The sequence below is a fragment of the Cupressus sempervirens genome, chromosome 10, assembly GCF_028749045.1.
Source record: "Cupressus sempervirens isolate cs-2001-9-10 chromosome 10, ASM2874904v1, whole genome shotgun sequence".
In the NCBI taxonomy this organism is placed as follows: Eukaryota; Viridiplantae; Streptophyta; class Pinopsida; order Cupressales; family Cupressaceae; genus Cupressus; species Cupressus sempervirens.
This window is the reverse complement of record NC_143127.1, coordinates 93,568,005-93,712,183: the sequence shown is the minus strand read 5'-3', so window position 1 is coordinate 93,712,183 and position 144,179 is coordinate 93,568,005. Positions and strand designations below refer to the sequence as shown.

The following is a 144,179-nucleotide window of genomic DNA, read 5'->3' as shown; positions in this document are numbered from 1 at the left end:
CGATGGAGCGGCTAAGGGGAACCCTGGTCCCGCCGGATGCGGTGGAATCATAAGAAATAGTTTGGGAGGGAGCATTGCTACTATCTCCTCCCCTATTGGTCAACCAACCATTTGGCTAAAGCCAGTGCGGCCAGACTCACTGTTAAGCTGGCCCTCGACTCAGGGATCAAAAAACTGTGGCTTGAAGGTGACTCCCTAAATATAATTAATTGTATTTTAGGAGTAACCAAACCATCATGGACCATTGAAAGCATAATTGAGGACCTAAAAATGGACTTGAGCAAATTTAAAAATTACCACGTCAGCCATGTCTATCGTGAAGCTAACATGGTTGCTGATTGGTTCACTAACGCAACAGTCACATACAATTTGGTGATGACGTGGGGAAATAATAATCATTTTCTGGCGACGGCTATTGAGCTCATCCGAAAGGAGCAAATTCAAGGTACCAACTCAAAATCTTTTTATGATGATGACACATGCTAAATCATGTTTTAAAAAGGGAATCAATAGGAGTTATGCGGAACCCCCACCATTTCATAATAATGTGTACAGATTACACGAGCAGAAGAAAGCCAAAGTTAAACCCAATAAAATGCACATTAAAGCTCTCGTCCTTAGCGATTTGTCCATCTTTGAGCTCTGCAATTCTGTTCAGGGTTTAGGGTTAGAGCAGCATAAAATTGCAATGGTGGGAGAAAGGATTAGAAGAGAGCCATGGGGAGAAACAGAGAGCTGGAAAGAAAAAGGGAAGGTTTGGAAAAAACTCCAGAAGGGCAGCATAACCAGCTTCATGGAGAGGCTCCATGGTTTTGACACAGGGGTTACCAAGATAATGGTTGATACCTGGCACAACAGAAAGGTCATAATTGATGGTGTCTCCCACCAAATCATAGAGGGTCTCATATCGGAGGTGACAGGCTTCTCCCAAGAAAGCATTAGCTTTTTTAGGGATAAGAAGATGTCCGCCAATGCTGTCAACACTTTCGTCAAGAATGACAAGGAGAAAAGAATACTAGTAAAGATTGACACCTTCTACAACATAGAGTCCATCAAGAAGTTCTGGGGGCTTGTTCTGAGGATCATCATTGAGTATGTCACTTTGGAGCCCAGGTTTGATAGAGTCAGAACCCATCATTTTGTTCTGCTTAATCATTTTAGACATAAAGTGAAAATCTCCTTTCCTTTCTATATTTTTACTTCTATGACTAAGAATATAGAGAGTTACGAAAAATGTCCTGTCAAGAATCCCACCCTTCATGAAGGTCTTCTGCTCCTCATTTTTGAGTTTTTGAAAACCCAAAAAAGAGTCAAGCCCATTGGGGCTTCGGGTGGCTCCTCAAAGGACATTGCTAGCTCAGAATTAGGGGAAGTGTGCGTTGTGAAATCTGTCAAGTCTGAAACCCCAAAAGCCAAACCCTCTCCCCGCTTCCCTAGCAGTTGGAGGAAGTGGATTCGGTGGCAGAGAAGGAAAGTGAGTTGGAAGACGACAAGGAAAAAGATAATGACAAGAAGGAGCCGATCCCCTTGGTAACCCAGGATAAGCCCAAGAAAAGAAAATTGGACCAAACCCCAACCCATGATCATCTCAGTGATAATGCTGATTTATCCACCAGCCCCACTGCGCCCACCTCCCCCCTGGAGATCCCCATTTCGCCCCCAGAAGAGATGATAGAAATTATGGTTGAAAAGGGAGGGGAGGCCATCAGGAAAAATAAGAGAAGAGCCTGGCAAAATTTCAATATGGATAGTGTTAGTATGGGCATTGTTAGAGAACCTACTAAAATCCAGGTGTTGGGGGATCTCGACAGTAGCACCCACTATGACGAGCTCCTTGACCCGACTCTTCTGGTTCTCTCTAAAAATGCCTGTGAAACAAGTTTCAACTTCCTCAACAATACAAAGAACAACCTGATTGACAATTTTCGCTCCATTAAGTGTCTTTTTTAGGAAATTGAGACTTTGAAGGACAGGTCCAACCAGACCAACAACAGGGGGGAAGTCAAGGATCATGAGGCCAGAGGCAGCAAAGACCAGGTGGGCAACCAGGAAAAAGACAGAAGCAGGGACCCTAGTGACAATCAGGAGGACAAAATCACTTGGCTTGAGCAGAAGGTCCAAAGGCTGGATTTCCTCCACCAGGTTGTGACTAAATAGATTGTGGATACCCTCCATATCTTGAATGAAAACATTGTTAATCTAGGGGACTATCTGACCAATGCTAGTCTTGTGGCGAATGTGGAGCAGAGTACAGAGAACAGAACCAGCCGGGAGGACCCTCAGAAAGAGACTGGAATCCAAGAAAGCCAGGGGGACCAGATGCATTTCCCCCCCATGACCCAGGAGGAGGAGGCCACCCAGAAGGAAAGCGATGCTGCAGAAATCCTGTAGGCAATGGAGATGAAGGGACACTAGTCTGCTCGCTAGGCTTTGTTCTTGGCTTTTGTTTCCCTGGCTTCGGGCCTTTTTGTTTTTGGCCTTTTGAGGCTGTTTTTGTTTTTTTTGTCTTTTATGCTTTAAGTTGTTTAATGCTATAAAACTTTGGGTTTCAAGATCCCTGTAAAACCTGTTTTCCAAATCAAAAACTTTAATTTCTGGTATTCTTTTCCAAACCCTCATCCCAATTTTCTAATAAGAATATTCAATTAATTTCTCTCACATACAATTCAATAATGAAAAATCAACTTTTCTCAAACAAGGATTTCAACTTGTAGTAAATTCTGAAAATAGATCCATGCAACCATGGAGAAGATAGAGAAATCTTGAAAGGAAACTATTGTGCAAATCTTAACAAGATCCTACCTCGATCTGAGGCTAACTAGATGAATGCTCGAAGCTTGTAAGAAATTCTTATCTTCTCAAAAACCCTCTGTCTCAAAATTTTCTCCTCCAAACTTGTGTGTGAAGAAATGAGCTCTAATTTCTTAATAAAGAGCTTTCTCCCTTTAGGGTTTTAGTTTTACAATCACGTGAACCCTTTTTCTTTATTATTTTATTTTATTTTAATTTCATGTGTCATTTTTTTGCATTTTAATTAAAATAAACTTTATTAAATTAATTTTCTCTCTCTCACATTAAATCATAAGACGTCTTTAATATATTTATTAATTCAAATAATAATAATATTTAGAATTTATTTTTAAAATGAGACTCCTAAATAAATTATTATTAAATTAAATAAATATAATTATGCCAAAGTTAGAACTTTAATTAAGTCTTTTAAATTTAATTCTTTTATTTAATTAATTTCTCAATTAATTAAATATAATTAAAAATAAATTTTCTGTATAAAATTTTCATTAAATTAAATCATTTAATATTCTCTTAATTTGATATAGTTATAATGAAAATCACAACAGACCCACAAATCTAAATAAGAAAACCCAATTGAAAGACAAAGCACAAATTCAAACTCGAGGGTCAAAATAAAAAATTCACATCACTTGATGAATTTGGAAGGGTAAATAATTTAGATATTTGATCTACTTTCAAGGATAATTGGCTTAGGGTTAGGATTTGGACTCAAGAATTATCTTGTGTCTTTTACCATTGAGATACTACGATAGGGCACACTCATCCTGGCAATTTAGGAAAGTTGATGCTTGGTATTTGTAATTTGCATAAAATTTGAGCATGTACATATACATATAAATATAAACTAAATAGATAATGGCGGGGAGTGGTACATCATGTAGATCCCAACTAGTAGGTGACTACTACTCCCTCCCTCAACCACATCAAAAACGTCAAACATAAAGTAAAACATACAAGTACACCATACACATGCAAGTATGGGGTAAGTAACCATAGAACTGCATATAAATAATCCATCTATCTATCATCATGAGATAATTGAAATCATTGTATACTAGCATCATCATCGAAAGAATAATCATGACCACAGGAAATAACTGAGTATCAAGTAGCTCATCAAATATATAAATTGAGTTTGAAATAACATCCAATCAAATCCAATAAGCAAGTACCATTCATCATAAAACATAACCATATACTTGGCCTAAAAGAATCTGACAATCCAACATGAAAAGTAAACTAGGGGTAAGCATTACAATAGCTCATAAAGACATGTAGTAGACAACATGTACTCAAATAATTGATTCAAACTATTGTGTTTTCAACATGATAACAAATATGAATATGCAAACTCCTACGTATCAACATGACAACTAATCTGAATATGCATTAACCTAAGTAAAGTAAAGTGTAAATAATAAATAATTATTTACACCAACATGGATTGACTATTCTCCAAAACCTTCTTGGCTAGTAAGGCCTAGTTGAAAGTTCTCATCTTTTTGATACCCAAACCACCTACAACCTTCAGGAGAAAAACTTTAACCCTAGATATCAAAATAAGTCTCTTGTTCTCTTTTGCCCTTGACCAAGGGAAGTGCTTATGAATTCCTTCAATAGTCTTAACAAATTTGGCAGGAATAGAGAATAGGCTAAGAGCATAAGTGGGGAGCTTATGAAGAGTAGACCTCAAGATTTGGACTTTTTCTATCTGGCTAAACATCACACCTTTCCAACCAGCTAGTTTCCTATTGAATTTATCAATTAGACACGCTGGAAGGGTTCAGAAGGGTTAGAACCAAAAGGGGGGCCAAAATAAGTTTTCAAAAGATTTGCTATGATGCATTCCAAGAAATCAACAATAAACCTCCACCTTTCGACATGGGTATTAATTAAAAAAAGAACCTTTGTTCCAATTACATCACTTGTCTCAAAGAATTACTATAACAATTTTGAGCTTCTTTAAGATTCTTAGCTTCCTTAATAGTTGAGACCCCCTTGAGCATAGTATCATCAATGAACTATTGATGAGAGAATGTTAAATTGATGGAGGATGAGTTGATCCCGGTCAAACTTTTGTCATCAATACAAGATGAGATCAATCTACCAATTAGGCATTCAATAAAAATGATAAACAAGATGGGGGAGAGAGGATATCCTTGTTTGAGACCCTTGAGGGGTAAAAGAAACTAGAGGGAGACCCATTGACAATGATAGACAAAGAAGTAGTAGTTACTAGCTGGGACACAAGCCTACACACCTTTTGATCAAAGCCAAAAGAAGATAATACCTTAAACAGGAAGCTCTGGTCCACTCAATCAAAAAACTTGGATAAGTCCTATTTGAGGAGAAAGCCTTCATTAGACAAAGCTTCAATGGAGTGTATCACTTAAAGAACATATATTATTGAATAAAGGATTTGCCTACCATGTGAAAATCTAGACTATTGATGAGAGATGATATATGAGAGGAGAGCCAACAACCAGTGAGTAAGAACCTTAGAGATGATCTTTGTAAGAATTTGGTATAGCTCTGATAGCATGTACGAATTTTCCTAAGGCAAGAATGAAATGCCAAGATCTAGAAGCTCAAGAGATAGCATAAGAGAGATAAGCTATGATCAAAGGAGAATGTATTAATTAGATAATTGGATGAATACATCATAGAAGTGCCTTGTATATAAAGGAAATCAAGATGACTAGGAGTCATGCAAAGAGATAAGAAACAACTACGCACATGTCCACCAAGAGTGGATTATCTGCCATTGTGCATAAATGTACATGCAACAATGTGAGGATAAGAATACAAGGTGTATCTCATAAAGAGATGTAGTAGAAAACATTTTATCACTTGGAGTGCAAACTACTATGTTGTCAACATGACAACTCATATGATTATGCAAACTCCTAGGTGTCTACATGACAACTAATATGAAAATGCATTAACCTAGGTAAACTTAAGTAAAATGTAAATAGTAAATACTTATTTACACCAAAAATCTTGAGAAAGATAGGCATATTTGTTTTATATTTATGAATCATAAATTATTCCATGTTTTTAAAATAACTTGAATTATATATAGTTTACATAAAACTAATATTATATTATATCTTAGAAAAATATTAAATTATGTTTTAGACAAACATAATTTATAAATAGTTAACTATATATTTAGATTACTTAAAATATATTTCTTATTTTAAGTAATTATTGTATTACAATTTCTAATAAAATGTTATTAATTTTGGATATGACCTCACAATGTAATGACACTTGATTGACAAAGGAATATCTACACATGAGGTGGTTTGTAGGCATTATACAAATGAAAAACGGAAGGCATATGCAATGAGTTGCAGTGGTGACCTAGAATACAAAACTCTTACACTAAGAGGTACTCTATGTGATATGATACATCGTTGAATGTGAGGCACATTAGGTATGGTGGTGAAGTGACATTAGGGACTGCACAAAGATGTTGGCATGGTCGGTTGGTGTGCAAAAATTGTTAAAGTAGAGGTAAAATTCCTAGGCTAGTGAAAAGGGTAAGGAGGGGAGGGGAGGCTATTAATAAAATAGATAACTTGGGGAGGTCCATTGAGGAATGAAGCGATGCAGTGATAAGACTTTTAGAAGAGATAAGGTGTTAAAGTGATAAGGTGTTAGGATTAAACCACGAACAAAAATAACAATTACATGCAAATATAACCAATAACAGAAAATAATAGATCACATAGAAAAGAACACAAGGCACCAAGATTTAACATGGTTCACCCAATCCCTGGGCTACGTCCACCAAACAACAAGTCCAATATTTTTATGATCCATTGATTACAACCTTATTACAATCTGTAGTCCCTTACAGCTTAATACCACTGTAAGAACCAATTTTGCATCACACCTTATGAAAAAATCCCTAACCCTAAGCACTTTTATACAAGTATTTAAACTGCTTTAGGGTTATAATTAATAATTACATTCGGCCCAAAATTGGGATAAAATAGGGCCCAAAATTTTTGTTCGGGGTGATGCTCTGAGCCCTAAAGAATTTATGAAGTATGTATAGTACTTTCCTGATCAGTCACCATAATCTAACAATCTCCCACTTGGGGACTGATCATGCTTCACATTAAACAAAAATCTCCCACTTGGAGACTAATCCTGTAGCAATACCACTACCACATGGGGCTCCCACTGGATCAAACCACCCTAGACTCTATTGTTCTTTTATTCATATTCAATCTAGAAGACCAACCAAAACTGAAGAGGAGTTCAACTTCTCCCTTGTTACTACCTTTGTCAACATATCTGTTGGATTGTCATTGGTATGTATCTTCTCCAACTTCAACTGTCCATCCTCTAAAACTAACTGAATGAAATGGTACCGCAATTGTATGTGTTTGGTCTTTGAATGCAGAGCTAAATTCTTTGCAAGATAAATGGCACTCTGACTATCTCTGAATAAATAATTATCCTTCTAAGGATGTCCCAATTCTTGCAAGAAGAACTAAAGCCATATCATCTCCTTGGCTACCTCTGTAGTAGCTACATACTATGCCGCTATAGTGGATAAAGAATTAACCTTTTGTAACCTAGAAACCCAGCTCAAGGCTGCCCCACCAATAGTAAAGACATAATCTATAGTACTCCACCTGGTATCAATATCCCCTGCCAAATCTGAGTCAACATAGCCCTATAAATTAGTAGTAGAGCCCCCAAATTCTAAACACTTATTGGATGTTCCTCTCAAATATTTGAGAATCCATTTGACTGCATTCCAATTCTCAATTTTTAGATGACTCATATACCTACTAACAACTCCCACTGCATGTGCAATATCTGGCCTAGTACATACCATAGCATGCATCAAGCTTCCTACAACTGAAGCATAGGGTACCTTGGACATTTTATTCTCCTCTGCTTGTGTCTTGGGACACATCTCCTTAGTTAACTTCAAATGACCAGGTAAAATTGTGCTGACAACTTTAGCATTCTCCATAGAGAAACATTGCAACACCTTTTCAACATAATAAGCCTGAGATAATGTCAATGTTCTATTTTTCCTATCTCTGCAAATCTTCATACCAAGGATTTGTTTTCCTGCCCCCAAATCCTTCGTAGCAAATGCATTTGCTAATTAGCTTTTCAACCCCTTAATATGATCCATGTTAGACCCAACTACAAGCATATCATCAACATATAAACATAAAATAATGTAGCTATCATCATCCAACCTCTTAAAGTAGACACAATGATCTGAATGACACCTATTGTAACCATGCTCATGCATAAAACTATCAAATTTCAGATACCATTGCCAAGGTGCTTGCTTCAAGCCATATAAACTTTTCTTCAATTTGCACACTAAGTTCTCCTTACCTTTGATCACAAATCCCTGTGGTTGAGCCATATATATCTCTTCATCCAAATCACCATGAAAGAAGGTTGTTTTAACATCTAGCTACTCTAAATGCAAATCTTTAGTAGCCACTAGACTTAAAACAATACAGATAGAAGTCATTTTAACAATAGGAGAAAATATCTCATCAAAATCAATTCCCTTTTTTTGTGCAAATCCTTTTACAACTAACCTGGCTTTAAATCTTTTCTTACCTCCATCCTCTTGTTTTAACCTATAAAACCACTTATTCTGTAAAGCCTTTTTACCTGCAGGCAACTTGCACAAATCCCATGTCTTATTCTTCAGCAAAGAGTCCATTTCATCTTTCATTTTAGACTCCAACTGAATCTTAGTATCCACCTACATAACTTCATCATAACTTTTAGGTTCACCAGCATCAATAAGTAAAATAGAATACAAAGAGGGAGAGAATCTTTCTGGAGGTCTAATTTTCCTTGTTGACCGTCTAACATTCATCGGTGTATGTGGTATTTGTTGTTGTGGTTGTTGCACATCATGAGGAATGGATGGAAGATCAACTTTTGGAGTATCATCCAACACTACATAATCATCTTCTTTCTTCTCATGTTTCTGCAATAGATCTTTGTACAAAACTCTCTCATTTAATATGACATCCCTGCTTCTTACAATTTTATGATTTTCAAAATCCCAAAGCCTATAACCAAACTCATTAATGCCATATCCAAAAAATACACATTTCTTTGACTTAGCTTCTAGCTTGGTTCTATTTTCAGAATCTATGTGACCAAATGCTTCACAATCGAAGGTTTTGAGAAAAGAATAACTCACCTTCTTACCAGTCCATGCCGCCTCTGGAATACCACAACCCAAAGGAGTAGAGGGACCTCTATTAATCAAATATACAACAGTATTGATAGCCTTCACCCACATGTGTAAGGGAAACCCAACATGCAACCTCATGCTCCTTGTACGTTCCATTATAGTCTTATTCATGCATTCAACCACTCCATTTTCCTGTGGAGTCCTTGGAACAGTTTTTTGTCTATGAATACCATTAGTGGAGCAATAATCTTCAAATTCATGACTGCAATACTCACCACCATTATAAGATCTGAAACATTTTAATTTTTTACCAGTCTCATTTTCAACCAAGCATTTCCATTTCTTAAAAGTTTGAAATACATCAAATTTATGTCTAAGGAAATAATCCCATACTTTTCTAGTTGCGTCATCAATAAATGTAACATAGTAATGAGAGCCACCAAGGGAAGATACCTGAGCCGGTCCCCATACATAAGTATGCACAAGCTCTAATTTCTCCCTTTTATTTTCCTTCCCAGTCTTTGCAAAAATCACTCTCTTTTGTTTTCCATACACACAACTTTCACAAAAATCCATATTAACACATTTCAGACCTGGTAAAGCTTTCTTTGAATGAAGTACTTTCATACCTTTCTCACTCATGTGCCCAAGTCTATTGTGCTGCATTGCTGTATCAGAATCTATAGCAACTATTTGTTCTCCCTGCTCAATTGCAACAATTGTTCTTGAACATTCATTTTTCTCTGAAACAATTAAAGTAGAAGGAACAATATGACCTATACAAAGATATAAGGTACCTACTTTCACACCTTTTTCTATTACAAGGGAAACTTTTGAAACCTTCCAATTTTTATCATTAAGAGTAACTACACAACCCTCATCACCAAGTTGCCCTGCTGAAATTAAATTCCTACTCAGCCTTGGAACATGTCTTACCTCATGTAGTAGCCAATGATTCCCATTTTGCAACTTAATCTTAATTTTTCCCTTTCCAACAATCTAACAGGGTTCATTATCCCCCAAATAAACAAGCCCAAAATCCCCTTGGACATAATCAATGAAATGACCTCTATGAGGTGTAGCATGAAATGAAGCACCAGAATCTAAAACCCATGAATCATCAACACTTTCTAAAGACAAAAGCAAAGCATCCTCTTCGGATTTGTTACTTACCACATTTGCCTTCTTGTCTCCATCTAATTTATCTCCTTCATTTTTCTTTCAATTTCAGAAATCTTTCTTTTTGTGCCTTGGTTTCCCATAGTACCAGCAATCATTCGGTCCTCTCAATTGAGACCTCTTCCCCTTTGGCTTTCCTCTTGATTTCCCATGATTTCTAGAATTACTTCCTCTCTTAGTCGTTCTGCCCCTGTTTTGTGCATTCAAAGCACTTCTTGATGTAGATCCACCTGAGGTTTTCTTATGAGTTTCCTCACTCAAAATAACATCGATACGATTATCATATTTTAGGGTACTAGATCCAAGAGAAAAATTAATCACAACCATTACCAAGCCATTCTAGCTTTCAAACAAAAAACACAAAATCAAGAGAGCCCTAATTTCTTCTTCAAAATTGATAACCATAGAAGATAACTGACTAGTAATAGTATTAAACTCATTTAAATGATCTGTAAAAGATCCACCTTCTGCCATTTTCATATTAAATAAATGCTCCATGAGAAATACCTTGTTTGAAGTGGAGGGCTTTTCATATAGTGTCGCTAGGGTTTTCATCAATTCTTTTGTCATCTTTGCTTTTGTAATATTAAATGTCACCGATGGTGCTAGGCATAATCGAATGCTTCCAAGTTCCTTTCTATCCAAAAGATCCCATTCATCATTTGACATAGATCCCTGATTCTTGGCTTTTCCTTCCAACAACTTCCATAAATCCTTCTAATATAGATAGTCTTCCATTTGCATCTTCCATAACTAGAAGTTCTGCCTATTAAACCTATCGACCCTTAGCTTACGCTCATCTGCCATTGCTCCCACTCAACCGTAAAAATTTCTTGCAAAGGATAACTGAAAAACAACTAGGCTCTGATACCACTTGTTAGGATTAAACCACAGACAGAAATAATAATTACATGCAAATATAACCAATAATAGAAAATAATAGATCACACAGAAAAGAACACAAGGCACCAAGATTTAACGTGGTTCACCCAATCCCTGGGCTACATCCACCAAACCACAAGTCCAATATTTTTATGATCTAGTGATTACAACCTGATTACAATCTGTAATCCCTTATAGCTCAATACTACTACAAGAACCAATTTTGCATCACACCTTATGAAAAAATCCCCAACCCTAAGCCCTTTTATACAAGTATTTTAACCACTTTAGGATTATAATTAATAATTACATGTTGGCCCAAAATCTCGATAAAATAGGGCCCCAAAGAATTTATGAAGTATGTACAATACTTTCCTAATCAGTCACCAGAATCTAACATAAGGTAGTGGTCAATCTTGGAGAGATAAGGAGTAAACTTTTGGTTAAGATCAGGATGACTAAAAAAGAGTGTCAAAACATGTTTGAAGATAAGGCCCCTCTAAAATTTGGTCTCATTGGTTCAACATTCTAGTCAAAAGCATTTACCAATTTAAAAAAAATGTATTCATTCTTTATTTTTTAATACACACACATGTTGCTTGGTAAATATTGCATTTTATTAATTATAATATAAATTTTACAAAATAACTATAATTAAAAAAAAGAACCCCCTAACATCAACAAAAGTTTATCACCTCTACAGATACTCATTTATACTAGATGTATCAAAATGTTCATTTAATACTATTATCCAAATTATCCACTATGCACCAAATTGGCATTCTACCATTATAGTCCCATTTATATTTATCATAGTATAAACCATGGAATGGGGCATTCAAAACCTTGATTAAAAAATGGTCATATCTATATATGCAATCAAAATTTCAAAATTGGACCAAGGGTGAGTGAGTAGTTGAGTCTACACTTTTTTGCCTAAACTAACACTGAACTCTGAATTTTTAAGAAAATGTTCACTTTCAAATGCAAATTCCTGTTTAACGGTTAGGAATTTGAAGATGAAGTAAACTAGAGTCTTTTAGAATTTTGTGTCTAGATTCTAAATCTATTTTTTAAATTTTTTTAAAAATTTATTTTACTGAATTATTTTTTCTCCTACAAAAATTGGTATGATATCAAAAACCTGATTTTTAAAGAGTGACACTGTTTTTTACACACATAATTTTTTTTCTACAATATATATCAATGTGATTCTTTCAAATTTAGTTTGTTAACATCCATCCCTAAACCATACAATTGGTCTTATATCTTTATCGTTAGTATTTCATATATTATTATAGTTTAAAGTTGACATAACACTAATTTAGACATACGTGGCTTTTGACACATGTAACTTATTATATATTTACCCAATTTTTAAAAAGAAAAATTTGATTGAAAGGTGACTCAAATACGGAGACCGTACTTATTTTTCAAAAAAATTATTTTTATATTTACTATTTTTCCATGAGCGTCGAATATCTCAGTTTATTTTTTATAATAAACCTATATTTAATTCATGTTAAAAAATATATACCTAAAAAATTCAAAAAGAACCAAATTCATAGTCATTAGAAAGCTAGTTCAGAGTACTTCAATCATGTACAATTTCAGGTCTTCAATGCTCCATTTGAACCTGGTAATTCAGCTCCAAAGAGAGGAAATCATTGAAAAAACTTGAAACTATTCTATCTAGCTAGTTTCAATAGAAACTTAGTTTCTATCGAAACTATTTAGCAAACTTTCGATCGAAACTAAATTTCTTAGTTTCTATCGAAACTATTCATGGTTTACAACCACGGCTAGCAAACCGCTTTCTTAGTTTCGATCAAAACTATGAAGATAGTTTCGATCGAAAGTAAGAAAGCGGGATAACACCTATGTGAAGGTTAGTTATGAGGTGTAGTATATTAGGCTAATGATCCCGGTGCTACACAAAAAATCTAGTTCAAGTCACACTATATTACCAAAAACCATCTTAAGGGTGAGTGAGAAACTAAGTTGTTGTAAAGGTGAGTTGTGGGACATAGTGTTAGGCTAATGATTTTAATGCTACATATTAACACTGGTTTAAGTCACACGAGATTACCACAAATCCTTTGAAAGCTGAGCAAGTATTTGGGTTGGTGTGATGTGATATCCTTCTTCTTTAAGTTATTTCTCAATGAGATTAACCTAAAAGTATTAAATTTAAATATATTGATCAATATTTAGATATTAACTTGTTTCTAGACATAAACCATAAGAATTCCTTCAAATCAGGCTTCCTAACTCTCTAGGAGGATCCCTTGTGTCCTAGAGAATGTTCCTTGATTACCTTCCTTCTTTCTTGAAACTATTAATCAAGTTGGGTTTCATAACCATCTAAGAGGACCCCTTGTGTTCTATAAAACAACTATCAAACATCTTGTCCAAGTTTAGGTTTGCTGATTATAGAAAAAAAGGTGTCCACTTATATGCCCTTTTTGTACATCATATTGGTGCACTCACCCCAACACTTAACTAGACAATGTTTCCTATGTTTTCCACTTCCATTGCTTTCCCAAGTAAATCTTGATCAAAAATTTTCATTGCAAAACACTTCTCTCGTAATTTCTCATGTAACTCATATAATTTGAAATTCTTGATATGCATAGATGTCCTTCATTTTCCAAGTTAGCACAAATTTTCCAACTCCATCTATAGTTTCCTTTTTGTAAACTTTACCAATATGTTTTTCTATGGTATCAAATTTAAGTTGCAACCTCTTTTTCTTCTTTGATATCTCTGTGAAAATTTTTCATCTACATTCTACGAGAGGCTCACAATCGATTGGATTGGACATTGGTTCAATGAACTAGAACTTTTCCACTCATTCTAATTGAAAATTCATTTTGGACAAATCCCAATGAGATCGATCTTTTTTTAATTCCAATTTTCTTTTCCCCTTCTATGCATGAACATCGGTTATGACATCACTTTTGGTTTTCTCATCCAGGTCTATAATATCATTTTTTGTGTCACTTTTTCTTTTCTCACCCAATTCTATAATATAATTTTGTGACTCCTTACTTAGGGGAACTACCTCAAAATTATCTTCAAGTTCATCCTCAATTGAGATATCAGGTTCACCAACTCGAACTTCTTCAAAATAGTCTCCAATTTTTGATGAATCTCCTTTTGCAATACATACTAGAGATGTAGGTTCTAAATCTTATAGACTGCAAACACTTCTACCACCAAAGTATGTTAATAAGGTTTTGCATTTTGGTGGCCTCACTTGGATTTTAGGGATCCTACCAGAATCCCTCTTGTTTGACATTGCAAACCAATAAAGGTTGCAAAAAAAAACCAACCTATTGAACAAAAGATTGTGATAATAGACTACTTAAACTACATAAAATAAGAATAATATGATTCATTCACATAAAAAGGATATACCTACTATGGTACTACCCAATAAAATTTGCAAACCTATCTAAGCATGTGAGATGTCTAAAGGGTATATACTACGCACTCCCAGTGGATCATAAAAATTAATCAAATCAAAAATAAATTTAAAATCACTCACCCCTCATGAAAAGCATGAGTCGCGACTACTCAATGAGCAATGCACTCAACACTATGAAACTTTGGCAACAATAAGAAATGTTAAACCAAAAAAGACTGAATTGTGTAGAATAATAGTATCTTATGAATGTATATATACCAAACTAGGTTGGTAAATTGTGTGGCATTAACAAGCTAGAATGTCAAAAGTGTGTGAAACAACACTTCCTGTCTAAGCCCAAAATACAAAATAGTTGGCTAAACGAAGCTGGTTGGCGACACACATCAATAAAATGGTAGGTGACACCAACCCAAGGGAAAATATTTTGTTATACTAAGGGTGAAATAATGTTGTTCAATAAGAAAACAATAGGTAAATGATGGATTTTTTTGAAATAATTATATCCTAAAGATATATTACATTGGTGATTGGACCGAGATTTTTGACCAATTATGTGTAAACCGATGGGCGATTGGCTTGAGCTTTAGAACTAAATTTTCTAAAGTTTTAGCAACATTTTTGACCAATTATATATGTTCTATTTCCAAATGATAATCGGCCCAAGGAGATAAAATCACCAAATGACGAAGATTCGCCACTAAAAAAAACTCTGCCCCCTAGCCCATTTGTAGAACATGCTATTCCATGGCATTTATATATTTATTTAGTATATCCTCTAACCCTATGCCATACACCATGTACATTACTGAGCTCTACCCAATCTGCAGGAAAATTACACAGACAATGAAAAGGGCTTTAAAAATTCCAAAGAAGGATTTAAAAGAATTGCACAGTACAGGGTTATTGTTAAATTCAAAGGAAGCAGGCTATTTTTCCAACATTTGTATTTGGAAAAGTCCTAAATTTAAAGGTGTTCATAAGGAATATTTACAAGGACATGTATATTTATAGAGACATCATGCGTAAGCACAATCAGCCCAAAACTACTTGCAGAGATCTATCCCGATTCCTAGATTCATAAATGTGGTTTAAAAAAAGGTAGTCGCAAAATCTAGCACTCTATCTACAATGGAAGTTAATACCCTTATAGACATTACAATATGCCTATAGAATGCCAAAGCTCCTCAATGTGATTGCTCCAAAGTTCGATTTTCAGAACATTTCTATATAGAGTTTGTTCTTGAATAACCACAAATATTTATCCCAAACTACAATGTTAAGTTCTCCATGTCGGTGGTCCTTTTATTGCCTTATTAATGCTTTTGAAACACTTTTCCTCCTTTTAAAATATTTCTCCAAATGTCTTTAATGCATCGTTATCTTACCTAGCTATCTTCTAGCATTTTTCTAGAATTTCAATTTCATGAAAATCATTTTCTCCCCAACAAATTTCGTTCTAGCCAAGCAAAAAATTAAAAATAGTAACTAATAATGTTATTTTTAAATCAAACCTTAGAAACTCAGAAATATAATGCTTTTTACAAGAAAAATATAAATAGGTAGGGGGTCAACTAAAAGAATTAGTTTCCTGAAGCCAGGGACTAATTTTATATTTTTAGTTCTCATTAACTTAAATGAATATAGAGTATTAAAAAATTGTCATAAATGTAGCTTCAGGTTCCGAGAAAGAAAAATTAATTAATATATGCAAATAATGTTGTGAATCAAAATGTGAAGGATTTTCAAAATTAATTGAATCTTAAGAACTATATCTATTCAAAATAATGTTGTACCAATCATTGGTTTGAATGTTTTACACCGAACTGATCACTTTTTCCCCTTCACACATTACATAGAATGTCTACTCTTTAATATTTATATTTTGTATGGATCCCACATGTTAAATCAAGTCAATGGAGTAGATTAAAGTTTCCATGTACAAATTATAGTGGGAAAAACTATTACATATAGATTATTTAGTTAGTTCCAAGCCCTGCTACTGATTTCAAACCCTAAAAACTTCAAAGAAAGATTAAAAAAATTAAATTCAATTTGATGTGTATCATATTTATTTTTAACTAAGATAGATAAAATTTATTTCAACTTAATTTAAAGCAAGTAACAAACAAGCTATTATATAAAATCTTAACTAAAAATTGAAAGCTAACTCATTTCAGTTACTTTAGCAAATGGAAATTCAAGCTTATCAAATTAGAATTAAAAAATCTTTATTTTTGTTATTTGTTATCATTTTAAAAATATAAATACTTCTTAAAATATTTATGTTTTTTATTGTCTACAATTTTTTTAGTCAATATTTTGGGTCACATTCTATGAACCATCATGTAAACACAAGAGAGCTCAACTTTTCATATTTTGCATCTCTTTGAACTTTGTTATGTTCTAATGGTTGAGAGAATATGACCCCAAATGTTGATTGAATTAAAATACATACATAATCAAGATCCATAAGCATAAATAATATAGCACTTACTTATAATAGTTATCTTTTATACATGAATACAATTTTATTTTAAAATATTAGATTAGAAACTTAAAGATATAATAGATATTACATAATAATAAGTGCTTTTTTAATGAAATTAGAGTCACAAATAGAATACATAGAAACTACATTCATTTTAAATAATCTTTTCAAGGGAGAAATCTATGTTTGTTAAGATGGATATGGCTTTATCCCAAAGTGGGTAAGTTGGACTATGGGTTGTGTTAGTACTTCATCATTCTCTATTCTTCTTAATGGCCAACCTTCCCAATTATTTGGTGCCGCTAGAGGTCTCCACCAGGGTGATCCTCTCTCCCCCAGACTATTTATTATTATGGTTGAGGGCTTGGGTAGATTCATCAAGTATCCCATTTCTTAGAATTCTAATCATATTTGGCATTGGGATAATGTGCTACCTTCGCTTTCTCACCTTCAATTTGTTGATGACACTACTCTTGTAGGTATTGTCTGAGTCCAAGAAGCTAAGGCCATTCGACATACTCTTGACATTTATTTGGTGGTTTCAGGCCAAAAAATTAGTAAACATAAGTCCTCAATATATATTTTAACACTCTTGATCCTATTCAAAAGAGGATTTCTGATATCTTGTGGTTTCAAATTGGGTTACTCCCTTTGACTTATCTTGACACTCCTATTGTTGTTTCTAGATAGCCCCAACTCTTATGGCAGAATTTTCTTAACAAGCTTCAATATAAGGTAAATTATTGGACTCATAGATGGCTTTAAACTATTGCTCAGGTTACCCTTCTTCAATATGTTAGTTAGGCTCTCCCTATTTATAGGAGCATGGTTTAAGTTGCCCCTATTTACTTTCTCAAGGAGTTTGATGCTCTTTCTTGATAGTTTCTTTAGAGTGGTAGCTTATGTAGTTTTAAATGGAGTATAATCAGCTAGGATATTTTTTGTAGGCCTAAGGAGGGTGGACTTGGTTTGTGTTCTGCTATCTTAAGTAGCCAAGCTTTGGCTGCTAAACTTTTTTGGCGATGGTGCTCTAGAAAAAATTAACTTTGGGCCCATATAATCACTCAAAAGTATCTTAGGGGTGTTTATCCATGTTTTATTTTGTTTCTTTTATTGGAAAGTTGTGGCTCTATAGTGTGACACACTCTTAAGAATGACACTTAGATAGTTAAGAGGAGCCTTTTTTGGATATGTTAAGGAGGCTATGCTCAACTTTATTTTGGCCTTATGCTTGGGATGGAAACCCTCCTATTTTGTCTATGTACCCTCATCTTTAGACTCTTTGTGCATCTTTTCTTGTTGGTTGATGGGATAAGGTGGCTCATTATAAGACCCCTTATCACTTGGGCCTCATTTTTGGCTATAGATGGAAGAACTCTTCAGATTGGCCACCCGGGGGCTCAGAAGAGGACCGCCAAGAGCTCTCTAGGATTTTTGCATCTAGTGGGTGTTGCTCTTTACTAGGGCAGATGTTTTGGCTATGGATGGTACTCTATTTGGCAAATACTCTATTTTTGCTAATTACCAGGAGCTTACTAGGCAATTGTTTGGAGATGTTAGGGTGTCTTGGTAACAACTCATTTGGAATAGATATTCTTGATCCAAATGTAATTTCCTCATGTGGTTGGCGGCTCATAACTGATGTCTTACATGGGATAATATTTGTAAACGTGGCTTTTAGGGCCTCTCATTCTATGTGTTGTGCAGTAATGGAGAGAAGACTCTCTCCCATCTTTTCTTCCATTGTTCATATTCTACCCAAATTTGGCACCTTTGGTGGAATGTCTAGGGCTGCCCTTTAGGCATGCTTCCTCCTTGTCTTATTTTTGGGATCCCTAAGGGAGTGCCCCCTCTAAAGCCTTTCCTCTTCAAACTATGTGGGTTGCTGGTCCTTTATTTATTCTTTTGCATAATTGGTTGGAGAGGAACGAGCACATCTTTCAAAATCTCCAGAATGGAGCCATGCAACTTTGGTGGAAGATTTTCCACTCTCTGCATGAACAATTTAGGCTAAATGTCTATTAGATGGGGCTATGGCTCCTTGTGACTTTACCATTTGCAATCTCCTTAATTTTAATCTTTAGGGAGGGACATGATCCATGTGGCTGCAAGTTAATGGTTCCAAGGCTTTCCAGATAACCTAGGTGATAAATGAAGTGGCGGGTGAATTGTGAGGGGCATTGGACTCCTCCTCCACCTGGAGTTCTAAAAGTCAGCATTGATGATTTTTCTCAGGGGAATCCAGGTCCTACTAGCATTGGGAGATTCGCTCATTGCAGTTCTGGCGAAGTCCAATCTCTTTTCTCAATACATAAGGGTTGTCATACTAACAATCTTATGAAGGTCCTGGCCATTTTATCTATTGTGGAACAATGTTTTTGAGGGGATCACAAACTCGTCTCCTTTGTCGAACTTTGGAGTTTTTTTGTTTTACATACATCCCTCAAAGAGCAGAATAGAGTTATAGATTGCTTGGTTAAACAGGCTTCTTATGATGTGCAGGATTAGAATGTCATGAATAGGGGACAATTAACTCCTTTGCCTTTCTTTTGTATCTCTTCTTGTTGTAATAAATTTTTACCTTTCTTTAGTAAAAAAAGAAAAAAAAAAATTCGTACGTAATCCTAAATTAGTTAAAAATATATCAATTTAGAATAAACTTGGTACTCTAACTAAACAAGTAGAAATTAATGAAATATTTAATGAGAAGCATTAAACAAATGATAGATCTCCAATTAAAAACTAGATTAAAATCTCTCATTGATCACATTTCCCTTTATACCATCATAGTTGCCATGACATCTTTAATCCTTTTGATCTTAAATTGATCTACAGCGAAAATTCATCCATTTTTACGTCCAAGATGAATAGAAAGTCTAGTCGAATAATCTGAAGTTCAGCATTATTTTAGAAGAAGCTCTCTCTAATCTCTTCAACATGTAATGTACCATCATCCACACCTTAGGTAAATCAAGAATTCAACATATAACCCAGATTAGCCAAAACAATATTCAAAATCAAATAAGTTAACCTTAGAATCAAAATCAGCGTAGTTAGCACAGACCCATATAAATTTATATATGTTCCATGACAAAATATGTGTCTGTATTCTGTATCCTCCTCATCGGGAATCTGTGTGATTGCATTCTCTACCTAATGCAACAGAAATTTGTATATACCTAGTTAATCGTTGAGGAGAAGTAGAAGTTTATGCCCGTATCATTCCAAATAGAAGTGGACTTTCAAAAAAATGTGTCAGTGGGAGGCATGTGAAAGCAGTAAAATAATGTTAGAACAGCTTGCACCTTCAAACCTGCAATATTTTGTGCCAAGAAACCACGTCCCCCACAACTGTAAAGAAGTGGAACAACCAATGGGAATCTAAGTTATCCCATTTTCCATAATGGCTGCTACTTTCATGCAAATGATTCTTTAAAGAATAATGACAGTTATTCAATAGCGACGTGCAAAGGTCTTTCCCCATTTTATATCATTTCACTTCTCTCAGAGTTTTCAAAATGCCATATAAAAAGGTCTGATCCAAAGGCCTCCTCTCTATTACATGAATAACTCAAGATGGGGAACTGTGTCTTTAATGGTGTCACCAAGCAAAATATTGAAAGATCTCAACTATCTATTTCTTGTGGGGAAAATAATGATAAAGTTGTAAACAATCAGTGCTCGGATATAAAGAAACCCAATGTTGGGATTTCTGAAGGAGAAGGAGCAGATGTTTATAAGGTGAAGGTGGTGATTTCTGCAAAGCAGTTGTCTAAATTGCTGTCTCATCAAGATAACACAGCTCTGTTATCACTTGTTCTTGGACAACTGCAAAGAGAAGGAATTGGGGGCCATGCGAAGTCTGCAAAGAATTCATGGAGATCATCTTTGGAAGTTATTCCTGAAGTTTAGAAGTAATGCGACAAGATATTTTTTTCGTCAAAGTGGGATTGGTGGATGAAAATGCATAGGGAGAGTACTCTAGATTGCAATGCATTATTTGATGGCTTGTAATTAGAAAGGTATCACTCAAAGAGGTTGTGATAGAATTCTGTGCTGATTAAATTTGAAACCAAAATTTGAGAAGATTTTCATTTTTTAAAAAATTGGGTAAGATTGTTTTTCTATTTCTTATCTTGAAAATAAGAAGTTATAGACATTTTGTAGTATAATTATTGATTTATTTTGTGAGATTGTTGTTATGTTTTATTATTTATATTTGTCAAAATTCAAATTTTAAATAATATCAGATTAGGTCAAATTTAACCTTTAGATAACTTTGAGAGACTAAATCTTCTTATTCACAGTAGCATTTCTAGTTTAGATAGGCGTTCATTCGTGTTGTAATTCATTAAAATATAGATATATGATTATTCGTATCAAGGCTGGGAGAAAATAATTACATATATATGCACTTCTTCATCTTCTAATAACTAATACTTAACTTCAATTTTTATGAAATATAAGACATACATATACACATATTTATTTGTTTATATGTACATACATATATATGTATATAGATATACATGCATATATGTATGGTTGTGTTCATGTTCATATATAAAATTGCATGCAACTGTATTCTTAAAATATTTTAATGAAATCCTTAAAACAACTTGGAATTACTGTTCCTTCTTCTATATATTGACATGCCTAAAAAGTTATTCTTCTATAAAAAAATTATTGAGGGGTGGTCAGTATGTAAATTATAATTTCTAACTACCCATTTTAGAATGTTCTTATGGGTTTAATTCTCCCTCAAGTATAGTATTGTGTCTAACGTCATAATAACAATATATAAAATAGATGCAACACATATTATTCCTCTTACCAATTTAATCAACAAATTCTCATTCATCTAAATCCTAAATAATCTTCACCTAAACAAAATTTTAATATTAAACAATAAATATGAATTCTAATATAAAACACATAATACATAATAAATAGTACATGATCTATTTATTGTCAAGTACATTGCACATATTTCCAATGATGAAGGGCTACTTTATTGCAAATTTTGAGATTAGGGAACTAAGCTATTGAATGATCCATTTCCATAAATGTTTAGCAAAATTCCTACCTAGGTGAGGTTTCCCAACCTTCCCCTTCATCTATGGTAGGATATTGTCTTTGAGGAGGTGGGTGAGGGTCTCGAGAGCTTCCTAATGATTAATGATGTCTCTTGATATTAGGCACTCTACTTATGCTCACATTTTGGTTGCTTTGGATGTTTCTAAAGGTATCTCTACTTTTTAAGGTATTGGATTCAACTACTAGACTATAAGGGCATACATGTAGTAGAAGTTTTAAAATGAGTCATGTTTCAATTCAATCGAGTGGGCATTGTCTCTTTGCCGACTAATGGTTCCAATGCTCTTGGCTACTCTTCCTCCTACTTTGTCTCATCAAATTTTTTCTAGTCGTGTTACTTTTCTGACCTTACTAGATCTTTTGAGTTTATATCACCTTCTCCAATGATTGCATTCCTACTACTTCTGGTCCTTGGAATCGTCTAAACTTTCCAAGATGAGAGTATTTCTATTTTGAATTCAATTTCTTAGCACAATACTACTACTTCTATGAAAGCTAGGGATGGACAATAATAAAAAGTAACAATCTTTATTTAAAGAGAGTGGTTGAAGATCAACAAAACACTATTTTTATATTTTAATGAATATGACTAGTATAAAATCCATCACTACTCTAAATTTGGCACGATTTAATTGTTCTTTGTAGTTTCTATATGTTTTTGAAAAAAAAAGAATTGTAACTTGCTAAATGAGAATTAAAATGACCACTAGAATGTAGAAGTGAAGCTCATTTTGAGTAGCTCTTTCATGTAGAAATCCAAACTAACCATTAATATATCAATCTTGAATCAAATTTGTCTATTTTAATTAAATAAGCAGCAAATGAAGTATCTAACCTAAAATAAATAAATAAATATATAATAAGAAACATTCAACAAAATGATTGATTTTTAATTTACATTCACCTTGCATTTAAAACTATAAGAATTGTACTTTTGTATTAATTTTGACTTCTTTAACCCTTTTGATTGTAAAATAGTCCTAACTAAAATCATAACAATTGATCTAGAAATGTGGAGCTTAGCTCTCTATAAAAAAAACCCATTTATAATCTTAGAACCATTAAAATATACCTTCATCTAGTACACTACAAGAAAATCAAGAATGCAACTCATGACTACTAGAAGTACCTAAAATTGACAACCAAAACCTAATTTCAATTATCCCTATAAACATCCATATTAATTAACAAACAAAACAATTAAAATTTACATATTCCACGATAAACTAAGTACATGATAAAATATGTGTCTGTATTCAATGTACTCCTAATGAGGAATCTATGATGTATGTATTTTCTACCTAATGCAATAGAGATTCATATTTATCATCTAGTTTTGTAAACTATGAGAAGTAGGATTGATTCTTGAGGGGAAGTAGATGTTCATCATTCCAACTAGAAGTGGACTTTTGTCACGACTCAATTTTTGACTTGCTATCTTTTAGGACTTAGTATGTGTTTGACTCTTTTGACTTGGACTATGTTTGACTATGTTATGACTCAACTCGAGTTGAAAACATTATATACTTTGATTAGACTGTATTAGTCGTTATTATGCTAGTTATTTTATGTTCGATCTTATGAGTTAGAGATATGAGGATTAACATTTTGTTTGTATTTACGTGTTTATATCTTATGATGGATGATGCAAATAATTGATTTTAAATTAAGTTTGGATTTGCATTTGTAAGAATGATGAATGTTTAAAGTTATATTATTTAAATGTTTATAAATTTCAATAAGAGATACCATATTTAATGATGTTATTTTATATATCATGATGATGACAATACTGGTTCAATGGGTGATGACGAGTTTGTGAATGTGTAGGTATTGAAGGCAGAAGAGTGGTTGAGGTAGAGGAGTTTAGCCCCTTGGTAGGATTAGCTTAGACTAATTGGTGTAGGCACACATACATGCACTTAAAAAGAATTATCTTGTTTATTTTATACGCATTAAAATATAGTTTGATTTATGAGAATAATTTAAAGTTAACTTATGGGGGGTATATTTGTGATTTACATATTATGGACTAATTTTAATCAAATTGAAAGTTATTTCACGCCTAAATTTATTTAACTTAGCATTTTAATTTCAAAATTGAACTTGAGTTTTATGTCGAGAAACTTAAATGCATTTAATATAACTAATAGTTCCATTTAAATATTTGAAAACCAAAACTAGAGTACTTCCCTTCATATATGAAATAGAATTCACGGTGAGGGAAACCAATTAATTAAGTCCACAACTTCAATTAGAAAAAGGGGGGAATGCATTAATGTGGAAGTTTGACATTAAAGAGAAGGAGAGTTTGCAAGAGTGACAACAATGAATTTTGACAATGAGAGTGCAAAATAAAAATCGTATGCAAGGAGCTAACTAGGGTAATGTTTAGATTTGTTTAGAGGAAACACAAGCAACTTAGAGTTCACATACACCAAGAAGACAAGGGAGATATTGGGTGAGTAGGGCTTCATTGTTTTTGAAAGCCAAAGAGAGTTGTGAGGGTCAACACATTTTCTTCCAATTTGTGAATCAATTTGGAATTTTAGAGCTGGAGATTTGAAGAGACAATAGTGGGTGAAACAAGAAAAGCTTACATTATTTCCAGGTTCTTTTCTAATGTAACTACAATTAGAAAATAGATGTTTTGTAAGAGAATGATTCAAATGCTTGATTTGTGATGAGTTTTGTTTGTTCAAGTTTTTTAGTTTTTTAGAACTGAACAACAAATGAGTTTGATTTATTTTTAGCATTTTAGTATGGATTTTGGTTGGGATTATGAGGAATAGGATGAGAGGAAAACAAATTCAAACCCTAGATCTATTAAGTGCATCTTCTGTGGCATTATTTTAGAGCAAAAATTTAAGAGTTGTAAGATTCATTTCTTTAAATCTTTTGAGCTAAGGTAGCAACTTACCTTATAAGAGTCTTGATAGGATGTTTTTAGTTTTCATCTCATAGAGAAACAAGAAGCATCTATATTCATATTTAGATGGGAGGTAATGGAGCAGTGGCTTGAAGTCTTCTTTTAGTTAATTTTATTTGTGTGTAAATCATTAGTAGGGAGCATATAATTTGTCTAAACAATTATCAAAACTTGGACAAATTAATAGATAAATTGGCTAATGAATGATATTCTCTATGCTATATACAAAATAGATTGTTTCCCTTAAGAAAGCATATGAAGAAAACATATGCCCAAGATTTGGGTATGATCAATTGAACCACAATTTTGAGCCTAAAAATACTCCATCACTTGTCTAGAGATGTCTGGTAATAAGGCCATACAACCATAGAATGAACAATTCTTCTAATGGAAATACTTTGGAAAATTATTACAATATCTTATAGTTGTAACCAAATGTAGATGGTGGAATCATAGGATTTATTTTTTTAGAGAATATAAAAATTAGAGATTAAGTGATGCATTTATATTATCAAGTTATGTTCAACTTCTTTCTCAACAATTCTTGGAAATGAGTAGACTATTGTCCACAAAGTTGAACTTTAGTGTTTTTTTATAAAAAGTATTTGGAGGAGAATAAAGAGATTCGAAGTTTGTTATTTGAAATTCTGAAAATGATAGTTCCATATGCTATGTATGAAGAGAAATAAGAAATCATTGCTGAAGAGTTATCTAACTAATAACATGATAGTAAAATAATGAAAAGTTCAAACTGAAACATTTGTACATGTAGGAGTTAATTATTTTTCTTAGATCTTAATAACAAACAATACTCTCTTTTAATTTCCATTTTATATTTAAAATAGAATGGATGATAAAGAAGTCTATGAAATGGAATCTTCTTCTTGCAATCAGTCTGATTAAATGAAGTTCTTGTCTGATGAACTCATGTGTTTTAAATAGTAATATCATTTCTAAGAAGAGTGTTTAATATGGGTATAAAGGGGAGGGTAGACTTGATAGTAAAACTTTGATGTTTTTTCGAATTTAACCACCTTCCAATCTTTTATATTATACTAGTTCATGAAGCTTGGCCAACTCGGTAAAACATTTATGCATGTTATTGTATTTAAATGGTTAAAATTCTTATTTTTTCCTCTTCCACATCCTTGTGTATGCTTTCTACTAGGATTATGTTTGTAATTAGAATTAGGCACTTGGTTGTACTAGATCTTTTTTATCCAATTGTGCCCAGTTGCTAGCTTCTCATGCTAGGATCAAGTAGTTCTTCTTAATAGAAGGAACCTTAGGGAATTAACCACTCCATGGTTGGGTGGTAAAAGCACTTGAGCCACTCTTCCATCCCATGATAGTAGGTAGGCCGCGTTCCGATGGCTTAGGGATTGGACTACATGTGGATGGGCTTACAGGTCCGATGGCATGTATTTAATTTGTTTATATGTTGTTGCATGTTTAAATCTTATGACGTACTCATGTTTACTTATACTCAATGTGAAGGTTGACATAACTTTGACACATGTTTGATGTGTATCTATTTCAGCTTTAATATTTTTGTAGTACTGACATGTGGTCGACAATGTAATAATGTGATATTAAATTATGTTTGTAATTTTTTTATACAAATGATAACAAAAAAATTCATCTAATGTAATTCAACTGAATGCCATTATATATATTTAATGATACAAAATAAAATGGAACGATTCATATTAAGATGTCATTATTTGACTTTTCAACTTTATTTATGCGTATGGTTGGTGTAATTTGTGTATGTGGCATGTTTTGAGGATTTTTGGTCTTACATGTGGTATTACAGATGCTAATGTTGTGTGGTCTGCTCTTGGTATAGGAGTAATCTATCACCATGTATTCTTGTAGAGGCAAGAGGGCTGGAGGCAACAATGGTCCTTAGGATGATCTTGAAAACCAAAGGATGGATCAAATCATGGGGCTTCTCACTCTACAAGGATAACACACATGGATGACATAGAAAATTTCATGAGAGGATGACAAGCTACAAAGGATGGGTGCAGGGAAGTTATGTGTCACTAGAAGAAGAACAGAAGAAAATAAAGGAGGACCAACTGCTTGAGGCTCAGAGAAAACTAGAGGAAGATCAAAGGAAAGAGGTGCAATAGAAGGAAGATTATGACCATAGGATGGATGGATTAGTTCAGGATAGGGTCCAAATTGTAGAAGATCTCAGTACGAACCTCAAGAAGGTCTTTAATGGTAAGAATTTAGGAGCGGAGGCAGAAACTTGGATAGCTACCATGGAAAAGTATTCCCATGTTCATAATTTCACCAAAAAATCCAGAGCACTATGGGCTACTTTTCAGCTAGTTGGTGAAGTGACAATATGCTGGGAACATGTTATGATTGAGAAGAAGTTATATCATGGTGAGATATCATGGGAGGACTTCCTCCAACTTTTCCATAAGCGATGGTTGCCTCAGCTTTTTTATGACAACAAGGCATCTCAATTCTATAAGATGATTCAGGGAGTGATGTCAGTCACGCAGTATCATGAACAATTTTTCCATTTGGTTAAATATTGTTACCATGCTCTTAGAACCCATGTTCTAAACTCCCAAGCTAACTCTGAAAAGTTGATTTGGGTTGGTTTTTAATTGTTGATGATAGATTATGAACTCTAACCTGTGAAGAAGATAGAGTTATGAAGATATGCTGAGGTGGAACCATCAAATTCAGAACTTCAATTTTATGCTTCATTTTAAGATTGGGTCTACAAAAGGCTGAATTGTTAATACATTCCAAGGTGCAGCATATTTGTGAAGTCAAACTTGAACTTGAACCAAAGGTTTCTACTTCAACTTCGTGTTCGAGTCTGCAGAGTCAAAAATTTTGACAGCATTAAAATAACAGTAACAATGCGGGTGGTATAACTTTTAACTCCACTATTGGATTTGATCAAATTTTGGATATGTTGTTCAAAATCAAGTTTTCTAAAGGTCCACTAGGGAGATCTTCAAAATTTGGCCAAAGTCAAAAATTATGATGGAATGAATGCAGGTCTGTCAACACACCAGCAAATACAAATATGCCACAGTCAGAAAAATAGTCATGTTGCGAGGCCCACAACTTTTAATCCGACTATTGGATTGAGTTGAATTCTGGATATGTTTGAGGAAACCTAATTATCTAAATTCTCTCAAAGACGTTTTGCAAGATTCTTGACAGATCAAAAGTTATGACTATTTAAGTACAGCAATATATTAACAGTGACAGTTACAAAATCATGATAGCAATCTGTAACTAGCATATGCCACTTGTCCAAGAATGCACATGGGATTCATTTTAAATTTGGTAAAAGATTTTTTATAATTTATGAAAATTTAAAGTGGCTCAGCTATTAAAATTTCAAAGGGGCAAGAAGAAGATTATTCTTGAGAATAATTAAACTGATTTTTCAAGAAACGGTTATGGAAACCAAAAGACAATCCAAAATGTTATTTATTGCAAGATTCAGATGTAGTAGGGGTTCTTCTCTGTTAGATTAGGTGAAAAACTAATCTCCCAAGAACACCTGCATGCATAACCCTGTCACATGGATGAAGCAAAGAACAGAGGCAAAGAAAAATCAAGGAGGCCAAAAAGCCAGATCCATCTTATGGACATGCAAAGAGCAATATCTCATATAATCCAATAAGTGAATGTTTAAAATACAAAGAGGTGAATCCTTATAAAGGAATCACGAAACCCGAAAAGGGAAACTAAAGCCTAAAAAAGCTAGGGTTGCACAATATAATTAATAAAATATTAATTATATGCACCTACAAGATAGCTTAAGAAAACAAGAGTAATTGGAAACTTAATTAATTAAATCAAAGTGATTTAATTAATAAGTTAGAACAAATAATTACTCTAACACCCCCCCCGTAAGTGAAGCTTGGGAGGAAGCTAACCTAGCATAGCTATGAAAGAGAATTGGGTCCTAGCAACAAGGCCAGATCAGGTACCCAATCATAACAAAATCTCTATAAAGAGGAGAAATAGAGAAAACCACATGGGAAAAACCTACTCCAAAAAGAGATAGCAAAGAATGTTCTAGAAGAAGGAACAAAGAGATCAGAAGAGAATCATTGAAGCATGAAGAACCGCAAAACTCTGTCAAAATGTTGATCTGTAGAACCTCCATGGAAATAGAAGGCACAAACCATCAACCAAAGGAACCTCCATGGAAATAGAAGGCACGAACCATCAACCAAAGAAGCATAGAATAGCAATATAACCTCCCCTTAAGGCAGGTGAGGTGACAGGCAGCTGAAAAGATGGGCCAAAAATCTCCTACAACACAGGAGCCAAACATATTGAGAGTGAGGTACAAACACAAATAAAAGCACGTGTCATCGACACTGCATGAGGAATTAGAGAAAGAGGGCCTATAAGCAGCAAACAACTATCCCCCCCATGGCACTTTATAAAATAGTGCGAGTACAACGAATCACAATGATGAAAAGGATCCCGAAACGCAAGAGTGGCACTTTATCTCAGTGTGTTGCATAAAAATGATTACAATGAATATCAACAATGATCAAAAAATACAAAGGCTAAAACAACAGAAGGTAGAGCCCAAAACGAAGCAACTGAAGCAACAAAATCGATCCCCAGACCTGAAACAAACAGGATATCCACCAGAATGCTAAAATGCAAAAGACTGAAGAGGATGTCCCTGGAATAGAATCTGGAACAACAACTAGCATCACTGGAAAGAGCACAAAAAGAGCTTTCCATCGATATAAAGAAGTCCAAAATCGGAGATCGGATGCTCAAGATATGCCTCCCAGAGTGCAAAATAGAACATCCGGCTTTGACTACCAAAATAGGCAACCAAACTGTATCAAAAGTCCAAATAACTAGCACCATCATGATGGGCTCGGAAAGAGCTTTCCGACGATATAAGATTCATCAAAAAATACCTCCGTATGACAAAGATATGGCCAAAAAACCACAAACAGCTTTTAAAACAAAACAAATTATAGAAATGATGATTTGAAAGCCGTCAAATTTCAGCCCAAAGATGGATGACGTCAGCACCTGCGGCTGTCAGACCTGCTTCAGTACCTTGCTGATGTCACTTCTCTGTCATACTTTGCTGATGCAGCGTCCTTTTTTGGAAGATTTTGAAAATGTTTTTTTAAACAAAAAACAAAAAACTTTGAAGAATTTTTGCAAAAAAAGCAAACGCTTTTTTTAATAAAAACTCATGAGCCTTTTGATTTTATGATTTATTTTTTTAATAAAAAAAAAAATCTTTTCTTCGGAAAGCGTGCCCAAATCTGGTAACAAATTTTTGCATCAAATTTCAACTGTGTCCAAATTGGACAAATTTTATATGGAAACAGGGGTTTTTGGGTGCTACGAATCCAACGGTGAGGTCCATTTGGGCTCAAAATGCACCGAAAAAATGACCCCTCCAAATCCAATACAAAATAACTCTTAAAATTGAAACCCTCTGAAAAATGCAACTTCTGAAATGCTTCAACAAACCACGAACAACGAGCAGCAAGCTTGCTCTGATACCATGTTAGATTAGGTGAAAAACTAATCTCCCAAGAACACCTGCATGCATAACCCTGTCACATGGATGAAGCAAAGAACAGAGGCAAAGAAAAATCAAGGAGGCCAAAAAGCCAGATCCATCTTATGGACATGCAAAGAGCAATATCTCATATAATCCAATAAGTGAATGTTTAAAATACAAAGAGGTGAATCCTTATAAAGGAATCACGAAACCTGAAAAGGGAAACTAAAGCCTAAAAAAGCTAGGGTTGCACAATATAATTAATAAAATATTAATTATATGCACCTACAAGATAGCTTAAGAAAACAAGAGCAATTGGCAACTTAATTAATTAAATCAAAGTGATTTAATTAATAAGTTAGAACAAATAATTACTCTAACATTCTCTTCACCGGAAATTCTATAGCTATAGGAAAGGGAGAATACATTTTGATGTGTAGTGATTGTAACAGGGAGGGGAATAGCAGTGTTATTTCTATTTTTCTGCAACTTGACTGTAATGAAAGAGATAAAATAATATTGTTATTGTTTTGTTATGCATCTAAAATAAAAGAGAGTTTCATTCATCAGATTCTGAAGTCTAAATATGGTTTTCTTGGATTGAAAATGATTTTACAGTCATTTCTTTCATGTTTTAGGTGCAGTTTTGCATTATCATTCATATTCAACAAAATAAAATAATGCTTCTTTGTTCTTTCCCTGTGATATGAGAAACTGGATAGGTAGTCATGTGGCTATTTGTTCATTTTCTTTCTTCATTGTATAGTGTGTAAATCTTATAATTGTATTTATCCCATAGTGATGGGTAAATACTTGAAAGCCTTTATGTTAACCAGTTATTTAAATTCTTTGAATATCTTTCTAAGAGGCAGTTGTACCTCTCAATTTAGAGGAAAACTATCAATCTCATGATAGTATTTCCAATTGTTAGTGGCAATTGTTCTTCTATTTGGGCATCTTGAGTCATTCTTTGTATGCAATTTTGGAAGGACAAAACTGTTTACTAACAAATATGTTCGATAGTTTTTAAAATATGACTTGTTTAAGACTCACAAGTTTGTCATGGAGTTGCATCTTGAGATCTATAATGAGGTAGAAATGCATGAGCCATAGTCTAAGGACTATGCACTTAGGAAGGCTCTAAAACAGGAACAAAGGTTAAAAGATTCAGCTCTAGTAAAAGCTTTCAATAATCGAACTTTCAAGAGGAAATTTCAAGGTAACAAGCAATAGGGTAGTCGATAGTAGATGAATAACATGAAATAAAAGGGGCAAGAAGAATAAAAAAAGAGAAATAACATGAATTTCCAAGGATAGAACAAGGGTAGAGGTGGTAATAACAACAAGAACAACAATGATAACAATAACTGGAACTGGAATAGGAATGATAATCCAAGAACTCAATCAAGACCTCATGATGGTTATTTTATATGTGGGGGTGATCACTATGTAGCTAGATGTCCTTAGAGAACTGCATCTAGAAATGGACTAAAGGTACATCATCAAATTCATGTAGATATGGACCATAGGTAGGCAGAGTTTTAGGGAACTCCTTTGCAATTTTCTGGTAAGCTTTATGGCTTTGAAGTTTCTATTTTGATTGATATTGGTGCTACATATTCTTTTGTTGATCCTAGTGTAGTATCTAAACTTCCAATTAGAGTTGGTTATATGGCTAACCCTAGGTTAGTTGAGTATGAAAACTGGGCAGAGTAGCAAGTAGAGCAATGTCTATCATGTAATGAGTTAGAACTTCCAATTTTTTACACACAACTCAATTTATATGTAGCTCCACTTGGGTCATACAATATTATTCTTGGCAATAATTGGCTCATTGAGCATAAGGAAATAGTAAATTGCAACAAGAAGTTAGTAGAATGTTTGGATGACTTTGGGAATCTAGTAGTGGTGAACGGGGTTAAGAAGTCAATAGTATTAAGGCATATTTCAGCTATGTAGCTGAAGAAGGCTAAGAGGAAAGAATGTCAACTTTACATTGCACATGTGAAGGATCTTGAAGATCCTATACCTTCCATAGATGATTATCCAATATTGTAGGAGTTTTGGGATGTCTTTCCTGAGGATTTACCTAAGCTACCTCCTAAGAGAGAGTTTGATTTCTATATAGATATTAAGATAGATGAAGATCCTCAATCCAAGGTGCCCTATAGGATGACCACCACTGAGATGTACAAGCTTAAGGTATAGCTACAAGAATTATTGGACAAAGGAATTATACGTGTCCAAGTGTGTTACCATGGGGAGCACCTATGATTTTTGTAAAGAAGAAGGATGGTACCTTGCACCTATGTATTGATTATAGGATGCTGAACAAAGTAACCATAAAGAACAGATACTTGCTTCCATGAATAGATAATCTTTTTTATCAGATAAAGGGAGCCAAGGTACTTTCAAAGATAGATCTATGATCTGGGTATCATCAACTCTGGAATGAGGATGCAGACATAGCTAAGACAACTTTCAAGACTCGTTATGGGCACTATGAATTTTTAGTTTTTCCCTTTGGTCTTATGAATGCACCTGCAACATTCATTAATTTAATGAACATTCTTTTGAGACTATTTGGATAAGTTTGTTGGGATTTTTATTGATTTATTTAAAGACTATGGAGGAGCATGAGGAACACTTGCATATTGTTTTGCAATGTCTTCGTGATAGGAAGTTGTATGCAAAGCTAACCAAGTGCACTTTTTATCAAAAAAATATTCACTATATTAGACATATCATCACTGCTAATGAAGTTTTAGTAATCCTTCCAAGATTAGGGCTATTCTTGAATGGTTGATTCCATAGAATGTGAGTGAAATTTAGAGCTTCACAGGTTTGGCAAGCTATTATCAAAAATTTGTAGCTAAATTTTTGAAGATTACAGTACCTATTACCTCATACAGTGGAAGGGAAAGAGATATGTGTGGAATGGTGAGTGTGAGAGGGCTTTTCAATTATTGAAACAAAAGCTCACCTCCACTCAGGTATACTAGTGATTCATGATCCTAACAATAATTTCACTGTGATTACTGATGCTTCTGGTGATCGATTAGGTGGAGTTTTGATGCAAGAAGGTAGGGTTGTAGCTTATGAGTCTCATAAGTTGAAGCAACATGAGGTTAACTATGCACCTCACAATCTTGAGTTGGTTGTCATTGTTCAAACTTTATTGATGTGGAGGCATTATCTAATTAGTAAACCTTTTGAGTTGAAAATAGACCACATGGGTTTGAGATATATCTTCACTCCACCGAATTCAAATGCCAGATATAGGTGTTGGTTTGAATTCATTAGTGAGTATGATTTTGGTATTGCGTACATAAAGGGTAAATAAAAAAAGGGTAGTTGATGCTTTTAGTAGGAGAAGGCATATCTCTACTATATCTACTACTAGAACATGACTAACAGAGCATGTTGTAGAGAACCTTACCAGTGATGACCATTATGAAATAGTTAAAATAACATCGCACACTGATCCATCTGATTACCATTTTGATGGATATATTTTTGAAGCAAAGCATCTTCTAAGATATCAGGGACGTATGTATATTCTCGACTATGTAGGGTTGAGGAAAATTATGATGGAGGAAATGAATAGTAATCCTTATTTAGGTCACCCTGGAGTGACTAAGATGGTTGTGGATATGAGGCCACTTTATTTTTGGCTAGGGCTAAAGTGTGACGTGAAAGATTTTGTTTCCCAATGTTTAGAATACTAATGAGTTAAGGCTAAGCATATTCATCTAGCAGTCCTTATGATATATTGAAATACAAATGGCAAGTTATTTCCATGGATTTTATACAAGATTTACCTATGAATAGGAGGAGATATGATGTTATATTGGTTGTGGTCAATAAGTTGACCAAGATTGGACATTTTATACCTGGGAGTTTGAAGGATGGATCATTGGCTTTGGCCAAGAAATTTGTGCAAGAGGTGTTTAGGTTACATGGTGTACTTGAGACTATCATTTTTTATAGGGACACAAGAATGACATGAAGATCTTGGACAAATTTGAATGCTTCTTTGGGGAAACAATCAAATTTTAGTATTGCTTATCATCCACAAATTGATGGTTAGACAGAGAGGGTAAATCAAGTTGTAGAGGATCTACTTTGTATATATTACATGGATCATCAGTATAAATGGGAGGAATACCTTCCTTTGGTTGAGTTCATGTATAATAATTCTTATCATGCATCTCTTAGAATGCCTCCTTTTGAGGCACTTTATGGGCATAAATGTTGCATACCTATCGGTTTGGATAGAGTGGAGGATCGAATTGTGATTGGTCCTAAGATTCTTAGGAAGATGGAAGAACATATGGTTATGATTCGTGCTTACCTGAAGGAAGTAGTAGACAAGTAGAAGAGCTATGCAGATAGAAAATGTACTTTTAGACAATTTCAAGTGGGGGGCAAGATGTTCTTGTAAGTGCGTCTGCATAAGAGATCGATCTCTTTCGACAAGTCTTCTAAGCTTTCGTCGAGATATGTTGGACCGTTTGATGTTTTGGAAGTCATAAATCATGTGGCTTATCCACTTTCTCTACCATTGGCTCTGGCCCACATCCATAATGTATTTCATGTTTCATTGTTGAAGCCATATCATCTAGATGCGTCTCATATTCTTGATTGGTATGCTTTGCAGGTTCAAGATCAGGGGGTAGTGCAGGTACTACCTACTTGCCTTGTGGATGAATGCACTATCTGAGTGTGTGACAGAGATGTTTTGCAGTACAAGGTCCAATGCGACCAGTTCTCTGTTGAAGTGCTACGTGGGAGGATGCTGATGATGTGCATGCATCAGTCCTTTCCACATCTTTTTACATAGATTAGTACTTTTTTATGCTAATGTAGTTGATTTCATGTTATGATGATCTTTTGGATTTTGATGCACATTGGGTCAATGTCTCTTCTTAGTGGGGAAGGATGTCATGACTCAATTTTTGACCAGCTATCTTTCAAGACTTAGTATGTGTTCAACTATTTTGACTTAGACTATGTTTGACTATGTTATGACTTGACTCGAATCAAATACATTATATACTTTGATTAGACCTTATTAGTCATTATTATGTTAGTCATTTTATGTTCAATCTTATGAGTTAGCGACATGATGGTTAACATTTTGGTTGTATTTACATGTTTATATCTTCTGATAGATGATGTAAATGATTGATTAAATTTGGATTTGAATTTAGAAGAATGATGAATGTTTAAATTCATATTATTTAAATGTTAATGAAATCATAAATTTTGATAAGAGATATCGTATTTAATGATGCTATTTTATTTATTATGATGATGACAATATTGACTCAACTGGTGATGTTGAGTTTGTGAGTGTGCAAGTATTGAAGGAAGAAGAGTGGTTGAGGTAGAGGAGTTTAGCTCCTCAGTAGGGTTGGCTTGGATTGACTGGTGTAGGCACACACACATGCACTTATAAAGAGTTATCTTGTTTATGTTATTATTACGCATTAAAATTTAGTTTGATTTATGAGAATAATTTTAGTATGGTGGATATATTTATGATTTATATATTATGGGCTAATTTTAGTTGAATTGAAAGTTATTTCAAGTCTGAAATTATTAAAAATTTAGCATTTTAATTTCAAATTTAAACTTGAGTTATATGTGGAGAAACTTAAATGCATTTAATATAACTAATAGTTCCAATTAAATTTTTGAAAACCACTTCCCTATATATATGGAATAGGAATTCACGATGAGGGCAATTGATTAATTACCCACAACTTTAGTTAGAAAATGGGGGGGGGGAATGCATTAATGTGGAATCGGTTGGAAATTGATTAATTACCCACAACTTTAGTTAGAAAATGGGGGGGGAATGCATTAATGTGGAAGTTTGACATTAAATAGAAGTAGATTTCACAGGAGTGAGAACAACGAATGCAAAGAAGGAGAATTCAAATAAAAAAACTAGATGCAAGGAATCGGTTGGGAATTGATTAATGTGGAAGTGTGACATTAAATAGAAAATGGGGGGGGGAATGCATTAATGTGGAAGTGTGACATTAAATAGAAGTAGATTTCACAGGAGTGAGAACAACGAATGCAAAGAAGGAGAGTTCAAAAAAAAAAACTAGATGCAAGGAGTCGGTTGGGGTAATATTTAGATTTGTTTAGAGGAAACATAAGCAAATTAGAGTCCACATACAACAAGAAGACAAGGGAGATACTGGGTGACAGGGATTCATTATTTTTGAAAGCCAAAGAGATCTGTGAGGGTCATTGCATTGTATTCCAAATTATGAATCAATTTAGAACTTTAGTGCTAGAGATTTAAAGAGACAACAATGGGTGAAACAAGAAAATCTTACGTTGTTTCCAGGTTCTTTTCTAATGCAGCTACCGTTAGAAAATAGATGTTTTGTACAAGAATGATTTAAATGCTTAATTTGTGATGAGTTTTGTTTGTTCAAGTTTTTTTTTTTATAGAACTGAACAATAAATGAGTTTAATTTATTTTTAGCATTCTAGAATGTATAATGGTCAGGTTTTGAGGAGTAGGCTGAGTGGAAAAACAAATTCAAACACTAGATCTATTAAGTGCATCTTCTGTGGGATTGTTTTAGAGCAAAAATTTAAGACTTGTAAGATTCATTTCTTTAAATCTTTTGAGCTAAGGCAGTGGCTTACCTTATAAGAGTCTTGGCAGGATATTTTTAGTTGTCATCTCATAGAGAAACTCAGAGGTATCTATACTCAAATTTAGATGGGAGGTAATGGAGTGGTGGCTTGAAGTCTTCTTTTAGTTAATTTTATTTATGTGTGCAAATCATTAGTAGGGAATAGATTGTTTCCCTTAAGAAAACGTATGTGCAACATCTAGGTATGATCAATTGAACCACAGTTTTGATCCTAAAAATACTTGATCACTTGTTTAGAGATGTCTAGTAATAAAGCCATACAACCGTAGAATGAACGATTCTTCTAATGGAAATACTTCGGCAGATTATTGCAATATCTAACAGTTGTAACCAAATGTAGATGGTGGAATCATAGGAGTTATTCTTTTAGAGAATATAAACATTAGTGATTAAATGATGCATTTAGATTATCAAGTTATGTTCAACTTCGGTCTAAAAAATCCTTGGAAATGAGTAGACTATTGTCCGCAAAGTTGAAATTTTGCATATTTTTTTAAAAAGTATTTGTAGGAAAATAAAGGGATTCGAAGTCTATTATTTGAAATTTTGAAAATGATAGTTCCATGTGTTATGTATGAAGAGAAATCAAAAATCATTGCTCAAGAGTTATCTAGCTAATAAAATGACAACTTAAAAGAATGGAAAGTTCAAACTGAAACACTTGTACATAAGAGTTAATTCTTTTTCTTAGATCTTAATAACAAACAACACTCTCTTTAATTTCTATTTTATAAACAATAGAATGGATGGTAAAGAAGTCTATGAAATGGAATTTTCTTCTTGCAATCAGTCTGATTAAATGAAGTTCTTGTGTAATGAACTAATGTGTTAAATGGTAATATCATTTTTAGGAAGACTGTTAAATGTGGGTATAAATGGGAGGGTAGACTTGATAGGAAAATTGTGATTTTTTTTCGAATTTAACAACTTGCCAATCTTTTACATTATGTTGGTTCACGAAACTTGGTCAAGCTCGACAATACATTTATACATATGATTGAAATGCATGATTAAAATTCTTGTTTTTCCCTCTTCCACATCCTTGTGTATGTTTTCTTTTAGGCATATGTTTGTAAGTAGAATTAGGCACTTGGTCGCACCAGATCTTTCCGATCCAATTGTGTCAATTCGTTAGCCTTCTCTTGCCATGGCTGGGTAGCTCTTCTTAATAGGAGGGACCTTAGGGAGTTAACCACTCCATGGTTGGGCAGTAAAAATGCCTGAGCCACTCTTCTGTCCATAGTAGCAGATGGATTGTGCTCTGATGGTGTGGGGATTGGACTACATGTGGATGGGCTTACAGGTCCGATGGCATGCATTTTATTTGTTTATATGTTACTGCATGTTTAGATCTTATGGTATACTCATGTTTACTTATATTCGACGTGTAGGTCGACATAAGTACAACATCATTGGTTTCTTTTTAGAATAAAAGATACATTTCATTCAATTTGTAATAGCAAGTTTTCAATGTTGTCCAAAATATTGGACATTTTAATCAACAATTGTGGATATTTAATTAACAATTGTGGGTATCAAATTATAAACTATTATCACAACCATTAGAACATGTTGGTCTTAAAGAAACAAAAAAATTCTTTTTGGAGTACCAGTGGTTCTAAGTCTAGACAACAAATTGAATATTTAACATAAATGAAAATAATAATTTTGATTCAATTGAATATTTAGCATAAATGATAAATCAAATACTCCCACATAAATTTTATTTAAATTCTCTATGATTTCTGGTGTTTGAATAAAAAGGAAACAAGTGACATAATATTTAATATCATTTTATTAATATTTTAATATTTAATTTATTTTTAATTTTTTAGATTGTACTTTTAAAAACTCTTTAATTCTAAATTTAAAAAGATAAGAAATCATCATTTTATTTGAAATATTTATGTATATAAAAATTAATATTTTAAATAATAATAATAATAATTAATCATATAAATGTTATGTTGCTACTTAAAACATTAATATTTTATTTAAATTAAAATAAATTATATTACTCATTAAAAAAATATAATCATGATGGATATCAAGTTAAAATTAATAAATTTTGGTCCTTATTTATATGATATTTTAATAATAACATATGTAAAGAAAATTATATTATTCATTTTTTTACATAATAAAATGTTACATCAAAATGTTAATACTCTAGTATTAATTATTAAAGCTAAAAAATATTTATTTTACAAAGTTAAGATATAGAAATTTTGATCTTTAATAAATTTCATCCTAATAATAAAAAATATATTCTTTCACATTATAAAAGTTAATATTGGTTAGTGCTTGGGCTACTGAGACACAAATATATGAACCAATCAAACTCAAATAAAATAGTTCTATAAATTTCAAAAATTAAAAATCTCACAATAAATATTATAAAGAGTTAAAGTTAAAATTAAAAAGAAAAATATGAAATAGAAAAGTTTAATAACTAGTTTAATACAAACAATAGAACCTAAATAAATACTTTATTCAGATTATCATAAAACTGTTACAAATGTAGCTTCCGAGAAATTAAATTACTTAATATATGTGAGTAATGTTGTTGAGAATCTCAAGCAACCGTATCTATTCAAAGTCATCAGTCATCCTTGCTTTCTTTAATTTTCAGCTTACTCATGAGATCCTTCCACAATAATGTTGCACCGATCTGATCAAAATTTCCCCTTCAAAATATACATTGAAATATGTACTCTTATTACCCAAAAATTTTAGAGGGAGGATTAATTATATTAATTTTGGAAAGAGAGAGATTAGTTCTTAGCTAAACCAACTTTTTCTCTCCCCGTGCTTTTCTCTCTCCCCATACTCTAACTTCTAGAGAGAAGTTCAAGGTTTGAGTTTGAGTTTGCCTTCTCATTCAACTTTTTCTCTCTCCCTGTACTACCTCTCTCTACGTACTCCAACTTTAAAGCAATCACCGGTTGGAAATCAAATTCACGGATATAATCTTGAAGACTGGTTTTATATGTAGGAAAGCTCATCCTCACAATTATACAAGCATCATTTGGCCATCTCAAAGTATTCGACATCAAACTCAATCTCATGGTAGCACTCACACTCTCTTGTGAGGAGATGAAATATGCACATTTATTGTTTGACAAAGTGCTAAAGATGAGAATGGGAGCAGGTTGTAAACACTAAGGTGATGACAGCAATTATCATATTGAGAAATGAGTGAGGTATAATAATCATTGCACATGGAAGCTAATAAAAGCACAGGCGCAACTCGTGAATTTCTTGGTGTATCAACAATATACAAATAATATGGTGAGGGGGCATGCAAGACAAGGCATATAAACTATTTAATCAAATATTCTTGAGTCAATAAAAGCCTCAGGCATGATCAGGCATGGGATTTGTTTAATCCAAGGTCTACATCCTTAGTTTGACCACGGACCAAAGTGCATTTACGTTTGACAGAAATCTCCAAGCTAGCGCATACACTGGAAAATGTGGGAACATGCAATCATATGTGAATTAATTGACATTTCTCCACTCGCAATAGCTAATGGAAGGTATGTAAGTTGTTTGAAGTAATGACAGATGCAAGAAACATGAGGAGAACTTAGACAATACATGCATGTTGTTTTGATTGAAGGCCAGATTCATGAGACCTGCAGCCTTGATGGAGATTAACAAACTCATCTGCAAACCATACTATTCACATTGAAGATTATCAAAGCACAATCAGATGACAACCACTCTTCAGCCTGCAAACATTAACTAGAATTAAAATTGGTAATTCATTCTTGCAAGATAGTTTCAGCACTCCAAGCATTTGAAGGCAACAATAATAAAAAATGTCAAATGTTTGACATAACCTTCATCTCGTGAGCTTGTACAAGACATTGAAGCAAGCCAGACATACCATTTGTTCCATCACTAGGATTGGCAAAAGATGTATGTTCAGCTTGTCAATTATTTGACACAATGTGTTAAAGAGCCGCCCATCACATTGATGTTGGAGTGTGTTTTCTATAATTGATATAAGATAAAACATGAGACTACCTACACAATAAGAGATCGATATCATTTAGCTTAAGGCTTCACCAAAGTAGCTTCTATTTTGTGTGTGTACACTTGGCTTCAGATCATAAAACAAGGTAGAGGCAAAGCATCGTGTTCTGGCTTGGTGTGATTGGATCCTTTGGTATGAAAATGGGGTAGAACAATATCATATGAGTGAGCAGAGTATAGGCCCCTTTCTGCTATATTTACATCAATAATTGATGTGCTTTGTAAATGAAAAGTTGAAAAGAGTGTGAGCCTCTCCATTATATTAATGGAAGTACAAAACTTGCTTTCTCCATATATTGTGAATATTCCTGCCCTCTTCATACAAAGTTGTTAGGATGAGATTGGTGTAGTTGTGAAAGTTGAGGTTATGAAGAACCTCATTCATTTATTCAATGAAATGGAGGCTGAATGGTTGGACATCTACAAACACAATGGTAGCTACAGGCTTGAATAGTATTGATAAAAGTTTTAAGAACCTCTTATGAATGCAACAAGCAGTTGTAAAGTTTAATCTCATATGCACAATTTGATGCTTCGTGATGAGGAATATATATATATATATATATATATATATATATATATATATATATATATATATATATATATATATATATATATATATATATATATATAAGGCTTCTCTTTCAGTGGATTGGACAGTCTGAAAATCGTGAAGTCAGAGGGAAGGCACATGAGGTGGACGGATTGCACATGGTAATAATTCAACGAAATTTTATATTCATGCCATAAATCTCTAGTTAATGGGCTTAGCTAAATTTGTGGTTACATGTTTGACAAAGTGAGCACGGTGGAGTTTCGAATTGGCACTTACTGATAAGTTATTTGATGAGTCATCCAATGTAAAGCGTTGGATGCCAGAATAGTAATAGAAGCTGCCACCGATTTGTTTGACAGAATGCCTTAATGTTTTGGCCATCTCATGGGCATGGAAGATGATTAGAACAAGGAAATGCCAAAGGCGCAATGAAATCACTTTCATTAAATGCAGTTAGCCATGAAAAACCCAATTTCATCCACAAGAGAAGCACACAAGATATTGGAAAGTTGTATAATTTTGTGACAACATTTGAAGCAGTTGAAAAGTGTCATAGTTTTCAAAGTCTGGGGACTATGCTTTAGTGCTATAAACATTTTTACAGTCTTGATGGAATGACATGGACACTATCGAATGCAAGAGTTTTGAAATTGGTCAAAAATGGATATGGTGAAGAGGCTTTAAAATACTTCTAAGAAAATGGCTCGAGTATCAAGAAAGAGGCATAGAGATTTCATCAACGATGTCAAAGTCTTGTTCTCACTTTGATAATATGAACCTCAAATCACTTCTTTGTAAAGTGGCGTAGGTCACTCCTTGTGATCAAAGAAGTCAACTTTAATTTTAACCTTGTTTTAGTCAATGTCTTAACTATTCTTAGTTGTGGTTAGGTGTCATGAGTTAGAGTGGGAGTTGGTTTTCAAATGCATTCCAAATTCCAAACTCTAACTTTTTGAATAGTTACGAACCCAAAAAGTTAGTTAAGCTAGAATGGCTATAAATTCAAGAATCTTAATGTAAGAAGGGACATTTTGGACTGGGAGAAATGGAACACTTTTGCTCTAATAACAAAGCAATTTTAGGAAAGTGTGTACAATTTTTATTTTTGTAATCAGTTATTTCTTACTTTCTTGGTGCAAAGAAATAAAAGAAGTCCATTTAGCACTTGTTCTCTTTCTAATAAATTTGAATTGTTGAAGTGTTGATTCATCTATGAGTATTTTCATGGTATGGTGTGAGTATTAATGAATCTTTGAATTAGCATTGTGCGAGTGATAGTTCTCAAGCGTAGTTCTTGATCACTTTCATTAAGTTTACATTGTTTTTATGGAAACATTGAAGTCGTGTGGTTCATGCATTCTCAATGATTTCCTTTTTATTTTCTAAGCTCAATTCATCTTTATTGAAAAATCACAAATTTTATCTTACGAGGGAGCTACCCCTCTAAATACAGAGGAAGGTTGGATATCAAGGGTCTATCCAACTGTTGAAGACATCGATTTGCCACACACTCCATTGGGCCAAATCGTATATTTTCTAGGTGACAAATCTATTTACCAACAACTCTTTAATACTTCTCCTTTGTCTGTCTTTCACACATTAAAATTATCAATGTACAAAGCATATATAAATATGGTTATCCAGTTAATTCCATGCAGTGGAACTAGTTTCAAACCCTAAAAACTCTGCAACAACCCCTAACAAAGATCAAACTTCATAAAAATTTACAAATAAAATGATAGTATGACCATAATTATCGTCTAAAAGACTCTTTGTTCATCACACATAATCTGAACTTACCTATGACCTGTGATTAAGAAAGAAAGGTAGAAATAACTTTATAATACAAATCTTGGAAATGGTCAAATCGTCTTTTCAAGGATTTAACAGTGTGTTTAGAAATTTGAAAGCAGCAACTTTTATCAAAGTACAATAGTAAAGATCAATCGGCTGATGTGAAGTTCATCCCCACTCTAAATTAACTAGAGATCAATGGCCTAAAATACTTAGAAAATTTAGACTAGTCAAGAAATATATCAATTTCAAATACTACTTGTCTATTACTTTAACTAAACAGATAGTAAATGTGATATTTCATTTACAAAATCAAAATCATAACAATTATCTTATCTAACAGGTAGCAAATGTGAAATTTAATTTACAAAATCAAAATCTTAACAATTCTCTTATTTAAAGTATTAAACAAAATGATGAGTCTCCAATTAAAATCATTCAATTACATTACAAATCCTAAGTGGAGTGCTGAACATTTTGCCAACAATCTCCCTCTCTGCGTTACCCAAGAGTCTAAGGATAAAGATTCAAAATTCTGACTAAACTCTTATACCACTTGTTCTCATTGCACTAAAAGATGGTAGTTAGTAGAGAGCCGTATAAATTTATTTATATTCCATGACAAACTATGTGTCCTCCAAATCCGGAATCTGTGTGTAGGTACTCTCTACCTAATGCAACGGAAATTTACATTCATCTAGTTTTGGTAACTTAATGTCCGTATCATTCCAAATAGAAGTAGACGTTCTAAAAAAGGTGTGAGTGGGAGGCATGTGAAAGAAGTAAATTAATGTTAGAAAAGCTTAATGCACCTTCAAATTCGCAACATTTCTCGCCAACAAACCGCGTTCTCCACAACTGTAAAGAAGAATCTAGAGCAACCAGCAGGCATCTAACTTCAATGCAAATGATTCTTTATAGAATAATGACGGTTATTCAATGGCGACGTGCAAAGGTCTTTCCCCATTTTATATCATTTCACTATTCTTAAATGCCATATAAAAAAGTGTGCAAAGGCTTCCTCTGTATTACATGAATAACTCAATATGGGGAACTGTGTCTTCAATGGTGTGGGCAAGCAAAATATAATTGAAAGATCTGAACAACTATCTATTTCTTGTGGTGAAAGTAATGATAAAGCTGTAAATAATCAGTGCTCGGATATAAAGAAACCCACTGTTGGGATTTCTAAAGAAGGAGGAGGAGATGTTTATCAAGTGAAGGTGTTGATTTCTGCAAAGCAGTTGTCTAAATTGCTGTCTCATCAAGATAAGACAGCACTGTTATCACTTGTTCTTGGACAATTGCAAAGAGAACGATTTGGGGGCCATGCAAAGCCTGCAAAGAATTCATGGAGATCATCTTTGGAAGTTATTCCTGAAGTTTAGAAGTAATGTGACGAGATATACCTTGCCTTTCAAACGTATTTTGTTAAATTGGAAATTGTGCATGGATATACAGAGGGAAGAGCACTTGAGATTGCAATGCATAATTTGATGGCTTGTAATTAAAAAGATGATATTCAAGAAGTTGTGTTATGATTCTTTGAAAATTAAAGTCGAAATGATTTTTTCAGAAGATTCTTATTTCTTTTATTGGGTTGTTTTTGGAATTTAATTTGTAGTTCAATTGTTGATTTAATTTTTGAGGATGTTATTATTTATATCTGTCATTTAAATTGTGCAAACGATCAGTTTGGATCAAATTTAATCTTTATATGATTTTGATAAATCACTTGTTTCTATTAATGACAGCATTTCTAGTTTAGAGGTTTATTATTGTTTTGTAATTCAGACTCTTTCTATCAAATCATTTTAATGAGAAAATTCAGACTGTTACAAGAAGTAGAAAAGCTAGTGGAGACAGGGAAATAGTGACTTTAAAACTCTTGCAATCTGACAGAGAATAAGAGATATAACTATACACAGTGTGTTGTGTTGAACTAATAATATTATATTTTGGTGGTCTTTTAAGGGAGGAAATTTGCTGCGAATTCACATATTGGGCAGCGGTTTCAAGCTTTGAGAAGGCGACATCATTGAAGATTTAGAAATCACAGCGAATGCAAAAATTCAACTATATTGATGCTTTTCCAAACTCCACCTCACCACTAATTTTTCAGTTTGCTATAGTTTCAATAAGCATGATTGTGTCCATGTGATAGATTTTTTGTTGGAATATTTAATGCGTTGGGTTGTCCCGTGAGCCTCCTCCATGCCCACCAACCAAATTTGACATCCTGTGTTTTCAGCTCCAATAGAGATAACATTTATTGTGGGTAGGTGAGTTCAGTTTATAGATTTACATTCCAGATCTGTAGTAATTTGATCTTGATTAATAGAAAGAATGCAAGTAAGCTAACTTGCCCTTCTCCAGTGCTTTGTATTGGTAGTGTTTTCATTTCTTATTCCGCTATGTGTTTAAATTGCTTGGCAAAACAGAAGAAGATCTTTGTTCTTGTTTGTGTGTTTTTTTGAGGAACATTGTTTGTGATTTTCGCGCGTGTTAACACGTTATTTTGTGGATGTTAACGTTTACTCAGCTTACTCTTGGTTTGTGCCTTTGCCAAGTAGCTCCTGTATTGACCGAGTGATTCGGTCTTAGCTTTGTTGAGCAGCTTGGGGTTAACACGTTGATTATCCCCATCTTTTGATTTCTTGACATGTTTTAAGAATGCATGGCTTAAGTAGTCTTAGATTAGATAAGTCTAACTGGTGGCTCCATCGTAGTCTTTTATTAGTTTGCACAAGTTTTAATCAATGAACACTCCAGTTAGGAATATTGAGACCATTGTAGGTTCATTATGCATGAATAAGAGCAGTGCCACTTATTGTTTGAAATAAACAATGATACATAGTTTCTTAAAAAGAACCTTACATATGTACATAGTTTCTTAAAAAAGAAGAACTTTATATACGTAACGAGTTAGTGATTTTGGCAATATTGTAAAAAAAACCAGAGGTCCTTTAGTTTTGTGTTTGCTCCTATTTGGATTTCTACATTTGGTATCAGAGCATAAGGTTCTTGGAAGCTTTAGCAAGGCAAATAATCTGCGAATTCCAGAGTTCGATAGAGATTAAAGAAGGAAAATATGCTTACCATGACAATAATCAGATTAAGATTGTGAAGACCACAAACATTGAAAAGAGAGTACGGAAATTTGAAGATAAATGAAACTTTTTTTTTGTAAGAGTCAAAGATGTGATTCATAAAATGACCAGTTTAGGTGAACCTATAAGCCAAGAGCATGTAATACAGAAGGTATTTGAGATCTCTAACTGGATCTCTCATATCACAAGAGGATATTTTTCTTCAACAAAAAGGCTCAGGAAGGGGTCAAAAACATAATTATTCAAGAGGAACCACAGGAAGAGGAGGTGCTCAAGGAGGACGAGGCAGAGGCAAAAATATTATTTGGTATTTGGATTTTGGGTGCTCTAATCACATGTCTAGTAATAAAGAAATATTTTCAAATCTTGATGATGGTTTTAGATCCAATATTACTCTTGGTAATAACAATACAGTGGAAATTTCAGCCAAAAGAGCCATGGATGTTCAAATAAAGTAAGGTATGAAAAGTGTTCAAGATATTTATTATACTCCAAAATTGAAGTATAGCTAATTAATTTTCTTGAGCAACTATGTGAGAAGAATTATAGAGTGGTATTTGAGAATATGAAATGTTATCTATGTTAAGAATTAGGGTAATAAAGTGATTACAATTGTTCCTATGACAAAGAATGGGATGTTTCCTTTGAAGTTTGGTGAAAATGACAATCAACTTGACAATATGGCTTATGATGATAAAATATGGTTGTGGCATCTCAGGTATGGGCATTTGAATTTCAATAATTTGAAGCTTCCAACATCAAATGCTTTGGTTCTTAGATTTCCTAATATTTAAGAGCATAAACAAATTTGTGTTTAGGATGTGCAGAAGGGAAGAATGCAAGGGAGGGCCCATCACCCACTTCAACTTATTCATTTAGATATTTGTGATCATATGCAAACATAAAGTTTGGGCAAGTCATCATATTTTATCACTTTTATTGATGATTACTCACTCATGTGCTAGATTTATTTTTTTAAGACTAAGGATGAAACCCTTGATACATTCAAGAAGTTTAAAGCCTGAGTAGAGAATGAGAAAGGAAACACAACCAGATGTTTGAGAACAGATCATGGAAGAAAGTAACAGATCATGGAGGAAAGTATTGCTCAAGATATTTTTAGAGTTTTTGTGAGATGCATGAGATCAAAAGACAAATCACAACTGCCTACACACCTCAACAAAATGGAGTGGCTGAAAGGAAGAGTTGTACTATGGTAGAAATGACAAGGAACATGTTACAAACCAAGGGTTTAAAATTTATTTTTTTATTTGGTTGATGCAGTTACTACAATGATCTATATTCTCAACGAGGGTCCTACATGTGCCTTAGATGACTCTGTATGAAGCATGGCATGAGAAAAGACCTCATTTAAATTATTTTAAAGTTTTTGGTTGTTTGATTTATGTTGGAGTACCTAATCATAATAGACAAAAGTTAGATGTTAAAAGTGAATCATGCACTTTTGTGGGTTATAGTGAGAAATCAAAGCTTATAGATTGTACAATCCTATTACTAATAAGCTTGTTGTTTCAAGAGATGTGATTATTTATGAAGGGGAGTTTATGGTCAACAAAAATGCCATGTTGAAAAGCCAAAATAATTTTTGGATGATGATATCATTGCTAATAATGAGATTTGGATGTATGTACCAATTAGGTTTAGATGATATTATTATTGCTACTAATAAGATGCATGTACTAATGAGGTTTGGATGAAAGAAATGAATGAAGAGATGGACTCCATTGATAGAAATGAGACATGGGAGCATGTAGAGCTTCCACATGAGAAGAAGAATATTAGCATGAAATGGGTCTATAAGATCAAGTATAACAGTGATGAGAGAGTTGAAAGATGCAAAGCAAGATTGATTGCTAATATTTTACTAAAAAGGTATGGCATTGAATTGCTAATATTTTACTAAAAAGGTATGGCATTGATTATCAAGAAAATTTTACATTAGTAGAGAGACAAGAGACTATTAGGATGCTAACTTCTCTTGCAGCTCAAAAAAGTGGAGTATTCATCACATGGATGTGAAAATTGCCTTCTTAATTGGGTACTCAAAAGAAGAGGTATATGTGAGACAACCATAAGGTTTTGAAATTCAAGGAAAAGAAGATCATGTCTACGAATGGGAGAAGGTATTGTATGGCCTCAAGAAAGCACCATGAGCATGGTATGCAAGGATTGGTGGATATTTTCAATAGAATGGTTTCCAAAGAAGTAAGAGTGAACCTACCATTTATTACAAACAAGAAGGTAATAATATTCTTATTGTGAGTTTGTATGTTAATAATTTGATATATATGGGTAGTTGTTCTAAGATGAAAGATAAATTCAAAGTTTCTATGGTGAATTAATTTGAGATGAAAGGTTTAGGTCTCATGAAATATTATTTGGGAATGGATCTCTATCAAAGTGCGAATGAAATTTGCGTTTGTCAAATTATGTATGCAAAGCATATGCTGAAGAAGTTTTATATGGCTGATTATAAACTTCTTTAAACTCCATTTTCTAATGGAGTTGTATTATGTACAGATCATGATGTTGTTAAAAATTTTAACGAGTCATCATACATAAGTATTGTTGGGAGTTTGATGTTTCTAACTCACACAAGGCCTAATATTTCATATTTAGTTTCATCAATTTCAAGGTATATGAAAAATCTATTAGAGTTACATATGCAGGTAACCAAGAGAATATTGTGGTATTTGAAAGGCACCATATATTTTGGTATTCATTACTCCTCTAATAAATTCAATCTTGTTGGCTATAGTGATTTAGATTGGGGAGGTAATTTGAATGACCAAAAATCTACATATGGTAACTATTTTTCCTTGGGCTCTAGTTTAATCAGATGGAGATCAAAGAATGATGTAGGAGTATCCCAATGTAGTTGAATATTTTGCATGATTAAGGAATTTTGTTGAAACATTATGTTCAGTTTGTTCTTGGATGTGAGCATGTTGATTGGGTTGCTAATATGTATTTGATTCTAATGTTTTAGTGGGTAAAGCATAAATGGTTGATTTTTAGATTTGTTCTATTGACTTTGATGAAGTGGAAGCCTTTGGTAAAGATGAAGTTGGTTGTAGATCTTTCTTGGGCATCAAAGTATCGAACATACTTTTCTATTTACCTAGGGGGTTTGATGCAAGAGCATCAAGCTTGGATTTTGGTGGAGTTATGCTTTTTATATTTAGGGATGTGTTGGAGATACATTGGGGAACCTTGTCCTATGTGTGCATAGAGATTGAAATTATCATGTTAAAGTTTGAGTCATTTTTTACCTTGCTGTTGGAGATGTGTTTTCTGGTTTCTGGGTGCCTATTGCAGGCCATGTAACTAAATTTGCACTATGAATTAGAGGATGAAAATTTTAGGTATTGAAGAGGACCTAGATTAATTCATTTTTTCAAAGTATAAAGTCCTAATTCATTATAAGTTGGGAGATATGAAAATTCTCCTAGAGTATCGATTTCTGGCAATTTTTGCGATGAGTTTCTATGCGTGACTTTCAGGATGGATGTGCAAATATGCTTAATGAATCATCCTTTGCACCCTTAAGGGCTTTTAGAGGACCTAAATTAATATCTTTATTTCAAAGAACAAGTTCTAATTCAATCGAGGCTAGGAGATATTGTGATTTTTCTCGGTTATCATTTTTTGAACATTTAATTTATGTTGGAGGCTGACTTGTGGCTCTTCAAGTATTTAATGTTAGGTTTATTTAGTTTTTAGCATTCTAGTCCAACTTGTGGCTTAGATTAGTATAATTAGGGGTTTTGGTGAAGTCTTTAGGCATGATTATTCATCCATCTTGGAGAAGAGGAGGTGGTAGAGGAGCAAATTTTGAGAAGAGCTAGTAGCTACGACTTGGAAAACAAGGAGATTGCTTGGTGGGCTTGCAAGCACAATTTTAGATCTTCCTTGGAGGTTTCTACCAAAATGTGGATCTGGACTAGGTAGTTTTTGGGTTGGATCTTAAGGGATCTTGCAGAACTATTATTGTAATTGCTTTGTATTTGGTCGTAACTGAGAAGGCCTTATAGCCTGACACATTGCATGTAACAATTATTTTATGAATAAATTATTTTAAATTGGTATTAGATCTTGCATTGTTATTCTATTTCCATTGTGTGGTTATTTGTTGGGGGCTAGGACATCTCCTTTGGGGATTCTTCTACCTTGCACTGCATCAAGTGGTATCAGAGCGAAGGTTGTTCTTGAGTGTGTAGATGAAGTGTCAAAGTTGATGTAGTTTTCACCAAGGTTTTGTGAAGTGGATTTATTAGGGTTTGTAAAAATCTTAGAAGATGCCTCCAAGAAGATTGGACCTTGGGCGATTGATGATCTTAGTGATGTTGTGGAAGAAAGGATCTCAGAGAGGGTAAAAGTAGATTTTAGATCTAAAATAGAGGAGGTTAAAGCCACTTTCAGATCTGAAATGGCATTGATGAAGAGTAATATGATCGCTGAGGTCATAAGTGTTGTAGGTGGCGTACCTCAGCATATGGATACTGATGATGGTTATGAGGAAGCTGCTAAAGACTTTGAATTTTCTAGATCAAGTGGTGAGGCTAGAATTGATCGTGTGGAGAGACCTATGAGAAATAGTGTTGGTTAGTTTGCTAGACTTGGATCTTAGTTGAAGTTGAAGATAAGATGGAGGTTTCTAATTTTTTGGGTACCTTGAATCCTAAAGACCTGATTGATTGGATTAGTGAATTGGAAGACTACAACTTGAGGATATTGAGGATCCACTTAGAGTAAGGTTGGCACAAACTAAACTGAAGGGACATGCTTCTCTTTGATGGAAAGAACTACAAAGAGATAGAGAGGAGGAAGGTGAAATGAAGATCACTAGATGGAGGTTGATGGTGACTAAGTTAAAGGCTAAGTTCATTCATGTTGATTATGAACTTGAGTTATTTAAGAGGTTGCAAAATTTGAAACAAAAGGATATGACTGTGAAAGATTACACTGAGGAGTTCTACAAGTTGACTATTCAGTCTGGGCATAGAGAATTGTCAAAGGAGAAGGTAACATAGTAGATTAATGATTTGAGATTCAATATTCACGATGAGGTTGATATGTTGAATATTTTATCAGTTGAGGATACTTATCAGTATGCTTTGAGAGCAGAGGAGAAGCTAAAGAGGAAGAGTCAAGGTAATGCTAGAGGGAAGGAGAAGTAGGATAGCTCAGCACAAGTTAAATCGAATGCAGAAGGTGAACCAAAACCTATTGAACAAAAAAGAAGGATAGGTGGAGGTGGGGTCAGAGGTAGTTTTTTTAGGTGTGGTCAAGAAGGGCATAGATCTTTTGAATGTCTGATTGGTAGGACAATCATTGTTGTGAATGAGGTTGCAGTCCAGGACAATCAACCTGAGCAAGGAGAAAGTTTATTGGCTCGACGAATATTAGTTGGTGAGAGGACACTAGATTCTTGTTAGAGGACTAGTTTCCTTAGAACTCATTGTAATTATGTTCATAAAGTCTGCAAGGTGATTGTAGATGGTGGTAGTATTGATAACCTTGTTGCTAAGGAGATGGTTCAGAATCTTGGTTTGAACAGAGTGAGACATCCTTATCCTTATAGGATTGGCTAGTTGCAAGGTGAGCATGCTTTGGAAGTAAAGGAGCAGTGCCTTGTTATTTTCTAGATTGGGTAGTATAAGGATCAAGTGTTGTGTGATATTGTGGACATGAACAGTTGTCATGCATTGCTTGGTAAACCTTGGCAGTATGATTGAAAAGTTGTGCGGTTGTGTCAAGAATGTGTTTACAATTGAGAAAGGTGGCAAGAAGCATTCCCTAATTCCTTTGTGGAATGAAGAGGTCAGTAGAAGGAACCTAAGTATTGGCAGTCAAGTTGAGTTGGTAGATTAAAAAAAGTTTAGTGATCAGCGTGGGTAGAAAACCTATCAAAAATCGATGATGGAGGTGCAGAAGAAGAAGAAGGGAAAGGGGAAGAGGCTTCAAGTGGAAGACTTTGAGGACATGCATGTGAAGAATTAGTTTGGGATTTGTGTGTTGAATCCTGGAAGATGTTCTTCTAGCTATTGAGAACATCTTTTTCGCACCTGGGGAGTCTGATGTAGGAGCATCCCAGGGTAAATGGATATCTTGCATGATTAAGGGATTTTGTTGAAGCATTATGTTCAGTTTGTTCTTGGATGTGAGCATGTTGATTGGGTTGCTGATATGTATTTGATTCTAATGTTTTAGTGGATGAAGCATAGATGGTTGATTTTTAGATTTTTTCTATTGACTTTGATGAAGTGGAAGCCTTTGGTAAAGATGAATTTGGTTGCAGATCTTTCTTTCGGCATCAAAGTATGGGACATACTTTTCTATTTACCTGGGGATTCTAATGCAGGAACAACAAGCTTGGATTTTAGTGGATTTACGATTTTCATAGTTAGGGATGTGTCGAAGACACATTTGGGAACCTTTTCCTATGTGTGCATAGAGATTGGAGTTATCATGTTAAAGTTTGAGTCATTTTTTTTACTTTGTTGCTGGAGATGTGTTTTATGGTTGTTGGGTGCTTGTTACAAGCCATGTAACTAATTTTGTGTAATGAGTTAGAGGATGAAAATTTCAAGTATTGAAGAGGAAGTAGATTACTTCCTTTTTTAAAATGCGTAATTCCTAATTCATCGTAAGTTGGGAGATATGACAATTCTCCTAGAGTGTCAATTTTTGGCAGTTTGCGCGATGATTTTTAGGTGTGACTTTCAATATAGATGCACAAACATCCTTAATGAATCAAACTTTTTTCCCTTAAGGGGTTGTAGAGGGCCTAAAGTACTACTTTTAGTTTGAAGCACAAGTTCTAATTCAATCGGGGCTAGGAGATGTCACAATTTTTCTCGAGTATCAATTTTTGGACATTTAATTTCTATTGGAGGCTGACTTGTGGCTCTTCAAGTATTTAATGTTAGGTTTATTTAGTTTTTATCATTCTAGGCCAACTTGTGGTTTAGATTGGTATAATTAGGGGTTGTAGTGAAGTCTTAAGGCATGATTATTCATCCATCTTGGAGAAGAGGGGGTGGTAGAGGACTGAATTTTGAGAAGAGCTAGTAGCTGCGGCTTGGAAACAAGGAGATTACTTGGCGGGCTTGTGAGCACAAGTTTAGATCTTCCTCGAAGGTTTCTACCAGAGTGTGGATCTGGACTAGCTAGTGTTTGGGTTGGATATTGAAGGATCATGCAGAACTGTTATTGTAATTGCTTTGTATTTGGTCATAACCGGGAAGGGCTTACAGCCCGACACATTGCATGTAACAATTATTTTATGAATAAATTATTGTAAATTGGTATCAGATCTTGCATTTTTATTATGTTTCCGCTATGTGGTTATTTGTTGGGGGCTAGGACATCTCCTTTGGGGATTCTTCTACCTTGCACTACATCAAAGAAGCAAAGTATGGTTTCCTTCTTTTCTATAGAATCTGAATATTTTGTAGTCACTTCAACAGGAACACAAGCTTTATGGCTCAAAAAAATTCTTGAGGAAATTGGAGAAATACAGGTTCAACCTACTATGATTTTTTGTGACAACATTAGTGCCATCAAATTGGCCAAGAATCTAGTTCATCAGTTGTAGTAGGACCAATAATTTTGATTTGAAACAATATTTTATTAGAGATTTGGTGCAAAAGAAAGTGGTTGAATTGAAGTATATTAACACAAGGGAGAAAATCGAGTATATCTTAATAAAGGTTATTGCAAAAGATCAATTTTTGGCACTTTCTACCTAATACAATCTGACAAGACTAAATATGACAAGTACTAATTAAATCAATTCTTTCTCTCTCTTATTAAATCGTAAGACGTCCTTAATTAAATATTTTATTATTATTTTTAATTGGTAAATGACCAAAACTTAGATTAATTATTATTATTTGTTTGAATTAATTATTTTTATATGTTAAGGGAAGGTAGATTTGAACCCAAGACTCCCACATAAGAGGCTCACAAGTTACTGTTGCGTTGTAGACTTTTGCCTAAATATTTATTAATTTAACTAATAATAATATTTAGAGTTTATTTTTAAAATGGAACTCCTAAATAAGTTATTATTAAATAAAATAAATATAATTACACAAAAATTAGAACTTTAATAAAACCTTTTAAATTTAATTCTTTTATTTAATTAAATTATCAGTTAATTAAATATAATTAAATATTGAATTTTTAAATAAATTTTTCATTAAATTATCCTTTAATTTGATTTAATTATAACTAAAAATCACAATATACCCACAAGACTAAATACGATAACTTAATTGAAGACAAAGAACATAATCAAACTCCAGGGTCAAAATCATGAATTCACGTCACTTGAAGAATTTGGATGGGTAAACAACTCAGATACTTGTCCTACTTTCTAGGACAATTGGCTTAAGTTAGGATTTTGACTCAAGAATTATCCCCCCACTTTTACCATTGAGATATTGTGATAGCGCACACCCATCTTGGAAATTTAGGGAAGTTGATGCCCAACACCTATAATCTGCATAAAATTTGAGCATGTACATACACATATAATTCTAAAATAAATAGGCAATGGCGGGGAGTAGTGCATCATGTAGATCCTAAGTAGCAGGTGACTACGACTACCTCCCTCAACCACATCAGAAACGTCAATCATAAAGTAAAACAGACAAGTATGTCATACACATGCAAGTATGGGGTAAGTAACCATAGAACTGCATATAAATAATCCATCTAGTATCATCATGAGATAAATGAAATCACTGTATGAACGTATATGTATCATCATAGAAATAATCATGGACACATGAAATAACTAAGTAACTCAACACATAATGAAATAACATCTAATCAAATCTCGTAACCAAGTACCGCTAATCATAAAATAGGCGTTAAAGAATCTGACAATCTATCATGGAAAGTAAACTAGGGGTAGGCATTACACAACTCATGACTACTAGAAATACATAAAACTGAGAACCCAAACCCAATTTCAATTGCCCCTATAAACAATTATATTAATTAACAAACAAAACAATCAAGATTTGCATATTCCATGACAAACAATGTACATGGTAACATTTGTGTCTATATTTAATGTACTAATCCTAATGAGGAATCTATGGGTATTTATTTTCTACCTAATACAATAGAGATTTATATTTATCTAGTATTGTAAACTATGAAAACTAGGATTGGTTCTTGAGGGGAAGTAGAAGTTCCATTGTTCCAACTAGAAGTGGACTTTCCAAAAGGTGGCAGTGGGAGACTTGTGAAAGAATTAAAATAATGTTTGGAGGGCTCCGTTAGAATAGTTTGCACCTTCAAATCTGCAATATTTCTCAACAAGAAACGAAACTCTCCACAACTCTAAAGAAGTACCTAGAGCACCCAATAGGAATCTAAGTTAATTGTGGTAGCTATTTTAATGTAAATGATTCCTCAATGAATAATGAGAGTTATTCAATAGTAGGACATGCAAATGTATTTCCCCACATTTTGATGGAGGTCCGCTCTGATACCACTTGATAAAGGGCCACACCACCCTTACCCACTCACAATCAAGAAAGCAACAATATAGAGACCAAGAAAAAAAAAATGCTTCACAAATAATTTTATTATACTTGAAAAATCCTTACAACACCCACAAGATGATATGACTTCTTCAACACAAGAGAAATCCTAAATAAGAGTCTTCACACCAAGAGCTTTACCAATAACTTCTACTTGAAGAGCTACACCTTTAGAGTTTTCACACCTTGAAGTCTTCACACCTTCTAGCTTCTACTTCTCAAACTTCTCCTTGAGCTTCCACTCCGCAAGCTACTCCTTAAGCTTCTCTTTGAGCTTCTCCTTCCACAACTTCTACTTCTCAAGTTTCTACTCCTCGAGCTTGATTACAAATGATAATAAGCCTTGCTTAAATAGGCAATTCTAACCCAAGACATTACAAACACAACCAATGTGGGATAAAAGGTAAATACAACTATCTTTAAATAAATATTAAATTCCCACCCAAATACAACTAAGCATCCAACAAATATTAAATACATGATTTATCCAAAACCTTCTAGAATTTCCACCTACACACCTCGATTAATGGAATGACAACTATTTTTCTTATTTTTCTATTTTATGCCACCTATGCACCTCGAAAATAGAAATTCCTCTTTTTTTCTTTTTCTCTTTTTTCTCTTTTTATTTATTTATTATTTCTCCTCTTATTTTCGTCACTTTCTCTCTCCTCCACAATTTTTTTTTTTTTTTTTTTTAAATTTTAATTTCCAATAATTTTTCCATGCAAGATGCTCCTGCATCAAACTCCCCCGGTAGATAGAAAAGTGCGTCCCACACTTTGATGCCAAAAGAAAGATTTACCACCATCTTCATCTTCACCAAAGGCTTCCACCTCAATGGGGACAACAAAACCACCATGCAAATCTTCCACACCAACATCTCAACCATCCAATCAACAAGCTCATTCCCAGGAACAAACTGAACATAATGCTTCATTAGCAAACTCCCATTCACATCAACAACTACTGAATCCACACCAGCAGCAACAAACCCCACATTAGCAACAACAAACTCCATATCAGCACCAACATGTAGATCTCCATCAATACATGCCAAACTCTCAACACCAACAACCTCATTGCTCACAACAAGATGCTCTGCAATACATAACTCACTTCCAACAACTGGATCATCCACGACCAAGTGTTCTGCAACATACAAGTCACCACCAACATCAACTAGATCATCCACGACCGAGTGCTCCATAATCTCCATGTCAGTCTCAACCATTTGATCATGAAAACCAACCTCCATCCGAACATTAGCAAGGTTAGGAATATCCTCAGCAACAACCTCTATTTGCTCTACAGGTTTTGCATCAGACTCCACAGACTGATCAGCAAAACCAACCTCTTCCACCTCAACCTTGTGATGCCATCTTCTCTCACGAACCTCCTTAACTTGATCAGCCAATCTATCATCCAACCGAGAAATCATCTTAGAAAAATTCCTCTCCACTATATCATGGATTTTGGCAATCATCTTAGGGTCCAATCCTCTTGGAGCCATCTTCCAAGATCTTCGTAAACCCTCTGCAACAAATCCTTCCCACGCTCCTTGTGACAACCAAATTGTTTGCAAGTCAGATCGCAACCTGCCACCTCGCACGAGCAATCAGGAACCACATCACAAGTCTAGGACAACAGATTTGCAGTCCACCAGCTCTGATAAACTTTTCCCAACCAAGGTCCTGGTACAAACCGCCTCACACTTCGGCGATCTGCTTGTACACTCAGGAACTCCTGCTCTGATACCACTGATAGAGGTCCGCTCTGATACCACTTGATAAAGGGCCACACCACCCTTACCCACTCACAATCAAGAAAGCAACAATATAGAGACCAAGAAAAAAAAAATGCTTCACAAATAATTTTATTATACTTGAAAAATCCTTACAACACCCACAAGATGATATGACTTCTTCAACACAAGAGAAATCCTAAATAAGAGTCTTCACACCAAGAGCTTCACCAATAACTTCTACTTGAAGAGCTACACCTTTAGAGTTTTCACACCTTGAAGTCTTCACGCCTTCTAGCTTCTACTTCTCAAACTTCTCCTTGAGCTTCCACTCCTCAAGCTACTCCTTAAGCTTCTCTTTGAGCTTCTCCTTCCACAACTTCTACTTCTCAAGTTTCTACTCCTCGAGCTTGATTACAAATGATAATAAGCCTTGCTTAAATAGGCAATTCTAACCCAAGACATTACAAACACAACCAATGTGGGATAAAAGGTAAATACAACTATCTTTAAATAAATATTAAATTCCCACCCAAATACAACTAAGCATCCAACAAATATTAAATACATGATTTATCCAAAACCTTCTAGAATTTCCACCTACACACCTCGATTAATGGAATGACAACTATTTTTCTTATTTTTCTATTTTATGCCACCTATGCACCTCGAAAATAGAAATTCCTCTTTTTTTCTTTTTCTCTTTTTTCTCTTTTTATTTATTTATTATTTCTCCTCTAATTTTCGTCACTTTCTCTCTCCTCCACAATTTTTTTTTAATTTTTATTTTTAAAAAAAATTTCCAATAATTTTTCCATGCAAAATGCTCCTGCATCACATTTGTACAATTATGGTTTTCTTAAAGTTTTCAAAATGCCATATAAAAAGGTGTACATTTCATTCAATTATGAATAGTTATCATTTGTAATAACAAGTTTGCAATTTTGTCAAAGATATTGCACATCTAAATCAACAACTGTGGATATTAAATTAACAAATGTGGGTATCAAATTAAAAACTACTATTACAACCATTAGAACATGTTGGTCCTAAAGAAACTAAGAAAACCTTTATGGAGTGTTGGTGGTTATGTTAAGTTCAGACAGCACCAACACGTCATCTAAAGAAAGTGGAGACAAATAGAGAGATTATAGAGACAACACCAACACGTCATCTAAAGAAAGTGGAGACAAATAGAGAGATTATAGAGACAACACCAACACTTCATCTAAAGAAAGTGGAGAAAAATAGAGAGATTATAGAAATATTTACTCCTGCATAGCCTTAAGATAAAATCTTTAGTGCCATATGATGCAATTGTCAAGATATTTAAGAAGATTAGAGAACATGAAGTTGCATAATTGGCCTAAGATGACAGCATAGGAGAAGTTAAAATAGGTGAACAAGTGGAGTATTGGGATAAAATAGGGCCCAAAGTGAAACAAGAAGATTAATGATATCTGAAAAAGATAGAACATATTAACACAATCAAGAGAAGATAACAAAAGTGGTTATTTCTCCATCAAGATATATAATAGAAAATTCAAGATACAATCAATGGAAAAATATAGTACAATATTATTGAATTCAAGTAATTTTGTATTTAATGTAGTAACAATACTCCAACACCAATGTCTTGTATTTGGTGTTCAATATTTACTATAGTTGTAATTCTATTTGTAATGTTACTTATAAATAATTGTAATAATCAATAGTATCTAAAAGAATTAAATATAATATTATTTAGACACATAAATAAATTAGATCATCAAATACACATTTAGAAAATAAAAATTATGCTTAATAATATAATTTATATAAAAAAAGATTCTATGACACTAAATCAATTGAATTAATTAAATAATTTTATAATATAGAAAATTACAAAAAAAAATCTAAATTTAAAAAATGTTAAAATTATGAAAAATAATTTAATTGATACAAAAAAATTCATAATTTTTTGCACTAATTATAGAGACCAAAAGATACATCAAAAAGTTAAGTCAAAGAGGCATGGCCTCGGACCATAAGAATTTCAAAAACTGGATAAACAAAGAGACAACTTAGTACAATATGTCACTGTAATCATCAAAGGCCTGAAGATTATCCATATTTCTTCTCCAACCAAAGCCGTCCTTCATCTCATACACTCATACGCGAACATGGTCGTATATCCCACTTTCAAAAATCTTTTTAGCTTCTCTTTTTCCAAAAACATGGTAATATGAACCTGCGAATTTTTTTTTTAAAAGTAAGTTTACTTTAAAAAAACTCAGTAAGAGACCTGAGAGTATTTTGGTATCTCTTCATTCCTGCAATTCATGAATTACATATATGTCCATGCAATATACTGACCAATACGACAACAATTTTGAATAAATTGAATATTTTAACATAAATGAAAATAATAATTTTGAATAACAGCGTGGTTGAGCAGATCATCAGAATTGCGGATGCATAGAATAGAAAGGAAATAATATATTTTTAGTTCTCATTAACATAAATGAATACGGAGTATCAGAAAACTGTCAGAACCGCAGCTTCTGAGAAATTAAATTAGTTCATATATGCGAGTAAAGTTGTTGTGAATTAAAATGTGTTTTCAAAATTAGATGAATCTCAAGCAACTGATCTATTTAAAGTCATCGGTCATCCTTTTTTTTAATTTTAAGATTACTCAGATCCTTCCAGAATAATGCTGTACCCATCATTGGTTGGAATCTTTTACACCCATCTGATCAATTTTTCATCTTCAAAAGATATATAAAAATATATACTTTTTAACACTTATACTTTCTCTTTCTTTCACATGTTCAATAAAGTCAATAGAATACATTAAAATTTTCAATGTACTGACTATCCAGATAATTTCTTGTGCTGGAACCAGTTTTAAACCCTAAAAATCTACAAATATCAAACTTCATAAAAATTTATGAATAATTATCGTATAAAAGAATCTTTGTTCATCAGACATAATCTGAACTTAACTATGACGTGTGATTAAGAAAGAAAAGTAGAATTAACTTTATAATACACATCTTAGAAATGGTCAAATCGTCTATTCAAGGATTTAACAGTGTGTTTAGAAATTATAAAGGAGAAACTTTTATCTAATTATAATAGTAAAAGATCAAAGTTCATTCAGGTAGTAAACGAGATATTTAATTTACAAAATCAAAATTTAACAATTATCTTATCAAAAGTATAACTAAATAAGTAGTAAATGTAGTTAAACTTTTGTCACAAGTTCGGTATTCCTGATATTTCTTGTTAGAGGGGAAATTGAAATTGCTCTTGTACCAAAAGATCGATCTGTTAATACCTAATACAACCACTCAACTTATACTACACGGAAGAAGGTTAAGCACTTGTCACAAATCCTAAGAAAAGCACTGAATATTTTTCCAACACAGACTCCACTTGAATCAAGAATTAAACCTATGACCAAGATTATTGAATAAATCAACCTTAAAATCATAACATCCATCCATAGTAGTTAGCACACAGCCAAATGAATTTATTTATATTCCATGACAAACCATGTACATACATGCCAGTATGCACTCTCTACCTAATGCAACGAAAATTTATATTTATATTTGCTAACAAACGAACTGGGCTTGATTCTGGAGGGGAATGAGAACTTTCTGTCCGTATCATTCCAAATCAAAGTAGACCTTGCAAAAGGTGTGAGTGGGAGGCATGTGAAAGATGTAAAATAATGTTAGAAAAGCTTCGTGCACCTTCAAATTTGCAACATTTTTCGCCAACAAACCGCTTTCTCCACAACTGTAAAGAAGAATCTAGAGCACCCAACAGGCATCTAACTTCAATGCAAATGATTCTTTATAGAATAATGACAGTTATTCAATAGCGACGTGCAAAGGTCTTTCCCCATTTTATATCATTTCACTTCTCTCAAAGTTTCCCAAATGCCATATAAAAAGGTGTGCAAAGGCTTCCTCTGTATTACATGAATAACTCAATATGGGGAACTGTGTCTTCAATGGTGTGGGCAAGCAAAATATAATTGAAAGATCTGAACAACTATCTATTTCTTGTGGGGAAAGTAATGATAAAGCTGTAAATAATCAGTGCTCAGATATAAAGAAACCCACTATTGGGATTTGTAAAGGAGGAGGCGGAGGAGGAGGAGGAGATGTTTATCAGGTGAAGGTGTTGATTTCTGCAAAGCAGTTGTCTAAATTGCTGTCTCATCAAGATAACACAGCTCTGTTGTCACTTGTACTTGGAAAATTGCAAAGAGAAGGAATTGGGGGCCATGAAAAGCCTGCAAAGAGTTCATGGAGATCATCTCTGGAAGTTATTCCTGAAGTTTAGAAGTAGATAGACCATGCCTCTCAAACCCTTTTTGTTAAATTGGGATTTGCGAATAGAAATAGATAGGGAAGAGCACTCAAGAGGGTTGTAATACTTTAGTATTGCAATTTGATGCTTTTTAGTTTTAATTAGAAATGTTTCTCAGGTATTACTTAAAACAGGTGGTGTTAGAATTCTTCTGATGGAATTTCAATTTGAGTTTTAACATATTTTTTTCAATTTTTTTCACTTTCATAACATTTCAAATCATGAAAGTTTCATACATTGATCAAATGTCTCAATTCATATAAATAAAGAAATGTTTTTACCTTTTAAAATATTAGACAGTTCAAAAAATAAACTTTCAAATTTAATAACTAAATATAAAATAGATAAGGGCATAATAGGCATATGTAAGTTCTTAAAATTTTGAATTCTTAAGGTGCACCAAATCAGAAATGAGATTAGGAATACATATTTCAATTTTGGCCCAAAAATGAGCATTTGCAATTCCACCACTTTTTCATATTTGATGAAGTTATGAAGTCCATTGAGCCTACGAAATCAGATCTGGAGTCATTCCTTGATGTAATTCACATCCAATTAATGATAAATCTTTGTTACCAAACCACCATGATAATAACAAAGGGTTCATTGACGCAATACTATGTTGATCTCTTTTTTATTTCTTGTATTTGTATCCCAAGTTCCTAATGAACTTCATTGATTGCAACCTTTCACACCAGGCTCAGGAAAAACGAAGCTATGTAGTGTTGAAGAACATATTGATATTGTTCATTGGACCGATGCATGTGACTCTCACTATTTAGACTAACCTTTTCCATAGTATACATTGATTTGCTACAAACATGTTTCTGTCAAGAAAGCTTCCCTCTGCAAATGCATGTGAAAGATAATAGATCAATACTTGCTAGCAAGAAGTTGGGCAAAATTTGTGAGAATAGGAATATATATTCATATTTTACAAACTTAGTCTAACAAATCCCTATTCCTCTATTCTTATTCCACAGCCAATTGGGCACTAAAGAATTATATTGTATTACATAAATTTCAGTATATAATATTAAAAATTTGAAAGAAACTTAGACACTAATTTGATTTTAATAGTCTTTATTGACTCATTACTTCTAGACTTCATATAATAGATTATATGATTATTCGGAGAGTTTGTTGTAATAAGTTTAGGAAAAAAAATTGACTAAAATTGTGTGTTATCTGGAAATTCTTTTAACTCTCTTTTTCATATATTTTACCATTTAAAATAGAAGTCAGAAAGCTGAAGTATGGGGTGGTAAAACTAAAGAAAATCCATTTTTTTGGAGTGCTTGGTTCTATTAAGCCTAGGTAAGCAAGAAAGTGGAGACAAATAGAGAGTACAAAAATATTTAATAATACATAACCTCAAGGTATAATCTTACGATGTAGTTGTGAAGTTATTTAAGAAGATTAGGGAGCATGAAGTTGCATCATTGTCCCACGATGTTAGCAGAAGAGAAGTTAACCAAAAAGGAAAGGAAGAGCATGTTGAAGAAGTGGATAAACAAAATAGGTATAAGAATAAAATAGTGTCCAAATAATAGAAAGGAAGTAAAAAAGTGTGTTAACCAAAATTAAAAAATTGTATGTGTGTTGGAATGTGTAATTTCCCCCTCAAATGAATTGTAAAAGAATAATAGAGGATTCTATAAATTTCAAGAGGATTACGGAAAGAGGAAAGGGTTAAGTCAAATTAATATCTAGGTTTCTAAAGTTCTAGAAGTTAAAGGGGAAAGGCTTATGTCAAATTAATATCTAGGTTTCTAAAGTTCTAGAAGTTATTTATGTTTAGATAGTTCTAGAAAAGTCTAGTTGTCTTATGTTGGCTAATTTAGATGTTTGGAGATACAATCAAAGAGGCATCTTGTAATGTTATATGTTGGCTAATTTAGATGTTTGGAGATACAATCAAAGAGGCATCTTGTAATGTTATTGACATGGACAAAATGTAATTGATATGGACAAAGTGGTTAATAAAATATATTAGTGCCGCAAGATGTATGAGAATTGTCCTAGATTTGCACAATGTGGAATCCACTTGAACTGCAAAGAATAATAACAAAATTAAAACTAAAAGATAAATAATACCTAAAGAAGAATGAAAAATAACAAATATTATTAACACATTAAAAGAAAAGTACAAAAGTTCTTTATTCTCCATAGAGATAGTTCTATAGACCATTTAGCCTCTAAACATTGAAAACATTCGTTGCTCGTTCACAAACAAAACAACTTCTGAGTAATTTTGAATTAGTTGAATATTAATTGACATAAATGATCATTGAAATACTTCCAATCTCAAATTAAATTTAAAATCTCTGACGATTTCGTGGTCTTTGAACAACAGCCTGGTTGAGCAAATCATTAGAAGAAAGGAAACAATATTTTTTTAATTCTCATCAACTTAGATGAATACAGAATATAGGAAAACTGTTAGAAATGTAGCTTCTGAGAAACTAAACCAGTTAATATATGCAAGTAATGTTGTTGTGAATTAAAATGTGAAGGGGTCAAGCAACTGTATCTATTCAAAGTCATCGGTCATCCTTGTTTTTTAAATTTTCAGATTTCGCAGGTCCTTCAAGAATAATGTTGTAGCAATCATTGGTTTGAATGCTTTACACCGACTTCATCATTTTTTTCCCTTCACACGTTACATCAAAAATCTACTTAAAATAGTTTTCCATGTGAAAATTCAAACTAATAAACAAAAATCAATTAGGAATCATACTTGTGTGTTATAACTAAACCGCATTTAATTTACAAAACCAAAACCTTAAAAATTATCTTATAAAAAAATCTTCAATTACAAACTAATTTTAAATCTCCTGGTGATCACATTTCCTTTAGATTTAAAATTATAAGCATTATACCATCATATTTATTATAATTTCTTTAATCTTTCTAATCTTAAAATGATCTTTCCTCCCAAAAAAATAGAAAATTTAATATAGCAACCTGAAATTTAACATTTTATAAGAGGCCTTCTCTAGAATCTCTTCAATAATGTATAATAGACCACCATCCCTATCCCAGATATATCAAGATTTAAACCTATGGCTAAGATTACCTAAAAGTATGAACAAATGAACCTTAAAATCATAATATAAATTTATTTATATTCCATAGAAAACTATGTACATACATGACAAAATAATTGTCTGTATTCTGTGTCCTCCTAATCAGGAATCTGTGTGTGTGCGCTCTCTACCTAATGCAACAGAAATTTATATTTATGTCCATATCATTCCAAACAGAAGCAGACTTTCAAAAATGTGTGAGTGGGAGGCATGTGAAACGAGTAAAATAATGTTAGAACAGCTTGCACCTTCAAATCTGCAACATTTTGTGCCAAGAAACCACGTCCTCCACAACTGTAAAGAAGTGCAACAATCAATGGGAATCTAAGTTATCCCATTTTCCATAATGGCTGCTACTTTAATGCAAATTATTCTTCAAAGAATAATGACAGTTATACAATAGCGACGTGCAAAGGTCTTTCCCCATTTTATATCATTTCACTTCTCTTAAAGTTTCCGAAATGCCATATAAAAAGGTGTGGAAGGGCTTCCTCTGTATTACATGAATATTTCAAGATGGGGAACTGTGTCTTCAATGGTGTGGGCAAGCAAAATATAATTGAAACATCTCAACAACTAACTATTTCTTGTGGGGAAAGTAATGATAAAGCTGTAAACAATCAGTGTCAGTGCTCGGATATAAGCAAACCCAATGTTGGGATTTGTAAAGGAGGAGGAGAAGATGTTTATCAGGTGAAGGTGTTGATTTCTGCAAAGCAGTTATCTAAATTGCTATCTCATCAAGATAACACGGCACTGTTATCACTTGTACTTGGAAAATTGCAAAGAGAAGGATTTGGGGGCCATGCAAAGCCTGCGAAGAATTCATGGAGATCATCTCTGGAAGTTATTCCTGAAGTTTAGAAGTAATGTGACGAGATATACCATGCCTTCATTTTTTTTTTTTTTTTTGGGTTAGATTGGGATTGGTGAATAGAAATCTAGGTTGCAATGCATGTCGCTTGTAATTAGAAAGGTCTTATTACATAAAAGGTTTTGTTGGAATTCATTTTTCTTTCTCTGAGTAAGATGGTTTCTTTATTTTGTATCCTTAAAAAAAAAAGTTATAATGGAATTTTGTAGTTTAATTGTTAATTTAATTTGTGAGGATGTTGATATGTTTTATTGTTCATATTATCTTTTAAGATTTAAATTTTGTAGAGATTCCATTAGATCAAACTTAATCTTTAAATGACTTAAATAAACTGATTCTTTTTATTCATGGTAGCATTGCAAATTTTTAACAAGGAGTAGAAATAACTACATTTATGATTTGATGTCATTTGTTTTATGAATCTTCATCTTACATACATTTATGATTTGACAACATTTATAGTTCTATATATCTATGCCATATGATCCTATATTTTCTATTTACTTCAACTACAAATAACAATTTACATTTTATGTATGTGATGGATTTATCATTTATGTTCTTTGTTTATGTATGTTATAGCTTCTATTTGATGATGTTATAATATTTTTAAGTTATATTCAATAAATGGTGCATGAAATAAGTTTTAAATGATAAAAATCTCTAAACTTTAATTATTTTTTCACTTTGCTATTTGGTAGCCAATTTCATCCAGATGACCTTGCCAATTCTCAGTGGATTCCAAGTTTTGGTGTGTGTGTGTGTGTGTGTAATAGAATACATGTGTATCCTTAAATTATTATAAGGAGTTTCTTAAAATAGATTGGGATTACTTTTCCTCCTATATATTTCCATGTCTAAAACATTGAAGGGTGGTCACCATCCACCATAATTTCTAACCACCCATTTCAAGTTTCTCTCATGGCTCAAATTGGTTCATTTGAGCATAGCAATGTGTTCTTCATCATCATTCCAAGCTTAAATAAGGAATAACAATATATATGAAATATTAAATATTCTATGAAGGTGCTTCCCAAAGCTTGATGCGACGCATGATATTCCTATGTCAAACCAATTCTACCAACCAATCCTCACCTTGAACATAATAAATTGATATTTTGTGGGTTCCTATTCCTAAATTTCACAATATTTACAAGTTCATTCTTCTTAATCATAAACATATATTTAATTATAAACTTCTTATAGTATCCCTCCTAGTCTACATGTGCCAAATTTTATACTAGTGCTCCATTGGTTTCTTCAATAAAACTATCACATGAAACCATTTTCACTTGCGAGGGTGCAACTAAGGGCTAACAATCTCAGATACATTGGATATATATTTTAGTCTTGTGTGTTCCACGTTTATATTTTATCCATGTCTTTATTTTGTTTATATACAACTAGTTTGTTTGTATCCAATTAACTTCTCTATGGTTTTCCTTAATTTTTGTTATTTTATTTTGTAGAAATTTGGATTGGTTCAAGGTTATAAAGCATCTCCAAACACTCACCATATCGAAAAAAATGTGACTTTCAATACTTTTGGTTTGTGCCTTGAAAAAATAGTACTTTCATTTTGGTTGTGTAAGAGACACTACCCTTGTTTTGTTGTTATTTTATAGCAAAAATATGACTATCAATGATTTTTTTAATGTTAGTCAACATCATAACAAGGGTGATAACTCTTACACAACCATAACCCAAAGTGTCAAAAGAGATCAATATGTGAGGCCCCAACCTGACCCATCATATCATAGTTGATATATACACATTTTTTGATGAATAGTCCTTTTCTATTAATAAATAATATACTTAGATACAATTCACAAAAAAAGGGCCAGGGGTTACAAGATCACCCCACGAAAGATCACACAAATGTAGCCGAAATCAACAACTATTCATAAATATATATAAGAAACAACCCTTAGGCTACTAAAGCAGTGCTAGTTGGGAGTGGTGGTTGACCCTGATCATGAAATCCCCAGCCATCCCTGGGATTGGTAGGTGGGTTGGGAACAATTCAGCCATCAATAGCATTGTTGAGGGCCTGGGCTTCATCCTTGTTATCAGTTCATGGAAGTGAGATAGCCAACTCCAGGTGAATGGGCCATTTACCTGAAACAAGATGTCGAGCATCAGGAGGGGGAGCCACAAGGCCTAGGGACCATCTTGTACCACCACGGGGTGAAGCCAAGCAGTAATGCCAACCTCCATCACCAACATTGAGAGAGTGGTGGTAGGAAGCCTGCGAGCGTGGGGTGTGCAAGCGATGGCCAGAAGAGTTGTATCCCCGACAGCAACCCCTGGGCAAAGGAGTGTCAACCGAGACATCAAGTGGGACTCTAGCAAACGTACAGGGAGCATTACCCCAATGATTGAGTAGCTCTTAGAGGTGGGCCACCTCCAGAGCCACCTTGTTGGCTTGTACTTGAATCTGCATCATTACATTATTACAAATGCATGCTTTAGTGTACATAGAAACATTTATGTCAAGAAAACTGTGAGTGAAAATAACAGCATTCTTATCTTTCCATAAAGTAAACAAAATCTCCATCCTGAATGTATGCCAGATCTGGGTAAATTTCTTAGGAATCCTGGGGGAGTCACCCAAAACAACCATGTGTGAGGAAAAGGGTTTTGGCCGAAAGGGCTTAAAAAAATCATGAATCCAGTGCCAATATTATTGAGCACGTCTACAGAACCAAAAAATATGCAAGAAAGTCTCTAGCATCCTGCAAAAAGGACATCGAGGATCCAGAACCCCAATATGCATGAGTCAAGGCCCAAGGGGGAGACCTTGAAAAACCAAGCACCAAGCAAAGTAAGAAATCTTGGTCTTTGTAATGGCATTCCAAATAGTGTCAAAATGCTTTCTCCATTGGGAAAGAGAAGACTACAATTGCCAGTGCTGGTTGAGTGTATCCACCATCAGCAGATTGGGGTACCCCATTTGTCAATGGTGGATACCTTCACAGTCCTCTAACATTTGACAGTTCATTGATAGGTCACACGAGTTCTAAGTTACAAGAGTTAGAAGATTGTAGCCCAAGCGTGCTTAGGACACCTTGGAGACACTCTAGTTTGGGGTGCTCATGAACATTCTAAACTCTCCATGGTCAAAGTAGCAATGTCACTAGGTTCAACTGGCCATCTAGAGCTAACAGCACTGACGAAATGATGCCATGACAAAATGTTTGAAATTCGCACAAAGGTGCACCAATTCACTGAGGAACCTATGAGGTTTGGCATCGACCGAGATGGTTGTGCCAATTTTAAAAAAAAATTGAATCTCCCATAACTAAGAGAGGTTATTGTGGACATCAATATCATGGTCCTTGAACATCTCACAGTTTGTCAATAGGCCTATGATTTATGAGTTACAAGTGTCAAAAGATTGCATCCCAAACATGCTCAAAGCACCTTGGAGACACTCTAGTTTGAGGTTCTTTTGAAGATTCCAAACTCTTCATGGTCAAAATTGTTATGTCATTGGGGTTCACCTGGCCATCTGAAGCTAATAGTACTGAATGAAATGATACCACGATGAACAATTCAAAAGTTTCACAATGGTGTACCAATTCACTGAGGAACAATGTAAGGTTTGGCATCGAGTGAGATGGTTGTGTCATGTCCAAATGAAATTGAATATCCCAGAACTGAGAGAGGTTATTGTGGACATCAATATCACAGTCCTCTAACATCTTACATTTTTCAATAAGCCTCACAAGTTTCAAGTTACAAGTGTTAGAAGATCACAACCCAAATATGCTTAGGAAACCTTGGAGACACTTCAGTTCAGGGTGCTTTCGAACATTCTAGGCTCTCTGTGGTCAAAATTGCAGTGTCACTGGGGTTCACTCAAACATTGAAAAATGACCAATATTAATTAGATCATCTAAAAATATGATTTTATTGCTCCCTCCATGTTATTTAATGACTTTGACCAATTTGATCAACCTTTGACCAATATGGACTAATAGGTTAAGTAGTTACATAGTTTGTTTATAAGAATGTACCATTAATCTATTTAATATGAAAACACCAATTAGTGAACTTATGAAAAAAATATAATAAATCAACGAGTTTGTATTTCCAATATGTCAAGTATTTCATCATAATTACAACAGAATGATATAAATATGAATATATCTTTTCCATACAAAGTTATGTATATGGAACAAAAGGAACACAATGTACATCATTGTGCATACTAGAAAGTCCTTCTTTATATCAATGATAGAACCATATTTGATGTACACAACTACCAAAAAGCCTAGAGACTAAACTATCATAGAATTCACTTTGTTCTTGTCTTCAATATTGTTTATATCTTTATGCATTATTATTGTTGAAGACACCTACATTCAATATCATAGTAAATGTTAGTATTGTAGGTATTTTATATTAAGTACAAGTATAGGCATATAATTAACATATTATACTAAATTTAAAGTATATAATGAACATATAAAGCCTTTTTGTGAGTTAGTATTACCTATAAAAGTGTTCCTAAAGGGTCATCTCTCTTCTTGAGGGTTTCTAATAGAGCTCCATGATCAACATTACTAATAGTAAAAATCTCTTTTACTTTTGGTCTTCTTTGATGCTTCAACTTCTTCACGTTTGCTGCTATAATAAGATGTGAATATATGAGAATTTTTTTGTGCTTCTCATAGTCTTCAAATGCGAGAATTCCATTCTTTCTAAGCATGTATGTCCACATCCATGTTCTAGAAATAAAAATTGAACCAGTAGGATATGTGAATCCATCATCATTCATAATTGGTTGTGCAAGATTTTTTTTACCTGTTACACAACATGCTAACCAATAATCAGATTTATTAGCATTCCCCTATGGAGCAACCAATGAAAAGACCTGTTCTAGTTGAAGAAGATATGATAGATGGTTATTGTCAACAGAACTGTCCATCTCATCATTTTTGATAGAGGGCATGAGAGATAACGAAGTAAAATAATGTGGAGCCCATGTATCCACCCACTCACTTGAGTCATAGTGATCCCAATCACACTAAAAATAACTAGGACAAAAGAAAGCTAGTTGTTGTGTCCAAATTGTCCATGTACTACAATCAAAGTTGTAGAATGAATGCATCTTTGAAGAATCTCCAGTAGTAGAATAATAAAATCACCTAAGAAGCCTTCCTAAACCAAAAAAAAAAACCTATGCACTACTTAATCAACAAGCCCCCCTATGATAATGCAAGTGTACACCAATCAACTATGGTACGAGTGTCAAGAAGATCAGTTGTTGAAATCTTCATTTTCTCCTCCAGTAGAGCTCTCTTCACACATGTCCCTGTGTTGATCTCAGATTGGTTTTGACAAGTGAGTGTCAACACACTTAAGTTATTTACTTAGTTTATGTCGAACAAGTAGTACATGCCAAGCACAACATGTATATAATAGACCATGTTGAGTTCATAGTGAGTGTCGAGCCACTCATGTGCCAAGTCACTCAAGTGACAAGTAGACAGTATATGCCAAGTGGCATAGGAGCTGAGTAAATAGTGGATGCCAAGAAATACAGATGTCGAGTCATAGTAGAAAGATCAGTGTATGGCAAGCATCAGAGACTTCAAGTGCCGAGTGAGACAGTTTTGACATATTTGTTTGTAATGGCACAAACAACTATGTAAACCATTTTTTGTTGACATAAGGATGAATTATGATATTTTGGAGATAAGGACGAACCTTAAGTTGGATTCCCAATGCAATTACATGGAGCCAATTTTAAAATGGGAAGGATTAAGCAAAAAAATGGATGAATCTCAACTGTAGATTCATACCTAACCCTAAGTCACCAAAGTCTTCTTAAGGAGGATAAACCCTAAATACTCTATGAGCATAGAAGGAGTGAAGAGAATAGTTTGCATGCACAAATAGAGTATTCATGGTGGCTTAGAAGTTATAAAGTGAAACTACATTGCAAAATCAGTTAGAGTAGAACAGAGGAAAGAGAAGAGAGTAGAGTAAAGAGACATCTAATTAAGAAGGATCAAGAAGATAATGTTTAGAGGTGATCTGTTATCAAGAAATCAAGTGCTAACTGTAGGAACAATGCTGAGACATTCTAACAGGTGATTTCAGTCAAATTCTCTTAACAGAGTAGTCCTAACAGGTTATATGAAATCCTTTAACAGGGTTCTTACTTAGTTGTGAGTTGAAGTCCTTTAGCAAGGCACACTTCTAACAGGATGTTGAAATCCTCTAACAAGGTGAGACCTAACAATCTTTGTAAGCCTTTAACAGGGCAGACCTTTCACAAGGTAGATCATGTTTCATGATCAAAATATTGTAACTTTCATTGGATACACTTTATTATTGCAATATTGAAGATTTGTAGGTATCATCCCCACCTTAGTTTTACCTTCTCACTTGGAAGGTTTATGGGTAATCATATCTAGTGTTATATAAGTAATTGCTTATATATTTTACATGATTTAGATGTATGTGCTTTACATGTTATTTCAGTTTACTCATTGAATGTAGGAGATGGATGTGTGGTGAAAGTTTTATGGGTCCAAGTTTAAACTATTGATTCACCCCCTCCCCCCCCCCTTACATAAGTTTACCTTTCCTATTGTAATTCAAACAATTGGTATCAAAGCCTTATTCTCTAAAAGAGAAGCTTTGCAGCTTTGAGGAAAGATCTTGAAAATGGAAGTCTATAAGTTGGGAAAGACTATTGAGAATCAGGGAATTGAAATACAACTCATTCTACATCAACTGGATGAAGCAAGAGAAAAACTAAAGAAATCCTTGAAGAGAAGGAAAGAAATTGTTATTGCAGAGAATGACACACAATACAAAGAGATGGACACTACTAAGCTATTTTTAGGTGGAAACTCAAATGATTTTGATGCAGCAGTTGTAGATCTAATGGAAAAGAATAGAATCCAAGCTGAGGAAATCAAAAAGAATCACAAGCTATAATGCTATGTGAGGTGACTGAACAGAAGAAGAAATTCATGGACAACAAAGCTATGATTGAAGAAGACAAAAGAGTTTTGGCCAATAGACTAGAAGAGAAATCATTAGAACTAACCAAGATTTTCCAACATGCAATTGGATATTCTAAGTCAAATGATGAATGCAAACTATGAGTTGAATGTCAAGAACATTGAGATAACAACATTGAATTTGTAGAATGAGAAATTGCAAAGTGACCTCAAAAGGGAAAAGGAATTTGTTGAAAGTTTCAACAAACCAAATGAAGCCATCAAATACCTTGAGCAACTATTGAGATCCCCTAGATCTAATAATGATACATCTAGACTGGGATACACAAGCACTGAAGGAGAGTCATCCAAAAGTGCAAAAGAAAGGAACAACAAAGGTAAGAACTCCAAACCTACTTGTCATAATTGTGGTAAGAAAGGACATACTGCTAATATGTGTAGGAGCAAGACTACAAATCAGAATGTCAAGCCTAAGAGCATGGTTCACTATCATAAGTGTAAAAAGCAGGGTCATCAGGCACATGAATACATAACCAAGACCATGCATACACAAAGATTTGAAGGATATTACTACAACTGTCAGAAGTATGGACATAGAGCTTTTGAATGCAAATCCAAACCCATGTGGTCATCAAATAGGAAAATAAAGGTAAGGAACAATGACAACTCTTATAACTGGGATTATAATACAAGGTATAGCTGTCATTGTTGTCAATAATATGGACATGTTCCTGAGAATTGGATTAGGACACACTTCAGAGGTAACTACCAAATGTGGTTGAGTCAAAACACATGTTTTAGTTGTTTGAAGATTGGTCACATCAATAGGTATTGTCCAACTAGGTCAAAGGCACGAAATTGTGAATTTGATAAAGGAAAAGGCAAGGCAGATGTTGAACACATCAAAGATGAGATGAATAAGACATGGAAGAAGAAAGATGATTACAACACATCAAATGGAGATGGGATCATTTCACCCAATGGGTCAGGTGATCACACCTAATCAAACTAGGCAATCAAGAGGTATGTGGGACTGATATTTAAAGTTTATATCATACATCAGTTCCAAAAGGACTTAGTACTAAAAGACTACATTATCGTGAATAAAGATGCATGATGTTATTAGAAATCCAAGATAAAATTTTAATTTTTTCATGTTGTTGCCAAGTATCAAATATTTCCTATGTGTGCTGAGTGAAATGCTAGAAGATGTCAAGCTAACAGTCTGGCTAGTTGATGTCGAGCTCATAGTGGTTTTCGAGTGATTGAAATAGTAATAGATGTTGAGTGAGCCTAAAATTGGTTGATGCTGAGCTTACATATGTGTAAGCACTCAACATTTATTGCAAGGTTTTCAAAGGGTATTTGATCAATTTTAGAGCATTTTTCATCATTTCAAATTTGAGAAAGAGCAAGCAAAGCAAAAGGCAGTCTAGAAATCTATCCAAAGAAGTTGCAGAAGGTTTTAGCAGTGATCTCACACCAATTCATTAGATTTCATAAGGTATTTATCAAGAGCTAAGCTATGTAGTTTAAATTTTCGTAAACCCTAGTTTCACATTATGGCATCAAGTTCGAAGAATGTAGAAGGGAAGGAAGTTTTGAATGTTCAATTAGTAAGTAATGAGGTCAAGCAACCCATTTTTAAAGCTATTCTTGATACTTCTTATAAGCAAGACCCTTCGTGTGCATTGTCGATGATTGCACTTAATGTCTTAATGGTGCAAGATGTAAGAAAATGCTATAACTATAAGACTGGTAGCATTGGGGATATGGAGATTAGGGAAACATATGGTAGACTTTGTAATAATGGTGTTTTGAAAGAAGAGTTCAAAATTGTTGAGAGGAAAGGGTTGACACGAGCCCTAGATTTTTTGAATGTATTTAAGACAGAATGGATTAGGATAGTGCTTAGTCGAATTCATGATGGTTCATTATGGTTGGATAATGGACCTATCAAAATTACTAAAAGAATAATCCATAGGGTTACTAGTTACCCAAACCTAGATTAGCCTAAAACATTGAGAAGTGATTCGAAGGAAGTGATTGAGAAGAATATTGGAGTTGTTTGGAACAAAAGAGGCATGACAATTGATACAATCACTGATCCATTGATTGAGTTTTCTGTAAGGGTAATATCACACAAGTTTTACCAATCTAGTAGATTAAACAGTGTGCCCTATATAGTTGTGGATGTGGGATACAAAATTGTCAAGAAAGATCACACATATGATCTTGTAGAGCTACAATTGTAAAAACTGATGGAGAACCTTGGATCAATCAGAAAGACAAAGAGTGCACAATGTAAATTTGGTTCTATATTGATTTGTATATTCTTTTATGTGCAAAAAACATTCCCTTCATTTGGCATTGTGGGATGGAAAACCAAAAAATTAGTAGTAGTATAGATTGGTGAGTATATTGAGTAATTAGGTGAGAATTTTGAATCCTTAATGATAAGTTATTTTGAAGACCTTAAGAAGTCAATGAAGGAAAGATTGAGAATACCAATGTCACTAGTAGAGAAACACTATTATGACATTTGTTTTCTAGTGGATGCTGATTATACTTTTGTGCAAGCTGCTACACCAAGGGTGAGATGGTTGAGGCAACTTGGATATGAAATGAATTTAGATGATGCCTCTGTAGCTATTACTACATTAATTGCACAAGAGATAGATAAAATTGTAAAGATATTTGGAAACTATGAAATGGTAAAGTCCAAAATTGTACCATGGAATTGAAGATTGCCTCTGCTATGAAGAAAAGGAGAAGATGGTGAAGAAATTGAAAGCCAAATTTGGAGAGGGTGCCAAGCAGGAGGAAGAAGAAGAAGAAGAAGAAGAGGATGAAGAGGAAGAAGAAACCCAAGCACAAGCACCTCTTGCACTAACTTAGGGTATGGGAGAAGACCAAGAAGAGGACAAGACTGAGGGTGCCAAGGGAGAAAAAGCCAAGGAAGCACCTACTCGTGCCGAGCCAAAGAAGATTAAGGCTAAGGTCCAACCAGTGACTAAAGCTAAGAAGGTAGCCAAGCCAAGTCAGCCCAAGCCCACTGCACCTACTACAAGGGATAGTACACGTGCAATAGCAAAAAAGGCCAAAGAAAAGACCAAACCAATAGAGCAAGGAGGCCAAGAGAAGAAAAGGCCAAGAAGGAAATATATAGCACAAGCCAAGTTTGATGAAGAGAATAAAAAATCAAATGACAACAACCAATTTAAGGTGGTGAGTCACAATCCTCTTTCAAACTTAGAAAATTTATGTGAAAATGTAAAGAATAGTGTAGATCTATTAGGATTTACACATATACATTTTGATAAATTGGGTAAAGTAGAGAAGAATCAAGTGGAGGAGACCATATATGCCATGATGGCAAAATTCAAAACTACTCTACTAGAACTTTCCAACTCAATGCCTAAGAATCTATATGGTAGAGTTGAGTAGAAATGACATTATTGTCTGGACTAGAGAGACAAATTAGAGAAACTTCTCTAGCACAAGTGATTCCTGAACTGACTAAGGCATACATTTCTATGGTTTTGAAGAAGTATGTAGTTAGGTTTGTACCTAAATACAAGCCTTTAGCATTTTGCAAAATAACATTGACGATGTAGTTAAGAAGACCACTCAAATGTGGAAAGTCATTTATGGGTTGACTACAACAAAGGAAGGTGAGGAAGAACCCATAAAGGTCAAGGATGATGAAGAAGATGATAAGAATGAAGGCACTATTGAGGGAGGAACAAACATGCATACAGATGACTAGGAAACATTTGAGGAAGAGCAACATGAAGAACAGAGTGTGCAAGACACACAATTGTTGAGTGTCAATCCCCAAAATGTCACAAATGAGAACACTAAAACAATATTTGTTAAGGATGTTTCTGATGTTGCAGCTCAAAACATCAATCCCCTAATAGAGGAATATCTCAAGAAGATATTAGATTAGTCTACACTATAGGCCAAACTTTGTGACAATCCTATACTGGTCAGTTTAGATGAACTACAGAAGACAATGACTGATATTGCAAGGGAAAAGGTGAATCCACAAGAACCACCTTTTATCATACCTCTAGTCACTAATATACAACCTTCGGTCCAAATATCAGAAGATACATCTAACAAGGTTGATAAAATTGCTAAGGTTGATACAATAGAGAAGAGCACAGTGGAAACACAAGTTGCTACTATAGAACAACAAGAAACAGGTCAGATAGACTTATCTACACCTACAACACAAGATCAAGGTGCTAGTCAAGTCATTGTGGTAGAATAGGGCAAGCCTGAAGAGAGTGAGATGACATCACAACTGAAGGAGAAAATTGTTATTCAAGACCTGGTAACATTACCAGTATCTAGCACTCCATCAAGTCATACTCTTCAAAAGCTGAGCACGGATGCTACTCCATTACAGATCTCAGTGCTAAGCCTGAGTTCATCAAAGGTTGAAGAAGTAATTCAATATGGAGATGTGATCCTTGATGAAGAAATAATTTTTCCCAAGTATGATTATGATACAATGACTATAGAACAAATGGGCATATTGTAACAAGCCTTAGCAAGGAAGAAGCATCAAGAAATGCTTAGAAGGGAGCACAAGCATAAGCAGGCACTACAAGATATTAAAGATATCTTTTTAGATGCATTTATTGTACCAAATCCTGATGAGACCAAGCCACTCATGGAACAACTGACAAATATAGTGGAGAACGCCAGTAATGAAGACCTAGATACTAATGCTAAATTGTTAGAATGGTCTGAAAAGAAGTTTCAAAGTAAAGTCAATGGGAAAATATCAAGTGATGTAGCACTGACACAAGTTACATTGGCAACTAAGGTTGAGGATGTGAAGAAGGTACTTGAGAACACATTCTCATTGTACACTAAATTGTGCAATCCATCACTCTTCACCCAAGAGACCAAAAGTCACATTTTGAGTCTAGAGAGCCAAATTACTACATCAGGTGCAAAACTACCAATGAATCCAACTCAAAGTGAGAAGCACTTGAGGGCATTGCTTCAAACCTAGAGTTAGTTAGTTGTATTGACAGTAGATGAGGCCAACATAAGGGCCAAACTGACTAGCATCCAGGCCACTCTCACTCCCCATATGGAAATTTTGCACGAGGAGCTAGGCTATGCTGAAACCTTAATGAAGAAAGATGCCAATATTTCTACTCTAGATGGTCTAGTTCACCTTGTTGCCGAGCTGGCAATCCAAATCAAGTCATTGGATTTAGCATGTGAGAACTGGGATGTAGCTCTCAAGATGATATTAGATGTCCATAAATATTTTTTGGACAAACACACAATACGTGTATAACCCATTGACATAAGTGTCAAAAAGGGGGAGAATAATGAGAGAATGGGGGAGAAATATTTTGTTTGGGGGAGAATAAGAATTTTGAGAGAGACAAAGTAAAGATAGATCAAGCTAAGGGGAGCAAGAACAAAACAGAGCATGAAGTCAAAGTGTATTAGTAGAGACACATTTACTCAGTAGGAGTACAAAATTTTGGTTAAAGAATAGACGTATTAACTCATAGGGAGTTATCAACTTTTGAGGTATAACAATTTGTTACAAAATTTTGATATTTTGAAGTTTTGTATATAAGTCGAGTTAAGATATGTTATGCTCGTGAGGTTAAGGATGTTAATGTATACTCAAGTGTTTTTGACACTCATGTCAAAGGGGGAGATTGTTGATCTCAGATTGGCTTTGACAAGTGAATGTCAACACACTTAAGTTATTTACTTAGTTCATGCCAAACAAGTAGTACATGCCAAGCACAACATGTATATATTAGACCATGTTGAGTTCACAATAAGTGTCGAGCCACTCATGTGTTGAGTCACTCAAGTGCCAAGCAGACAGTATATGCCAAGTGGTATAAGAGCTGAGTAAACAATGGATGTCGAGCAATACAGATGTCGAGTCATAGTAGAAAGATCAGTGTATGCCAAGCATCAAAGAATTCAAGTGTCAAGTGAGACAGTTTTGACATATTTGTTTGTAATGGCACAAACAACTATGTAAACCATTTTTGAGTTGACATAAGGATGAATTATGATATTTTGGAGATAAGGACGAACCTTAAGTTGGATTCCCAATGCAATTACATGGAGCGAATTAGAAAATGGGAAGGATTAAGCAAGAAAATGGATGAATCTCAATTGTAGATTCATACCTAACCCTAAGTCACCAAAGTCTTCTTAAGGAGGACAAACCCTAAACTCTCTATGAGCATAGAAGGAGCAAAGAGAATAGTTTGCATGCACAAATAGAGTATTCATGGTGGCTTAGCAGTTATAAAGTGAAACTACATGTTGCAAAATTAGTTAGAGCATAACAGAGGAAAGAGAAGAGAGTAGAGCAAAGAGACATCTAATCAAGAATGATCAAGAAGACAATGTTTAGAGGTGATTTGTTATCAAGAAATCAAGTGCTAACCACAGGAACAATGCTGAGACATTCTAACAGGTGATTTTAGTCAAAATCTATTAACAGAGTAGTCCTAACAGGTTGTATGAAATCCTTTAACAGGGTGCTTACTTAGTTGTGAGTTAAAGTCCTTTAGCAAGACACACTTCTAATAGGGTATTGAAATCCTCTAACAAGGTGAGACCTAATAGCCTTTGTAAGCCTTTAACAGGGCAGACCTTTCATAGGGTAGATCATGTTTCATGATCAAAATATTGTAACCTTCATTGGATACACTTTATTACTATAGTAGTGAAGATTTGTGGGTGTCATCTCCACCCCAGTTTTACCTTCTCACTTGGAAGGTTTCTAGGTAATCATATATGGTGTTATGTGTGTGATTGCTTATATATTTTACATGATTTAGATGTATGTGCTTTACTTGTTATTTCAATTTACTCATTGAATGCATAAGATGGATATGTGGTGAAAGTTTTATGGGTCCAAGTTTAAAGTACTGATTCAACTCCCCCTCCCCCTCAAAATTTTACCTTTCCTATTCTAATTCCAACACCGTGCTCTATCATGCTCCCCTTTCTCATATCTAGATTGAAAAAAGATCCAAATATGAGGTATAGCCATCTTTATATGTATTCTACACAACCAATAGAACATGTGAGCATTCTTGAATTGACCTATGCAATTATCTAACCAAATGAGATGTCTATCTATAGCAATATCATAATCTAGTAAGAATTCAAAAAAATTCTCAAAATAATGTTGGAATAACTCATGAGAGTGAGATCTATCATCACTCATATAAAAGTGGTACTCTCTTATTATCTTTTAGTTATCGTTCGTACTATCAAGGGCATGTCTATATGTTATGTGGACAAAAACAACAATCTAAATGGAGTTGCAATATTCATATTATGTGTCATTTTGGGGTTGGAATGTATAGTTCTTTGCAAATTCAACAACTCATATAATAGTGTCAATGGGGAAAGTGTCCTTACATATTGTTAATTGTTGATCCAACCATTGAGACCAATGACTATGTGTTGCATACTTGTAAAAATGATTTTCCTTGAAATATGAAATAAAATCAGCCACACACATTTGTTTTGCAACCAACTCGCATCTAGAGCCTTCACCTCCATTCTTCAATGTGTATTTTACTGTTACATAAACCTTCTTTGAAACTAACATCTTTCCAATATCTTCTTTGCACCCCTCATGGAAACATGTCATAAATTTTGATAAACTGCCAAATTGTGAGCACTTCTCATTTAAGAAATTATTTCTATAAAAGAAACAACCATCATCTCTAGGACATAAGAATTGATCTAGTGATGATCTTGATGATTTTGGAAGTCAAGTAGCACCACAAATTTCCAACATTTCATTAGTATGCAAAGCGGAATGGATGGAGTGTAATACTTTGTGGTGCATAGAAAAATCCATATGATATTTGCAACGACATGTATTTTGAATATTAAGAGGCACACAATAAAATGGCTTCATTGATTCAAAATCCCTTTGTGATATATGTAATGTTGGATAAGTCTCACAAAATTGTTTTGGGTCCGCAATATTCTTTGAAAAGCCTAGTCCCATAAGTTAGTTGTTGTTCCTTTCATACCAAGCTCAAGGATCATGTTTAACTTTGTATATGGCTTTCTTCAATTTGCATACATGTGAGGTTGCATTATGAACCAAAAAATTAGTAGGTTGTTCGAAATAGACCTTTTCTTTGATAGTCCAATTTAAGAATGCAGTTTTCACATCCATTTGTTGTATATTCCATCCTTTAGCTATTGCAATTGTCTCTTCATAATAAATACCTTCATTTTGAGACAACCCTCTAGCAACAAAATGTGCTTTGTGTTTCTCTATACTGTCATCTACAACATGTTTAATTTTGAAGATTCATTTGGAAGAGACAACATATTTCTCTTTAGGCCTAGGTACTATGTCCCATATCTCATTTTTTGAAATGGATCGATACTCTTCTCTCATGGAATCTTTCCATACTTGGTGTTTGAGAGTTTATGTTACACTAGTAGGTTCTAATTTTATGATTTTACACATTAAGGCCACATAGCTTGAGAATTTGTTAGGCCTTTTACTTTCTCTAAAGGTTCCTTTGGGTGTTGTAAAGTTTTCAGCTTCCTCAATATTTTTTCTAGCCCAAAGTGGTTTTTTCGTGTTAGTATTTTTTATTTTCCTCTTGATGTTGTCTCTAATTCTTGAGATTAGTTTGGTTTTCATTTGAGGTTTCTTCTAGGTACTCCCTTTGAAACTCAGGAGTAATCTCTTCCTGCATGTTTGTGGGTGAATCATGAATTTGTAACTCATTTAAGCTCTTCGCCCTTTTGAAGGCAATGTCTTCCTCAAAGATGAAATTTGTACTCAATTTTACTTTTCTTTTTCCATGTATGTATATTCCGTAGGATTTTGAGGTTTCACTATAGCCTACAAAAATTCATTTCCTCCCAAAAGGTTATAATTTTGACCTCTTCTCTTTGGGAACGTGAATATACACAAGATAATCAAATATCCTTAGATGGTTTATGTCAATTTTTTATGTTGGTAAAAGCCTCTTCAAGTGTTTTGTTATCAAGGTGTGAATGGGGGCATATATTTTGGATGTAACCAGTTGTTCTAGATGCTTCTGCCAAAAATGTGGTATCTAGGTTTGGGTTATACATCATTGATTTTGCGGCCTCCACAATAATTTTATTTTTCCTCTCAACTACCCTATTTTGTTGAGGATTATAGGGTATAGTAAAATCTCTCTTAATCCCGGCATTAACCCAAAATTCATTAAATATTTTTGAAGTGTATTCTTTCCCACTGTCTATTCTCAATTTTTTAATTTTCTTTCCATAAGAGTTTTCTATTAGGGCTTTGAACTATTTGGACCTTTTAAGGATCTCTTCTAACTCTTTAGACTTAAGGAAGTAGATCCAAGTCTTTCTGAAGAAATCATCCATAAAATTTGCATAATAGAGGGAACCTCCCATGGAAGGGGTAGACATGGGTCCACATAAGTCATAGTGGACTAATTTCAGTAAATGTTTCATTTTCTCAAACTATTTTTAAAATATCCCTTAGTGTTTTTTTTCCTAAGGCACACCCTTTTCATGTCCTACTATGAGTTGGATTAGTTTGGGAAATCTTGTTACCAATTTTTCCATGGAGGCTAGGGCACGAAAGTGAATATGCCCTAATCTTTGGTGCCATATCTCATTGGACTCAGGAGTTTCATGAATGAGTGCTTGTTTTGACTTAATGCAGATTTTGTATAGGTATATGTGTCTTATACCTATGCCTTTAGCCTTCTTATATGTAGAGTTCTTTGGCAATGCTAGAACTTTACCATCCATGAAGGTGACCCTATATCCATTATCTTCAAGGGCGGATATTGATACTAGATTTCTCTTAATTCCAAGTATAAAATAATACATCTTTTAGTTGGATAGTGATGCATGATTCCAATTTGATGGTACAAGTTCCCAACCCTTTTACAAGATGTGCATAATCATCGCCAATAGTTAACTCGTGGTCATTTTCTTCCACCATGGTCTCTAGATGTTCTCAGTTACCAGTAATATGTCTTGATGGCCCACTATCAATCACCCATATGTTGAATTTGTTTGATACATAATTTGATAGTGCCAAGTGGAATTAGAACTTCTCAAAATCATCTTCCGTATTTGTTTTTCCAACTTTAGAAAAGAATGCATGTTTCTTTGTCCTATAAGAGAATTTGACAGCTAGTGTCCACATTGAACTTGAGAAACATCTTTCCTCTACTTGGATGAACCCTTTCCCTAAAATATTCTTTATTTATATTGAAGTTCTTCTTCATACCTTTCTTATGAGAGTTTTTTTTTAGCACATGAATATCCTCATGTATAGGTTTTTATTTATTTCCTTTTGACATATGTCTAGCTTCTTCTTGTAGGCAGATAGATCTTAACCTATCCAATTTTGGATGTTTTGATCTTGTACTTATGCCTTGTATAAATGACTCCCATGTATTTGGTAGGCCACCTAAAGCTATTAGCGATAACTCTTTGCTATCAATTTCCTACCCAATAATTGATAGTTGGTCTTGTAGCTCTAGTATTCTCATGAAGAATGCATTGATGGATTCTCCTTTGTTCATCCTTATGTGATTTGTTTGTCTCTTTAGTGCAAGAATTATGCTACTGTTATTTCTTACGAATGTGTTCTCAGTGGATTTGAACATAAGGTATGCAATTTCCTTTTTTTCCAATATAGGTACTATGTGGTCCCTAACTACATCTACTATTAATTTCATGGCCTTTTCATAAATTTCAATCCATTGAGATTTTTCTGGTTCATGCTCAGTTTATGTCTTTTTTTCTTTTACAAATGAATCTAACTAGTTATCTTTTAGTATCATCATGATTCTCAACTTCCATGATGTGAAGTAGTTTGCACCTTCAAGGCGATCCTCAATTTTGATTGTGCTTGACATTTTGATGAATGGAATGTGACAACAATATTAAGGTGAGTAATCAGATCTCTCAAGTTTAATTGGGATCTTTCATAACAAAGCTCTGATGCCATGTGAATGTAAATTAAACTTCTAATTGGACTAGTATAGTTTTAATAATTTACAGATTTGAATGCTTTGATTTTCTTTATTGTAGGTTATGATCAGACTTAATATGCTTGAAGGAATCGATTTAGTGTACTATATGAAATATTGATGCAAATGAGAGAATGCAATTTTGTCTACAGGTCTATGGATGTTGAAGTTCTAATGAGAGAGAATTGATTGATTTCTATATCTCTCTTCGTTTGAACAACTAGGTATCAATATGGCCTCAAAGATGCATGTCATAAGAGGACATGTCTCATGTCCACTCATGAAATGACTTTATATTTAACAACTACAAAATGTGATCCTTAATATGGTTTGTTAATACATTTCCAAATATAATTTCTGCCAAATCATCAATGTGCTAGAGCTATATAGATCATTTGCATGATCCATAAAGAGACTCAACAATAGCATGTATGATCATGATTTAATTTTCTTTATAAACTCATACGATCATATTTGATCTATATTAAGAGAGGATAGATATAATAAAAATCTCTTAGTATGGATTTCACAATGCATAGAGTTTTGATTTTGATATGAGGGTGATAGTATTATCTTTAAGGGTTTGTATGAAATTCATCACCCTAATATCTGACTGAAGCTACTATGTCTCAACAATATATCTGTATATATGTATATATGTATATGTATGTATGTATATGTATATATACATATTTATATGTATATATATATACATGTATATATATACATGTATACATATACGCATATAGATATATATACATGTGTGTGTGAGAGAGAGAGAGAGAATATTGTCACTGTAGTTAGTTAAAGCACAAAAATGATATTGTAACCCTCACCCTATCTATTTTTTAAATTAAGATTGTAATCATAATCCTAGCCATAATTATAATTAGCCGATAGGCTATTATAGGTGGACATTTTGTCCAAACCTGCCTGTTCAAGTAAACCAGATACCATTTGTGGTTTTATCTATTGAAAATTGTGGATCAATGGATATCTTGTTTCAATCATGATTGCCAACCATATTTATTATGCATATCTATTCAATCTTGTTCACCCACCATATTTATTTCAAGATTTTACATATGCATATCTTTATATATATCAAGAGATCTTCAACATATCTATAAGATTTAAAAATTAATTCATTGTGGATGTTTCTATAAATATCTTTAACTCAAATACAATCAGATGAAATCTTTCATAGATATGAATAGGGAGAAATACGAAATATGCAATCAAAACAAATCTTTATGCTCATTTCTTTTTCATGCGATTTATAGAGGAGGATGTTTGTGGTCACAGAGAGGATTATGTGAAGACCAAATTTCTCATAATGGTTGTGGCTATTATCTACCAGTGTAGTTGGGATGTCTTTATCGCCCAAGAGGATCCAGAAGAGGGAAACAATCCATAAGCATTTAGAATTTAGCTTATTGTTTATTTTCTAGAAAGGGGTGGCAGCGCAGAGGGCTGAAGTGCAATGCAGGCATGGGCAGCATAAAGCCAAGAAGCCAAAACAGGATAGCACCAGCTCCTGTCAAGAGATTTCCCTTCACCGCAAGCCTCTTTCACTCCTCCGAACAACTCCTCTAAAAGATCTAATCTATAGGTCTCCTTATGCGGTTGCTCCAACACGGGCAGTGTAGGGATGGTACTTGAAGCATCAGGTGCCATTAATGGCGACTCTGATCTCATGAAAACTTTATTAATCTTAAAAGTATGAAATGAAAAGGCTCTCAAATCTGCCAAAGAAAATAGTTAAACCAGCATGCACTCACCAATCCACTAGGAGGGATACCATGTTTGTTGCTCTCACATGGTTTTTCTTGCTACTCTCTTCTCACCAGAGTGTAGAGGAAGTCATCCGCACTGAAATCCTACACATCTTAGGTAAGAGATCGCAACCCTGTTCGTTTTCTATTTTTTCCCTCACTCTTTGAAAAAATAATTTAAATTGAATTTTGATGAATGTGCAGGGTTAAAAACTGTGTGGGTTTACCGGGAAGGAAGAAAACATGGAGAGGGAAGATATAAAGACATTGGTGAAGAAGTGGAGGGAAATCTACAATGATGAATCTCTTGAGTTGAGATCAAATGAAAGAAATGCATGTGAGGGGAAGAGAAGATATGAAGCAGAACAGGGCACTCCTTAGGCTTTGTGTAGTGAAATGCCTAATGCCTAAGAAAAAAATGTCTCATGCAGTCGTGAGAATTAACAAAATATGGAAATTATAATATGCCATGATGAACTTGTAAATAGAAAGGCAATAGTAGTAGCCCCTATTTTACTCAAAAAAATTTCCTACTGACAGGAAAAAACAAAAAACAAATTGATTTGAGTTTTTTGGGGAAAAGGATGTGCACAGTTGTCTATTCTTTCTTCCTCAATAATAATTCATGAAATTTTACTGTAATTTTTCATAAATAGTACATTGATCCTTTAGCCCATTCAATCAGATCATGTAACTTCTGAAGTTGTTTTGTAATTTCACCATGATTGTCATAGGAGCTCGATAGTTTCACATTTGTAGGTTCAAATGTCTAATCGGCAATCTTCACATTTTTCATTTTATGTAGCATTGTTCTATAGTTTTCTTTCATGTGTATTTTTTCAGAACATCTGCTCGTGGATAACTAATCCTAAAATTTATGGATAGATTTGCTTAAGGATGTATTGGAGTCCATGTGTTTTCTCAAAAGATTCGCTTAAAACCACTCAACTCTGAAAATTTCAATAGGTTTCTTAAGGATATGCCCAAATCCTTTGGAGAAACATTACTTTCATGCTATCTCCTTCTACGTCTCATAATTCAATTTTTTTCATAAGCTTCCTTGTTGATTTGTGATGATAATCTTTCTCGAGAATGTTTCTATGTTTTTATAAATATTTGCATCAGGGATTCTGACTCTTAGAAGAAAGATATTAAATAATTGTTTGAGGGGGCGTGTTTCAATTCCTTGTTGAAAATGTTTCTTTCTTAAATTTTAGGCAAACATTTGTTTAAGGGCTCTCAAGCCTTTAAAGGATTACATAAACTTTCTAGAGCACGTGCTTCTAATCTTCTAGAGTGCATTAAATGCTTATGTTAAGGATTTGTCTAAGGATTGTTGCTTTTTGAAGTCCAAAAAACCTTGCTAGCTATGGTGTGACGATATCATTAGTTATTAAAATGACTAAAAAATATAGTTTGTGATTTGATCTTATATCATTGTCAGATCTTTAGATTTTTCGTTCTTTCCCATGTTTAGGGAAATTGCTTTCGCTTCATAAATATATTTATTGTCTAATGTCATATTTGTAAGGTGCAAGTGTATATAATATGATTGTTCACATAAATTATTTTATTAGACATTTAATCTAAATATATGAAAGGAAACTTAAGAGATACGAAAAATAATTAAACATGGTTAACTTGAAATAGTTAAATTTTGTTATTCTTAAATTAATATACTTTTATTATAGAATGAAAAGAAATTTAGAAGAGGCTTGGGAAATAATGAAGTTTAAGCCATTGTTAAGATATTGAGGAGATGTTTTAAGCCATTATTAAGATATTGAGGAGATGTTGCATATTATGTCATGAAGTGTATAGAGTATATATTTACTATTGATTGTACAAAGTGTGTCTTACTTTTGAATGTTGATTAGAAATATTCATACAACCTATGTGTATCTTAAGTAAACTTAAGTAAGTTTTGTGATTAGGATATAATGATAGACATGTTAGGTAAAATAGCATTTTGATGTCAACAATATATAAGAAAATAATCAAGCATTGTTTCATTGTATCTCTTTCAAACTAATGATATCATGAATTATTAATCCAAAAAATAATGACTTTAAAGGAATGAAAGTAACAATAAAACCAATTAAGTGCCTAATTTCTCAAGATATGTAAACATAATTTTCCAAGTAAATCTAAATCAAGAGTTGTTTTGAAAGAAGTGTGATTTAATGAAACACCTCAAAAAACTATTGTGAAACTATATACAACTAATCTAATTGCTAAAAGATAATTTAATATGTTATATGCCAAGGAATAAGATGATGGAAAGTAATATCAAATTTGAGGGAGATTATTTGGGATATTGTAGATACCATATGATTTCAATAATGAGCAATGCTAGAAGCTAGTTCTTGTTGATTAAATAATAAAAGAAAACCAAATCAACCATAAATAATAGAAATCTTCACAACAACAAATGCAAAGAAAGGGACTGCTAAAAGACCCACCATAAAGAAAAGCTATTATGATACACATTAATAGAGGATGTATAAAAAATGGTTACAAATCTCTGAAATTGAAAGAACTTCAAAACCATGAGTATGTTTCATTGCTCTTTTCAATTCTTAACCCTGAAAATGTCTCAAAGACTCATTTCTCTACATCGATTTTCTGATGTCTTTTGTGTTTGATCTTTTGAGGGTTGAATGCCTTTAACTCCATCTCAAGGCATCTTTTCTAGAAATTGTATCATATTGGTATTTTTCTATGACATTCATAATTTCACTCTCTTACACCTTGCTCTGTAGATATGGCATTTAAGCTTTTTCTCCTCTCATGTTGCATGGAAATTGTGAACATCCTTCCTTTGAGTACCCAAATCTTTGTGTTGCATGGTGAATATCATTAAGGCCCCAATCATATGCCCCAAAATCATGTGAATGTTTGGTATTTGAGATTAGTGGTCTATATCCAAGAATGGTTTTTCTTGTGTGCTTTGAGATGTGGACGATTGGTAATAGTATTGTGAGATGGGTGAAGAACGCGTTACAACTTTGCTGCAAATGTTGGATGATCCGCTTCTCCCCACTTTGTATTTCCATTGCGAAAGAGTGGAAATCTTATTATGTATTGGAGTGTTATCAGGCTGGAGATTTAGATTCACTTCCCTTGAAATAGAAAGTAGGTTTCTTTTCCGAAGAAATTGCCAAGTATTTTATGAGATTGCATAGACTCATATTATTATAAAACATGAATTGAGAATTGAATGTAGGATAATGTATAAAATATAGTTGTAATTCTACATTAATTTTTTATATTATTCCTTATGGTTTTATATATATTGTTGGTTTATTAGTGTCTTCATATTACTAGAAAAATATGAATTGCAAATTGATTGCGTAAAAGATCTTGTATTTTGATTTGCATTATCATCGTAACCTTTGATTTTGTTCTCTTTATATTTTTTGGCACAATTTGATTTGTTTCATCAGTATCATATTTTTATCATATTGAATTTTACATTGCTATTAACTACCATGTTCGTGTTCCAACAAGTGCTCTATTTTGTCAATACAACTAGTTTCATTATCTTGAAAAATATCTTGGTTAATGTCAAATCTTTTGTTGCATGCATAGGTGTCTTCCAAAGAAAAATAACTAGTGTTAAATGCCATAAAAAAAAATCACAATAAGGTATTCTTCACACAATATTATTGCTTGTCGATGTCTAAATCTACAATTCATTGACTCACTAAGAAAAAAGGTTTGGCATTCATAATTAGATATAAAGATATATCTCTAGTGTGCATATATGAATACAATAACAAACATAGTATGATGTATACAAATTAAAATGAATGATACATAGTAATATCATAGATTTGCAAGATGATAATTGTAATGCATGTGATGTCTCATTTATAGATATCAATTACATTCTTCCAGTTAAAATGCCCCCTTTAACTAAATATGCAATTACAATGATTAATTATGGGAACCTACAATTACAACCACACCTTGAAGTCGCAGACATTGTTGATTTGGGACCAAACCACAAAGTGATGCCTTGATACAAAATGGACCTCTTTGATGGAGTTTTTAAACAAAAAAACAACAATTCCAAAGAAACATAACGATTTTGTGGGCTTGGGAGAAATCATAAAGGGGCCATGGTGTTACTTAAGGGGTATAGTTACCCTACTATTTGCAAATCTATGAAGGTTCTTCTATAAGATTATCCAATAATGTCTACTTGTAATAACAAAATCAATTTTTGCTCCATTTTTTGTGATATGTTATGATATATAATACTTGAACTCAATATGCTCTTGTAGGTGATTTTTTGTTTCTAAAATAGACATCACTTGCTTGTGTCATCATATTATTGGTGAACCCATCTATTTATGCAAGGAACAAGGCCTAGAATTACATGTAATAGACTTAGGTTCTCAATCGAAAAATGTCCTTAAAAAGGAAGATGCTTCAAAACTCCCTTCCGAAACCATGAGGCCTAGGAAAACATCATCTTTAAAGAATAAAGAAATAAATCCTACTATTAATCCAATTAGAAACTTGAGTCAATATAAAACAAGGTGGCTTATAAAAGGGCGTATTACCATGAAAAAATAGATTCACTTTTTAAGACCCAAAATGGAGAAGGAAAAGTCTTCTCTTTTGATATTATAGATTGTGAGAAAATTGAGGTACACATCACTTGCTTCAACAAGATTGTAGATCTTTATTACTTGTATATCCAAGTGGGATATATATACCATCTAAGGTAATGTTGTTAAGACAACAAATAGGTTCTACAAAAAAGGTAATAGCCAGCTTTAAATTGTTTGGAAGACAATTCAAGGGTTTCTCTCATAGATGATGACCTTGCAATTCCAAGACATCAAAATTCTTTCACCCCTTTTGATGAAATTATGCATGCATAGAATGATTCCCTTGTTGACGTAATTGGAATAGTTATTTTTGTTGATCCATGTACCATAATACAGAGGTTGTGATGATACAAAAGTTCTTAGGAGTGTCAAATTGATGGATATGTCTTCATCTACTATAAATCTAACTTAATGGGGACCATCGACTCAGAAAGAGGGGACACGACTCCAATAAATGTACTATTTGCATGATGTTGTTGTCCTTGCAGTTAAATTTGGAAAATCCACTGAATATAATGGAAAGGTCATAAGTACTTTGGCTAGTACTCAACTCTTCATAAACCCACACATATGAGAGGCAACAAAACTAGGGTTATGGATTGATCTATATGGGAAGGATATTTTATCACTATCGACACAAGCTATAGATGTGCCCCTACAAATCTAAAGGAAAACAATAGCTGAAATTGAGGAACAATCTATGAATGTCTCCCAACCTTTTCACTACATTGTAAAGAAAACAATTCAATTTATAAAAACAAATTTAGTTTACTATCCATCTTGCCCCCCTCGCTCGAATGGTAAAAAATGTAAAAAGAAGGTTGTTCAAAATGTTGATGAAACATGGACTTGTGCAAAGTGCAAAGACACATTTGCAGATTGTATTTATAGGTACATATTTCAACTAAAGCTAGTGGATCATACATGCACACTTTGGGTTGTTTCTTTTAATGAACTTGCTACCTACCTTCTAGGTATGTCCGCACATGAATTATATATACTCCAATTCAATGAAGATGCAAAAATTAATGAAGAGGTGGTAATCAAGAAAGGATGTTTGAAACAATTCCTCTTCACTATCTTAGTTGTATATTACTCAAGTGCCACTCAAGGTTGCTTGAAGTTGACGATCACCAATGTTGATGTTATTTTCAAGTATATTAAAAATACTATATATTTGGTGTAATTAAAGGTTTACGCTTGCATTTAGACAAAATGCTTCCTTAGTCAAGAAAATTGATGGTATAAAAAACAAGAGTGCTTAAATATACCTTTTCTCTTCATCTCTAATACTACAAGTACATAATCATACTTCCATCATTATGGCTATCTACACCCATGTTAAAAAGTAATATATTTTTGGCAAATTTAAATTTGTGTGCTTGCATATAGTTGGGATACATAATAAAAAATGCTAAAATTAATTGATCGTCATGTTGTACTTAGTATTGCAACAAAAGCACACCTTCAACCAAACCCCAATATTGATGTTGATCAACTTCCTAAAGAACTCTTGATATGTAAAGGCCAACAAACAATGTTAACGACAAACATTTGGATTCAAACATGCCTGGTAAATGGATCACTTGGGGAGGTGGTAGACATTTTGTATACATCAGGTTGTAAACCCACAGAACTACCTCTGTATGTGGTTGTTAGGTTTAATAATTACAGTGGTCCACCTTGGGACCAAGATGACCCAAAAAGTTTATCTATTACACCTTTAACCACTACTTATGTTGATATTGTTTAAATATTTTTTCTTCTAAATGATATATAGGGACCCATAGGGTAATTAGTAATGATAAGCTTCTAATAAATTAAGATCATGGAACTAAATTGGATTTGAATATTAAGATCAAGAATTGTCAGAAATAGTGATAGACTATAATATGAGAATTGTAGTGAGCTTGAAAACCCACCCAATTGAACTAAAAGGTACTCCCTTCAAGATGGTTGACTAATCGAGGATAGTCCTATGGAACATGGGGGGTCTTTGCAAAGGATTATGAATCTCAACTTGAAAGGTAGTTTCAAGAAGGGAGGTTGAATAATAGAGGTTCATTCCTCATGACATAGGAGATCCTCCAAGAGGGTTAGAAATCTCGATTGAATGAATCCTTAAGGACGCATAGAAATGTTGGCATTGCTAGAGATCAATTACTATAATTGAATTTAATAGTCTATGTTGCTCATAATTTCTATAGGCAATCTTGTCTTTAGGAGTGGGGCATTATAGTGGTATTAGAGCATAATCCTACTATCCTATGGAACTTGTTAGTCAATGCATCATCACACCTTAAAGAATGATGGCAAGGGAACTAGCCCAAGAAATAAGGAAATTTATAGAACAAACTAATGAGACATTTGAAAGGATTGAAAACTTCATTAAGGTACTACTAGAAGCTATAGAAAAATTAAACACCAATACAAGAAATGTACCCACTACATGGAAAATCTCTATTAGTCTTTCAAGAAGAGATGAGAGATCTGAAAGAACTCCTTATTGATGAGTTTAGCTTCTAGGACCAGAACTTATTTTAAAAATAGGTAGTAGATTGTGAGAAGCTTTCACCCATCAACAAAACATGTGCTTTGGAGGTACATCTATAATTCTTGTTGGTGACTTAGCCCAACTGCCCCCTAACCTGGATAAACAAATCTATGTATCACACTCAAATTTCAAATACCTTTGGGAGCTATTCACAATGGTTAAATCACATTGACTACCATATTTTGTCAACAAGGTGACACTCAAATACAGATTGCTTTTTGTCACATGTTGCAAAACATGTGCAATGCAGAATCGAATGAACTTGATTGGGAATTACTAATGAAACATACAAACAAAATACTACGTGTTTTTGAACAAATTGCATTTGACTAGCCAATTCACCTTTACTCTAGAAACAATTTAGTTGGGCTACACAATAAAAAAAATGCTAAAATTACTTAATCTTCATGTTGCACTTGGTATTGCAACAAAAACACACTTTCAACCAAACCCCAATGTTGATGTCAATCAACTTCCAAAAGAACTCTTGCTATGTAAAGGCCAACGAACAATGTTAACGATAAACCTTTGGATTCAAACAAGCTTGGTAAATGGATCACTTGGGGAGATGGTAGATGTTTTGTATACATTAGGTTGTAAACTCCCAAAACTATCTCTATATGTGGTTGTGTGATTTGATAATTATAGTGGTCCACCTTGGGACCAAGATGACCTAAAAATTTCACTTATTATGCCTATAACCTTGGTTAATCGTAGAAAAATACCAGTATCCATGTCATGGGCACTCACAATACATAAATCCCAAGGACCAACACTTCAGAAAACAATAGTTGATATTGGTACAACAGAATGACGAGGTTTGACTTTTACAACTATATCAAGGGTTAAATCACTAGACAACCTTCGTATAGAGCCACCATTCTCCTTTGAACGATATTGTTAAATGAAAAATAATCCACATACCATTACCATAATAAAGGAAGAATCATGATTGCAACAACTCTCACTATAGAGCAAAGACGTACAAAGTATCATACTTTCGCTTAATGTATGTAATTCTATGTTAAATTCATTTATTTTTAACTTGTTTTTATTTAAGAAATTCAATATCATATTTCCCTAATGCACACAGTTGTTGTGTAACAGGTATGGTGCAAAGATGCTCCTTGTGGTGATGTGATGTGGTTTATACTTTCCCTTAATATATGTGACTCTATATATGTTTACTTCATTGATTTGTAAATGGGCTACATTTAAGCAATTCAATATCATCTTTCCCTAATGTATAAATTTGTTGTGTAATAGGTATGGTGAAATGATGCCCCTTGTAGTGATGCGATGCAATTTTCTCCGATTGATGCATATTAACATATATCCAATGTCAACTATTACTAATGGTGTTTACCATATTTATATTGTATTTAATATTTATTACATTGTGTTTATATTGAATGAAACTAATTATTATAATATTTATAAATTGGCTATGTCAATTTAACAATATTTAATTTATTTTTCTTTGTTTATATACCTTTCATATCATATTAAATGTTTGATAAAAATATATGTATAGGCTATCGACATACCCCTTGCTCCTTCAGGTGCAAGTGCTAGTAATAATCTTGGTACAAATTCCCAATTATTAGTATCCCTAAAACATGCAAATGTGTTAGTCATGTTTTGGAAATTAATTTTTCTTTTGTCCGTTATATTTTTTAATTGCTTAATGTAAAAAGGTTATAGTTTAATACTATCAATTGAGATCCCTTGGCCGGTCTAAAATTTTATTTTATTTTGCATTTAAGAAATAAAGAAAATTGTGTATGCCAAGATTTGTTATTTTGAAGGTTGTAGTGTCATCAAATGTATCCCAATACATTTACATGCTCTCCTAGCCTTCACCTTAATGTCCTTGTTTTTGTGCCCACTAATTTGATAGATCTTGTTCATCCTAAAGCCCAACTCTATGTACATAATATTCTTTTGGTTCCCTCGGCCTCTAATCTAGCCCTCTAGGACTAGAGTAGGATGCCTAGCACTCTAGTCCTAGTAGAATATGGTGCTAGGCTCCCTGATCCCAGCAAACTCGAATAGTAGGCACCATAGTCCTCCTAGACTAGTGTGCTAAGCGCCAATGTCCAATCAAAAAGGGCCCATTTTGTACTATTTCAATTGTTAAATTTTGATGAGTAGGAAAATATTATCCATGACAGCCTATTGCATGGTTCCACACATTTCCTTGAGGTTTAGTATAAAAGGAGCATCCCCTTCATTTGCATATCCACACATCACAAGTCCTCTATCTCATCAAGAATTGGGCTAGACTTCCAATGATTTCTAACATAGCAAAGGACATTCAAGCATTGAAGGAGAGCATGATTGAGTTCTTATGCTTTCTCCATGACTAGAAGCATACAAGAGTTCCTTTTATAGTATCAATTACATTTCATGAAGGCTTCAAGACGAGGGAAATTCATCGGAGAATTTATACCATTGTGAATCAACATCCTTTACTTCAAATTCATAGTTTTTACAAACATTATTTTGGAGGCAAATTTGAATCCTCCTAAGATCTAACTAATATTTTTTCTCCTTCATGTGTAGAATCATAAATCCATAGGTAAGTTGTTGCATATGTAGAAAAGGTGGACAAGAAGATTTAGATTCTAAAACAATGATGAGGACGCTTCCAACTTTCTCACATAGTACGTAGGTAGCAAATTAGTCTAGCATGTTTTTGGAGTTTTTTTCAAATGACGCATCAGTGCAACATGTTGGTTCTAAATCAATAGATAAGATCATTTGTCACTCTACCAAAACAATGGCTCTAAGTGAACTAGTCGCAACAATTTCAGCACAAATTTTGATGACGAGTTCCATTCTGACTCTCTTGTCCAAATTTGTGGCTCTATGTTTATTTTGATTGTTGCAAAATTGCCAAGTGTTATTGCATACCATAACAAATCAATAAGGAGAATGCATCATTCCAAAGTACTTTGTATGCAACTCTTGCCTACCTCCATTGGCTTAAAGTTGAATAAACTATCAATCCCCCTAATGCAAGCCAAGTAGAATAGGAGAAGGTTTGATATGTAGTTTGCATGATTAGATCACCTATCCTTCATTTCAAAGGTATGTGTGGTTGTGAATATTTCAATTTGTCTTGGTGGTGAGGACCCTACCCTAAATTACAACAATGGGTGCACTAAGGGCATTGCTCTCAAACCCCACGAGGCATGTTGACTTTGACCCTACTATCCCCAAACCCTTGCAAGAAGCCTCAAAATACAAATAATAATTGAGGATCTCTAAAAATATAAAATCAAGTTTGAATAACTCAAAACCCCCATACCATAACAAATCAATAAGGAGAATGCATCATTCCAAAGTACTTTGTATGCAACTCTTGCCTACCTCCATTGGCTTAAAGTTGAATAAACTATCAATCCCCCTAATGCAAGCCAAGTAGAATAGGAGAAGGTTTGATATGTAGTTTGCATGATTAGATCACCTACCCTTCATTTCAGAGGTATGTGTGGTTGTGAATATCTCAATTTAGGCTTGGTGGTGAGGACCCTACCCTAAATTACAACAATGGGTGCACTAAGGGCATTGCTCTCAAACCCCACGAGGCATGTTGACTTTGACCCTACTATCCCCAAACCCTTGCAAGAAGCCTCAAAATACAAATAATAATTGAGGATCTCTAAAAATATAAAATCAAGTTTGAATAACTCAAAACCCCCATACCATAACAAATCAATAAGGAGAATGCATCATTCCAAAGTACTTTGTATGCAACTCTTGCCTACCTCCATTGGCTTAAAGTTGAATAAACTATCAATCCCCCTAATGCAAGCCAAGTAGAATAGGAGAAGGTTTGATATGTAGTTTGCATGATTAGATCACCTACCCTTCATTTCAGAGGTATGTGTGGTTGTGAATATCTCAATTTAGGCTTGGTGGTGAGGACCCTACCCTAAATTACAACAATGGGTGCACTAAGGGCATTGCTCTCAAACCCCACGAGGCATGTTGACTTTGACCCTACTATCCCCAAACCCTTGCAAGAAGCCTCAAAATAAAAATAATAATTGAGGATCTCTAAAAATATAAAATCAAGTTTGAATAAATCAAAACCCCCAGTTTTGAGTGTAAAGGGGTATATCTAGTTTTCCTATATTTGCAAAACTTCACCCAAAGAATTCAAAGCATGAGATGAGTCCACAATTAAGGAATGAATATTTTATATTTGCGACCATAAGATGTTTTTGAAGATAAAGTCTATCTTCCAAAAGGTCCTTTGCAAAACTATCTTTTGCAATAAAAAAATCTAATATGAATTACACCATAGATCAAGAAGACATAATCAACCACCTTGAGCATTGCTAAATAAATTAACAATTGTTAAAGTATTAAATGGATTGTCACCATAAGATTTCAAGTAAAAATATTTTTACTCAACATACGAATACATATTTAAGATGAATAATTCACAAGCTTGAGTTCAAATGACAAACAAATTATTAGTTCGTGCTGTAAGGCAGGAGACTATAGTTTTTGTATGCCTTTTCCATATTAATTTAGTTTTCAGAATGGCAACAACTATAATTTATCCTAATCTAAAACCTGCTTTAAAACCTAATCTAATGAAAAGGGTTTTGGAGCCCCTTCAAAACCTGCTTTTACCTTAATCTAAAACTATAATTTATCCTAAAGTTTGTACCAATTTTCCTATTAAATTGTAACTCTTTATTTTTGTTTTTTTTTTTCCCATTGGATATGGGCTTTTTTTTCAGGCAATCTTATTCATTTTAGGTGAAGAAATCAGAAAAAAAAAATAGAATAACTTAAAACATTGACAACTGGCACTCTATAAACATTCCATTGAATATCACAACAATTCATGTGCACACCACCTATCTTTGCTATCTTTCTACATGTTGTGTAGGCTGCGAATGTGGTAATGCTGAAGAAAAAAAAAATTAGAAACATTCTATTGTTTTTTATAAATTTTCTTTGTTGTTTGTAATCTCCTCACATTTTGAATTTTCAGATTTTTTCCATTTACAAATGGTTGGTACTACTGTAAGCCACTTCTCTCTAGAGCAGAGACTTCTTTTTTACTTGGAAGATTTTTAATATGCCCTAATTATTTTGGCATGAGTTTATATATTTTTCCATTACTTGCATTCAAATTCTAGATCAATTTCATTTCACGTCTGCTCCAAGTTTTTGTTCATTTTTCTTCTTGAAGATATTGCTTACCCATCTCTTCAGAAAGTCAATTTTGATTGTTGGTTTCAAATTTAATTACATAAGCTAGTTTTGAAGGAACCAACTATCTAAGATTGGAGCCAAATGTTATGAAATTAAAAATCATCATTAATTTCCCTCTGAAGAGGATGCCTTCTTTGGTTTGTTTTTGTTTCATTGAGCTATGGACATGGCTAGCATTCCTTATTTCACAGCTCTCCCCACTTTTTAAATATGTTCATAGATTGAAGGTAATCTTTACTTATCTATATGCATAGAAGAAAATTTGAGTTATTTCCTGCCTCCTTCCTTGTATAAAGTCATCCTTATACAAAGTCATCCTTCATCTATTGTACAACTAGTATGGTGTTATTTGTGATCCCTCTGGTCACTTTGTCCATGTCCTCAATTTATCTCATAAGACATTTAGAAGTGGCAATTTCTCCTATGAAGAAGAATTTAGGTACATTCCCTCAATGTCTATGCTGCCCTTTTTTTAGTGGTTCTCCTTCTCAATGTCGCCCCTAATCCCAACGTAATAAAAAAGTATGCCAAAGACTTGTGGCCATAAAGAAACCCTAAAATCTAGTCTGCAGATTTCTTTCATTGATCTTATGATACTTCCACAATTAAATTTTATCACTCATGATTCTAGATTGGGTAGATGAATTGTTTTTCTAGTTCATATAAATTATTTTCCAATTTTTAGCCCATATCATATGATTTATTATCATAATTAAGAGATGAAACATAAACCTATAATATTTAATAACATAAATATACAATCAAAAAATGATGTAGGCTATATTTTCCACAATCAAGATTAATGTGAACAATTTCTGAATTTCATTATGTATTTTTTTATCAACATACTTTCCATGACCAATAGAGAAATGAATTATTAAAAAAGAAAACATTGATCAAGTGAAATTTTCCTATGCATTAAATATGTTCTATGTTCTAGAATCTTATGAGTCCTCGTGTTTCATTTTTTCAGCGAATTTATAGAGGCACACACTTATTGCATTGAGGAACTCACAAATGATATCGTAAAAGTAATATTTAAGATCTTTGGGGGTAAGCAATTGCTATGAATCACAATTTTTGGGGCCCCTTCGTGTGAACTACTGTGACTTGCCCAAGAAAGCAAGAGGTGGATTGGGAGCCTATACAAACCACAATTTTATTATAGTCATATGCCAAGATAACAGTGGTGGGATTGAGATCAAGGCCAAAGCAAGCAAGTGGGTGGGGTTGAAGACTCATCACAACTCCTTTGTAGCTTTTGACAGGTGATTCCATTAAGACATGGAGCAATACCCACATTCAGAGTGGAATGCACAGAGTCATGATAGACAAGAAATCCTCAGCATGTGTCACTACCGTAATTTTCCTTCTTCCCAAACAAAATAGTGATAGAGGCACTCATGAGTTTGTGGACTAGGAGAAACCTATACAAATTGTTTCCCTATGGGAAGCACAAAGCCTATTATAAAGAAATTAAGATGGTGATCTGAAGGTGAGACTGATTTCTTGCCATTTCAACTCTCAAGTAAGATTTATTTTTTAAATAGTCAGGTATGTTACTCTCATTGTCGTTCAGTAAGGAAAACCATGTTACTACATGTTTACCACTCATACATTCTAGTATGAACATACTTGTAGATGCCAGTTCTTACTAAAAAACATAGCTCATCATAGCTCGTCTCAAGAGGAAAAGTAAGAAAAGGCCACAACAAATTTTGCAACTAGTTTTCAGACAGTGAATTGAAGTTATTAAATCAATTTTTTGAAATCAAAAAGTTTATTTTATTTTTTTCATTTTATATTTTTAGATCTATTATACTTTTGATGTGACAATTTTATTCAACAAACTATCATTTCTTATTAATCAAATAAGTTCTATGTAAAGAAAATCGTAAAATTGTATTTTATTTTGAAATTTCTAATTCCAAGTAGTAATAAAGGAAAATTTTCAAAATAATTGCTATGGAAATTATAAATTTGTTTATATCTTATTTGTCCATTTATTATGTAGATTTTTTCATTGTCCTAACTAAAACTATTCCATAACGAATGAGCTTATGTTAGCTTATGTGAATATAGCATGACTTTTATGTTTTCTTGAATTCACACAAAAGTCCTTCCATACTATAAACTTTATTTTATCATTTGAAATGTTATAACCAATAATTGTTCTATATAGAGTTAACATATCTATTTGTTATTCAATATAACATTGTTCTAATTTTGATCAACATTTTTACTCATGAAAATCATTTATTACTTTTAGAATATCTATTTACAATTATTTTTCTTTATTACATGAATTTTATTATTTTATTTCCAATAAATAGTCAAAAGAGATGAAAAATATTTACAATTTTTTTAAAAGTTTAAAACATTGATATTGCTTGAAAATGTTAGTTTGAATTTGACATTTTGAATCAATCAAATATTTATTTGAATACTAATAAGTAATTAAATATCAATATTTTCAATTGCCAGTGACAATAATTATTTGTTTCTCTTTTAAACAACACTTCAAAAAATTTACTCCATATGTTACTCACAATAGGCAGGGACTGGTGCTTGAACAAAGCTCTTGTTTAATCAAGGCTTCCCTTGGTAGATAGAATGGTACGTATTCAAAATGGTCACTTCAAAAAATTTACTCCATATGTTATTCACAATAGGCAGGGACTGGTGCTTGAATAAAGCTCTTGTTTAATCAAGGCTTCTCTTGGTAGATAGAATGGTACGTATTCAAAATGGTCCTTTTCAAAGCTGTATTTTGCATATTTAGGATTCTTAAAATATAACCATAACAAACTCTGAATTATTCTATAAAAGAGAGCAAAGATTCTTAGATTTTCATCCCAAATTCTTAAAATATAACCATAACAAACTCTAACATGAATTATTCTATAAAAGAGAGCAAAGATTCTTAGATTTTTATCCCAAAAGGCCACCCAATCATCAAAGATTTCGTAAGGGGAGAGGTTCCTTGCTTTAAAGCAAAAAGCCCTTCATCCTTTTAACCACATTAATCACTTCAGAATCAAGTGAAATACCAAGCAGATTATCTAGGCAAGGATGTTAGCTACCATGCTCCTCTCTTCCTTCGGCAAATATTTCACCCTAAAGCAAGCCATGTCACTTTCCATTCTTCTTGTAGAGAAATCTGTGGAGTCCCATACCACTGTCTAATCCTCTACCCCCACAGCTTCAATGCAAGATTCTTGAGCCTCTGAACTTTAACAAACTCAAACCAAAAAATACTTTACACTGATTTCATCTCTTCCATTTACAACTGCACCATGTGTCAAGAGATTAAACAGCATAGAAATAATCATTAAGAAATAAATCACAAAGACCACCAATTCCAAGCAGGGATGCACATTCTCAAGAACGAGAGAGAACAAAGGAAATTCAAAATCTCACCCAGCCAAATGCCACCAAACAGGAGACATACAGACATAAAAGTTTATATTAAAATCACACTTTTATCTATTACAAAGGCAAATACAGAGAGACACTAAATAAAGTGTTACAAAAATGACAAAAGCTGTCAATCTGACTAATTCATGCGAAGCGAAAGCTCCAAGAGCATTTAAGGCGGATGACTATTTATCTTCTTAACAAACTCTAGGGCCTTTCTCACCTTTCATTCCACAATAATCCAATGTCCACAATTTGAAAAAGGATACTTTTACATGTAATGTTTCCCTCTCGAAACAATAAAATGTATCCATATTTCTGGTAGGTTTGACACAGTTCAAGGAAAACAACTTCAATATGTTTTCTGTACTTAAATTGTCAAGATCAGTGCCAAAAGAGATAGCCCTATTTACAGAAATAGATTGAGCTTTTATCTCGGAGAATCTACATTTAGTTCTGTTCTTCAAGTTTACAAAATATACTCCTCTTCTGATAAACAGCCCACATGGAATGCCTTTTCTGAATCCATACTGGGATCTTTAGCATTTGTTGTCAACACACTTGAAGGATTCTTGTGTAGAAGCAAATCTTGATATGGACGAATCACAGGTGGCAATAACAAAGCTGAAACTTGATCCATTGCTAGAATTCGCTCACATTTACTGCAGTTGCATAACATTAAAGCATGACAGTCCAACCTTCCTTATTTTTTGTTGAATATAATTAACTGCAAAATGAATAATTATTACAGAAACTTACCTGCAAGGTTTTGTAAACAGTGATTGATATGTATTTAACCAGCGCTGTAAATATAGATTGTGAACCCCAGGCTCACAAATCAGTAAAATTTTGAGAAACCTTGCTAATTGGAGCAATATTAATATCAAAATCACACCATGCATTTTGTTCATTATTTTTAACAGCAAAAGGAGATTTGTATATATAAAGTCATAAAAGAGTAGCTACAATAAGAGCAGATTGGTGTTGCTATTACATCAGATTACACATTCTCAGATAAAAAGTTCAAAAGTAATAGATACATTACACAAAGCTAAAAGTGACCGAGTCCAATTCAAAATATGGTAGAGTGGACTTGTTAATTATCATTCTGGTTCAGGTTTGGCCATGCAACCTGGATCATACATGGCATAACCACCAAGTAAAATACAAAACAAGCATTTCTCATGATTACTCCCAGAAAAAAATGCCAAGATTTTGACAAGTACTCACTGAGAGTTGAGTTTGACAAAAGATGCCAAAAAAAATTAAAATGCAAAACATGAAAAAATAACGCAAACCAAAAACATTGTACCTAATAGTAAGAAAAGTCACAATTTTTCCCTATAAATGCATGAATGCCTCTCATGCATCCTGACATAACACTTGGAGAGCAAATACTATTCATTAAAATCTGTAAAATACCTAACTTCCCTCGAGTCTTAAAAGTGATAAAATTGTGAAATGGTGTGTAACAAGATGTTTTGTTTGGTTTCAAAGGCCTTAAATTGGGCTTGGGGATGAAGCACTGCCCCTGGACCCCATTGGGAGTGTCGCCCCAATATCACCATGAAGGGTGCTGCACCCAGACCCGGCTGGGGGTGTTGCCCCAATATCCCTACGAGGAGTGCTGCCCCCAGACCCCCTGGGGGGTGTTGCCCTCAAACACCCAGGAGGGGTGTTCTGTCTTGGCTCCATTGGGATCTCCATTCCTAGACCCCACTAGATATTAGGATCTCTTCTCATGTAAGTTACCAGTTCGGGTGCAGGGACGAGCGCAAGTACACGAACCTGGTATGTGGGTGAACCAAAAAATAATGGTGTGTGTGTGTGTGCAATGGTCACTGATCAATGCCAAAGATAAATACTAAATGCCAGATAATAGCTGAAAAGTATCCTTCAAAATAATAAAAAATTCCATAATTTTCGCTTTAGCTCAGAGTCTCTGATGCAAAAAAGATTGAAGGTGGCTTCATGCAATTTTTATGTTGCCAATTATCAATCATTGATTACCATCTATCAGCTTTATTAGGCATTACATTTAATATTCTGATTAAACAGAGCTTTGTTAGGTAATGCCTTGGCATGCTCTAGTCACTTAAGTATTATGATATGTTGTGTTTCCAAGCATGTCTGTTTCTGTCCAGGTGATATTTAAGCTTTGATATCGGTAATGGTCATCACAGTGTTTGTTATGAGTGGTTACTAGACATTTGTTGAACTGACACATCTTCATGGTGGATGTCCATGTATGTTAGATTGGACACATTTGAGGAGCAATCCTTGGTATTCTCTTACGTTGAAAGAGTAATCTGTATTTTTGAAGAATGTGTTTTTAATGAACATTTTGGTATGTGAATATTGTGTTGAAGTTCTATTTCTGCGCACTTGTTATTAAAAAAACAAATTTTAGAAATATTGTGCTCAGGTTTGACCTGGGGGTGCACTGGATGCACACCCAGCACTGTGGGTGCGCACAGGTTTGCCAGTGCGCAAACCCTAGCCCTCCCACAGTGCTGGGCACACACTCTCTGCACACCCAGCACATAGACACACACACACCCAAACCAGATGCATGCCTGCACCCGAACCAGATGTGTACCCGCACCTGGTTCGGGGCCTGTGGATATAAAACCTGCAACATAGCTTCTCATAGAAGAAAATTAGAATGAGGGGAATTGGGAGTGAAGACAAGAATTGAAAGCTTAGACAATTATCTCCACCACTGTTAATAATATTGTTTATCAGTGATGATGTATCATACTATGAGGGTCAAATATTCAAATGCATGAACAACAAACTAGAGGTGTTCATTGATTTGGTCAAATCAGAGCCACAAACTACTTCTGAACAAGAATCCCAATTCAGAATATGTGAGTTTCACTACATAATCTTGAACCCCACAAGATTAAATCCTACAAGGCTACAACTAATGCAATGGGAAGTAGAACCATTCAACCAGTATACCACAGTTTTGCACTTTTAAATAATTTACACAGAGGAAGAGAAAGAAATTGCAATAAAAAGTTGTAGCAACAATGAAACATAACAGATGTATAGAAAATTTGTGGCAATGTAGTGGTTTCCAGATCAACGGCAACTGCATGCAAAACAATGTAGAAACACCTCTCACAAAACTATAATCAAAGTAAATTATAGACTATGCTTCAAGAGTACGATCAACAATGAGCAATCCTGGCAACAGATGACAAACTCGAAAAAGTTCCAGCAAAAATCACATCATCCAAAGCCAAATAAAACAAAGAGCATGTGAATAGCTTTTGATTTCTCTATGCAACCAAGTATCTTCCTCAAATAATGAATGAAGCTTTTTGTTGTCTCTAAATTTACTAACCCCCTTTACATTTGTTAATTCCCTACCAAGATATTTCAATAAACTGGCAACTGTTTCTTTCCTTTGTTTACACAGACATTTTGTCAAACTATCAATATGTTTTAGCTTTACAATAGAACAGCTGTAACCATTATTGATGAACATGGGCATTCTTACAAACAGTTTGCATTCATGGAAATACATGAATGTAATAGTATAAACTCTGAGTTCTTAGCTGATATGAAGAATTCCAGAATTATATTTGTATCAAGTTTGAACAATCTTCTTCATTAGATTCAATGAATAAATCAATTGGAGCCATTATACACTGGGATCAGCAATATCTGGTGAGTGATTTGCTCTTATTTTACTTCTTTCCTGTTCATAAATAGCTTGCTGTCATAATATTTTTGGCTGTCCATAGACCTTACCAAAGTGGTCTACTCTGTAACTTCCTTATTACTGCTTTTTTCTGCTGTACCTCAATCAAGTCTGACAGGAAATTGGCTGATATAATAAGCAATGTTGTCTCTAAACTAGACCAGCACATAGAGCAGGGTATGAAACCCTTGCTGTGTAGAAACACTCCCATATCCACAATGTCCATATAAAAGAAATCTTCAATATTCTCCTCAAATCTTTTACTTACTTGCAACTGATTTTTCAATTAAACTATATGAATCCACTCAATCGGCTAGATGGGCTTCCGTCCACAAAACTAATGGCCAAAAGGGTTTTTGTAGTTCAATCTCCCAAATAAACAAGGGTTTGATAAAGTATTCAATATAAATTTTGCCACCTTCCTAATAAGAATTCTTCAGCTTCCTAAAAGTGACTTCATTTTATTTTTCACTTTTTGACTAAGTCACTTAAAATTCCCCTCTATAACAACTAATATAAGTTAAAGAGATTAAATTTCCACAATCCATAGTAATTAAACTGATATATTTCTGGATTTGATTGTGTAAAGATTTTTTACCATCAACGTTTCGAATCACACCAAGTGATCCATCATCAGGATGAAGAGAGCAAGAGATGTCAAACAAAAATTAACTATTAGTTGTCTTTTAGTTCACCCTTCACCAACTTAACTATTAATTAATTAATATTCTAATTAATACTTATGGATTATGAAAATCTAATAGCTTTGATTATTTAATATTTTAATTATTCCACAAATTTGACCAAAGTTATGAAAGGAGCTCAAAAGAGAATTCTACTATTGCCAATATACTCTGAAGCTCACTAAAAATCCAAATTAATGAAAAATGATACTTTCCAAAGACAACTCCTCCAAGTAGCGTGGAAAGCGCCTAGAACACCAAAACTGTTCCCGAAAAGAACCAACAGATTCAACTTGATCTCACACAATGCCACTATCTGAGATAAATTCTGGAAAGGCTGGCACTCTCCAAGAAAGTTAAAGCTTTGAAAGATATTGGAAAGGATATAAAAGGGGTCGTCGCAGAGTTTCCTGTAGAGTGTAGAGGTGTCTTGAGGCAAAACCTCCTAAAGCAGACTTCTTCCCAAATATACGTGTAATATTTACGTCCAATCCATTTACAATTGTTTAGTCCACTGAGTCACTGACACATACAGTTTCATGCATTCTCAGGAGAAATTGTAATTGAAAACAATGTTTGTCTAAGTTTCCAAGAAAAAGACAACACGGGACACTACTCCTAAGATGGCAAAACATTTCACAAATTTGTAGAAGAAAAGGGGGACAGTTATTATAAAAATAAACAAATTAGAGTCATGCAATTTCCATAATCCATAATGTTAGATTGATAAACTTCTAAATTGAGCTGTTTTCAGTATTTTTAACCATCAGTGTTGCTAATCATAATTCACAATCCATCAGGATGAAATAACTAAATAGCAAAAATGAGACGATGGAAGCAGACTGATAAGACTAAATAGAAGCAAGGGAAGCTCATCAATCTGCTATCATCCTCTCATTTTGCTCTCACTAGTTCATCCTGATGATGGATCGTGAAGTATGATCCCAAACATAGATGATGAAAAATATTGCACACGCTTTAATCCAGAAATTTATCAAATCTAAACTAAATGAGACTTAAAAAATTGAAAGTACAATGTGATAAATTTGCAACTACAAACCTCCCTATTTTGGCTTTTTAGGTGGTTTTAGTTTATTTCCTCGAGAAATCATATCTTTTTAACTTTTACGCATCAAATGGTGCAGGCTGACCAGTGTGAGAAAAAAAGGATTTCCCCTACAGGCTGACCAGCATTGGAAAAAAAAAAAAGGATTTCCCCGCCAAGTCCCTGGATCATCAATATGCTAGCAACATCATTTGGACCCCCGGGGATGACATGGCTTTACAGATAAACTGCAACTCATACCAAAATGCATTTTCAAAAAGACAAATCTCAAACTTCAAAGCAATCTGACCATACAAACAGCTCCAAACTGCTCTGTATGTAATACATAACCATGTCAATCAGTGTGACATACACCTCCACCGACCTATGAAATAGAGTATAGAAACTAGCATGTTTCAAAAGGTTCCAGAAGCCCTAGCTTTGTTAATGTGTTCATTTAATTGCTCATTGATAATTTGATATAGTAGTAGAGTAAAAAGTAACACGGTAAACAGCTATATTGGCCTAGAATGGTACATTTTGAAGATAAATTAAAATATGGTACTCAAACAATGTCTTCAATTATATTTTTTGAATTACAACATTTTTGTGGAAAAGAGATTCATCAATTAATTACTTTAATACATAGAAAGGCCAGATAATTGACTTGTTCAGAAAATAGTATTTGTTCAATATGTGGAAAAACTGAGGCCTAACATTTCGTCATAGTTCTACAGAGTTACTTAAAGGAGAGATGGGAGAATGGGTTTTGGGACTGGCATATCAAGGACCTTGATTTGGGGATGGCCAAGAGCAGCAGGTGGAAGGAGTCTGGATGCGGAGCAATCAAGGAGTGGCACCCCTCACAAAGATATAGGGGTGATGCCCTAGCAATTTTGAGTCTTAGCACTCTTTACAACATCTAGGGGAACTGCAACCAAACCCAAATTAAGACCTTTAGGACACCACAATTTCATGCTGCATGCCATTTTTATTATCTTATCGCTATGTTTTCTACAACACCAAGTCCTCAATTTTTCAATCTTTCTCACCAAATCTTCATCCCTGGAGATATAATAGTGAAGCTAAAGAATCTACAAGATGAACATTGTGCAGTTTTTTTAGTGTTTAGAATGTAGGTGAGGCCCATGAGACTATTAGGATTTGGGTTAGGAGCCCAAATTTCAAAAAATCTTCTTTTTTAAATCACTTTTTGAAGTGACAAATGCAGGTGATGACTGCAAGTTTCCTGGACATTCAAGGGACATGGCAATTTTCTCAAGGGTCCTAGGCATACCCCAAAATTGTCCCATATGAGGGAGGCGTGTCAAGAACACATCTTTCTTGGTAATGGTAGGAAGGTACAAAGCACTGATGTTTCCTTGGAGTCTTGCAGTCTCATGGAAATCCCATCTTCGGAAATGTTTTTTGTAAGTTAGCATTGGAGCTACAAAACAAAGAACATAACATGTCTTATTTTAGGAAGACTAATTGGACACAAAATCTAAACAAGAAAACAAGCAAGCAGATTTGAGCATAAAAAAAAAGTGAACAAACATTATTTTTTTTCGCAATTAAAGAAATGGTAAAGAAACAATGCCATCTAGAAGAGTAGGCATAGATACTAGTGTAATGAGTGCAATATAATGGTGGCACTTGTGCAGGGAACCAAGGAGGTCACATTTGTGATGAGCCACAAAGGTATAGTCAAGGAAGTATATACCCTCTACCACCACCCAATAGCAGAAAGGAGAAACACTGCAAATAATAATCAAACAGACACGTGACTTCTTTAACCACATGATGGTTCATCACACTGTTTGCCACAAGATAGCACTGCATATTTGACCACATGTTTGAATCCTACAACCAATCCCACATTATATAACAAGAAACATACTGTGTTAGAAAAAAATAAGTCTGCCTCCATAACCACCACTAAAAATCTGGCAAAGGATTTGTCCGTGGAGAATTATTTTACATTCACCATGCCTTAACATCCCAAGGAAGAAAAGGCATCCACAATATTATAAATAACAGGGAACATCCCACATTAAAAAAAAAAGTGTTAGTGAAAGGTTGGAAATGAAAGGGGGTGTGGAGGGGACAATGCCCTCTCCCCAAAACATACCAAACATGTGCTTTAAACCTTGGGACCCATCCCCCAAAACATTAACAAAATAAAGGAAAACTTTTAATCAAATCAAATTACCCTAGGTCATTTAAATGTAATAGGATTTCATACTATAGGAGTGTAAAGAATGATATAAATTGATTACCAAAAGCAGATCCAAAGATGATTGTGGGCGAACACGAACAAAATATTGCAAAACCTTGTTTCCATATTTCTGCATCCATATTAAAACCCAAGCATATTAGACATTTAAAAGAAATTTTTAAAAAAAACCTAAAATATGAGTTCTTCGCCATAGGATGAAATAGGGTGATGAAGAGAAACAAATCCTTCCAAAATCCATTAAACAAATCTGTATTTACATACCGACAGTTGTTGGTAAATATTATGAATTGACACTCCTCTTGCATGCATATAGCTTCCAACCTTGACAAAATGTTCAAAATGATTATCATTAGATAACTGTAATAATACTTTTTAGCTGAGATCTTTAACAATTAACATCTAACAAAAACAAAAGCGGAATAAACTGCCACCAAACTGTATATAAAGTTCCAATTTCACATCACTACCATTAATCATTACATCAATGCAATCAACAACTAAAGCAACCTGACTGAAATTGTAAAGCTACTTAAGCGCTGCTTGATTTAATTGGTCAGCATACCAAAAATTGACTAATTCAGAATGGAGAGTAATTTTCGAACAGTGATCTAATATTATCTCAGCTCAAATACATAGTGCCAAACAGCATATATCTTATGATTAGAAAACATAAAATAAACCCTACAATGGTTCTCAAGGCTGGGGAGATAAAGGGTACAGTAGACCCAATGCAGCACCCCAAAGTGTAAGAGCAATCTTGCACTCATCCAAAATATTTCTTTATTTGTTTTGTTTGCTAGTTTCTTTCTCGTCTGACAGTCATCAAAGATGAAAACATGTGTTCATCTAGGATGCTGAAACATGTCCAAATCTCGAGATTCTAATCACCACAGAGGCATGCATGAATTTTTGGCCATTTACCAAGCACAACAAAATAGCAACATGACATCCAATTGCATTCTTTGAGGTTTGTGCCAACTCATAGCTTGCAACAACTAAGGAATACATTACAAGGTACATTTGGGTCAGCGATACCTTATGGTATGGAATCTATGGATCACAGCAAGATCTATTGATCTACCATTCTTATATGTTTCACAAGGCATCAAACTTTACACCACCTTGCAGCTGACTAAAATCACTCTTATGATTGACTTGTAATTATGAAGCCAATATAAACAGTCTTGGAGATCATTAAAAAGAAGCCAAAAAGGTAAAAGCAGGTATAACATGGCTTTATAATGCAATATCTGTCGAATCAAGTAATCTGCACATTGTAACCAAATAGTTGAGGCCAAGCATGTTGGGAGCCCATTGTGGCAGATCGTAGACGTGTAACTATAATGGAATAAGAATTGTTTGCTTATTGTTCCATTGAGTTGTTGTGAGTTTATTTGTTTGACTAAATGGTTGGATAATCCTTCGTTGGACCCTCAAAAATGACTACATTGGCAATTTTATAGAACCAGTTTGATGAGTAAGGATAACATGCACGTAGAGTGGTTGGAAGATCCCCATGACAACTTGAAGGTTGACCTAGCACAAAATTCATGATTTATGATGTAAGATTCATAAATGGAGCTTTTACCAAGAGAAAAGGGTGTTGTATAAATGTACATCAAAATATTAATGGTTTGATTGTGCTTTGGAGGAAAGAAATAAGATATCTCCAATAGGAGGGTATGGATTGCAAACAAATTGCCCAACTAAGGCAGCTCACAAGAAGCTCATAAACAAAGTGTCTATAATGAGGCAATTCACAAGAGTAATTATGAACAAACGATCCAAGGAAGCCTAAACATACCCAAAATGTCGCCATAGAGAGTGTAGGTAGTGTACAATGACTATTATTATGTTCCAATAATTTGAGTTATCTGAGTATGTATTAATTGTTCGTCAACTTCGGCTAGATATAAGCATCAATTAGTCAAGAGTTGTGTTTCTCTTGGTAATTGTCAGGTCCTTTAAATAGATTGGGTATTGTCAAGGAAATTAATATGCAGTCAAATCAACTTGGATCCTCGGCTGACCATCTCATCTTTTTTTATAATAATTCCATATGTGAGTAAAGATATACTTTACCCTTGTATGAATTGTCATCTCTATTATCAATTCATGTTTTCATTTTATCAAATAGAGCAATAAACATTTGGCATCATTGCCTTAAAAGAAATTGTGTCCAAATAAGAGATGTGTGCCCTTAGACCTCAATAAAGGCAAGAAGAGAAAGGTGATCAAGAACCCAAGAGATCAGAAAACCTTTAAGGATCATAGAGTAAAGGGAACGGAGAAAAAGATTACAAGAAAGACATAAGGAAAATGCAGCCATGTGATTAGTAAGTTGGAACCCTTCATGGGAACAAAATAAAAAAGAAGCATAAGTCAAGAGTCCTAACTGGGGAGAGAAAGATTTCCATGACAAGAAAATACACAACAAAGGAAATGTGGGAAGGAATAGAAAGGGCTTGCCACTCTTAACCAAAGCGTACACGGACTTTTCCAATCAAGTCAAGAAATCATCAATACAACACACAGGATGAAGAAGAGTGGGAAGGAGAGTTCACAGACTCACTATCAAAAACTTCTGAAAACATCTAACACATTGAAGGACTACTGCTTACAAAAGAACTGTTTAGTTGGAGGATTTGAACCTTAGAATCTAAGACAAGGCGAAAAGGCGAGCACAAGAAAGATTAAGAGGGCCAATCAAGCAAAGCATTGAGACAGAATGAGTAGAGGATTTTTATGTGGCCAAGAGTGCAAGTGAAGCACCACAAGTACAAGTCAAAACTTACCAAGTTCCAATCATAAAATTTGCATCAAGGAAGAAAACTAGTGACTCTCCTTGCAAGTCCAAACATGGAGAGATAGAAACTTCAAAAATTCAAAAGTAAAGGATCAGAAGATCTTCTACAACATTGTAAAACTAGTGAAACAATATAGATAACCAATGGCCAAGATGATAGATCCTATTGGTTGAGATCAGTTCCAACAACCTTGAGCGGTATAGAAATAGATAGGTACACAAAGCTTGAAGTAACCTTGAAAACTACATGGAACATGCTAAGGGAAGCAATTTAAAAAGAATACAAACTTAGCCATAGAGTGGTGACAATGAATCAAGAATGGTACAATTGCATCCAAAGTGCATGCTCCAAATAATGAAAGAATTGAAGGTGGAGAAAGTAACTAGTAAAAGAAACTACTAAACTATTGTGTTCTAAGTGCAAATGTGAAGGCCATAATAGAAAAATGTTTTGTGAGATTTGTCAAGTTATGGATCATTTGATAGAAGAGTGCCCGTATAATTTAGAGTCCAAGAGTATACAAGTACTCTTTACACCAAGAGAGTGGTCCAGTTCATCAAAGCCACAAAATGCATCTTTAGGTGGTTATCATATTCAAAGAGGTCTGCATAAAATATAGTACCACCCCAAAGAACATTCAATAATACAATGCAGGTCAAAGTGCAATTATTGTGCAAATGGTGGGGACCTTAAGACCATGAAGACATTGGATGTTCTAGCAAATGACCAATGTCAACATGATTGATGTTAGGTACAATGAAGCATTAGTTGTTATTCACTCCCATGCAAAGAGGCATGTGTACCCAAACCCATGTACAAAAAAAAGGCTTCATGAAGAAAAGACCAAAGTGGAGAATGCTATGGCCAACAAACAACGATAACCAAATACAAACTTAAGTACAGTAACACATCAATTGTGAGCTTTAGCATTTGAGATCTGGCAGCAAAGGAAGGAAACCCAAAGTACAACTTTCAAAACCATGCACCTTCATAGGGCACAACATTTTCATTATTTTTAAGAAATTAAAAATTAAAATCAGTCTTGACAATGTTTAAAAGAACAAGAGAATTTGGAATGTTTAACCAACATATGCCAATATGTGAGCTTCAAACCAAGGTCTTATATTCATTGCAAACTTTTGCATTTGAGTTTGGCATCCAAGGACAAAAACCCTTGATTTGTTTTGGATTTGAGAGGACAAAACCCTTGTAGATTCTACATTTGGAGTCAAAACCAGAATCCCTTGTCTCACATTTTGGGAGACTACAAATATTGATTTGAAAAGTGCTAATTTGATGAAGACTTGAAGACATTTTTTAAGTTTGCATGTTGGTGCATGTTGATGTTTTAATAGCTTTAGTAGGATAAACCTGTGAGATTAGAGAAAAGTTTATATATATATATATATATATATATATATATATATATATATATATATATATATATATATATATATATATATATATATATATATATATATATATATATATATATATATATATATATATAACTTTGATTCAGTTACTAATATATTAATTATATTAATAGACATGTCCCATGAAGGGACATGTCTCTTATCGGTTTGTTCCTCATACAAATAGAGATAAATGCATTTGGAAAACATATACCAATAAGGCAATGCAATTACATTTGCAGCAGATCTTGAGAAACTCAACATGGTATCAGAGCCTAGTTGCAAATGATAATTGTCAATGACTATTATTTTGAAGGCAAATAATCCTTTCATTATTTGCATAAACTAGGTCACTCCAAAAGCCTTCCACTCTCAACCATTCTAATGTATAGAGCTTGTATATGAAGAGGACAATTTCTGAAGTCTTGCGCAAGAACTCGAGAATGAATGTCCACAGGTTGATCGCAAGATTGAACCTCTCTATAGTGTCTGCAGAGGGACAACAACTATCAAGATGGGATATTGGCATTATGGGTTGATTTCAGAGATTGGTAATCGGCGATGGTTCTTTTGGATTTTCCAAGCATTGTTGAGTAGGCAGCACCATCAAATTTGTAAGATGTTAGGCTCGACTTGATGAGACGTGATGAGTCATGTCTACAGTGGAGCACCCAATGTTAGAGCTTACCATTTATATCAGGGCAATCTAGAAGTTTGTAGCACAGTGGGTCTTGGGAGCCAACATTAAAGAAGGTGTTGTGCTATTCAAATCTGTGCAGTTTCGACTTGTAGAATACTTGAAAATTATCGACCAAGCAGTGACATTCACAACGTAGGCCACAAAACATTAAGCTTAGTAAATGTGTATGTGGAGGAAAGTTGGGAGGTCCAGGGGTTAACGGTAGTACAAAGAAGAGATGATACCTCGTTACTGAAGTTACACCCTTTAGACCAGTGGCGACGTCGTTTTGGAGATTCTGTGTGATCATGCGTGCGAACTGGTCATTCACATCGGATATGCAAGAATCAATAAAAAGTGATCATTTTAACTGACCACAAGCTTCATAGAATTATAGACAAAGCTAAGCACGTGACTCGAGTTCCACTTGGCACGTGCTCCACCAAGAATAAAGGTCCTCAAATGAGAAGACTACTGTAGGAAGAATTGAATTATTCAAAAGCACTGTACATTGATGCGAGCGTTCAATGCAAAGGGTGATCCGGCTCCATTTTCACCAAGGAGGTGACAAATTTGGTTAAGGTATATTCTCATTGTGAATGTCAAGTAATTAATAAACGTATGTAATTCCTCTTATAAGATACTACATGTGGTTACCGCTAAAATGGAGGTAAGGGCAATTACAAATCGAGAGTAAGTAAATAAATAATAAAGTAAGTTTATGTTTCTTTCCTCATTTAAATGAAACATTATATGAGATATTATCATTGAAAATATATGGTGATATATATATATATATATATATATATATATATATATATATATATATATATTTTGTGATTATAAGTGAAATTGTTCACTTTAGATTTTTTGTGGCATTAATAAGAAATTAATATGTTAAAATATATATTAGAATGACCTTATATAATATAATTATTGAGAATAATTATTAAATGAAATTTTTAATATTATAAGAGCTATATGCCTTGATCTTTTCCTCTGAGAACGTTCTTGCAAGAAGAGGAAGATTGAAAGAGAGGGAGCAAATAGAGGATGTAACTTAGTCAATCTTCGGTGATCTCAAACATATTGATTCAGAGGGAGTAAACCACATTGAGATGGATTCTCCAGTGATCAATAAATTGTAGCAGTCAAGAGGCCTGAAATTCATGAGTATACCTTGTGACTATGTGATTTTAATAGGCCTACCTCCTGTGTACATCATGAGGAAGTGACGACTTCCAAATGATTATCACTTGTATTTGTAAAAGTTATTGAAAGGTGATGATCTTACAATAACTTAATTTTTCTATTATGATGGATATCTTATGATATCTATGAAGATCATGATAGATTATACCTTGCATGATGGATGTTTATATGGTAGCATTATGAGAATGCGTTTGCACATGCCTTATAAACATTTTGAGTATATGGTGAATGTTATGCAAATTTGATGTCCTAAAGGCCATTACATAGAGTACGTGGTGAATATCATACGACTTGATATTCTGAAGGCCATTACTCACAGTACTTGGTGAATATCTTACATCTCATTCTGGAGACCACTACTCAAAGAGTATTTGGTGAATATCATATGTTGATATTCTGTAGACCAATACTCAAATATGATATTATAATGGTAATAACATATGTTGATGTTATACAGACCATTACCTTATTGAATACATGGTGAATATCAAGTGTTGATATTCTGGAGACCATTACTTACAGTATTTGGTGATTATCATATGTTGATATTCTAAAGGCCAATACTTATGATATTAAATGTCATACCAAATTATGAAAATCTTCTGAGATATCCTTAAAATTGTTATTTACTCTTGTGTTTATCCTCCCTAGCTAAGAGGGAGTGTTGATGTTTTGGTAGCTTTAGTAGGATAAACTTGTGAGATCAGAGAAAAGTTTATATATATATATATATATATATATATATATATATATATATATAACTTTGATTAAGTTACTAATATATTAATTATATTAATAGACATGTCCCATGAAGGGACATGTCTCTTATCGGTTTATTCCTCATACAAATAGAGATAAATGCATTTGGAAAACATATACCAATAAGGCAATGCAATTACATTTGCAGCAGATCCTGAGAAACTCAACAGTGCAAACAATTACGCTATAGAGATTTCTTTAAGATTAAATCCTTTAAAGGATAATATGTTGCTGCTACTTGTCACTGTAGTGTTGTTGCTTGTCCATCATATTTCAGGGTTTCTACATTGGTTTTTAAGACTTTGGAAAGTTAGTGCACATTCAAAAGAGTTGGATCCGAGTTTTTTATGACATTTCCATTCAACCCTGGGTGAGCACTACGCTTGGAGGAATCAGCGAATCCCAGTGCTGAAATCTATAGCTTCTGGTTTACATCATTCCTAGCCACTACCCAGAAGGTTATAAATATGAGTCATTCCAACATTTTGGAAGATCACATCAGTCACATAAGGTGCTACAAGTCTTTAAAATGTTATAGTATATACCAGTCATATAAGATGCTGTTCCAGCATTCTAGAAGGGGGTCTAGAATCTAGACGCTAATAATATTAAAACCTGGCTTTGAAAGCATTAATAAATTATTTGAGGTGCCTTATAAAATGACCATATTGCACAACATCTATCTTTGTTCACTTTCAGGCTGATTAGGGAAGTGGTAATTTTGAAAATTCATTTTCCAGTTTGCATATCAGTGTTGTCATCATTTTTCCTATATTACAATTAATTTATTAAACTAAGATCAACAGTGTTGCTTCTGTCATATTAATTTCTAATCAGATTTGCATGACTTAAAGTTATTTAAGATTTCTTTTGCAGAGTTTCAAACTTGGTAGTCACAATCGGCATTTTATATTTCAAGTTTTAGTTGTAGCTCTCATAGTTTTAAACCTTGATGAGTACTCTACAAGACTTGTCAAACTCGCAAGTCCCCAGTTGACCATGCTGAGTCAACCAGACTCACGCCTTATGTCTGGCTTAGTCTTGGAGAGTACTTGGCCAAGACTTGTTGACTTTGAACTTGAAGCTCAAACTCCCAAATCTTGAGCTTGGACTCTTCTATCACTTGGACATATCTTATTCACCCATTTCGCCCAGCAAAGCATCAATATAGCAAGAATACGATTTAAGAAGAAAAATTTTCAGGATTCAAAGTTGATTAAATCATCAAACAAGAATCATCGTGCCAAGAAGAGACGTAGGTTGACCCAAGTGATCCTCAATAATCTTGTGCATGTTTTGTAGAACTATTGCCTTTGAACTAGAAACCTCGAAGACTTTTCACATTCATTGCATCAACTTGAATGAGGTTGGTCCTTACGGTGAATGGATTTTCAACTAACAAGATATCCTCCCTGCTGATGAAGATCTTGTATGACTGGAGAAAGCAGCTATAGAAGCAGCACAATAAATGCAATAAAGTAAAACAAAGGCACTTTTGAAGAATCATGTTGATACTGACTTGCCTTCTAGTTCAAGGCCTGAAAAATTTACACTAGACGGGGAAAAAGGATGTGCAGATTGCAATTGGTTGTTTTCTTCATTTGGACAAATCATCATATGTAAATAGTTATAATACAGTTATAGATTTATTAATTATAATTTTGTACTATTACAATATATCTTCAACTTTAAAACTGTGAAATTATGAACTTCGAGAGTTTGAGGCTCATATGACATCTAATGTTTGAATCATGACAAGTTGTTAGTTAAATTAGACTTTTAAATTCTCTAAATGCATTAATTTCATTTTTTGTGTGATTACGATATTCTTTTGGCCAAACACAAAATTTTGGAATACCAAGGATAAGCTGAAAAAACCTAAAACTATGGTAGTTCAAGTGGCGTGTGTTCTTGAAAAATCAGAAAGCAACAAAAATTACAAAAGTGGGACATCTCATCATAACAAATGCACATGCTCCACACCTGATTGGATAAAGCCAAGTGTTTGTGCTAGCTCACTATTATGCAAATGCTGATATCCCTTCACAAATATCTGCACCTAAGTTGTCAAATCAGAATCAGTTACATTGATAGGTCCCCACAGCCAAAAAATGAGACTGGGTACGTTTGGATACTTCTGTCCAAAAAAATACGAAAACCATAAATATATATTTAAAATTAAATATATTAATTGTACATTAAGAGTAACTATATCCATTATATTATTAAAAACATATATTCATATTTATTAATACAGTTACCAGTATAAGTACAGAAGTTTTGAATTTTATATACATTTAATTTATAATCAAAGTTGCATGGATACGAATACCGATACAAATACAGATACGGTATTGGATACGGATATGACCAATTTTTAAAACCCCCAATTTGGATACGGCTGGACACGACATTAATAAATAATACATATACATATATTTAACACAGTTTTCTAAGTTATTATAGGAGATTTTCATTACATCAAGAGAATATTGACACATAAATGCTACATAAATATTTATAAGTTAATTTAACACTTTACAATTTGTGAACATAGTAGAGTTGCATTAGAAGATAACCCAAAAAACGGGTTGCTGAAATAGAAAATCATTTTATTTGTCTTTCTCATTTGGTGCAGGTTTTGTTTATACTATTTCAATTTTTTTTTGCTTTAATAAAGTTTTAAAAAAAAAAAATTTGGGAAGATTTATGTCAAATCTTTAAATAAATCAAATCCCATGGTATTTGGCATGGTTGGAAAATCAAGCTTTTCTAGGCAGACAAGGGTACAATACTCGACATGTATCTGGGCAGTATCGGATACGTATCCAAATTGGATACGGGGATACGTGCGCCCAAGGAGGGACATAGGAGTTTCCGACAACTCTGTTTATAATTTGATTATGTAAATATTATATAATTCAGAAACAATATAATAATATAACATTTACTAATTTAAAATTTAAATATATTTTATTAATTATTAACTAGTTTAAATCATATAATAAATATAAATGTAACCAAAAATTCATTTATTCCTATCATAGTTTTTGATGAATATAAAGCTATGTCGTGTTTCAATTAAAAGTTTTTGAAAATAATTAAATGCCCTGAAGTATATTCTGCCATGGATCATGCTATGGTATGTTATGGTAAAGATAGACCTGGACAAATGGAAGATGATGAGACTGTTCGATTTCTTTCATTCACAAAATTCAGGTGAAACAAAACAGTAAACAACACAAGGTTCTTATTTGGAACAGTTTTTATTTTTAGGGAATAAAGAATGCAATTTAAGGTTTCTCAAAGGTCAAAAACACAGCAGAAAGAGAGACGAAACCCCGATCCCTAATCAATTTCATGTCAAATCCATTCAGACTCCAATTCCAGGATGCTTTGTACCTGTAATCAGCCTAATTTTGCAGCAACCCAGTAACTTAGATGCAGTTACACAGTGGTCTTTGTGTCACAGTACAAGACCTGCAAATTGTGCAGATTGGATTGCACAAGTCTCAGATGCCTACCGATGGCACAGAAGTCTTCACACAGCCTTCTGATTGCCACAAAACATTTGTGCCATTCTTTGTTGTCATGCCAGCTTTGCTCCGGGGCCCCTCCAGGTGGGTGGGTTTAACGCCTGTGGGGACCTGTGCATGCATGCAAGGGCTAATGATTAATAAATGATGCTATGTCTCTGTCTCATGAAGAAATCCTTATTGGTAGGATCGGGGGCTTGGGGTTATTCCCAAACTGCTAGAATCTAAGAGGGAATATTTCAGTGATAAAGCTAATGAAACTACCACCCCAATCTATACCCGGGTGGGGGGGAATTAGTGGGGTGGGTGGGTGGGTGGGTGGATATAGTTCGTGGGGGCCCTCAACCTAAAGGCTGAGCGCGTCGAGTCCTTGCGGTCGAGCTGCCCGATCGACCAACCTTTCCCCATGGCCCACCACCGCTGCTTTCTGGGTCTCGATCTGCCGCGTCATCTCTGTCGTCTTTTTTCCCGATGGGGAGGAAAGAGATGATGAACCTTCCAAATTCATATGTAGGAAACCATGGTACTAATTTAAGCTTAGAAAGGGGTGTTTGGGGTTATCTGGTGGGTGGGGCTTTCCCAGTTGTCTATGCAAGCACGAAATTCTCTGGGGCACACAACAGTTACTGGTAGGGCGGCGCCCTTATTTCTAATTTCCATACAAGTCAAATGTGGTTCACTCTCCACACAAGTCTTCAGCAGATGTCGGTTCACTTTTCACTCCAAGCAAAATATTTTAGAATATGTCTTGTGCACACCTGCTTGTGCAAGTGCAAGCCTATCCAGCAGATTGGTTACCTACTCTGATGGAATCATGCAATACATATCTATTCAGATTGGTTGGTGCACCCTTCTGAAAGGAGTTTCGAATCTCGATCATACAGAACCAGGAGAATTTGGCAAGATTTATTTTCATTAGAAGGCTAAGAGTAACCACAATACCAATTGTAATTCTAATACCCAAGTTTCATTTTGGAAGGGTAGAAGTCATGGAATGGGAACTTCCGCATGTTTATGAAAGGTCAAAACCATTATTTAATTAATTTTGAGATTATTGTAAGGTGGGCTGGTCAGCTGGTTGGTTGGGTAGTGTAGGATTCTGTAAGAGTAAGACCTCTACATTTCTGTCGCATGATCTGAAATAATAGAGTAATGCTTCCATTTATCAATGCTGTGTATGTGTAGAGGAAGACCTCTACAGTTCTGTAACATGTTCTGAAATAATAGAGTAATGCTTCCATTTTTCAATGCTGTGTGTGTAGTGTAACTAGGTTACATGCTTAGGCTGCCCATGAGTGGGTCTCTAGACCCTGAGAGCACCAGTAAAGGAATATGATAATTATCTTCATTAGGTATTTAGAAAGAAGGCATTTACATCGAGTTTGGAACACACCATGGTGCTGCATAATAATGACAGTATAAGAAGATTGTTAAAAAGCATGCAACTTATAATCATTCAGAATTCAGTAACCGCTGTGTTACCAAAATTGCTCCATTATTCTTTGTATGTGCATGTGATTAGAAAATTATAAATGGCAAAAACACCGTTTATTTAATAGCATAGAAACATGCAGCCAGGGCATTGACAAAAAATGCTTAATAATGAGATATATATCTCAATTAGGGTGGAAAATAAGTATTGTCTGTTAAAATTTACCTCAAATGATAATAAATAAACAACAATAATATACCCAATTAAAATATACTATCAATTGAAATATACAACACAAATTAAAGAACATTCACAAAGCATAACCATCTGGCCATTTACTTCTCCATATTTGCTTTTACCCCATCTCACAAGCTTGGCCTCATATTTTGTGTGCTAACAAAGGAAAAAATAAAAAAATAAAGCCTTTTAAATTACTTCAAACTAATTACCTCATCTGGAGAGAAGAAAGCTACAGCATCAGGAACGGTAGAGCCTGCAGGTGTCAGAGATATAATAGCTCTGAAAACTGAGGGAACATATACATCCAATACCGAAATCTGATCTAGGGGCACTGAACCTGAAGTTGATTGCCCTCCTGTTTGTGTGGCTAGTTTAGCCAATGGTTGACTCTGTTCTTGCTTATTCAACTCTAAAACACTATTACCCTTTAATGCAAGTGAAGAAGTTTTTTTAAACCATTCCAACCGTTGATATATGGATATTTTCAGGGCAGGTGCATCAGCATCAAGACACTTTAACACATCAGTAAGACTCATTTGCTGATCTGATTCAGTAGCTATATCTTGTTTTCTATTACTTATTCCCAGTAGAGAAGTGCAAGGCCTCTTCGCAGAATGGATTTCACCATCTGAATCATTCCCAAATGTATTTTCTTCAAGGTGAGGAAAGAAACGTCTCTTCTGATCTGTAAAAGCTTTAAGAGCTAATCTGTAAAAGCATTGGCACTTTTTCAGCATTGTAAAAGTACAGTTAATTCTGACTGGAAAACCATGAAACTTATTTAGAAAATTGAGAGTATGGAAGAGTTTAAATAGGTATTATGTTTTATGTTAATCGGACCTTTAAATCATATCAATATGTTAGTGTCAACTTTCAGCTCTTCATTATTTTCCAAATACATAAAAGTGCCTGGAGGGAGATGCAGCAGAAGATGATCTACCAATGTAGTTGAAGAAAGACTTGCCTTGTCCTATCTACAGCTGATGCAGCAGCTTGACCTGCAAGCTGACGCTTCCAGGCATATGCAACAACGGCACCATCAGGGCAAACAAGAGGCATATGCAAACCCCAAGAAGGACTTTCTTGCAGTCTTTGTAAGGCTCCAATCATAACTCCTGAAGCCTCCAATGTCCGTCCTACCACAAGAATGGATTACAATGTTATCACTACATAAGTTGAGCAATGAATAAAATACATAAAATGTAAACTTAACAGTACTTTCTAACAGCTCACAGCAGATTTTTTTTGGAAAGCAATAAGCAATGAACATGATATGCTGTTAAATGGGAACAATTTTAGTAACAAAAATTTAAAAATATTGACAGAATTTAATATCCATGACTGAAAAGAACATCCAATAGCAGTTCACACCAAAACCATTACTCCAATTATCTACTTGAATACTCCGAAAAATATCATTATTGAGAAAATATTTGGATAACAAATCATCCATTATGAGCACGACACGCAGTTCACATGAGTAGAATCATAATTTCCATCTAGATAACTAACTAGAATTTGTCATCTTACTTCAAGGCCATTTGTATATATACCTGTTATGACCTTTTCACACCATCACTCCCCTGCAAATGGGGATCCCCTCTTTTGCTTGTAGCTGATAGGGTAAGTAGATTTTGGCATTGCATTTGGCAATTTAGAGCTTTAAAAGACTGGCCCGATGCAAAAATCAAATGACCAGGTGATTTTAAAGTACGAATGCTAACAGTAAAAGATCTATTAGATTTCCACAATCCATGAAAATGAGTTTTAGTTTCTGGATTTGATTGTGTATAGTTTTTTTATCATCAACGTTTCGGATCATATTGCATGATCCATCATTAGGATGCAAGAGAACATGAAGAACAAAAAATGATAAGTTGCAGATCTAGCAGACCACAAAAAGGTGACAAAAGGGGGGGGTTTGGGTGAGGAGAGAGAAAAAAGTAAAAAGGTGACATGACATGACTCTGATCTCATAATACAAAAGGTAGACTGAAAAACACTCCAAATAAGTGGAACTAATAAGTCAGAAGAATAAAAAATAAAAAAATAATAATTTTAAGAAGAATAAGAAATGATAACTAAACAAATGAATAAAGAAATGAATAAATGTATAATAATAATAACAGTAATAATAGTAATAATAATAATAGGAATTAAAATTAGATTAAAACAAAATAATTAAAAATAGTAATAAATAATAATAATAATAACAATGATATAAATAATAATATTAGAACTAAAAATAATAATAAAACTGATAATAATAATAATTGAAAATTCTACAAACACCTACACCATAAGAAGACGAAAAAACCACTTCTATATATATGACGTGTGTGTGCGGATGTAAACAAATATAGAGCACATATATGAATGTACGAATATATATATATATCACTATATATGTATATATGAGAAAACACGTCAACACACAAGACATATATGAATATATATGAATATATATATATATATATCGCCAAAATATATATAAAAATCATAGGTATATATTTAAATATATATATATATATATGTGTATATATTCACCCTAGCCTACATATATGTAGATGGGTATATGTTCATATATATATATATATGCGCGTGTGTGTGGAAGAATAATAATAATAACATATATATAAATATGAATAATGATAACACTAATAATAATAGTAAATAATAAATTAAAAAATAAGAAATATATAAAAAATAAATAAGGAAAATAAATAAATAAGAGAAAATAAATAGAAATAAAAAATGAATAAAAAATAAACAATAATAAAATAAAAATAACAAGGGGAGAGAAGAGGGAGAGAAGAGAGACAAGCCCTAACAATGACGACTGGAAAATAAAGCGCAAAGAGATGACCGCCAAAAACATAAAAAGAGAGAAGGGATAAGAACCACATGACTAAAACAGAGAGAAGTGAACGAGGGCTTCAACCAGAGGCAAGAAGACAAGGGAAAGAAGGGAATAAGGAAGGACTAGGTATGAGGAAGAGGGGGGGGGGGGAGAACTAAGGAAAGAAGAAAGGGGGCGGGGGGGTGTGGGTTGGGATATACACGAAAGGGGAAGAGAAACCAAAGAGATGGAGAAAGGCACAGAAAGAAGGTCAAGGCATAGTGTTGTTACTGCGAAGGAATAGTAAATAATAAATTAAAAAATAAGAAATATATATATATATATATATATATATATATATATATATATATTTTAAAAGGAAAATAAATAGAAATTAAAAATGAATAAAAAATAAACAATAATAAAATAAAAATAACGAGGGGAGAGAAGAGGGAGAGAAGAGAGACGAGCCCTAACAATGACGACTGGAAAATAAAGCGCAAAGAAATGACTGACAAAAACATAAAATGAGAGAAGGGGATAAGAACCATGAGACTAAAACAGAGAGAAGTGAGCAAGGGCCTCAACTCGAGGCAAGAAGAGAAGGGAAAGAAGGGAATAAGGAAGGACTAGGTATGATGAAGAGGGGGGGGGAGAGAACTAAGGAAAGAAGGGGGGCGGGGGGGGTGTGGGTTGGGGTATACATGAAAGGGGAAGAGAAACCAAAGAGATGGAGAAAGGCACAGAAAGAAGGTCAGGGCATAGTGTTGTTATATATATCTATATATATGAACATATACCCATCTACATATATTTAGGCTAGGGAGAATATACATACATACATACATATATATATATATATATATATATATATATATACCCATCTACATATATGTAGGCTAGGGTGAATACACACACACATATATATATTTAAATATACACCTATGATTTTTATATATATCTATGATTTTTATATATATTTTGGCGATATATATATGTTGTGTGTTGACATGTTTTCCCATATATACATATATAGCATTATATATATTCGTACATTCATATATGTGTTCTATATTTGTTTACACCCGCACACACGCATATATATATACACATTCACTTGTATGCGTGTTTTAGTCATATATATAGGTTTATATATATATAGAAGAGGTTTTTTTCGTCTTCTTATGGTGTAGGTGTTTGTAGAATTTTCAATTATTATTATTATCAATTTTATTATTATTTTTAGTTCTAATATTATTATTTAAATCATTGTTATTTTTAATATTATTTATTACTAATTTTAATTATTTTGTTTTAATCTAATTTTAATTCCTATTATTATTATTACTATTATTATTGTTATTATTATTATTATTATTATATATTTATTCATTTGTTTAGTTATCATTTCTTATTCTTCTTAAAATTATTATTTTTTTATTTTTTATTTTTTTGACTTATCAATTCCACTTATTTGGAGTGTTTTTCAGTCTACCTTTTGTATTATGAGATCAGAATCATGTTGTGTCACCTTTCTACTTTTTTCTCTCTCCTCACCCAAACCCCCCCTTTTGTCACCTTTCTGTGGTCTGCTAGATTTGCAACTTATCATTTTTTGCTCTTCATGTTCTCTTGCATCCCGATGATGGATCATGCAATATGATCCGAAACGTTGATGGTAAAAAAACTATACACAATCAAATCTAGAAACTAAAACTTATCATTAACAATGAAGTTTGTCGGGATCATGTTATAGCGGGTTGAATGTAAAATCCTCAATGTATTTAGATTTTGGCTAGTCAATTACTCCAAAATTCCATATAAAGGCATATTCCATGCATAAGGGCCATAAAATCCTTATAGAAATCAATTTTTCACATTCAAAATGGCCAAAATCTTAGGGAAAATCATTTCTTCTTTATAAAATTACACAAAATCCGAACTATACATGAAATTCCCTTAATATTTTGATCAAAATCCAGACTATACATGAATTTCCACACTAATTTTGATCAAAATCTGGACCTAACAGGAATTTCCTTCATATTTTGATCAAAATCCAAGCATACTATGAATTTCCACGAGTTTGGATAATGCTTGCTTGAAAAACAGATTAGGGTTGATTTTGTCCCGAGGATCAGGTTGAGAATTTTCCAAGTCTGCAAGTTGTCAAGATGGGTTATTTTTCCTTTGGAGGAAGTTTGGGGTCATCTTTCCCTGGGAAGGCAAGTATGGATTCAGAAAAAAAATCAAACTTGTCCAGAGTAAGGTCGATTTTCACTTGGAGCCAATTATGGAATGCAAAAAAAATCCCAAGAGTCAGAAATGTCCAGACATGGCACATTTTTCCCTCAAAGATAGTATGGAATGCAGAAATCTTTCACATATAAGAACTATCCTATATAGGGTCTAATTTCCCCTTGGGAGCTAAATTGCAAAAAATTTCAAGAACCAAGGATGTCCATACACTAGGGTCAGTTTTCCCCCTTGTCAAATGAAAAACAAGATCATTTTTTCCTAAGTGAAAAGTGGACTCTATCCAAGCCTAGATTGATTCTCCCCACCTTGCATGGATGTAGTTGGAGTTTGGACATGGTTTTAAGTCCATACACATTATGGACATAGTCAAATCCAAGAGTCTTAGCGTGGATCAATTTCCCCATTATGGCAATATTTTATTAAGTAATTAAAATTAATGTGGAAAATTAATAAAGTCAAATTGGAACCTTCTAGATGTGGGAAGTTTTTACCCCAGATTGCTTATGCAAAGCAAATAGGAGGCAGAAACAAGTATAAAAGGAAGGTTGCTGCTATTATAAACATGCATATCTTTAAAAGGAAAAGACCAAGCAAGGTGAAATCTAAAGCAAAACTCCATGAGAAGCAATTGCATCCTTGAATTGTTCCACTTCCTCCAACTTCTCCTTCCATCCATGGCTGATTGTAAACATTAAGGCAACTTTCTCTAACGCATCAGAAACCATTAGAAGGCCAAAAACAAGGATTTTAGCTTTACAGTCCAAATCTGCAGACTACCTAGGGCTGGTGATTTTTTTCAAAAAATATAGAAATTCATTGGGTGCCCAAACTGCCAAGTATTCGTTCCAAACCAATTCCCTGGCTTTGAGCAACAACTGGAGGCCATAGAGGATCAAATTGAAGGTATGTGCAGGCCCCAATCTGAAAATTCCTTAAATTGGGCAATTCTTCTGAAAATTCTTAGAAAATAATCGAAGTGTTAAACCCTCTCAAATTCATTTGCAGATTATTACTTGCTCCAAAACACATCTTCTGCAACCAAATTGAGACATTAAGGAGCTAAGGTAAGTAGGAATGAGCATAGATCTGAAAACTGCAAGAACAGGGGCGATTTTTTTGAAAAATCATGAAAAATTATCAAAAAGTTTCAAGCATCCAAACTTGTTTGCAGATTGTTTGGTGACCAAACACCTTTCCTTTCCAATCATTTTTAGTCACCAAGACAACGAGGTGAGAGTGCTATGAGCGGATATCTGAGGACTAAGTCTGAAAATTGCATTTTTTGCATATAAATCTGGGTTTGATTTGGTTATGTCTGAAGACAAAAAGTGTTTCAGACCTGCAGTTAGCATTAAATGGTGTCAGGAAAACTTTGGATCCGATTGTGAACACATACTTGGGCAATTTTTGCAAAAAGTTTCATAGTTTTCCCCTTCATTCAAACATCAAAGGGGCTGTTGCTGAGTGTTGTGTGGATGTTCTTGTGAATTAATCGCTAGATTTAGAGATCAAGTCACCCGGAATAAGGTTAGTTGCAGGCACACGTGCAGAAAATCAGAACTTTGCTAAGGTCCAATTTTATTGTTCTAACACAAGGATTAATGCAAACTCTGGTTCCAAACCTTCCACACAATTATTGTACATGATTTGTGAACATTGTTTGGATTAATTGCAACTCATTTTCAGACTTGTCCTCGGAAAAATTTTGGTTAGTTTTGATCATGAACTTGGTTTTAGCGCTTGATCAATTTGTTCACTGTTCACCAAAGAGTCCCTAGATTTGCTCGGTTTGGAAAGCTCGGATCATCTTAAGAGGGAATTGAAACTAAATTGCAGACTTGTCTTCAGAAGTTTTAACTTTCCAAGTAGCTACTTCGTTGTCATGATTGGATTGTTGTTTGTTTCTAAGGCCATATGGGAGTCCTAGGTCACGATTTGGAGTGATCTTAATAAATTATTGAGACTGATTTGATGAGGTTATAATGACTGGTTCAAAAAAACAGAATTCATACGTTTGTCTAAGTAGTAAGGATCCTTGGTGTCTTGATATTCTGGCTTCCATTTCAATTGTTTCTTTTTTTGGATTAGTTCATTAAAACAAAGTCTAAAATTTATCATCTAATCCATGGATAAATTCAAGCACTTTCATGATCTAGGCTTAATATTTTCTTAAGTCTTTAGTCCTTTCTAACTTCAATTTTCAAACAAAATGGCAGAGCCTAAGGGATTCGTAGCGAGGACAGTGCTAATCAAGAAGCTATCCAAGGGCTTCTATCCAGAGTCCTCAATGGCATCCAAGTGGGGAAAATCACAGATACAAATATGGAACACCTTGATTTGAGGAAGCTCAAGAGGATGAATGGTCATAGAGATCATTTGCCTTTACATCTGGCAGAAAACATAGTGAAGAATGGACTTTACCAGGCAGTTGGTTTTCCTTCAATCATCCTATTAAAGGAGGAGACATGATTTTTCATCGTTGTAACTTGTAATAGCACTTGTTAATTTTTATGTGTGTTTCATGTTACTATTCTAATGAATATATATGTGATATATAAAGAGGCACATCTCTTGTTAATATATTAACTCACATTAGTTATTGTTATTGTTATATCCCAAATTTGACCTAATTTAAATTTATTATAGCCATTGAATTGAATGGATTTTCTTTCATAATCATGTGAAAAGGGTAGTTAAATATATCCGTTGTATTTTATGAAAATGTTGTTGTCATTATTTGTCTAATTGTTTAATGATGATGGTCATTATCCATTATTTGTCATATGATAATGATGGTAGTTAGCAGTTACTTGGTTTCAGAATTATGGTTAAATATTAAATTCCTTGCTAATATCTACGTTAAATGTTATTATGGAATTATCACGGAACTTGTTATTATTGTGGGAAATGTTGCACGAGTGATTGCAGGAGAAGACAAAGGGGAGAAGCATTGCTTAACGGGATCAACAGAATGGGGTACTATCTTTGTCCACTTAGCTAGTCGACAGGTATGACCTCTAACTATCTTGGTAAGGACCTAGCGACTTGTATAACAAGGTACAATAATTTGGACACGCATGAACTATTAGATAAACATTAGAAACATTAATCATTTTCACTTAACTAAAATACATACCTTTAACAGCTTGTGGTTGACATTTCCATCATTTCATTGTAACACATATTTATGTATGTGTACATAGATATAGAAATAAAGGTGACACCATAAGATCATTTTTTATACAACATTCTATCTAATACATACATTTAAATGCATGTACAAGAAAATAAAATAATCTTCCAAATAAAGCATGTATTTAGATATACAAGATATAAGATACAACCTTGGATAAAACATATAATATGATGCCATCTTATAAATAAATCTACGTGCAAGTAGATAAATATATTATAAATTATCTTTGATTTATAACCTTCAAATTCTTTTCCTTATTTATTCAATTCTTTACTAGAAACCGAATTGCACACTTGGCATATTATATCGGCGTCCAAGAAGGCAAAACATTCTTTAAGATTTGCTACTTCTTGGAAGCCTTGATATATCAAATGCCTCTATATATTTGGGAGGCGTGAGAAACCCGAGAACAAGAATTTATTTTCTCTTCCCACACTATTTCTGATTTATCTCTGAAGTTCGGGTCAAGTCATTTCCTTCTCATTTTTACCTCTGCTGAAAGTTGTGCTTGATAATCACTCTAAGCTGTGTATTCGGAATTATTCCAGTGAAGGAACTGGATTGTTAGTGTCCAGCCAAGGCTCTTCTTTCTTCAAACAACCAGGTTATGTGGTCGGCTTTCCATATTCAATTGATATATATATATATATATATCAAATTACTACTGCATTTGTACTTACAGCAGTAAGCTATATTTCCATGAAATGCTGAACTTCATCCTTGTTTGGTATCACCGAATAGGTTCTTAGTGAGTCAGATATTCTCATGCTGAGTCGAGACCAATTGTTCATGACAAGTTATACATCTTTAATTTAACTGCTGTATGACAGTATCAAATTGTATTGTTGCAAGTCTTAAGATTATTTCCCTCAAGTCATAAAAGCTGATTATATACTGGACCATGTAATATTCATACACTAGTTGAGGATCAGCAGAATGAGTTGGTTTACTCTGAGATATAAACACCAAGGACAGACCTGACTGTCTTGCCAAGGAAGAGGTGAAGAGGTGATAAAGAAATCTGCAATAACATGGAAACAAAATCAAATATGACATAACAATTATGTATTATTTTAAAAGGAAAATCATTTAATAGCTCATGCATGTTTATATTTATTGTTCCCCTGTTGTCAAGTCGAGTGGTAGTGATCGGGTAATTGAATCCATCCAAAAACCTTGGCCAAGGTCATTAAAGGCATGTTTGCCATCTTATGATCACTCGATGTCAATAGTGCTAGTTATTCAGACATGTTCGTCCATAACTGTGCAGACATTCTAAACACTGGAAATGCTCAGGTGGTTGGACTAGTAGTACCCCAAGCCTGATCCTGGGGTAGGGAGGGCCTTTCTATTCAATAGATTGTGTGGGGATGAATATGGTCCGAGGTTGGGAGGTTAAGCCTAAGTCAATGCTTCTCCTCTTACTGAAAGTCGAGGCTTGCACAACTAGTTAACGACTCACCAGTTACTTCTTGTATGTTTCTTCTTTCCATTCCTGATATGCATTTATATTCCTCTTGTAACTGATCATGTATTTACTTTACTCTATGCAAGATAGGAAATCGTTATTTCAGTTACTTCAGTTAATCGTTATTTCAGTTGAATAGTTATCTCAGTTAATCATTAGTAGTTAAATCAGATAATGTCTCATGAAAAGGATTTAAGATGTTTTGTTTCGAAAGTTTGTTGATAAAAACTCTTTCATTTCTATGTGAAACCAGCTATTAGTTCTTTATTTTGTTATGAAAATCCATTTGTTACAGTTATATCACAAATAATATTTTCTCGATGTATTATAAAGGTCATATAACAATCTTAAATATATATATATTCTCTTAACATAAGTTAATTATTTTATATTTATAATATCCATAAATTATTTATATATCTCATATATAATTTAATTTATCCGACAAAATTATAACATTAACACTCCCTCTTAATGAAGAAAGATAAAACACATAGATATTACACCCTTGGTAATATTTCAAAAATAACACATTCAAAAACACTTTGATCAGAAGATTTATGTATATGATATCATATAGGTATTGGCCTATCGGAATATCAACACATGATAATGACCAATTACTATTTGATATCATATTAGGGAATATGAGTATTGGCCTATTGGAACATTAATCAAATGATTTTCACCAAGTACTCTGAGTAATGACCTATCAAAACATCAATTAAATGATATTCACCAAGTACTCAATGCGTAATGGCCTATCAGAATATCAAGGCAAGATATTCACCAAGTACCTATCATATATCTATACAAACAACTTATAGATAGTCAACTTAATGACATCTAACACATAGTTGTTGATTTACAAGATAAAGCCTTTCATGATCTATTTCAACATTTACAAAAATTGTATATCATGATTTAAGTTATTGTAAGATCATCACCTTCCAATAACTAAAGCAAATACAAGTGATGATCATTTGAAAGTCGTCACTTTCTCATGATGTACACAGGGGGCAGGCCCATACACAAATGACATCAAAATTTCACATGACGTCACCACGAATACTATAATGTAGTGTTGTCATGAAATCCATCATGAAACATATCAAAGAATAAGGTTTTCACCTCAAACTTATCTCTCATAGACAAGAATGTATTACAAGGGATTGCACTTGGAAATTTTTCTTCACAAAGAAACACTAACATTTTGACCTCCTTGTCAAGGTTAATAATAAAGTATCAAAACTCCCTCTGAGTCTAATATCAACTTTTCTGACCTATTAGTACAAGTTCTCTCCGATGAAGTGTCAAACTCCCTCTAAATTTGTTATCATCCTTCTAACCTCTTAGAAACAAGTCATGTAATGCTTCCCTAGTTCAATAGGTATCCTAATAGCATAAGGCCTTCTAGCCTGTCTCATCCCTCTCTTTATCCAAGATTTCCTCTAATAAACTGCCAAACTCCCTCTTAATATAGAAGGTTACTCATAATCTCAATAATCAAAGATATTCACTTCAAGAAGGCTCACTTTATCTAGCATGATCATCAAATGACTAATGAATTCTAGATCAAAACTTCTTTGAAGTTGTTGTTATAAGACTGAGTCCTACACAATGTTTGGTAGCATGCATAATGTTTCAATCTTCTTTTCTTGCAAGAACATCCCAGAGAAAATGGAAAAGATCAAGGCAAATAGCTTCTTATAGTACATATGGAAATACAAATTAGATAGGGACTAAAGTAATACTCAAGGATATAAATACTTATCTACACATCAACTTCCTTGATACAAGTTTCTCCAATAAGAAAACACCTTCATATAAGCATTTGTCAAACAATGGGAATGGTACATTGGTTATTATTCCCCCCTGTAATGTAAAATTTCCACTTTCTTCATTTTATAGAGTTGTCAGTCACTATCAAGTTCAACGAGAGACAATCATGTATGAATGATATCACCTTCTAACTCTATTAGTCATCAACTCAAGTCTCATGGTATAAATTATCAAGTTCTTTCTTTAATGCAATATCTTATGCTTCTTGATCCATCTTGAAAGCATTTCAGAGAGATTTCAAATAGTTCATAAAACTAACTATCCCACGGGGAAATACCAATGATAAACATACAAGGTTTTCTATCCCTCCTTCTAGGTTAATTTTAGCTTGATTACTTGATATAGAATGACTTTACTTAATTGTCAACCTAAGTCTTTCACTCTTTTAAATGCATCTCCTTGGTGTGATTACATTTAAAATTAGAGTTGAATATATATATATACACTGTTCTCTTTTTCTTTATATAGGTCAATGCTATGAAAGAGAGTATAACTTCAAAAATATCATATATTCTTCATATACATATCCCCATGTAATATATTGCCTATGGAACTAGTATCCTAGATTCCTCTAATATATTATATTATTATATTGCTCACTGGATCAAACCTGTTTTAAATTGATGGTTTATGAGTGTCTTCGACACTCGTATTTTCAACATGGGAGGTCTTTGGTATTATAACTTGAAAGCATGTGTATGCTGCTATTGACCAATAATCCATGAGAATGTATTCTACCATCTAGTACATCGAATGTGTTACAATTTTCTTCTATATAACGCCTAATCAATGATTTGTTGCTTCCTTGAGCCCGATTTACATATTTGTACGTTGTGCCTTGAGGAGGCTTTCTTTTATCCAAATAAACCATCATCTGAATGATTCCCTCAGTGTCCTCTATAGCAAGGAGACCGCTGACTATATCTCTGTGTATCTCCAATGGCTGAATTTTTTCTACATGCTTGCTAGTCGCTCTATAAAAATGCTCCATTATATTGTCACTAGTTATCTTCTCTATAATCTTCGATGGCACTAAGAGCTTTCAATGGTTATTTGGCATAGTAGATTGTAATTTAATCTTCATGCTTTTCCCATTCTAGTAATAGTAGATTGTAAATTAATCTAAACAATTGTTCATTCCCTGTTCAACTGTATCTACCTTCCCTGTGTGAGGTTTTCTAATATCATCCCTATTGTAATTGTAGCTGGTAGTATATATTATGTTTTTATACCCTATCTGAACCCTTCACTTCATATAATTTCCCCCTATTGATCTTCTGACTTGCCAGGAGTCATCGCTACTTCATTCACGATTTAAGTATCAATAACAAATTAAAATAATGCTAAGTACAAGAACATTGTATAGTGCAACGTACATGCACTCTTGATTATATATATATTTCTCCTGTAAATTGCAGCCAATACTTCACCTGCTATTGGTAATGCTTGCTATTGCTATTGATGATATTTTTTATGCTTTAATTTAAATCCAATATCTCCTTTTTCATTGATGGTTCTTGTAATCCTTACAATTGATGCCTTCTCCCAAACGAATTTCTACCTTAAATAGCCACTTGGAGAAGACATGAGTAGCAATCCAAAAGTCGTCTTTTCTAACCCAATTATTGTCTCCTCAAGAACAACCACGTGCCTCTTCATTAGTGTTGTGGTAGTTTGTTTACTGATCTGTTATTAACTAAAGATGGATCCCTTATTTGGGCTTTATGATTACTTTATAATGTCTGATAATATGTATCTGATCTTGTTATCAACTTCAAAACTTCACTTCCTCCATTGATGAGGCTTTGTCAATGGGTTGGAAGCTTCAATAACAATGATTCTATATTGAACATATTGCAACTATTAGATTTAGAATTTTGACGGGTGTAAAGGCAAAGAAACTGTGAAAGTGCAGAAATTGTGAAGTCTCATGATAGTTAATCAGTTTTGATCAGGGTTATGACAGTGTGATACAATATTAAACTAGAATCTCAAGCACTTTCTGACTCATAGATCACCCCTGGTCTACATAATAGAGACTCTGCACCTTCCAGTGGTCCAGATTTGCATCGTCCAAAGCCATACTAACAATCAGATCACCGCCCATGCAAGGCATCCACATCCGGATCTACCCAATTTGCTCCTCTATAGATCACACGACTCCTGTCCATGATCGCACTCCAATCAGACCTGTGAAAACCAACATACAGGCTTCCACGTGATTGCTGCAACCCGTCATCAGCCCTTTCGCATGCGGTGTTCTTTCTGCAGGTCTCACAACAATCATAGACCACTAGCAGTCTGAGTCCAAGCATAAGCCTAGCAGAGGTTCTTGATTTCAGATCTTCTATAATGACTATGTTTTCCTTGAGCCTTGTCTATGGGTGCCATTTCCTCCTTTAATGCTCTGATACCATGTTAAAGGAGGAGAATTGATTTTTCATCACTGTAACTTGTAATAGCACTTGTTAATTTTTATGTGAGTTTCAAGTTACTATTTTAATGAATATATATGTGATATAAAGAGGCATGTCTCTTGTTAATATATTAACTCACATTAGTTATTGTTATATCATAATAATATTTTCTCAATGTATTATAAAGGTCATATAACAATCTTATATATATATATATATATATAGTATATACTCTTAACATAAGTCAATTATTGCATATATATATAATATTTGCCATAAATTATTTATATATCTCATATATATAATTTAATTTATCCAACAGAATCATAACATTAACACATCCAATGCAGCGAGCTCATGGTTGAATGTGCAAACAACTATGATCCAAACACTGGGAAAGTCCGAGCTCAAGGAAGGGTGCTTGCATTCTTGAATGAAGAGGTAGAAAGAGAGACTTTTGGAATCCCCTACCACTCAGAACCAAGGAAGAGACTAAGAAATTATTTGAAGAAAGGCCTGATGCTTGTAAGGATATCATAAATAAGAAGTGGGTCAGTGAACCAAATAAGCATCATTCTAAACTACCAAAGAAGTCGGTGAGTGAAGACTTCAAAGATGAATACAATGACATGGTTTTCATGCTGAACAAAATTATGGTATCACCTCAAAGGGCTTTCCTTGATACCTAGATCTTCTACTTTATCGAGGTGATAGCCGTTGTAGAGGCAATGATAAATTGAGCAAGAATAATAAGTGATACCATCAATACACAGTTAAAGGACCTAAAGAAAACAAGACAGTTCTACATGTGTTCCTACATAGTCTACCTATTGGCAAGAAACATTAAGTATTGAGGCCTCATATCCAAGGGCATGGTTGGGAATGGCAAGGATCGATTCAAGATCTATTACTGCCATCCCTAGTTGCAGTTGCACAGAGGAGCAAGTTACAGGAGGGTATATAACATATTCAGCACGAACATCACTCTTTATGATCAGATTCCTTTTCGTGGGGCTCATGGAGCAGATCTTGGAAAGGTTGCTCAGAAACATCCTGTAGAATGAGAGTAGGATTTGCTAAAGATGATTGAGATGGTTGATAAGGAGAATGCATAGGAGATGGAGCTTTAGAAGTGGTACTAGAAGCAGCTTCATTTGTTAGGCGCTCAGCACACTCACCTTTGAAAACCCCTTTTTCCCTACCAAAGGCATATGTTCTTCTGGGATCCTTCTTCTTCTTCTTCAACAATTGCTCTTTTGGTAATAGCACCCTATATAGGAGCAGTCTCTTTTCTTTTTGAAGGCAACCTGGAAGTCGTGTTGTTCTTCAGGACTTCCTCCTTACTTTGGTTTATTTCCTTGGGAACTTGCTCCAACCATTTTAATTCCATGAAATCACAGCTCTAATTTTATTTGTTGACTGGTCTATCTTCAAGGATAAACCAATTCATCTTGGGACTGGTTCCACATAAACTTTCTCTCAAATGTAAGAAGGATTAAGTACTTTCCCCATCATAGAAATACATTTGGCTAATTTTCTAACACCAAATGCTTTGAACTGGAAAGAAGTTGATCAAGAATAATCAAAGATAGACCAATCCATCTTGGGTATTGGTTCCGCATAAACTTGTTTTAAATTGTAAGAAGGATTCATACTTTCGCCATCATCAGAAATAAACTTGGGTACTTCTCCAACTCCAAACACCTTGATCTGAAAAGTAGTAGGTTATCATTCAAGCACTAGAAAAAAGTCAGTGTATTGTGGTCTTATATGTACTGGAAGATTTGATTGTAACTAGGGGAAAGTTAATGTAAGTAGACAGACCAAAGATTTCCTCAACTGCTTCAACAGTGACATCAAGGATGACTCCATTTAATAGTCCATAGTGCTGAGCAGTGAGCACATACCAATACAAACTCAGGAGATTGTACTGAAACAGGGACTGCTGCAGTTTGTAGTGACTGTACAATAACTCGATGTGCAGTGTCAATGGTCAAGTGCAATCTATCATCTTCCTTGTTGACTCTTTAAAAAAAAATATTTGACGTGAACATGCCCCAAAACTGTATCACCAATGTAAGGGAGACTGCAGGAAATTATAATGCTTTTACTTTGTTTTCCAGGTAGCTTGACAGTATTGCAGGAATAAAATGATCTTGTGGTTGTTTTGTCATGTGTTTGAGATAAAGAGGAATTTATATATCAGATCATGAGGTTTGAATATTTATTTCTTGGATTGAAATTGATCGTGTGGTCACTTCTTCTATATTTTGAATGCAATTTTGTATTTCCATGTCAAGGGAATAGATATGTTGGTTTGTATACTCATGTTCTGTAGAGTAAGGCATTTCAGTTCTCTCAATTTCTCTACAATAGGAAGGATTTAGTGAATGATCTTTGAGGCAGGTGAATAGTCTTTGAACTCATACTTCATTTCTTTAGATTGCTTAGCCTTTTACAATGATGTCATCCAGTTGTGATTTGCTTTTGAAGTCAGCAGAGGTTCACAAAAACCCAGCTGCCCTGATGAGAGTATGTTGAATCCTACAGGATCTTGCTAATGAGATGTATCCGGAAAATCAATCAAAGTAAGTGGCTCGGACACTTGCAAGGGAGTGCTTGAAATTGCAGATCACAAGATAGAACTGAAAGCATCCAATCACTAAACAAGTGGTTAAATGATGTTACAACAAGAAATATAGGCACTGACGCAGGCAGAGGAACCGTTGCATTAAATGCTGTCATTAGAAGCGCGGAGGTCAAATACAAATTTGCATTTTTGATGGGTTGCACAAATGTAAGTAATTTCCACTTCGGCTGGAATCAAGGTGCATAACTGATATGTACTATTGCAAAATACCTCTGAAATCTCCCTCTGTTAAACTGGCAGGAAGAGAAATTAAGAATAAATTTACAATAATTGCAAAGCTGCCTTATAGCTCCGAAAGCCTGCATTGGATTTCAAACAGAGAAATAACTATGAAAGTAATTTGTCAAACTTGTCAACATTACTTTGATCAATAGCCCAGAGGTTCTGCTTTGGGATGAGATCATCATCAGAAAGTCGAGGTTGTCAAGGCTCGAGCAATTGACAAGGATTGCTATAATGTTGGCTACTCCCGCTTTCCCACTTTATAAAGCTAGCCGAACCAGAGGAGTTCAAACAATTTGCAAAAATTAAAGAAGAGCGTTGGAAGCTGACGTTGAGAAGCAATTTGCATTATTGTATGCAAACTCCAATTCCAATACGATTTTCCTAAAATGTAATACAGTCTTCCTAAACGCCTGCATTACATATCAAGCAGAGAAGTAGACTCCAAAAGCAATTTGTCAAAATTGCTTGTTTGCTCAATAGCCCTGAGGTTCTGCTTTGGGATGTGATCAGAAACTCGAAATTGCCAAGCAATTGACAAGGATTGGTTTTAATGTTGGCTAGTCTCGCTTTCCCACTGTACGAAGCCAGAAGAAACCAGAGGAGTTCAAACAATTTGAAATTTACAGAACAGTGGGAAAACTCCGCACTGAATTTTATCGGGATGCGAAGTTTGAGATCCAATTTGTATGATTGTGCGTAAACTCCAACAGACCAATACAATCTTCCCTTATGTGATATAGTATTCCTAAAATATTGAATGTATTTTACTACAGAAATTCGTAAATACGACCGCACAGATATAATATTTGAGTTCCAACAAAGGACAGAAGAGGTAATCGTTGGCTGTAGAATCTAAGGCGAGGGTTAAAGGGCAAGAGAAATTTACCAAATATTAGGGTTGACAAAAGGTGAAAATTACTAATACAATAAATTTAAATTGTCGATAACAAAATGGAAGTTTACGAAGATCAAAAAAACATGGTATAGACGAATACACACCTAAGGTTCTAAGCTCATCCAAGCAGTTGCGCATTTCGGCTTCTTCCGAGGCAATGAGCTGTACGGTGATCTTATCAGTATCGGGATCCCTTTGTTTCAAGGAAAGACCGGTAAAGAGAGCCTCTGTAAAGCGATCTCCGCCCATTCTGAATTGAGCAACCAGACGGCCCGCTTGCGCTAGGCGTTCCATCGCTTGTGCTACCTGTTTCGGTGGAGCTTGTTTCCTATTCTCGTTTTCCTCGCCTTCCTGTTGATACTGCACATAATTATTATTGTTATTGTCTCCTGGTTTGTAGTCGTAAGGAGTGTTAGAGTTTTCCTGTTCGAGTGACGAGGCAAAGAGAGGGGAGGAGCGAGGACTTAGAAAGGATGCGGAGGGAGAAGATATGTTCGGGCTGGACAGCTGTTGCAACATATTCCCTGCTCTCTCTCTGTATTCTTACTTCTGCGTCTTCAAGAATTCCTTTTAAATCCTTGCAAGGAATTGGGTTTTACAGCTACTACGACACAGATATGTTTTCCGCGCTAATTTCTGCGTCTGACGAATCCGTTTGAGACGTAATCTCGATTTCAGAGTCGAACTTTGGTGATTCTCTGTTAATTAAGAAACTCTGGTGAGTTCTTTGTTAAAGGTAGTTGGTTTATAAACGATTCAAGCTTATTAGTCCCTGATGTAAGAGAGGAGACTACAGTTTTGTATTGTTGGTAATTGTTTGACTAGATTGTTTCGAAATTTGTTTTGAATCACATTACTGATGAGAGAGCAAGAATCAGAGGAGGCGTGATTTAAAATGTAGATGGTAAAAATTTCAATACAATCTAATCGAGAAGCAATTCCTAATAATTTTTATGGGATTATGGAATTCTGATCTCTAAATTTGTATTACTTAGTTTTAGAATAATTTTGTTAAAAATTATAGGTTTGGAAGAATTCTAAAATAAATTAAATAAATAAAAAATATGATGTTATGTATGTAAGCTAGTGCTTTCACTTTTGAAGGGTGCAAAGGTTAAGTTGATAGTGTAGTATATTTTTTATGATGTTCTTAAGTACCTAGTATACTTATATTTTATTTGAATGTAATATGATTTAAGTAAGATTTCTCTCTTTTTTCTTATAATTATATATGGATTACTTAGTATTTTGGAGTATATGTTAGAAAATGGGTTCAATACAAAGCCTTCCAAGTGATTTCACTCTCAATATAGTTGAAAAAGTCAGACCTTGTCTATGACTACACCAATGCCCACCATCGCTTTCTATAGCATAATCCCTTGAGATTTGTGTAAAGTGATTTCTCATGCCATGGTGATTGAGAGTTTATCTTTAGTTGCCCAAAGTGACAGGTGCTAATTGGTATACTTTTAGGATCTTTGTGGTTCCATGGCGGCCCACTATAATTTTCAAAACATGCTACAACATATGTAGGCATGTTTGGTGGTATCAGAGCCAGGTTTCAACATTGGGAACTCTGGGCGTTATGTGCGCCATCACTTGAGCAATTAGTAAACTTGCAACTTATTTAAACAACAAACTTATATTGACATCAAACTTGAAACCAAACTGTTGAACAACAAACTTTGAAATGAGACAGATTCTAAACATGGAACTAGAAAACTTATAAAACTTTCAGATTATTGCTTTATGTCAATATGTTATGACCCTATGGTTATGATGGATTCTTAGATGTCGTTGTTGTGTTTGGGTGTTGTAGGAGAGATGACTTCTGGTTCTAGATCCGTTGCTAGGGATCGTAGCTCAGGACGTGGTAGAAGTCGTGGGAGAGTTAGTCACCGTATTCCTTCCTTGGTCCATCCAGGGGACCCTATTCAGGAAGAGGCTAGAGAGGATGATAGTGTTAAGCAAGTTGCTGAGACAGAAGGACCGGTTACTAGAGACTTGGTCAAGGAGATCCTAGCACGCCTACTGTTGCAGGATAGAGCTCATAATTCAGAGCATGGAGATAGAGATAGGTCCATGAGTCCTAGAGGGAGAAACCTAGAGAGCATAAGACGGTCTAGCCAGTCCATCCAGATGAAGGACCTATTATGAGTCAAGATCAAACCTTTCAACGGAGAAGGTACTGGATATGATGCTGAGAATTGGTTGATTGCACTAGATAGATGTTTTTCCATGCAAGACTTTGACTCTAACATCAAAGCAAGATATGCCATCACCCATTTAGAGCACTTTGCAGCGATTTGGTGGAATATGGAGGAGAAGAAACTTGGGATAAATATGCAGACTGTCACATGGAAGTTGTTCCTTGAACACTTCCATGAGTGATTTCTATCAGAGCAGTGGCAACTTCAGAGGGCAAATGAGTTTCATGACTTGAGACAGGGTACCAAGACTGTGGTGGAGTATGAGCGTAAGTTCTTTGAGCTTATGTCTTATGCAGGAGTTAGTGATAGCTCACCATTGATGGTCCAACATTTCATTAGAGGACTTAATGCTAACATCATTGGGGGTGTTAAGGTTTTCCAACCTGAAACCCTTAAGGATGCTATATTGTGAGCTACTTTGGTTGAGGTGAGTGTGACTTCAGGCCAAGGTGGCCTACCAGGTGTTCAGGCTAGAGGGGCACTTTATTCAGGAGCATTGAGGGATAACCAGTCTCAAGGGGCTGGAAGTTCTAAAAATTCACCTAACTTCTCTAAGGGTAATCAGGAGAAGCCGAGAAGAAAATTTTTCCATGGTAACAGTGGTGGTTCACAGTCAGGGAACTATCGCAACTGGAAGCGTAGTATGCGCAATAGGTTGGATCGAGTTCCTCGAGCTCTCAGTGAGGATGCTAGTGTTGGTAGTTGTGATCAGTCACGTGCACCTGGAGCTCAGGAAGGCTCTAGTGGAGATTGCTACTTTTGTGGACAATATGGTCATAGAGCGACCAATTGTCCCGATCGTGGACCGTAGTTTTGAGTTTTCTGAGTTTGATTCATGTTTCTTTGTAATGGGCTTCCAGGAGTAAGCCTAATTCTAGGAGGGGTGGATGTAGTGCCTGCCCCTAGTTCGCATTTCTATTATCATTGTCAAATTCCTTAAGCTGATTTTATGCATTGATTAGTTTTAGAGATACTGGATTTATAATATTATGATATTATTTCATGTCTTGAGTTACAAATGTATCGGTTATTATTGCTTAGTTGATTTCATTCATGTGTTGTTAATGATGTTTTGATAATCCTAGTTAGTAAATGTGGTTTCTTTCATAAAAATGTTAACATGATGTCTTTAATGATGATTATGTTGTATTGATAAAGATGCATTATTATATGTACGCATTTGATCTTAGATTTGTGATTTTTACGATACTTACCCCATACTTGCATGTGTATGGTGTGTGTGTTTATTTTATCTTTCTGTCTAAAGTGTTTGATGTGGTTAAGGGAGGGAGTCGTAGTCACCTGCTAGTCGGGATCTACACGATGAACCACTCCCTGCCATTGTTTGTTTAGTTTAGATATATTATATACATGTACATGCTCGTCTTTTATGCAGGATGTAGGTACCGGGCATCGACTTCCCTGAATTGCTAGGATGAGCATGCCCTATTACAAATACTCAAATGGTGAGAATGGGAAGATAATGATCAAGTCCAATCCTAGCCATAAGCCTATAATACTTGTCCTGCAAGGAGGACTCGTAACAGACTGTCTACCCTTTTTAAACCCGTGAGTATTTTTGTGCGTATGTTGTTTTGTGAGTCTTTGATGAATTTTCTGTTAATTAAATTAAAAGATTAAATTAATGATTTAATTTAATGGAAAATTATTATGAATATTTAATTATATTTAATTAATTGAGAAATTAATTAAATATAAAGAATTGAATTGGAAGATAAAAGTTTTAAGATTAAATTTAGAACGTAATAATATTTATTAATTTAATAATAATATATTTAGAGTTCATTTTTAAATAAATGCTAAATATTATTGTTATTTAAGTTAATAAATATTTATCAAATTAAAACGTTCAAAAATATATTAAAAAAGAAAAAAGATATTAATTTATGGAAAAGATTTAAGTTCGCATGAATGAGTTTTAAATATAAGAGATTAATTTAAAAGATAAAAACATGTGAACTTGAATACAGGTATTTTAATAAAGTACGCATGAGATTAAAATTATAAATTAACTTTAAAAGCAAAGTCAAAGTGGAAAGTTAAATAAAGTAATTTAACAATTCACTTAAAGTGCATGAAGGATTAATAAAAGAATATCTTAATTAAAGAGAAAATTAATTGTGCATGAATGAATTAATTAAATAAGAGAGAATTAAATATTGGAGATAAAAGTTAAAGTTTAAATTTAGAACGTGATTATATTTATTTAATTTAATAATAATATATTTAGAGTGCATTTTTAAATAAATGCTAAATATTATTGTTATTTAAGTTAATAAATATTTTATCAATTAAGTTTCTAAAAATGAAATTAAAAGTGAAAAGATATTTAATTATCATAAA

The 144,179-nt window shown here is 33.9% G+C and overlaps 1 protein-coding gene and 1 pseudogene across 1 annotated transcript; one reads left to right on the top strand and one right to left on the bottom strand.

The window, feature by feature from the left end:
• Positions 1 to 86,248: 86,248 nt before the first annotated feature.
• On the top strand, positions 86,249 to 100,131 carry LOC149532729 (C4-beta,C20-epoxidase-like; annotated as a pseudogene).
• A 1,955-nt stretch (positions 100,132 to 102,086) lies between these two features.
• On the bottom strand, positions 102,087 to 140,378 carry LOC149532728 (mediator of RNA polymerase II transcription subunit). The gene is made up of 7 exons (XM_089803339.1): positions 139,710 to 140,378; positions 122,779 to 122,950; positions 122,024 to 122,522; positions 109,996 to 110,055; positions 109,775 to 109,843; positions 102,815 to 102,858; positions 102,087 to 102,717 (listed from the first exon to the last, which is right to left on the bottom strand). The coding sequence occupies exons 1-7, from the start codon at positions 140,122 to 140,124 to the stop codon at positions 102,525 to 102,527; spliced, it is 1,452 nt and encodes a 483-aa protein (XP_089659465.1). The 5' UTR covers positions 140,125 to 140,378; the 3' UTR covers positions 102,087 to 102,524.
• Positions 140,379 to 144,179: the final 3,801 nt, after the last annotated feature.

Bases quoted from the DNA above. Each gene is read 5' to 3' on its own strand.
- LOC149532728 (XM_089803339.1), bottom strand. From the start codon at position 140,124: ATGTTGCAACAGCTGTCCAGCCCGAACATATCTTCTCCCTCCGCATCC. The intron at 102,859-109,774 runs GTAATCAATTTA...CTATATTTACAG, and splicing joins CATCTTTGGATCTGCTTTTG to CGCTGGTTAAATACATATCA. The intron at 102,718-102,814 runs GTAAGTTTCTGT...ATGCAACTGCAG, and splicing joins CTGTTTACAAAACCTTGCAG to TAAATGTGAGCGAATTCTAG.